This window comes from Dermacentor variabilis, chromosome 9, assembly GCF_050947875.1.
Source record: "Dermacentor variabilis isolate Ectoservices chromosome 9, ASM5094787v1, whole genome shotgun sequence".
NCBI lineage: Eukaryota > Metazoa > Arthropoda > Arachnida > Ixodida > Ixodidae > Dermacentor > Dermacentor variabilis.
Genome location: NC_134576.1, coordinates 133,982,669 through 134,104,564, shown reverse-complemented (window position 1 = coordinate 134,104,564; position 121,896 = coordinate 133,982,669). Strand labels below are relative to the sequence as shown.

The following is a 121,896-nucleotide window of genomic DNA, read 5'->3' as shown; positions in this document are numbered from 1 at the left end:
ACACTTTGAAGATTATTACACAAAGAGTGTGCGAGTATACTTCGTTATTTCATGCTCACATTCTCAGACACGACATACCTCCAGTATTTAATGACCCAGCAGCACCTTTAGAGAACGATCAGCTTGTCCAGGGTATCAGAAAAACCTTGTGCTCCAATTCAGCGTCACGATAACATCACTTTGGCCTTCTCAAGCCTTTTCATTCAGTCACGTCTTTTGTGCATGTCACTTTTTGCCAGTTCTGTCCCAAGGTGCTAAGAAACCTACATAGTGCAGCTGGTAAATTCAACCCCCTGCATACACAATGCGTCTGTTTCAGTTCTTTTTTATGTGCTTTGAGCCTACGAGTCTGTTATTGTGGAGAAAAATCAATATTTAATTATCTCGTAACTACGAGTACTAACTAGCAAATGCACAAAGTAGCATTATACTGCGGTAATTTTATTTAAATGGGCTCAGCACTGATTTGGAATAAAATTGTCCGGCTTTAACGCATTTACTGGCAATACACGTAAATCACTTGCATTGATTGCAGCTCCACGAAAGGCCACGAGCAGCTCCTTGGTGGACAATGACAATTTGTAGCTTATTTAGACTTGCAAACAGAAGACATGCAGAAGATTATAAACAACAATACTCTTTATTAAAAACAACGAAAGATACGACATTAGTGGGCAGCGCTTGCGTTTCTGTCCAGCCAATCACTGCAAATGCAGTGACACGACAATCGAGCCCCTTAACGTCCAAAAAAGATCGCCTAAATGCAAGCACATGACCACAGTCGACACAGGGAAAATATGTCTTCAACTCCAAATGTACGAACTAGAGATACTCGTTAACGGCAAAGCAGTTAGTGTACACTCCAGAACACATCTAAGTGCAACAATCAATGTTGCCTGCACCTAGCAATGCCATCCGCCATAATGTATCAACCACAAAAACAGAAGCAAACAGGATCAACACTTCTGTCTTTACACAGCTTGCAGAAGTCTGTACTGAAGTAAAACACAAGCGCCAATCTTGTCACATTCACAGTACCGAAGTGTAAGAGTAGACTTTTGTAGAGTGCTCATTAAACAGGGCTATGCGATGTGAGAAACAAAAGTGATAATAAATGACTTACTAGAATGCAATTATTCTTGGTGCTTGTGTGAAAGGCAGGCAAACATGTGGGCATGGTTAACCTAAAGCATCTTTCCAGTGCGATGGCCAGTGACAAGATTGTGCCAAAAGGAAACAGATTAATAAATTTTGTGCATTTAGGAGGTCCACAAATAAAACGCTTCTGCCAAGCATCACATGCTATGTACATGAACAAAATGTTGACACAATGTTGTAACAGCTGTCGACACAAGGCTAGTCAAAGTTAACTGGTTTTTGGCCCATCGCAGTTAATAAATTAGAGGCTGGGCTTTTCGATGATCAGGGAAAAAAGTATACGTGAATACTGGCACCATACTTTCGATTTTCTTGTGGTCTTGTAGAACATAAAGTTTTTTTCACCCTCCACACACACACAAAAAAAGAAATCACAATACTTGACCATGCAATAATACATGGTACGTTTCACTGCCAAAAAGCTGTGAGACCTTGAGCCAAAACTGCGCTTTAGCCAAATGAGTGTCTCGATAAACACACAAAAAAGGAAAAACTAATAGTCACAGCAACAAAGTCAATGGCTTCTCTTGAGTTCTATGAGAGAGGCAACTCGTACCTATAAAACACAGTGCAAGCGCAGACGATACGTAACAAATTGAGCATCGAGCGACGTTTGCGCCTAGTCTCTTAAACCAAGTCAACAGAGTTGCGTTGACAATACACACACACAGCACACGCATGCATGCAAACTGCCACATACTCTCATCTTTCTACACAGCTCAACGCTTAATCCACTCTGCAAGGATACAAGAGATGGCAAACGCCATTGATGTTACACACATACATGTTCGTAGAGTATACATTTGTGCGCAATATCTATACACGAAACAGTCTGCGCTCAAGGTCACAAATGTGCAAATGGCATGGCAATTTTGAAAAACATGGCAGCCCATGCAACAAGGACACCACCACGTGACACTTGCAAATGATTTCCGTGAAAATGCACTGTCATGAGAAAAAGTAAGACTCGCCACATTGCTTGAAGTGACTGAATTGAGGGAGCAGCACTGTTCTTCCTTAAGGCATAGTTCATGCCCGAGGAACATCCTCAAGTATACTCCATTTCACTCATTCTGTTATGAAGTGAAGGCTCAGGCTCATGTAAAAGTCAGTAGCAGGTTTTGAGAAGAGAGCAAGGCTCTCCTATTGTGCGCTGATAATCCTTTCAAGAAGCTTTCATTCAGTCGGTGCCAATATTACAGGCGGGCAATGGGAGAGCTTTACTTCTCATCCTTTATTCTTGTTAGCTGACGTGATCTACAGCTTTCACTGTGCCACACAGAGTTGGCGAGATGAAGTACAGAAAATGACACCATTAACAGCTGAAGCAAGAATAGGTGTCATAACCAGAGGGGAGGGTGTGTTACTCTTGCGCATACGGGGACATGCACTGAATATTTGGAATGCCCTCATTTCTTTCCCACCCAGTTCATGCTTTCTAACGCGAATGTAAGGTTTCTTTCCTCGCTATTTAGTTGCTGTGATAAATTTTCATGGAAGACTGCTTTAAAGAGGACAAAAATGCACGGGAGGATCAACGAAGTGGGGTTTTGTTAGAACAGCACATATGGCATGCGTCGAGCGAGTTGCTCAGAAAAGAAATGAGCCTTTGAAGTAATCCTTGTGCTCTTATCATAATGGGGGGGAAATACAGTGTCCAATTCACCAGAAACTTCCTGCACAAACAGACTTCTTTTGTTTGTGTTCACAATGCCAAGAGAAGTGCGATAATCTCTAAGGTAGTCAAGAGTGGCAACAAAGGGAAACAGGCAAATGCCAGAAAATAAGGGGTCACAACGCAATGTGCCAATTCGATCAGGTGCATTTTGTTGGTGACCAGTTCAAGTGCGTAGCACTGCCTTTTGCCAGGTTTGTTTTCCACGTGCGACGAGAATGCGTCTGACGCAAGGAGCTTTGTGAAAGCATACTTTGCATTCAAAAGGACGATCGACAAGTGCAGGTGAGAGCATGAACACAGTGAGATGAACAGGACTGGCATAACATGAAACTATTCCAATCTGCTTTTATTCCAAATCCGCCATTAGACCTCTGTGATAGGTAAAATGGCTTGACTTGAGCCATTTTGACCCATCACGGAGCGCTAATGGCATATTTGGGAAAGAAACAGATTGCAATAGTTCTACGTATGTCGGCCCAGGAGGTCATAATGAATAACACTGTGTACATTTCCACAATCAATCAGTTAAAAGTGATGCACTGTGGTGTTTGTTTTCTGCTATGTCCTCATCCCAAGGGCTGCTCTGTTTTCCATGTATCACACCAACAAGCCAAACAGAGAGCACTGCAGCATGACCTTGGTCGCAGAACTAGCAGTCACTCAACCCAACATATTTTGTGCTCTTTCAATGGTGCTTTTCTTCAGAGAAGAATTTAAGTATGAGACCACACAAATGCTGACATGACTTCAAAACTCTTTGTGCAAGGTCCCGTTTAAAACAAACCAAGGTGCACAGATGCTTACAGACTTGGTCTACGAATGTGAGATGCATGTTACAAGTTTATATTCTTTGCACAACGGGGAAGAAAATTTAAACATTGGTATGCATGACTTATCACATTACGTAGTGACCACGAAACGTCGAAAACCTCCACTACAGTCGTGCAAGAGTTTTTTCGAGAGATTACGTAAATGAGTGAACAAAGATTGACACAATACCACACAAAATCATCTTGACGTGCAATACTCAAAATGTCCAAAACGAGCCTTCACTAACGCTCCACGCTTCTGTGCAATGCAGTCACAAATGCGACGGCACGCCATGTTACGTGATGAACATGCAATGCCACCACTGACAGTGGTTACTGTTCTATTGTTGCAAGTTGCAAAGAAAAATGTAGGGCGCAATGAGGAAGACAGATTGACTAGCATCTCATAAATAATGGGAAAAAAATCGAAAAGACTTCAAATGATGACAACCGAGGAAAGTCCGAGGGCCAGCAATTATTGAACAATTGACCACTCTGGCGGCAAGTCTCGTTCACAAAAGTCAAAATTTCACCGAAAATAGCACTTGCAGAGAACACTAAATCAGGCTTGTTTTTCTTGTGCTAAGTAGCCCCTGCTGTTTATGTCAGCTGGCAATGTCAGTATAAAATGCAAGCACAAGTACAGTTACCGATAACACACACATAAGCAGCATACATACGCATCTGTGCAAGATCAGCACTGTTCATCTTAGCATGCACAAACAGCCGTACTGAGTTTTACAATGTATATAAGTAATAGACAGTAGACCATTGCCAAGTCAAAATGTGCCAAGAGAAACTATGCATAGCTTATGAATAACGATCATAATACACGATTCAGTGCCACATGTCATGCTAGGAATGATGTGCTACTATAATGGTATGAATGAGGCACCACTTTACAATCTCAACAAATGCTTTTAACTCGCCTTACCTGAAGAGCTACAACAATATGCAAAACAGTCACTTCATGATGCTGCAGCCAAAATGAACAGAGATTTCACTTGCACATTAAATTACACCTACACTGAAACATCTGCAGCTCGAAGTAATGAAACTTATGAATTACTCGCCTTTTGCATTTTCTGGCAGCGAAGTTGAAGCATTTGCCCTAATAAAAGTTAGTCATCAGGAGACATTTGAAAACTGAGAAATAATTTGGCCACCTGTGGTTCTTTATTATGAACTAAAATCTCAACAAGTGGCATTGCATTCAGCCTGCATCTGAAAATGTGCTGCAGCAGCGAATGAAACCTGTGACCTTGTTCAGCAGCATGTCATAGCTACTGAGCAGCCAAAATAGGTGTGAAAGAACTTCAAATACATCAAAGACTAATTTGGCAGTATGAAAATGGCTGCCACTTAACCTAAACTGCGCTCACAGGGTTGAGTTGTCAATGGTCTACTGCGTATAGAGCCTTCGTTTCTGCACGCTCACATCAGACAAGCCTCGCAAATCACCGACCTTCCACCGCTATCGCCAACCTTACTCACAACCGCCACCACCACCTTGACATCATTCCAAAAATAGCACCTCTTGCTACATTCCTATACGTGCAGTTCCGAACCCTGGTAGCGAAATGGCTGCCACAAAGGGGCAGCCATGCGTGTTGCTCAGGCAGAAAGAACAATGCCTAGACAGAAAGAGTGGTTTGGCAGTATTTTGCTTTGCAATGCGCTTCGTCTACAGAGAGCCTTGCGGAAGACATTCCGTTTCACTAGCAGTAGCATAGAAGCTTTTTCAGTTTTTGACGCAAAACTATATTTTCTAACAGCGAGAATTCCGTGCCCTCCTTGGATGACTGCTCTTGTTCGATTTTGTAAAGCTTTGATGCATATTTAAAGGCTACAGAACATTTTTGAAAGCAGTCTAATTTCAAAGCATTATACAGGTCATTAGGGAAAGAATACGGATTCCATGCCAGTTGAATAATTTTCACACGAACATTAAGAGGTTGTGAAAAGTGTGAACGACTGAGCAATAACCCTTTATGTTACACGGCAGCAGTGAGAAACTGCAGTTCCTGCAAATTTTTAACCCAGGTGTTACGTGTGCAGTTAATAACATCGTCCTTTTGCGCCATTCGGGGGGTGAGGCACCCTGTAATGCCTTCACTAACCCTGTTGTACCAGTATACAAGAGCCATCTACTGGCTTAAATATAGAATTCAATCCCCTCTATGAATAGTATCTCACTTGTGCCAGATCCAGACTTCCCTTGTGTTCAAATTCACAATACAATCCTATGACACTGGACTTTGCAATGTTCAACTCTACTGAAGTTGGTACTGCATAGTCAAAATTGCACGAAAACAATACCTCGTTCCCATGTTTTCAAACCCCACGTAAGGGAGTATGCGAATTCTTCACCTCCTAGCAGAAAATGAGTTGAGATGCAATGCAGTTCCTTACCCATTGCGATAAAAATTTGTCATGCAATAACTTAGTTCTGTGCAGCAATGCTTACACAATCAATGGCTGAAATCGTAGATAACTATTCTAACCTCCTGTCATTTACGAAGCACTTTTTTTTTTTTTACAATGCAGCGAAGATTGCAAATCTCCGTCCTTGAAAGCAGGTGTGACTACTTTTTGGAGGACAACTCTTGGAAAGAAGTGGAACTGAAAGAAGCATATGTGATGTTTATCTAAGCTACTGTATATTGAAAGCCACAGGTCATCAGTAGATTGCAGGCCAGGCATACTTGTTTGAAAGCCCGCACACATCAGTGAATGAATAGTAATCTAGAAGCCCAGTCTGGTCTAAGTAAATATGGTGCGTCTGATATTTGCAGCCGTATTAGCTCCCCCATTCAAGCTCAGGATTACATCTAAATGATCTAAGGTCTTCAAGCACACCACACGTGACCCAAATACAAAATGCTGTTCAATGTGTCCTACACTTTTTCCCATTGCATGCAATTCTTCAAGACTCCAACAGTCTCTCCATAGTTGTGTTTAGTAGCAAGTGTAGAAATAATATTTTTCAGTTTGCTTCATTCTTATAGTAGAACTGCCTTCGCAGTAGCAAAGTGCTCACCTGACAAATCATACCATGGTTAACAAGTCAGTACACTAGACTCACTATAGTGGGAGAAGTCCACATTTATGCCATGTTTAGGCTACGTATCCACATGACTGTGCGAGAACCTGCAGGGACAGCCTGGCATTAGCTTCATAAATGACAGCGTGCATAATCAAATTATGATCAGGAAAACGTTAGCACATGGCTGAGAGCCTAATTTCATACCCAATGACGATGCACACATCAGGTGAAATGAGAAGCAGGGCTTGAGAAAGGTGAAGTGCTGTTCGCCAACTGCTGGGACTGCACGCAACACCCATGTCCCTAGTTAGCCGAAAAAACAGCGTACAGTATGCCAAAAGCTGTCACAAACCACTGTCTGTGCAAATTGGGTGGCAACTCTGAGAAAAAAACTGTCCGCCTCAAAAAAGTTTGCACGACAATGCATGACATCAATCGAGGGTACTGTTGACTGCAATGTGAATGGGTCGAGCACGGCATTGGTAGAAATGTAGTGGTTATTGGTTTGCCGACCTTTGTGGAAGTTTTAAAGAAGAAAGCATTGGAAAAACATTTTTTCATGCAATATTAGTCGCTGCAGACGAGAGAACTGCATCACTCTCACCCTTTTCTCAAATTTGAGGCCACGGTATATCACTAGTGATGTGCGCTTGCTAGGCTATCTGCCATGCATACATGTGTTAATCCTAGTGAAGCCCGTGACTGTGCAAACCCAAGTTGCAGAAACTGAATCAAGGCAAGATGTTACAAAATTTCACAAATTACCTGCAAACACCAGTCTTTAAGGAACTCTAGGAAGTTTTTCAGGAGTCAAGAACTTGCAGGCAAAGAAGCAACTTCTGTACTGTTTCGTAGCGCAATGAAAAGAAAGCAACAAGCTGAATGACAAACACAGTCAAGGCATACGACGAGGCAATGACAGCCAACTACCTATATGCTCATCGCAGGCTGGTTTCATTGACAACTGGAAAAATAGGTCAACCAGGTCAAGCAGCAGGGACAACGAAAGAATGCACAGGATGTACTAAAGCACAATCTTCCAACTAAGAGGGGGAAGCTAATTAAGAGTTTACACCAATGAACATCTTTCTGCAAAGTTATAAAAAACAGAAAATTAAAGACTAGTAAAAGTGCTAAGAAATGTGTGGACCTTGATGAGGCGAGGACATATATTTCATAAAAGAAATAAAAAAAAATAAAATCCGCTGCTGAGTGATGCACTACATAAAACCGTATGAGATGCAGCAAGAACTCATGAGTTTGGGTTCCTTGCGCTAAAGCAGCAGAGGGAGCTTTGATGACTAAAAACTACACAGGACAATACTAACCATTAAAAACATCAGTTCGTTGTCATTACAAAAAGACTGCTCACAATTTTTACACTGGGCAGAGACAACTTCCACAGGTTGTGGAGGCAACTAAAAAGTTAGAATTAGGAAAAATAAGCCAACTAAGAATTAGGATGATGTCTAAAGGTAAAGGAATTGATCTCTTGATTGTCAAAGTAATAAAAAATTAGTCTTGATTCCCTCTTTCCAAAGTTGGAAGACCTTACTGAGAACAATCCTGTCTCTCTCTCATTGTCCCTAACATCTTGCACAGTTCACCTACCTCTCCTTGGTATGTGACACCGTGTCCAATGCAGTAAGTTGTGACCAGCAAACAAACCATTTAAGTGGTCCAGCTCACTTTTTGTCAATGAACTTCCGTACATTATCATTGTGACAAAAAAAAAAAAAATCACAGGTGCTATATAAAAAAAAAAAGAAAACAATTGTGTGCATAGCACAGCATAGTGTCCACTGTAGCACGGAAGTGACAGCCGATGGCCGACGACAGAAAACAACATGTAACTGGAACACTCAGAGATGACTACCGCAGCACGGTCCAAGTCAGGCCAGCAAGCCCTTGATGTTGCGTGGTGTCGTTTCGTCGTTCAAATGACGTGTTGTGTACCTGAAGAGAATTGCAGGAAAGTCTAGCTTTAGCTACTCTGATAACAAACAGCCCAACAAACAATATGAACCGCATCCAAATGATATCCGTCAAAATTGCCAAAACACCACTTAAAATTTTTGCAAAGAGTGTTTCTTCTACATTGAAATAGTCACTGTATGCATTTGTTCAGTGCCGAATGAAGCTGAATCTATTCTGGAGCCATATTCTTGATCTATTGCCTTGAAAACTAATTACCGAGTCTTGTAATGTCTAGCCCAATAACTCGGAAAGAATTTCATTGGCAAGGTGCGCCTGTAATCAATTTTTCAATCAATCACTGGCAGAGTTTCAGTAGCAAGACATGCCTTGTACAGTCGCCGACCAGTAATTTAGACATAGATAACTTGAACATGCCCGATTATTCGGACAACCTTGCGGCACCATCGCTGGCTACATAGACAATGCATAAGGTCCACTAAAATTTCGGACACCTTGCAGCACCCTGTTTGGTATTTGGGCACCGCATACACGACGCATGCTAGTTTGGCCACCAAGTCAAGCAAAAATAGCAATATTTTTGCTTCGGTACATCACCCGGCCATTGTGCTGGTGCTTCCTCGAAATTGAAACTAGCAAAGACCAGTCAATCCAGTAGTCACCAACATCATTAAGATCACGAGACAGGCCAAGCCAAGCCAATAAAATCCTAAGCACTATAATTCTATGGCCACACTAGCTGTACTGCATTTGCAGTTTGTTGTTCCTTTGTCATCCACCATTCCCTTGCATGAGTGACAAGTCCCCTCCTCGTACAATTTTGATTGCTATTGTGAATTCTTGTTCCTTAGAATAATCAAGCAGTTTCAAGTGGTGCCAAATACACCCTTGGTGTCTACACTGATGAGGGCAGTGATTAAGTGAGAGAAGTGCTGGACGATGACTGTTGCGAAAAAAAGAAAAAAAAAAGACTGCAATAATCGGTTTATCGGAGTGCTGTCAACCTCTGCTACTGACCAGTGGATAGCTGTGTTGCATGCATTAACTGTTCTTTTATCCATTGGTAGCGACAGCAATTGATGGTTGAAACACAGATTAACCAGGTCGCAGGCATGCAAATGTGCATGCAGTAATGCGTTGACAAGCTTTGTTTGCCGCATGTGTACTAAAGTAATATTTTCTGGCAAAGTCAAAATTTGAGACTTTCAATTACACAGTAAAACCTCGTTAAACCGTACTTGCTTAAACAGTAGTTTCGTTTTAAAAGTAGTAAAGTCAAATCCCCGACACAGTGGCCATTGAACATAATGTGTTTTGTATCCACATAAACCGTACCAGCTTATTGCGTATGTATCGGTTAACATGTAGTGTTTCCACTTTTCGTCGTGCAAAAACTGCGGTGGGTCATCTCCATCGGGCGGCCCAGCAGAAAAACAAGCCTCAGATCGGAACAACGGCCTCCAAGCGCCCTGTGCGTTCGCGCGTGAAGCCACATCATTTCGGTGGCAGGCCAAAGAGTGTTGTGGCATCGCGTACGAGGACTCGCGTCATGCTGAAGCTCGGATAAAAAAAAAGGCACCAGATGCTCAGCATAAAAGAAAAATTAGACATAGTTCATGCTATTGAACGTGAGACGAAGAAGTCGTCGCTGCATGCAACAGGAATCTGCTCTTGACTACGGTGTGTGGCATTTGGAATGCGAAGAATTTGCTCGGCAGCACTGCTGTGACTGCGAAGAGATGTCGGCTACGAAGTTCGAATTTTCGCCATAGTTGTATCTGTTGTTGCCGAAGTGTCGGCTAGAAACAGTGATGAGCACTACAGGAAAGCGACAGCATGGGTGATTCAGGCCAGACAGTGGCAGAAGCTGCGCGTTAAGTCAGCCTCATGAATGCAATCGTCACGAGAACAGCACTCCGCAATGAAAAAGGCGCCCCGCGACTTCTGCAGCGCTACTGCGTGCGTGCACGAAGAATACATAACGCCAATGAGGAATCCGCCATGCATGTGTTTGCCGAGAAGAGGGGTGCTGGCTGAAAAGCTGCCTCGCAGCTTCAGTAAGTTTGAGGCCGCTGTCGTCGCTGCTGGGCCGCCGCGGCATCGAATGAAAATAAAGAGTTTTAGAACAGGGGCCCCAATAGTTTGGGGCCCCAAAGAGCTTTGCGGGTGTTAGCATTGGGGCACGCAGGAGTGAAGAGTTTTAGAATAGGGCTTTGCGTTTGCGGATAGCGTCTTGCGCTGACAGCGCCACTACGGCGTCAAAGAAAAGCTATTCGAAATAAATAAAACATACCATATTATGATAAGAATAGCAATTTTGACTTGCATATATTCGTGTTTAACTAGAATTTAGAGGTCATTCTGTAAGCGGCAAACAATTAGTTGCGCTTATTTTTGAGCAAACCAACTTCACATGCCTTCACTAGCCAAGCTTAGCCGTGTTAGGCCTACGAGCCATAATATCCACAATCAAATTCGGAATCAGCGGCATCTAATGAGTCAATCATCATAACACATGCTAGTTGAGAGAAAGAGATAACCGCAGTCACTTCTAGCTTGCGAACTTCACGCATTACCCCGAATCGAACCCAGGTTGGTGCTAGGTTAGAGCCGTCGCTTCGATGGGTGCCGCCATGTTTGCTGATGCAAAGCTTTTGGGACCGCTATTTGGGCTCCTGCTAAATCGGTGAAATAATGTTCCCAATGCCAAACCCAAATGCAGTTTGCCTCTCGCGAATGCACAGTGGCTTCGACGCTACTTCTTTGGGGCTCAGAAACGTTTGGGGCCCTTAGTCTTAGTCGCGCGAAGTGAATAAACACTGCATGTTTTTTTCCTCTTTCATCGCACTCTCTCTGAGCTTCGTTTTTGACAGGTAAGTGGTCGAACTCATGCTATTTCGGTTGAACAGTACTACCATTTAGTACGTACTTTTTCTGAGCTCCGGCCAACTACGGTTTAACAAGGTTTCACTGTACACACTTCTAGGCAGTTCTCATGGAATCTCAATTATCCATCGGTGACTATCTAATATCAATCATTCACTAGAAAAGAATTGCTTTGGCAAGACGGAACTACAACCTAACTTCCAAGCATTCGCTGGCAAAAGAAAAGGTAGCTCCTCAAAAGGCCCCTCACCAGGTCTGGCCATTTTGAGCTGACAAGCGTGTAAAGTACCTATTACACCGATATGTGCGACAAAATGGGGTGAAATTTCAAACCAAACGCCGCACACCCTTCTTGCAGGCGCTACACTTCCATCTGGAGAGTTGACATCAATCATACGAGTGCTCCTACGCAAATACAAGTGCTGTGACACCACTCACAATGACAGCTGACTTCGTGCAAGGTAACATCAGTTATTTGATCTGTTGCTTCAACAGATGATTTAATGGTTATAGAAGTAACAAAACCTACAAACCAAATGTCTGCGAGTCTGTTTTACTCTGCTGTAACAAGAGGGACATACTTCTCTTTCATCTGCTCGCTCATGTCGTGCAGTCTCATGCACAGTAAACAAAACTATCTGCCATCTTCTGCTGGGTTCCAATGCGCGATTGCGCTCTTTGGTTTGTTTGTACCTGCCTCAGTGCTTGTGGTTGTGGCACTGACTTATACCACTAATGCGGTGTTCCAGTGTAGAGCTTGTGAAATAGCGTGCTGTGCGAAAAGAGACAAATGCAACAGCTCGCACGCAAGACCTTTACTACTCAGCACAAACGCAAGAGTTAAAAAAAAAAGGAAGAAAAAAAGAAAGATAAAGAAGGCGGGGCGCCCGTGATGCGTCCGTGACGCATTTCTCTGGTGCCTGTCTGAGAGAATGCAGAGAAGAAATTTCGATTGCAGAGGGGAAAATGGTGACAGCGTCTACCTTGGCAGTGACGCTCGGCTCCTGAAATCATGGGTTCGTGGCAGTTCAAATATCTATCGCTGCTATTAATCAACTAATTTGAAAAGTGCTTGCAGTAGAACACTCCTTAGGTGACACGTAACAATTTCCAGCGTGTAACTGAAATTTGCTGTGCGGCCTGATGAGGTGCTGTTTAACAGGAATTATCATAAATGTCTGAAGCTTGTGCTTGCCAGTAAGACCAGCGTGGTGCCATTTGTCACACGCAGCTTTACCGAGCGGCTTCGGAACAAAGCTCACTCTTCTCTGCCAAACCACTTTTCTCTCCGTACAAGCTACTTCTACAAAGAGCATGGCACTGCAACTATCACGTGACACAACTTACACATGCATAGCGCCACCACGACCTTGACAATTACATGGCACAGGCCTGTCCATGTGACCCTGCAACCCTGCATTGCTGCTAAACGTACCTTGACACAGTAAGAAGACTTGCAGAGTGCCTTTGCGCTAATATCTAGATCCTAGGCCGCACACACCTTGCCTAAAGTCAGTTTCCCGTTGTAATGAGAATTTTAATTCGCTTTAGAGAATTACCACGAGCACTCTGGAACATGAAACTAGCCTATTGCATTCCTGATGAGATACAGCCTAATTTATTAGGATGCTTTTAACGACTCTGGGAATGCTAAAGTTGTCCTTTTAAGGCTGCCTGAAAAACCACTTCTGCACCTCGGTGCGAGAAGTCGCAAGATGCTTCGTATTAAAATTTCTTATCCAAGATCTTCCTGCCCTGTGCACTCATGAAGGCTGTGATATCGGTTACACACACACACACACAAAGAACCTGATAATCATGTAAGGAACCACTCACAGCTATCCACAAAGAAAGCATTTAACAATGATGGTGAACTCAAGCCACCTACTATATTCACACCTCAGGGCATTGAGGAGTTCCTTGGCAATATTTGGCATTGAGGTCTGCTACACTGGCACAAAGTAGTCGAAAACCACTGAGCCACCAAACAGCTGTAGAAAGTGCCACTGACGACGGCCAATCAGCAGCCAATCATGCTCACCTTAGCGCATTCAGGAGTCCCTCGACAACATTTGGAGGCTGCTCCTTGAGGACCCTTATTGACCGTTTGACCTGACGATATAGAGAAACAGTTTTGATTTCACTCTGGAGTTTTTTTCGACACATTTCAAGAAAGGCACAGAAGCTAAAGGCACACAGCATTTTCTATGTTCAGCAGAATAGACCTTTTGTTTATATTCACAAGCGTGCTTTGGTCATCGTTCAAAGGAAGTGAAAGTGCCAGCTGCACATGCAGGGGCTTGTTGCCCGCGCATGGTTTCATCACCAGAGCTGCGTCCATATTTTACATGTCATAACACACGGGAATGCTTGCATTGAGTGTTTGCAAAAACGACTGTCGCTGTTAGTTGGATGAATTGCCTAGCGGAAAAGCTAGCTTTACAATAATGAAAATGGTCTATACCACATGCACATGTAAGACTGTATAAAGGAAATGCTCCTAATTTGCAACTCTGATTTGAGGTTTCAAAGCAGTAGCTGCAAAAAGCTATGTTGACACACGTGAGGTTCGAAACCTTTGCTGAACGAGGAAGGGTGTCAACACCCAGCAAGTATGAGTAAGTGGCCCGACTGAAGAATGACTGATTCATTGATTGACAAGGTCTAACGTCCAGAATCAACAAGAGCAATGAGTTGCTGTAGTGGGGGGGCTCTGGATTAATTTTGACTGCCAGGGTTCCTTTAACCATGTAATGCTATACGTATAATAAATCTTAGGCTGTGTAAGATACCTCGAGGCTACAATTTAAGCATGGAAAAAACTACACTACTATATGCTAGAGCAACTTTCAGTTGGGGCTAGTTCAGCAGACCAAGTACTAGTTAATTACTATACTAAGCAAGTTTTAACTCAAATAACATTACATTGTTTCTTTCGCGCAGATGTAATCTCCATGGGCAGAAATAAATATGAACAAGTCGTTATAAATTTCTTTTATGAGGAACTATTCGGTTATTAGAGGAGTTCCTTCTTTTTTCGTTTTTGTATAGTAAGTCTTAGCTTGTGCATATTGTGAATGTGTACTACACCTTGGAAAGTATGCTTTGCACTACATGAACATTGCTGTATAGTTGCGTTCTGCCAGCTTTGTTTTATAGGGGCTACCTATGTTTTATGTTGTTCATTATGGTATGGCGCTTGTAAAGCTGCTGAAATACAGCTTTTCTCCCACTATTCTTTCCCACTTATGTGGGAAAGAAAAGTGGGATATGTACTTATGTACATTTTGGTATGTACTAATTCGGTGAAAAAAAAAAGAGAAATTGACTAAATCTAAGTACACAAGTGTTTTTGGAATGTTGTCCTCTGAAATGTAGCCATGGTGTCTAAAAATTGAACCCACGACTCCATACTCGGCATCAGAATGCTGCAACCAGCACAGCAGGTATGAATGAAAATAGCAGGTTACTGATCTCTGATCAATAAAGCAGAACCTCGGTTATAAGTTCCTCAATTTTGCATTGTTCTGGGTTTTATGACAGACTAGTGCAGTTCTGGCAAACTCCCTACAGAGACCATGCATTAAAAAACTCAATTATATGATGAAAGATTGATTATATAACGTCAATGTACACCCCGATTATACACGAAGCATGTCCGGCCTCGTACGAGGACCTGCGCAAAGCTGCGCGCCTAACGACGGGTGCATGAGAAGTGCCGCCAGCTTCTAGTAGCTCCCTCGCACTGCCGTCCCTTCCTGCACGCAGAAATCTCCAACTGGTTTCCAACTCCTTCCTAACCTTTTTCGTTCCCTGCCGTTCGCTACCCTCTTGTTCATCACTAGTTTACCTTCCTCCTTTTCATGGCACCCAACCACCACCTGCATTTGCCCCTTCGTTGAAGTCTCACTGCACTTTCTCTCGTTCGGAGTTTTTTATGTTGACTGCCTGCCCACACTCCTTAATGCTTTCGTTTGGGAATAGTTTCACTTTTCTGTGACTCTGCATCAGATGCATCCACATATACGATGATCGAACTTGTGGCATGGTGCTGTTGTGCCATTACCACCAGCCCGGATTCCGAATCTACAAGATGCAGAATTTATCCTGCGAACGCCCTTTGTACAAACCCGGGGCTGCGCCAAAAGGCACAGTGCCCTAAACTCTCCCTTGACAAGTCAAGATGCTGAGCCGTCAGGCAGCGGCATCCTGAGGAGAAGCATCGGCAAGCGACATGTCCAAATGTGCAACAAAGTGCTAGACAGCCCGGTGCCGTATTTCCTTTTGCCTGGAGGTCACCGCGCGCGGCAACTTTGAACCGGGTGGCCAGCGCGGTCACTGGTTGGACCTCTTGGACGACCGTCGAGTGCTGGCTTTGTATTGGGCTGTGAGTAACAATCGTGTCTCAGGGCTTTATAAGTCCTGGCGGCGGCGGCGGCGGGAGAACCGGATCCACCGACCCACCGGGAGCAGAGGGCCGCTCTCGAGTGGAATGAGATGTGTCACGCGTTGGAGTCTCAACGGACGTCACCGAGCGGGAACAGTCGCACTTGCTGTTAGCTCTCTGCCCCCGTGCCTATCCGAACTTGTCCTGTATAATGACCTGTATATAGTGTATAAAATCCCTTTCGTTATTCTCACCGACGCCTGACTCGGAGTCTTCGCTACCAACGCTCTGTCACGAAACGGGTGATGAGCGCTACAGGACCACCTCAAAGTCGTAACAGTGCCAAGCTCGCTATCTTCGCAATGAGCCGCACCCTTCGACACGTCTGTTGCCAAGCCTCGCAAAAGTGAAACTCTCTAAAATTGATTGTTCTAGCATGTATGGAAAGCACATACGACAATTGAACCGATTCGTCACCGGAAGGCACACAGATCCTATCGCATGTGCATTTACGCACGCAGTTTGGAGTTTTGTTTATGTGCGAGCACACAACTTCTTAAGCGTATGTCGCTGGATTTCTAGTTTGGAGCGGGTTGTATCATGCCGACACTGCTGGCTGCCACCTCGGATGAGGACAACATGACAGATGCTGCCGTGCTTGTGCCTACGTTTGCAGATGTACTGCATAGCATGGACAACATTGGGATATTCGATGCAGTAGGCAATCTCCTTGTGAAAGTTGCTGCACTTAAAAGAAAGCTATTGCTGCATGGCTCAAAGAAAGTCTAAGAAATTGACCAATTTTCTTCGTCTGTAAATGAAAAAAGAATGCTTCACCATGCTGGCAGGCAGAGATTGAGGTACATTGCATGCTACATCTCTCCAGTGGAATGTGATTAACGCCTGCAAGACAATTCTTTTCATTTTTTTTTTTTTTGGGCGGTTTTGGTTTCTGTCCTGCAGAGTATTAGCCTGTAGGTTAAACTGGAGGTCTTCGCAACTCATGCGAAATCATGTATTATAGACAATTTTTGTTGCTCAGATTATAGAACGCCCGGATTACATGACATTTTCAACTAGTCTTGAGAAAGTCGTATCCTCGGGGTTCCACTGTACTAGACTGGCACACTCATGAGCATGTACAGACGTGGGATAGTGTGACTAAAGGTGTGACTGGACGGGAGCACGAACCCAAGTGACTGTCGGCAAGCATAGGTGAACGTTGGTAATAATGTAAGCGAGTGATTGGAGGCATTGTGGGCATTTGTGGGCAGCCGGCGAGTGTAAACAAAAGCTAATATGAACTCAAGTGAATGTCTATGAGTGTGACAGACAAAGAGTGTGAGTGAATGAATAGCCAGAAAAGATTGGTATCTACTCATTGTGTTGACTTACATACAGAATAGGAATGAATGTGTAATGAACATTAACACGAAGCCTTAGTTCTTACCTGCCCCATTCAAACCAGCACGCCACATAGCATTTTTTTTTTGTCTTCAGGCAAGTCATTGAAACAATTTAAATGATATTTCCTAAAGAACAAGTCAAACTGCAGAAACTCTGCAATTAAGGCCTTCAAGACTAACAGAAAACAAAACAGTCAGACATGTTTCCAATCAACTCCACAATAGCAATAGGTACATGTCACTAATGTGTAAAGAGCAGCTCGCAGAACTGATACAGTGGGCAAACTTGCGTTGGCAGGTTACCTAATTCTAACAGAATAGGTCAAGTAAATTGACTGAATTCCACAGCGTTGGCGAGAGAAAAAGAAGACAACTCACATCAATATGAGACGTCTTGGTGAAAGCTCCCTGGGGGTGAACATGGTCGTAGAGGATGATAACGCCTACCATCACCCGCAACACAAACAAAATGGTCTCTTCATTCTTGAATCTTGAACAAATTTCTCTGCATGAGAAAATGAATTTGTCAAAGCCCTAGCCCATTCATTGGTTGCGATGTCACTTGTGGTCTAACACTAGTTTACTTCATGTTTGTTGCTCTGCACGCATATACTTGCACCTTTCACAAATTTCAATCACTAACATGGCATTTTATATATAATCTCTGTACAGTCCTTCCACACTGTGATTTGCAAAGTCACAGGGAGACTATACAAAGACATTAAGTGGAAGTTTTACCTCAGGCTTAATTAAATCCACTGTCCCTTTCAAGTACACACAAAATGTATAAATGCTCTCATTCAATTAACTGCTGAACCAACTGATTGGTATTGACTGTTTGCAAGCAAAATTTTTATTTAAAGGGACTGACAACCAATTTTCATTGTGCCCATTTTTTTTTAAATGCAGTGGAGAGCAATCATGAAATGCTACTGCGAAGAACGCCGTGTAATATTTCTTATCAGAATTTTTCTATCTGCAGTGAGGATGTAGTCATTCACTGGAAGCATGCTGAAAATAGTGATTGGCGAGTGCGACAGATTATATGCCGGCATTATTAGGAGGCGGGCGAAAAATGTGGCCGTAGTTGTAAAAAAGTACAATTCTGTCTATCAAGTCAATTTTCCAGCGATTCACGTTTTCCAAATTGTTAAATTATTTCTGCAACAATAGCTACGTGTTCTTGTGGTTTCCTGTCAAAGGGTTTTGGTATTTAACCAGACAAAACGAAAATCCGATCGAAAATGAAATGAAGCTTACACGTGACACGCAGTTCAGCGTGTTGCTGTAGCCATGCGTGTGCTTTTAATTTCCGAAGCATAGAAAAGCATGAGTGTAATAATACACCAACTGCAATTTTAAGCAATAATTATGCTGTACTTAACAGCTGACTTACATACAGTAATCTTATAGACCATCTCAAGTACCAAGATTTCACTGCCGGGCCTTGCCACTTACTGGTTTTCGATACTTTCTTTGCTAATTTAAAATTATAATTCCTACTTAAATCACAAACCGCATGCTGGATTCTATCACTATAAATCATGGTAATTTCATTTCCATCAACATCTCAACACATTCCGGCCAGTTGTCAGTCCCACAAAGGCATCGAATTTCCCTTTACAAGATGGCCAAAACTCATTGGATAAGAATAACAATTTGGGCTGGTTGGTTCAAGTTAATGGTACGATTTTTGCAGTGCGAAGCACTGAAGTGCGTAAAAAAAAAGCAAGAACGAAGGGTTAGCAAAAGGAGTCTAGTGTGTCCTTTTGCTAACCCTCCATTCTTTTTCTTTTCTTTCCGTACTTCAGTGCTTTGTGCTACAATCAGGTCAGAAATCTAAGTTTAAAGAAAACAACCACAAAGCTTACAAATATAACGCTGTACCAAAATATCTCCGTTATGCAAACACCCTTTAGAACATGTGAAGTGAACAAATGGAACATATGGGTTTACCACTTTCGTCAAATTGTTCTAATGTTTACGAGGGTTTTGCGCAAATGTCCTGCTCACATTTTAGTGGCATATTTTACAGCGGTGTTTAATATATCAATTTCGCCTAGTGCAGCTGCACCTCTATAGGCGCTGTTTACAGAACTGCGATACCATTTCATATAGCCGAGTTACAAAGTTGCAAGCACAATGCTTTAGTTTTCTTAAATTTTGCTATATTCAACAATTTTTTTGTACGGAATTCGTGCCCTCAATAAACATTTACCGTATTTATTAAAATATCATGCAAGTTTTTCTCCCCATAGTCTTTAGCCTTGAATCAATCAGTGCTTTTCGAATGCAACTCTTATAACAAGGTTTCACTGTTCTACATCTGCTATCAGCTGTTCAACTCATTGTTTCAACGAGAGCTATATTCAGTCTTCAAGAGTGACGACTCGGAAGAGTTACGTTCTGTTTCCCAGAGATACAGTGCATTTCGAAAGCTGGGCCTCTGGCAACCGATTTCTACGGTCCCTTCCAAGACTTATCAGAAGGCACCCACACTATAAACGTGAAACAGCACAATAAAAAAAAAAATAGAATGGGGTTTTACGTGCCAAAACCACTTTCTGATTATGAAGCACGCCGTAGTGGAGGACTCCGGAAATTTCGACCACCTGGGGTTCTTTAACGTGCACCTAAATCTAAGTACACGGGTGTTTTCGCATTTCGCCCCCATCGAAATGCGGCCGCCGTGACCGGGATTCAATCCCGCGACCTCGTGCTCAGCAGTCCAACATCACTGAGCAACCACGGCGGGTGACACAGCACAATCAAGTGTGCACGAAATGGGTGGGAAGGCATTACGAGGGATCTCTTCAAGCCGCACTGATGCATGCTCACCTGTTGTCGACCATCCTCTGGCACACCTTGGCCATGGTTCCCAGGGTCTCCGTAGTGTTTTCGATGGGCAGGTCTTTGTTCTCCGAGACAAAGCGCGTCGTTGCATCGCTAAGCACCTTCAGCATAGGAGTCGCGTGCGCGTAGAACAGCGACATGTGGTTTGCGAGCTCGTTGGGAACCTCCAGGCCATCCTCTATGTTTTCCTGCATTTTTGTTGGAAATACGTATAAGGAGGTGGCCCAATTAGATTAAGTGCCGGCCAGGAAAGTTGTGCTCACGTGAGCAAAAGTGGAATCTGGCACCCTATTGAGAAAATTGTGTTCCATAACTCCCATATCCCAGAATCCCAGTGAACATGAGATCCAATTTAAGAACCCACACATTTCCATGTCATATGGGATTATTGGACACTGGAGTTATGGGGCATATAGTTTTTTTTTTGATAGGGTAAGCAGAGGACTCCCAATTAAGAGTTCGATTTTACTTAGAAACCCACTTTTACAGGTAGTAGTGCCACATATGAAAGAAGGCTTAGCACAAAACCATGAACGAAAGAAAATAGGTGAAAATTGGACAGAAACCACCAGAGAATAATTGTCTAAGTCAAGCGACGCCTCCCCAGTACACTTGCTGCGATATGCTGATGGTCGGCTCTAGTGGTTATTGCTATGAGGTGTGTGGGCGTTATGTTGTACTGCCTCCAGGACCGGTCCACGTTACAAACCACTTCAAAACACTTTTCAGGACATGTATTGTGCAGTTGTGTAAGGATAAACGCCCCAAGCCACCACCTTTGATTACAGTCTCTAGGATTAACCCACTTATTTTGGCAAGACAGCTGTCTATGCAAAGCGTGGGAGGGGGCAGGGGGGCAGGACCCATAGAAAGCTTTGCTTTGAAGCATAAACTGTCTAGCTGCGGTTGTCCGGACAGTCGTACTCCCATCTGCTAACCTTTCTAGGGTTGTGAATGTTAACTGTACACGTGGGTGGTGAATGCATGTAAGAGAATGTGCACTTTTGGAAAGAAGCTACACCTAGTCATCCCAAAAGTGCTGCTGTTTCAAGTTCTGGCATAACTTACACCCATGCAGCTATGGGCATTGCGGAAATGAGGTTCCTCATTTCTGATCCCTCCACGAGATGCTTGCCCTCATGGTTCAACAAAAGATAAGCAATTACTTCGTTCATAGGTGGGATTGCAATTGGTTGCATGTGCTGGCTGTTTCAAAGACAGAAGGTAAGATGAGGTAATTTTACTATGTTAATTGAAAAGAAAAACAAAAATGTTACAGGTGCCTCGCAGAATGAACTTTATTCGTTCTGCGAGTCGATTTGTTCTGCAAGACATTCATTCTGCGGGACATGCTGGATTGGTTCCCAGGGGAAGTCAATTCGTTCCCAGACCTTGGAAAAATGATGATGCCAGAACGCAAGAAATGTTACAACACATCAGAAAATGAGTTTACCAGGAAAGAAGGATGTTTGTGATTCATACAGAGGTGGTGGAGGATGAAAGAGTTTAAACACACTAGTGCTTGCACCCATCTGTATGTTTAGACACACTTCTCAGTTGAATTTGAGTCAGTCTCCCTCAGCTAGATGAGGTGGAAGACACTGCTTTCGAAGAACTTTTTGCTGTCACTGTTCTGTTCCTTTTTAAAGATCCAGGGCAGAAGAGATGATCCAAGGTCACCTGCCTTCCCCTTCAGCACATTTCTGAAGGCAAGAAGAGAGCCAGGACAAGGGACGGTAAATGAAGGCACGGAAACATGGAGGCCAAGGGGAAAGCACAGGTGCACCTTGTTCAGTGTAATAGGGTCTGTTCTGCAAGCTGAAAATTCCAAGCAAGCCTGGATTGCACTGCAAAATGTTTGATCAGCGAGGTGCTCGCTCAATGAGGCACCACTGCACAAGAAGAAGACCAAATATACAGTGAGTGAAATTTTTTGTTGCTTCGATATCGCTCGAAGAATATTTACTAGGCTTGTCTTAAAACAGGTCATTCGGAATATTTTTAAATCCACAACAAGAAAATTGACTCTAACAGACCACATATTGAAAAAAAAAAAGAAGTGTGTGTGTGTATTGATCCTCAAAGGATTAACAGCAACCAGCTCTACAGACTCATAAGTTTGGCATTTTTGTCTCTCGCGATAAATACCAGTTGCCCTGAAGCAATTTGCTGTCATGCACCCGAATTTTATTACAGCTTGTAGTTATACTACCTGTCTTACAAACTCACCTGGTTTGCCAGTCGTAACCTGCTAACCGTCCTGCGGTAGTAGCTGAAGTCATTTTGGATTGCTGGGTTTGTCATCTGCAACAGAGGCAAACATGAGCACTTCAGATTTTGAAATTCTCACAAGACATATGTTATGGGCTCTAACACTTGCAGTGCGAAATTTATTTTTCAAACGACCATAAGAATCTCCCCTAATTATGTTATATGCATTGACAACAGCCTTGGTTATTGCGATATCAGCAGCACACTTGTTCTTTTCTGTTTTCTGTTAATACACATATTTTAATGTTTTTCTAAGCTGCACATAGGCATGGCCACAGAAAGAAATATGAGGCTTGACATTTCTTTGAACTTGCTTTTGTTGTCCTGCATACCATGTGTGGTATTGCGAGGAAAGGTAATTGTAGAAGTGCAGGTGGGAAAGTGTTTGTTGGTTTGCACGCACGTGGGAAAGGCCGCCAGAGACCCCAACTCTTCCTCGCAACTGTCAGAATTAAGTTCAAGCTCTAAACATGGCTCACTAGAGCACTCTGGGTTTATTTTTTTACTTGATGTGAAGAAACATCCAAACACATGTATCGAGTGCCGAGAGAAGGGCAGCCATCGTCGCCACGGCTACTAAACCCTGTGCTGTCATATTTTAAAACCCAGGGAGCCAGGCTTCCATTGTCTTAATGGTAATTCTGCTCACACAAAAAAGATGTTTTCTCGGAAGGTTGCGCCATCCAGCAGCACAGCATGACAAAACAGAATGATAAAGCAAAAAATGACAAAATGACAAAACTGGCAGCCATCTGAGCGGAGACGAAAGAAAATCTCCGAATGAGCGAGGCTCATCCATGGAGCTGAAAGGTAAACATCCCAAAGCAACTCAGGCTATTCAGGAAGCCATAGTGGGTGGGGAGAGCTCTGGGTTAATTGCAAATGTCCAGGGTAGTTCAACATGCACCCAAGGCCCAGTACCAACTGTGTTATTCAACCGCCATATGTGAATGCAACTGCCACAATCAGTAAGTGGACCAGTGACCTCACAATCAGCAGCTGAATGCCAAGACCACTAAGTAACTACTACAGATAAAATTTCCATGATGATCAAACATGAGTAATGCTCGGTCGTCATTACGATCAGTGCATAACAGGAGACAAATCATACAAGTTGAGGATACACTTCCAAGGCTGCATTCAGTAGGCAGGCCTTGTCATCCCGAGTTCTTGTTTTGTTTCTTTGCTTCTTTGTTTCTTGTGGTTCCTGCCGATTTGTTTATGCATGATGTGAGCACATGAGGCATGTATATGAATACGAGTTAGATTGTCAATAAAAATAGTTGGAACTCTTCACGACAAAACTCCTCGTGTTTTGTCTCAATTATGTGCTGGTTGCAATAATGCAGTACCTACCCACCCAAAGCCACACCTTACTGGTTGATGCTTATGGCATGATGTAACTTCGCCTACCACAGATGCAAGTAGCCACATGCACTCCACAGTATTTCATTTGGTCCATAAGGATGCTTTGCATGACAATTTTGCACAATGCAAATGCTTTGTATTAAATGTGGTCAGAACTTGTAACCAATGAATGCAGTGTGATGCATGGGACTTCGAGTCAACAATAGGAGCCATATTTTTCTCATGACCAAATGGAGCCACATTTCTCATGTGGAAGTTTCTGGCCAGCACTTCTGCTTCTGGACAAATGTCATTCTGTAACCTGTGCAAACACAGACACCAGGAAGACCACAGAAGTGTTACAAGACTGAGCAGCAGCTTTGTTTTCATGTGGGCCTGGGTACTTTTGACAACAGCACACATGCATTCGTAAGAATGCAAATTGAATTTGGTGACGCAGTTCTGCAGATGCTTGCAAAGTGAAAGGAATATTCAAGAATTGAAAAAACTGTCATGCAATTCAAGTTTGTTTTCTGCAATTGCAGTGTTTATAAATGAGAGCTTTGTGCTATAGCGAAAACTGCAGAACGGATATAATGCCTATATAATGCAGTATAAACCATAATTATAGGTTAGCCCTTGACCTCGACTTGGCCAGATAACAACTTGCAGTGTATTGAAGGCTGCTATATAAGATGAGAGGCGACTTGATTAAAAAAAAAATCTCGACCTATACTCCCGTTCAGTATTTGCTTGCAGCAGAGCTAAGACTCTGCGACCTGCAAGCGTAGATTCCTGCGCAGCTAGATATAGTGCCATAGTTCGGAACCCACTGTATGACTTGGAAGCTTCTCTGCAGGTCACCAGGTGTGGTATGTTGCGCAATATTACTTAGTTCCTTAAAATATTTATTGAGGCTCTCTGATACTGAAAACAGATTTTCCACTTGTTGAAGTAATGCGGAAAAAGATTACAAAACGCTGCCGGATAGACGTTATTTTCATTTAAGTACAATCAATTGCTTTGACAGTCGTTAAATTCAGACGTGTAGTTAGCGCAGCTGTAACACCAGGGGGGACTCCCTCCTAGGTAGTGTTTTGTCCTACGCAGAAATGGCGTCTGCAGACTTGTGTGCTATCATTCCAAGCTACATTTTTAAGCAAAAGAAATGAATAAGGAGGGCGGTAAATGTGCATGAATTCTAACTAAGGAAATGGCTCCACTTAAAGATGTCAGCAAGTGTACCGCATACAAGCAGATGTTATAAGAGGGATCAAGAGATGGCACCACCATCCCAGGTTACATGCCGGCCGAGCACTCCTGAACCCACTGCTTTTGCTGCCTCCACAACTTTCCTCCTCTATCTTGAAATGTCTTGAGGATGCAGCCCTTTGTGGTGTTGAAACGAATATGAAACATATCTTCTACCGCTGCTATCACAACAGCTGATATTGCTGCGCAGTCGCAGTCTTTGCAGAGACTGCTGCCGCTTAAGCCGCAGTGCTCGCTGCTAGCCGATGAAAAGGCGTGGAAGGGCACCTTTAAGATGTGTTTGCCCTCCTGATTAAGTCGAAGAAGCCTGTAGCTTCCCCAATGCTCCACAGAAATAAAAAATTAAATTATGGGGTTTAACGTGCCAAAACCACCTTCTGATTATGAGGCACGCTGTAGTGGAGGACTCCGGAAATTAGGACCACCTGGGGTTCTTTAGCGTGCACCTAAGTCTAAGTACACGGGTGTTTTCGCATTTCACGCTCCACAGAACTACTGAAACAGTCTATATTCCAGTGTATATAGCAAATATTTTCTTTTTCTCCTGCAAGAGTTCCCTTCCCCAATTGTGCAAGCAATGGGATAAGGCCAACTCCAGACTTGAGGCAATACTCCAAAGCAGGTTTTCCCGCACGCTTAAGATAACATGTGATGCAGCATAGTGCAATGGCAGCCGAGAAGAGATGTTGGCAAGGGGTGCCAATTTGTCCATTAAGCTTCAGGAAAGCATTAACAAACAATTTACATGAATCCATCCCGCTAGTATTGACATCATTTCTGTTTCTCTAAGCTCTCGGCTGTGATTATTGTAATGCTGTGTAATGTTGCACTGTCAGCCCCAAAAGTCTATGGGAATTGAGATTTGTGAAAAAATTGAATTTTTCATAAGCCTGTGCACATATTCTCAAATTGAAAGTTTCAATCTGTTGTAGCTTTTGCAACCTATTCAGTGATCCATTTAATTAGAAGCACAAAGCCTCAACAGAATAAAAATTCACACTAGTCACGAAACCCGTGTCCAGTAAACCTTTGTGGCTGGGTGTACCTTACTTTTCAGACATCAAGAGGTACAGCCGAGTCTCACGTTCAAGCAAATCTGGCATGTGAAGGAGGAGTAAAGTGACAGGACACCCGGCAGAGAAGCTTGGACGAAAAGCTGAGAGGTTTAAAACATGTTTACCTTGAGGTCGTCAAATTTGAGTACGAAGTCCAATATCTCCGCGAACTGCTTCACAAGGGCCTGTTGCGTTTCCAGGTGTTCGCGAGGGGTCCGCGGACCCGAACATAGCTCCCACAGGATGCGCGGCACAACCTCCTCTGAAGACAAGAGTGAAGAAGAGGGCAAGACTGCTTGTCAGACCTAGAAACTTGCATGTAAAAATGACAAAAGTCCTGCGTAGTACAAAATGCACAGCCAAAATAGGCCTAGCACTAGCGTGAAATGACCAATATAGGAGCAATATGACTATTCTTGGGTTGACTTTGGCCTTGGTTTTTGTAGTGTTGCGAGATTTTTTAAAATAAAATCTCTCTACTTTCAAACAAGAAGCTGAGAAGTCTCTTAACCATCAATGACATATTTGCTTGAAAGAAGTGATATGCCGATTTATTTTTCCTATATTAAATTGCTCCACAGTAATTCAGTACTACAACTGGATGCATTTGAAGAATTAGGTTTGGTCTTTCTATGCATGTCTATTTTTACTCTTCCAAGCACAAAAATACTGCATATTCACTTTTTACTTCCATTTCCCATTCAACGAGTTTAGGTGTTCTGGTGCTTACTGTATGAATATTTTATCACTGTGGCCTGCTAAGTTTTGCAACTACTGTGGGTGCTTATATTTTGAGCTTCCTATACTTGGTTAACTCCTGTATTACATTTCATGTTGCACTATCTTATGTGCATGCATATGATATATATGTGTGTTGCAGGTTGTAACTACATTGTGTGCATATCTGTAAAGGTGGTTGAGACTGTCAGGCACAATTTAGTGTTTAGACTGAAGCTCCTCTCAATGTTCTCTGAGGAACTAATGCTCGTATAATGCAAATGTTCCATTAGCTTGATGGTATTCCTTTATCATCATCCACCATTCGTGAAAGGTAGATCCTGGTTACAATGTAAGCGTCAAACCTCTCAGACCACCGAAAATCCTAGGAAACGCAATAGAATCGTTGCATACTGCATTACCCCGACGTAAGTAAACTTCAACTGTTCAGTCACAGTACCTATCCTCTGTTTGGTACACTGTCTTGTTGAAGGCTAAATATGAACTACTCAATAGACCAGTCAGTTTTGTAATAGTATACTAGAAATTTAACCCTTTCTAGTCCAAATTTTTTAAATGAAGTGAAAATTTTGCATTCTGCATCTGAATGACGAAAGTCGGAGAAAAATAAAGAACAAATTCCCACTGCAGTTTTTGGCAATGAATCGAAGGTTTTTCTCATGAACTGTCAAAAACTCAAAGGGCTGTAAGCAGCATGCGAGTCTTCAGGCTTTTTAATTCACAATCATAATGGTGTGCAATATTTATTTGAAGACCATTTTTGTGCCACCGAAGGCAAGCATGTGCATTATGCAGCAGGCTCCATAAATAGGGCACAGAGGCGCAAGCTCTGATGCGATGCGTGGTCACTTGTGGAATTTCAGAGATCTTTGGCATGACCTCGACGAATTATGTCATCAGCATTGTTGCCGTTCACCTTTCTGAAAATTTTGTTTTTGTCTGAAGTTGTTTTTCTTGGTATCAGATATTTTCCATAAAACATTACATGCCTACAGGAATCCTTGACACAGAAAGTGTTAATGATAACAGCCTTGAGCAATAGCAACGCAAACTAGGCCATTAATTGCAAGTACTCACCTAGACTTTGCGAGAAGATGTAGAACTGCTTCAGCTTGGAGACGAGGGGCAGCACGGCCTCCCAGGCTTTCATCTGACGGGCTTCACTTCTTGGGTTGGCTATAGCCTGCGCAACGAATGTTGGTAACCAATGCAATGTGTCACACTAGCAAAAGTCAGACTTGAGCAGCTTGATCGGCTCAAAACTTGTTTGCAAAGAGAGCAGGGGCGAGATCGTACAAGGATCTCGCTTTCAGAACATTTCCTTGAGCTCTCGAGCCTGCACCACACTTTTGTCAGCGGTAGTCTACTTGGCAAGGTGGGAGCCTCCTACATCCCCTAATCAGTGATGTAGGAGGCTTGCAAAGGCTGATTGCCCCTCGGCGATGGAACAAAGGACTGTTGGTTAGGACTTTGAGAGCTACCCCAATCAAATAAAGTAATATATTAGCCAGACGTTTCACAGCTTGTTTGGGTCCTTTGTCAGAAGTTACTCTTCGGAGGTGGTGGTGTGCAACTTTTAAAACGTCCCTCACAAAAATGGGGTGGGGGGTGGGGGGGTGGAAGTCTAGCATTACTGTCTTTTTAGAGGGTCTCAGCTTTTAATAAAATATATACCACTTGTAACTCAAGTTCATATCCTGTCCTGATGACTTCATTATAACAAGCATTGACTGTATGCAGTGTGTAGTGGTTGGAGGCAGTGGTCAGTGCTCACCTCCCTGATCTCGCTGCCCGCGCCTTTGTACGTTTGCAGTTCCAAGAGTATGTCCCGCGAGTGTTGCAGCACATCATGCACTACGTAGTACGTCTCCTCTTCGGATTCTGAAGGCTCAGCATCTGGAATGACGAAAGGAAGCCACCGGTACAGTTGGTTGCAACCCAGTTGACACATAATTTGGACGCAGCTAGAGAAGCAAATGTGGAGACTTTTTCACACTTTATTTGCAAGCCAAACATTGATGGTATGTTTTCCAGCACTCTGTGGTCCTTCCCACGTCCCCAGCAGATCCACCACATCCTTTACTTGTCCATTTAAGCAATTTCACCTCCGAGGCTAAATATCTGAACATGAAAAATACTGTGTTTAATTTGTTATAATGCACATTTTCTTTCAGGAAAAGATTATTTAAAAAATGATGTGTGTTAGAAATGAGCACAAAGCAGAAAATGCAATAATGGCAAGCTGTTGTCAGCCTTCAAGGTTGCTGTAATCCAAACCAATCCACTCATTACCAGCAGCTTTAGTAGCAGCTACACTGTATCTGCTATAAGCTTGTTTGGCTGCCATAGTCTGCAAGACATTGAAGAAATGCAGTAATTTAAGTGCTATAGACAGCACCGAACATGAGATGCTATGGGCTGATAGTGATAAGGAGTCTTTCGAGAGCGATGACTGATCCCCGGTCAAATGTTGATCAGGTCCAATAAATGTGTTACCAATTGGGAACAATGGTAATTGCTCTCTTACAATGAAAATCCCATAAGTGAACAGTGAAGGCCATTACACTTTTCTCCCTTCCAGTCATGAAAATCAGGTGTGCATAACAAAAGGTGCATTAGAATTGAATAAATACGGTACCTTGTAGTATGCATCAAACTGCCCTGGACTGCACTAAAAGAGGAAGCCTGCCAGCTGAACGACATACCTGATGAACAATAAAATCTTGTCTGTCCTCTTCAGATATAATTCAGTGGCAATTTAGCGGCAAGTGTGAGAGAAACATGTCAGCATTATGTTGCACCTGTTTGAGGTCCCCGATCCACGACTTAAACTGTGTTCACCACATTTCAAAGTGTTGTCCAGGAACTTGACACACATCCTGCCTCTTCGAGGAGCTAAGTGCAACTTATGGTGGTCCGGAGCAGACCACCATCAGTAGTACCACATATATGTACACATATGCATGCACGCACGTGCACACACACACATACATGTATACACACTCTTCAAAGCTCTCACATCCCCTCTCTTCCTCTACCATGTGACTGGCCTTCCTACACTTCACACACATTCTTTTTTCACTTTGATACACCTAACACTAACGCATTAAAGCTTTCAAATAAACAGCTGCTCTGTGTTCTCATTTGTTTTACGCTCTTTGCGATCCTCAAGGCAACACTAACAGCAATATTGGCTAGCATTCCTGATGAGTGGCTAACAGCAGTCGAGCTAGAGCGATAGGTCATGGTCCTCAAAGCTGATACGCATTTCTTCTGCATCAAGAGGCGATTTAGTCGTGGAGAGAATCTCAACTCTATAGACATCACATCTCTCGATAGTATGTCATTTTCTCACCAAGGCTCAGTGCCCAGCAAAAGTGATGCTTAAGAGGTTCTTGTGAGCGTCAGTTTAACTCAACTTTATGTTTGGTGTTCATCTCGTTTTAAAACTGAAGAGAGTGACAAGGTGCACAAAATGCATATCCTGAACAATTTCAACACAAAATTTAATATAAGCACTTGCAAGGCCACCAACATTGCACCAAAACAAACTCTTGCCAAAAGAACAGGCCTTCAGCTTGCAACTGCCACAAGATTAAACCCTTGTTTAGAGCATCAAGGGTGCCGATGTGAGATTTTGATATGGCCTGCAATTCAAAGAAATTGTTAGCAAGGGCTACTGAATGTAGTGCCTACAATATAGTGCTTCAGTATTGACATGCCATTCTGTCTAGCGACAAACTATGCTCTTTCTGTGGCAAAACTTTTCGGTCGTTCTAATGGCAAGATGTTCTGCGGTGTGTGCAAGCTTATTTGCAGATTAAACTATATCACGCTGGATTTCTTCGCTGGTGGATGCTGTGTTGCACAACTTACTTTCGAAGTCAACAAAGACGTCATACTTCGGGGCATCATCCCTCGACAGCAAGCGCAGGAGGTTGCCCATTTCACATCTGTAAAAAAAGTGCAGATAAATGTGAGAGGGGTAAAGCTAGTCTACATTTACGAAAATATTTTTGTTATGATACCATACAAGGAACAAGGCGTCTGTAACGCTGTAACGATGACAAAGCAGACTTCGTTCCACTGCTGCTGCTACAAGCTTAAGGTGAGGTTACAGCTGAAATTTCCGAACATTCACAGAACTGCATTTTGGAAGTTTTTTTTATCTGAAAAGATTTAATTCCCCCATCCGTAACTATGGAAATCAAGGGTTTTGTAATCCCAGAAAAGAGAAATAAATTTAGCTTCAGTTACTACTTTAGAGGAAGCTTTCACTCGGGGCGAGCTCCGATTTCCCTATTCAAATACACGTAAAATGTAAAATGCTTTTTTTAAGCCAACAGGAAGACTGATTTGAAATTTTTTTTCCATTTGAGAGAAAGTAAAATTCTAGTGACTCTTGGAAGCAGATTTACAATTTATGGCTTGGGAATATTAATTCCTGAAAATTTATGCTTCAAAAAATTTGAAGCATGAAGTTTGCAAGTCTATAACTGCACCGAAAGCAGATATCACAGTTCTGTAAACTGCATCTGTTATAGAGCATCTAAAGTGTACAAATGGGATATGAATTTACAGCTTACATGTGTTTGTTACACAGTTTACATGGGTTTTGCAAAAGTGCAGCTCGCAAATTAGTGTTATATCTCAGGGCGGTGTATGACATCAATATTGTCAGATTTAGATGTGCTATAAAATGTAGAGTATAGAATTTTGATATTTTTCACATTTTTCACTGCTGACACCTCCAGAATTTTCTGGGGCGGGGGGAGGCTAAGCCCGGCAATGCCCAAGCGTACTTGCTCCCTCCTCTCCCCCCCAACGCTCCAAACGTATCATTACTAGAGCTTTTTCACCCACATCATTTCAGGTTTCTTTTGGCTTACCTCGACCTTTTCTCTTAACATGTTATTGTGGTTAATAGCTTACTACATCATTGTTGGCGCTGACATGCATGGCGTTTAATTCAGACTTTTGCTTTATTTCTGCAAATCCTGACAATAGGAGGACGAGCATTAGAAGCACCAGCAGCGACTGCCTCCATCTGTATTTCCTCACTTCAAAAATTACCATTGTAAACAATGCACCTACACAACATATTTAAATGTATACAAATGACAAATTTCATTATATTTTTGAAAGAGAAGGAGGTAGCCAATTAATTATTTCTAAAGGTATGGATAGCCTATGCCTAGAGAATGAACATGTTGCTGTATGTTCACCTCACTTCAAATTGCTTTGCGTGTTTTTTTGACCATGAAAAACCTACAGACTTCGGTAGCTTCTTTGGCAGAGACTCATCAACGGCATGTGAAATGCACATGAATGATGTATGTCTCAGATTTGCTTCTTTTTCCAGTAAACAATGCTAATGACTCATGAAAAAAAAAAGCCATTTATATTAATTTATAACATTTACTAGGGATGGAAACATTGTCACTTGCATGCAGAGGTCATAAATGTATACAGCGTGTCCCAATGCACTATCATTCACCAAGATTTAAAGAAGAGCAATGCATTACTCGAACAAACTAATGCATATTGTTTCCAGTACAGTGGAGTAGCTGCCAGTAATTTTTTCGTTACTGAGGTTTAATTATGTCATTATAACAAATTATCTAACTTGAGATGTACTATCCTAATTATCAAAGTGTCAATGAGGCATTTGCAGGCACAGCCAAGGGATATCTAATTACGGTATATTGAGTGGCGTACTAATTGCCTGCCAGTTTTTTCCGAATGATAAACAAACCCTCCAAATATGAAAGGTACGACATGACTCCACTCCCACAGGCATCCTGTATAATTCACACAGTAACCGAAATGAGGCCAAGCGAGATTCACTTGAAGTCAGAATCAACAGCAGTCATGCGCAGCAGCGCTTATACTCGGACCAACAGAAAAAGAAACAAAAGAAGACAGTGAGAGGGGCTGCAGTTTAGCTGGAAGGACGAAGCCATATTAGTGATAGCCAAGTATACAATTACACGAAGGAAGATTACACCACCGAGAGATGCCAGATTCTTGGTGGTGCAAGAGGACTCGGGGTGTGAAATAGCAGTCCTATACGAGGTCTTGTAAATTCTCAGATCCTACGACAAGTGACCTATATATATATATATATATATATATATATATATATATATATATATATATATATATATATATAGAAACGAGAAGGAAGGGGTTAACTGAGGGGCTCGATTTTTATTAGCCATATCATGAGAAGCCAACAAACACTGACACCAAGGACAACATAGGGGAAATTGGTGTCAGTGTTTGTTGGCTTCTCATGATATGACTACACACACACACACACACACACACACACACACACACACACACACACACACACACACACACACACACACACACACACACACACACACACACACACACACACACACACACAAAGTTCCGAAAGTTGGTTGCCCCCCCCCCCCCTTCAAAAAAACTTTCCACCTACGACTGCTGATTTGCAGCATTGTGAACATCGTAGTTGTTTATTTTGCTTTTAAATTTTCAAAATTTCTTATGAAGAAAGATGGCCTAAACAAAGCGTCTGCTTCCTACGGCCCCTATATTTTAACTTCCTTCTTCATGCAGCAAACCTCATCAAAATCTGTGCAGTAGTTGCTGAGAAAAACAAGTTCTCTGTTCCCATGCATTTAGGCAGGAGCTCCCAAAGCTAAAGGTTCTTAAGTTTTTGCAAACACTTCCCTTTCCTGCACTCCAAATAGTGAATCAGCAGAATCCAGCTACTTTTGTGGCTCTGAAATGAATATTTGGACGGCAGTGCAAAGAACAGATGCAGGAGCAGAAGCAGGGACTACGAAACATGGTGCTGAAGTCTCAACTAATCTACACACACACACAAACCAGGTTAAAATCCTGCATGCATAAGGATATGACAGAAAAATAAAAACAAAGATGACAAGGTATCAAGAATTCAAAGGTTTGTGTTCAAGATATCGAACTCAGTCAAACAGTGAAAGAGAATGACTGCTGTGAAATAATTCCATAAGCATTCTGAATAATGGAAAACCGAAATTGGAGGAAAATGCAACTTGCTGCCGGTGCCGACTGAATGTGGCCTCTGCTAATTGAGCTATAGCAATGGCTGTGCGCTTAGTTTCTTGAGCGTTTATGCACACATTTATAACTTAGCCCTCATGGTGCTAGCCAACACCACTCGTGACCATGGCAGAAAATGCTCATTGGATTTCTAGCACTCCCTGCAAATGTTAGGAGGGCAAGTTCACTTCCCCGGAACATCGCAAATGGACAGAGAAAGTGCCATTACGCACAAGCAATGAAGTGATGTTGAAGGTGCCACTAACAATCTGCAAGCTAGAGGTTTCAACAAAAAATGTGAAACCTGCTGAAAGCACTGTCAAAACAAAGGATGCTGATGATATGGGCAGTAACAAAGTTCTACAGCCAGCATTAAAGCCATAAGCAACTTGCCATCACATCCCGGGTCAAATGTGCACGATTATGAAAAAGGTATGCAAAATGAACCTGTAGACTGACAACACATGCAAGTTGCCTGTAAAGCCTGCATGCACAAATCTCTCTGCCTCCACCAACCAATGCTTCATTCCAATCTGAACAAAACTCTCAGTTTAGCAAAGCAATTCTCACTGCCTCATGGCTTTTGTAAATCACGAACGAGCTTGTGGAAAGAGGTTACCAAGGTAATCACACCATTCCTGTCTTAGCAGACCATAACTTTCGAGTAAGAACTTTGGAGTCAAATCAACAGAATTCACTTCAGGAACTGCACTAGAACATATGTAGTGGTCAAAAGGAATAATTTGCCCATATAAAGAACCAACAGTGGCCAACGTTGTCACTGTATCCAGAATATCACTGTATGCTGTTATCCAGAATAAATTAATTTCGCAAGGAAACAAAGGTATCAAAATTAAACTGCAGTCACAGAACACTACTAGCACAATACATCTCGTGTCAGTTGTATGCTATTTAGATATATAGTCACTGCTTTTTATGCATTTCCCCCATTTCAACCTAACAATTACCCACTCCTTTAGTTCCTGGGTACTTAAAAAGCAGGATAGCAGATGATATAAAGCCTAACATCTTATATAAACTCAGAGCAGAAGTGATCACTGCTAGCACACCTTTACGATGACTTGCAAGTAGCAAAAAATGAGAGGTATTCATTGAAATTCTGCAGTTAGTATGCAAGCTACAGAAGATTCTACACCTGATAAAAGGATTAAAATTACCACTACTTATAAGCAGGTGTAACAATTAAAACAAGTGCACAAAAATATGGCAAGTAGTTCTCCCAGTGCATGTAATCAACTGATGAAACAAAGCCAAAGTTGAAAGCTTCCGAGGGAGCCACAAGTTGTACACAACATACCTAAAACAGCAGTGACAAGTGAGAGTTGTCATATGTATCCAGAGGGAAGTGCGGTTACCATACACATCACAACTAACAGACTGCAGGCAGCCAATGCTGAACCATACACAAGCTACTCTCAGCTAGGCCAGAAGAAATCGTACGAAGGATCAGCAGCGGAGCAACATTCATTCCTCTTGCAGAGACTCAAATGATTGAGAGCGTAGAGATGCCATGACCCCAAAACATGAGCAGCTAGCGTGACAGCCCCCAGGAAAGGAAAAAAGATACAAGGAAGACACTGTCGTACAGCCACTCCCCTCCTATGTCTCCCTCTGCTGTTCTGCTCTGGCTCCTCGGGGGTCACGCATCATTTGACAAGGGAACAGGTCGGGGGTCTCGAAGGGGGACATCTCCCTTGCAAATGAAGCCTTGGCATTCAGCCAGAGTCAAGGCTTCCAGCCTTCCGGCCCACGTTCGCGATAAAGATGTACGCTGTCATCGTTGATGCGTACGCGTGTTGCTATAAATACGTGTCAGGCAAGATGAACTTGCACTCTGTAATGACGAGCGGCTAGCTATCGACCGAAGCGAAGTGTGCCTGTGTCGCAGTGAAAGTGAATGCCTGCAGAAGCGTTAAAAAAAGGAATTCCCTACAAGCCTCAGCCTAGAACTTCAGTCACTGCACTGTCACTACAAATAGTAAATCGAGGCAATGAAAAAGCATTTGTATGAGAGCTTGTTGAATGGCTTCACGATAGGCAAACAGCAAAATCTCAACATGACAATGCACTGCATTATCGTTTCATGTCTTTCTGTGATGTTCCACCATAATGAGCTCTGCTTGTACCATGATAAACGGATGCAAGAACCTTCTTTCTTTAGCAGTCTGTGAAAGTTATAAATGATTGCTACCACTTCGCAGCACCTGTTGCTATCATGCATGTCGGACAGCTACAAGTGACCACAAGTTCCTTAAAGCTCTGGAGGTTGCATAGGTGACTCACATCAGTAGACGCATCAGGCATCATACCTGCACAAAAACATTCCGCCTCCTCTGCCAGAGCAAAATTGCCAGTGCAGATTCGAATCTTCAGTCAGACGTAGGCATCACAGAATGTCCCCCAACTGGCACGAAATTTCTTTCCAACTTTGGCCGACTGGATAAAACGGTCTTGCTGAAGAACAAACGCACAAGTGCACAGCAGGTTTTTGGCTTAGTGGCAGCACACACACACAAACTATCTATGAAAGCAACCACGAGGCAATGACAGGTGTTTCAGCAGCATCAGAGGGGCTGCTCGAAGCCAACCCTGCACAGGCACTGGAATTGCATTCCCCGACACCATCCAATTCGTATTCCACCACAAGGTGGTAAAAACGCTCGCACGCGCCAGCACGACAGATGGAAACGAAGTCGGCGAGGACTCTGGGCGGGTTCTGAAAGAGCAGTGGCGCGCTTTCTTCCAAGATCGCTCGCACAAAAGAGGTAGTGCGGGAAGGGGGTGGGGGGGCTCACGCAAAAATTAACGCAGGCATAAAAGGGCATACCCCCTTCCTGCTATTTGCGCTCCCCCGGAAGCCAGTGGCAAAGCGCCAGTTTTTTTTTTTTTTCGCTCGTGCGCCGCCGCCCGCCGATGTCGTTCACCTCACCTCTCGAAACAAGAAATCACAGAAACGGCAGGCAACTCCACAGCACGGCTTTTTTGCCGCCGGCTACACACAAACACAAGCAGCAGGCTGTGCTCGCGTATGGTGCAATTCCTACAAGGTCGAGCGCGATTTAGGGCTGGATAAAGAATGGGCGTCGGTGGTATCGCTAGCCACGCGCCATGCCGAGATGGAAGCCTTCGTGGCATTAGCGAGGCAATTTGGAGCGAGTCCTTAAAAGACGACAAAAAAAAAAAAAAAATCAGAAAACCGCATAAAGCACGATGCTAACACTTGATCAGTCGCGTTGCACAAAAAATCCGTCGATTTCGGTAGATTCGCTCGCGACACGGATCGAGTGAAGTTACGAGCAGAAACTGAGCAAATTATCTGACTCACTCACTCTTCGCGTCTTGGCTAAGCGGACTGCAATGAATTACAGCGTGACTGCTCGGCGGTCCAGAGCCACAATTCCTGGCTTCCAGTGATATGGGCGACGTGGGAGAGTGATTAGGTCATTCCGAAACTGATATGTCGCACAAATTTCTCGGGCATTGCGTAACGCCCGGCGCTATCCAGCAGCTTGCGGGCACTCCGAAAAGTTGGCAACGGAAAGGAAACGCCTACGTGCCCAACGTTTAGTAAACTTTTAACGCTCCCCCTTCAACGTGCACTTAAGAGGAGCTCTGTAGCTTGCAAAAGACGAAAACAAACCTCGCTCGCTCCGTTTACGAAGAAAAATCTAAATACGCTTACGTCGCACTGGCGAAGGAAACCCTTGAAGTAGAAGTAGGGGCGATCGAGGTGACGCTCGGCGCGCGCGCACGTGTAGTACGAGCGACTGGCTGCTGCAGGTCGTAACACTACGCACTCGGCCGTGAGGTGCTGGGTGCAAAGCAACGGGACCCACGCAGCGTAGTACACAAGCACACCAAGCGCGAGACAAGACTAAAAGAAGCGCACGAACGAGCTACTCCCGCAGGCGTCGCTCTTCATATAGCTCGCTTGAATGCAAGCAGACGACGCTGAAAGCACGGCGGCGTTGTTACAGTAACGCGGCTCCGGAGCCAGAATAGCGACTCACCGCATGCCAGACCGAGTGTGACGACCACGCAGGGCCGGTGGAGCGGCGCTTGGAGTGAGAGAGAAGTAGAACTTGATGACAAAAACAAACCGCGCACAATAGGAAGATGAGAGACGCGTGAACTGGCGGAGAAAAAAAAAAAAAAAGAAGGGGTGCCTCTGCCGACTAGGCGCTCGCGGTGACCGCGTTTTCTGTCCTTTCAGGAGAGTTACGCTTTTTTGCACCAACGTTGCGTCGACGGCCGTCCCCGGATGAAAGAAATCTAAAGCAGGTCTGGCGACATAAAAGTAATAGACACGGCGGAGAGACAAAAGAGCGCTCCCTCGTCCGCGGGACAAAGACAAGGCAGAGAGCTGCGAGTGTGTGTACTACGTAATGAGTGAGAAGAGCTTGCGCGGCAACTCAGCACCGTAGTACACCCCGCGCTTCCATACCTCGACCGGAAACACCTGCTGCTTGCGAGGAGAGCGAGCACGATGGGAGAAGACGAGGAGGGAAGAAAAATAAAAGCATTGCACGAAAAAAGAACTAGACACGGCTTAAGAAATGCGGCTTCGGCACACGAGGTCTGCGGCAGCGCCTGCCGTCGGCCGCCTCCCTACTGGCCGCGCCAAACAAGCGTCGAACGCTGTCCGACCGACTGACTAGTTTTTCCCGCATAGAGGTTTCTTTATCGAAGTGCGCCGGACAGACGAAAAAAAAAAAAAAAAAAAAGAAAGGGGGCCGGTGGAGGGCTACGTGAGAGGAATAGAGTTCGGAAAAGGTTGTTTTGGAATGTCGCCACAACGGGGCCGGAATAAAACGCGCTCGTGACCCTGAGGCGCAGGTAAAGCCGCGAGGTGCGAGAGGACTGGCCCAGTGATTTGGTGGGGAGAATGAAGCGAGAAACGAGCGTGAAAGGTGCCGCAGATGTGTTTCCCTCCAACCACCGCCGAACCGCGGCAATGCCGCCCCTTCTTCGCCATCTGGTTCGCCGAAAAACAAAAAAACGCCGTGGCGAGCTCGCGCGCGCTCGTCAGATAAACGAAACGAGCTGCTTTTCGTCGAACCAGCCGGGAAGGAAGCGAGGAGTGGTGTTGACCTTTTTTTTTTTTTTTTGCTTATTTATGAGACAACGGCTTTCCAACCTCCTAAAAGTCGGCGAGGTGCATATGCAGGGCAGGGATGCGTGTTTTTCTTGGACGGCCAAAAAGATGCAACACAGTCGAGAGTCTAAGGATAGCTCCCATTCAATGGACGAGTGCGTTTGTTTAGTTTTCGACATATAGGTCGGGGTTGCTCTCTCTTTTCTTTTTAAACCACGTACATTCTCAAGGGCCCTACATGGCTAGCAGAGCGTACCGGACATTCCCTACGGCACTATGTGCCATCCGGTAGCACGAGGAAGTCTACAAAGAGCGTTACAAGAAACAGGAAAACACAAATAAAAGTCCCTGTCGAATCGGAAAGCACGCTCGCGCGGTCGGCAACATCATCTCAGATGTGGACGAGTTTTGAGCGCGTTGCTTTCTCACTTGTGGCCCACGAAATATGGGAAGCGTAAACGGTTTTACTCACAATTCGTAGATGGCTCTCCCTACAACTTGTGAAGGCTTCGGAAATCGTTGCGCGACTAGAAGGAAACATTATCAGCGACGGCGCGCGATGCTCCGCCGACAACCACCGCCCGCTGCCATTTGGGAGGAAGTGGGGCACCGCCACCGACGCTAGTTTCCGGTTTAGGACCAGGAGATTCTCGACGCAGTTGCGCATGAAACTAACATTCGTTAGAAAGCTCAAATAAAATACGTCAGAATGTAAAACAAATTAGTTTGAAGCCACAAATATTATTATTAGTATTATTCTGTTGATATTACACGTTGAAAAACATTTCACTATTGTAATCGAGCAGACGACTTGCAGTAGATATTGGGTTTCGCTGTGCGCCTCGGAACCATCCACTTCAAGCATCAGAAAATTATGTAAAATTCATTGTTATCACAAAGTAACACTGTTGAACATCACAACAAGCTATTGAAGAGGTGAGTTCTTGTTTGAAAAGTAACACTGCTTTGCCCAGTGACTTAAAACGTTGTTCTTTCTTGAGCGCAGTGAACCTTCAGGTCCGCTTACTCTCTGTTTGCACAATTCTTCAGGAAAACACGACGTGGACATATTGTTACTGTGAGTACAACTACAATATTTTTACAGTTCGTTTCATGTAAAAGTCAGTTATGACCTTTATCGTGTTTAAGTTGTAGAAGCACGTAGCCGATATTTAGCAGATGGTCACTTGTGGCTGCTCAGGGAATAAACGAGTTATCGTTGTGAGTTCATTATTTGCGTTAGACCGTGGCGCGACGTCATTGATCACAGCAGCGCAAACAACGTTTGTCTCGCAGGCACACCACGATAGCTGGCATGCAGCGAGAACTGCAATTCGAAACCGAAACTGAACGGACCCCCGCGCAGCAAGGCGCCACTTTTGAACTGGGAGACGATGGGACCCACCTCGCCTCTCAAGAGAAAGAACGTCAAGGCCAACGGCGCGTCGGCGCTCAAAATGCCTCGCCGCCCGTCTGCGGCCGTTCAATTGAAGAAGCCAATTGCACTTCGTTGCCCTTTCGCTTGGATGCGACGTCGTTCTTCGCACCACGCCAGCTCGCGACAATGCGGCCAGCTCCGGTCTTAACCGACGCTTCTGCGAACTTCCCGTCGGCAATGGTGCTAGCGGTTGGTGGCGGGAACGAGCAAGCGGCCGGCCGTTCTTCGAAAGCCACCTCTGCCGCGTTTCTAGAACTTTCAGGGACGGGTGAATCAGCTTCTCGGTATCAGGCAGAAGACGTCTTCGTGCTACCTGATAAGGATCCTAGCAGCTGGGTCACCGTTATTCACCAATGCGTTAAAGATGCAAGTAAACACAGCTTTACGGACGATTCAGCTTCGCGGTATCGCGATGAAGAGGTTATTCCTAACCTGCCCGTTGAGGATCCTACAGCATCAGTCACCGCCCGCGACGACTTTCAATCAATCTCGAGCGCTGCGGCAAGGGACCCAAAGGTACAAATGAAGAACACTCTCGGTCGGCTTGAACGCCATTTTGAGCTGTTAGAAGGAATCCCAGTCAGGTTGCAACAATCGTTGGACTCCGGAAGAGAGAGGAACACGATCGCAGGAAAGTGGGCAGTAGCGCATAGTTCCGGAACAAGGGCTATTTCTGCTGACACACAAGTCTCCGAATACCCGTGTGAAGGAGCACTTTCGCGGGCTTACAACAAAGGTTTCCTGAAACCAGAGTGGAAGAACGCAAGGGTCGTACGACTTTTCGATCTGAAGGGCACCCTCGCTATGATCAAAATAGCCCGCAGCAATGTCGCGGAGGAACTGCTCGTCCTCAGCGGCGTTACAGCGAGTCGGAATGGAGACAGCATCTTCGACTCGACGCGCAAAGCACGCGACGGCTTCACACTCGCAGGACTTCCACCGCAGCCAATGGAACCTCCCCAATGGGTAGACGTCAGCAGGGATGTGGCTCGCGGTATGGTTGTTTCCATGGGTGACAAAGGGGTCACTACTGGACCTACGAACGCCTTGTTCGAGAAAAAACTGATTCCTCTTTTCCCAGAAGGGGAATACCGGGACGACTTCGGTCAACTGCTCGACCTCGTCCAGGCTTCATCATGCAATGGTGAAAGAGGAAACCAAGAGCTTCCCGATTTACTGCCATTTGAATTTCCGAGAATGGGATACCACACAGCTGCGGATTTGGCATTTACAGTTCCCGGTGGCATCCGCGGTCGCCACCAGCCACCTGTGCTCGCAGCACCATTGCACCGTATGAGGACACTAGTAGCCGTCTCTAGGTGCCTGCTGCAAATCTTCGACTACCCAAAGAGCTCGCCACCGAATGTTTTGAACAATGAGGCTACGGTGGCGACCTCCCGTCTGACAGGTGAACTTACTCCACTGCGCGTCGAAAGGAATTGCTTTGGCCTCAACCCGGAAACCACGGTCCCCGATGGTGACAAATTCATGGAATCCGACGACGAGGCTGACGGAAGGTCCTCTTGCGAAGGAGTTTGCGAGGTTCCGACCTCTGCCCCGACTGTCCCGACGAAGCGTATAGAGATTTCGAAGAATGCGACAAACTTTGCGACGGACAACACTGTGATTCCTTCCGGTGAAGCTGCGTTCAGGAGTAATCCTATAGATGGCGCAAAGTCCTCACTTATTTCTCCAGTCGCTCTGCCAAGGGTTGACTCTGGCAATGAACACTTCAACATGAACTTCACCGATACCGAAGGTGCTCGTTGCGACACTTCGAGCTCACCCGCTGTTGCGTTGTCACGGATGAACAACACGAATGCGCTTGCAAGCGCAGGTCCATGCTCGGAGTGCTACGATCTAAAGGCCGGAAACCACGTATCCTCTGCAGGCGCACAGATGATGACCGAACCCAGCTCTCGAGTGGAAGAAGGAGAAGAAACGCTCCCCCTCTCCCAATCAGGAGGAGCGAGCGACTCGTCAGGCTCTGTCTTCAGAACCCAGAACAGTGACGAAAGTGACTCGGTGCCTCGCACGCAGTGCCGCCTCAGCGATGAGGATGACCAAGAGCGCAGCTTCTACGAGGACGGGGACGCGGCGCCCGACGTGCTCCACTCGATGACGCACGACAAGACAGGCTTGCCGGAACCGGCCGGAGGTTTCGAGCACAAAGACGAACAACGAGGCCGCTACTACCGCCTAGCTCCTCCCACGAGCGCGGAAATCGAAGAACTGCGGAACCAGATTCGATTGTTAGTGCAAAACCACGCACTGCGCGCGAGCACGCCTCCAGTACGCGCTGACCGCCGAACGGGCTCTGCGTCGAGCTGCAGTCCTACGACAGACGAAGAGAGCTACGAAGAGGACAGCGAAGACGACGATAGTTCGCGCACTCTGCACACAACCAGCGAGTCGGAGCTGTCCGAGTACGAGGACGACCTGTTGTCCTGCTATTCCGGTTACTCCGATGGCTCGTCGTCTTCGGGCGTTTCGTGTGCTTCGGGTCCGCTTGACGGACTGACCGAGTACAGTCGTCGCGAAATGGCACACGCTGACGACGCGGAGTCAAAGGACGGACTGTTCACTCCCATTGACTCAGCCGCGTCGTCACTGTGCAGAAAGAGGAAAAGGAATTTTCCGCCAGGAGGGTGTTCGGAATCGCCAACGGAAGATCCCCTTGCGGAAATCAAGAAGCCTCGCGTTTTCCAGCTGGAAAGCGCGGGACGTCCCAGCCTGCGCACAGAAGGGGAGTGGGACGACTTTCGTATAGCAAGAAACGTTACAGTGGAAGCTGAAGACGCCAGTAGTGCAATAGCGTCCGTGGACAACGGTACTTTCCACAGAGCGGTACTGTCACTGCACAGCTATTGCAAATATAGCCCGAACAGACCAAGTAGCTTCCGTCCCGAAGAAGGTCCGGACGAGCGATCCGCTAACTGCTCGAGTGATGATGATGATGATGCGATGGAAAAACCGCCAGTGGAGCCTGCAGCGAACGTCGGCTGCATTGAGCCGCGGACCCATGAAGGGTCAACCAGCACTGGCGCTCCTAGCGAGGCAGTGGCAAAACTAGTGGATTATCCTCAACTGACTCCACCGGAGGAAGAGGGTAGTGGCGCTAACACTACACCTGGGCAATACCTACGCGAGGACACCCAAGGGCGTCCTCTTGCGGACGAACGGGGGAACAGCGGAACGCCCCGTAACCGCAGTGAGGCTGGGGCAGGGGCCTACAAGAAGGTCATGGAAGTGTATTTCGACGAAAACTCCAGGCACTTCCTCGTCGTCCCGGCGTCTCAGGAATGTCTCATTTTAGAGAACAGCGAGAACATCCCGCCTGAAGAAGATTCGAAAACCAAGTCGGCTTCACCGGGAAGGATCAGTTGTGAACCGCAGGTCGAACTGTGCAAGATCCAAGCTTTGAACGAGGAAGAGGCGTCTTGCAAAAGCATCGCTTCCGGCGTCGCGCGCACGCCCGATGAAAAACGGAAGAATCCGACGGAGGCCGAGTGTGAAGGTAACAAAGCACTGATGTCTTGGTTTGGATTAACGTGTTCTGGCTTTTGTATGTGCAATGCGCTCCTTGTCTTGTGGAACTTCATCCTACGGTATTCTCGTGAGAACTAACTAACTAACTAACTAACTAACTAACTAACTAACTAACTAACTAACTAACTAACTAACTAACTAACTAACTAACTAACTAACTAACTAACTAACTAACTAACTAACTAACTAACTAACTAACTAACTAACCTACTAACTAATGAACGAAAGAACGAACTAGTTAGCTCACTATGAAAGACAGGATCTTTATTGAAAACTGGAGATGTTAGCTTGGTGACACGGCTAGCATGCTTGCCCAGATGAAAGCAATGAGAACTAACCTGCTTGAAATAGTTAGCAAGCTAAACAGGCCGACCGCTTGAGTGGCCCAGCCACTTAGGTAAACTAATCAAGTCACTACCAAACCCGAATATCTAAGTCGTTTATCAACATACTTATTGTCCAGCCGACGAGCAGCAAAGACTATGAACAGGTCGAAAAGCATAGTAGTACGCTCTTCCAAGCGATGGTGATGAAGTGCACTGACAAAAACAGTAGAAAACGTACTGGATACCCGCGATAAAGGAAGCCAACATGTTTATCTATTGCAACGGCCATCGACAAACAGCTCTATTGACACAACAAAAATACTAATAGTTTATGGATCTTCGAATAGAAACGATCGAGTTATGTAAATTAGAGTGACACGGTGCTTCTTTATTTTTTATCTCTGTTTATCATTAAAGGTCCAAGGAGGAAGATCCGCAGAATTGGACTCCCCAAGGGCTACAAGGGTCGAGCTTTGCATCCCAACTGGAAATCAAATGTCGACCAGTGATGCGAAGTTGTCATCTGCAGTTCTTTTACAATATCAATTTCTTTGTTCACTTTGTTCCATTCGCAAGTAGTTCCTTTTGCAATGTATTCCGTTAAATAAACACTGTTTTCTGTGTTCCCGAATGAGGTGCACGTCGGATTCTGGTTGTATTTTCCTGACACGAACGTGCGGCATTTTTAAAGCTCGAATTGTTGAGCTCTTCGTATACGCGCAAACGCGACTAACAAGACTAAGTGTGCTTCTTTGCAGAGCAGCGCAGCTTTGCGGCGAAGACAGCTTGACAAAGCCACAAATAGGCAATCTTGCGCCTTCCTATAGCGAGATCTCTAAAGTGGCATGCTTACGTTTCATAAAAAAGACAGATACGGCACGAATATACTATGCAAGATAATTACCAGGCACTTAGCTTTAATATGAAAAAAAAATATTGTCGTTGAAAATGCTCTGTCTCAGTACCCGAACGCTTACGGTGAAGCTTATAAAACAGGAGAGTCGATGATGAGGTGAGACCGAATCACGAAATAATAAATAACCATATATTTATTATAACTGTTCGGCATTGACACTCACATAAATACATCCCAGACGGTCACGCTGGCCATTTAGAAAGAGATAATCGATGCTACAAAAGAATCAATGTGTGTAACAGAAAATATGCCGACGGCAACATTTTGCAAAACTTGACGACGAATGTCGTAGTTTGGCTGTTACAGCTCAACTTCGTTTGGCACATACACTGGGTGAGCAAGCAGTACAATATGTACGCACAGATAATGGCGTCTGTAGGAAACACAAGCACCTGAGACAATGGGAAGTAGGTGTTTGCTTGTGGCGTCGCCACCGGATAAAGAAGTTAGCTTTTGGAAACAGCGTACGCTAGAGGCATCCATGCACCAAGTTAGTTTTACAGTGTTCAACGAATAGTGTCGACTGGAGCGCCAAAGGCGACAAAGCCATTTCATAATGCAGAGCCACTGCGACCGTTAAATCGGAGTTCCTTATATATTAAACTCCCTATTTACAACGTGATAATTACGTTTCTCAGTATCACGAAACGGAAAGAATTATTAGCAGACAACAACAGTGCGAGCTAACTATTACTTATACGCCAGAACGCACATGAAATGATGTCGTCGAAATGACTGTGTTACGTCAAAGCATTTAACGCTGACGTAATACAGCATGAAAACAATTTTTTTCTTCCTTGAACAAAAAAACGGGCACCTTTTCCCGACGTTTTCGAAATTGAAATGTTTTAGGCATGGACATTTAGAACACTGTAATTGCTAGATCCTGTGCACAAATCTTTTACCGGCATAATTTAATATGGCCTAGGAAATCCCAAATGTCTAAGGAAATCGCCACAAGAGCCTTCTACAAGGCACACTGTGAGGTGGGAAGTTGACAACCATGAGTGATAATAAAATAAATACTGGATAAACTATTTAGTTAAACATCTATACAGACAATTCATGCTGACGTTTCATGCACCCGACTGGTCAGACTATGAACAAGCACCGAAAAAGGATCCCATTTTTTTCAAGATCCACGAATAATCCTGCTTGCAATTTATAGCAGGCGTGTATCTCACGTTAGTGTGCGCGTTTGACTAAAAAAGAAAATTAAATCGCTTTAAAATGATACTGCATTCTTTGGAGACTGCCTTTATGTTTATTTGGCGGAGAAATGTTGATTACTAGCATAGTTAATGAGCGCCACTGTTTTTCTTTCTTTTTTTCTTTCTTTCTCTCTTTGAACTTCGCGCTCGAATTACAGCGCCGGCATGTTAGTGTGTCATGGCATGGATTCCAAAGTAAGCGTTCTTTTTTTTTCGTTCCCGTTGGGAGAAAATTCTCAAATTTCCAAGGAGAGCTTCTTATTCTTTTAAAATGCAATGCAATTTGTTTTTGTTTTGTTTTGTTTATCGACAAAGTGGCAATTAGTTCTTAGTGGTCTCTATCCAAATGCATGCCGTCATGGAAAGAAAGTGCGGGAACTTCAACATGGTCTCCACACCTTTCTTTCGCTTCTGTGCATTTTCTGGTTTACCAAGTGTCTTGCTTGCGGCAAGGCTGCCATAGTTTGTATCCCAAATGTCTACGCTGCGAATGTACTCAACTTGAAATCGGGGCTGCCTCCAATTTCCGTATCCAAATGCATGAGAAGTGTAAAATTTCTCTCACTGGGCAAAAGTCGAACCAATATCCGAACGAAATTTGCGACGTTTAAGCGAGAAGGCTAAATTCTTCGGACCCTGAAGCAAAATATTTATATAAAACCTCGTGATAAAAAAAAATATAGATAAATTACCGTAAATTGGTAAGCTTCAGAAGTTGAAACACAAAGTCTAGAAATCCGTTGCTGGGAATAAACAAAACGGATAACGCAGTTGTGAAAACTGTACCTGTTAGACAATCTGAAGCGGGACGGTATTTGGTATACGATTGCACAGATTACGTAAAACTAATGCAATGCTTACGAGTACTTTGAAGAATACTGCTCCCAAATTAGAGGTAGAATGCACGGCGGTGTATAATACACCAATTTTGTGAGCCTAAAGTGCCTCAATAGGTGCTGCTCACAAAATTGTGACATGGTTTTTTTTTTCTTTTTAAATTTCCAAGTCACGGAGTTGTAAGCCTGATGATTCAGTTTACCAAACTTTTGTCATTTTCTACGCCTTCCGTAAATAAATATTAGGGCCTGAAAATGGAAATACGCTGAATTCAGTTGATAGACTATATATATATATATATATATATATATATATATATATATATATATATGGTATGCAACAGATGTAATCAAGTTTGGTGCAGCGGATGCCGAACAAGAACGATTACTTCGTTCACATGCATTTAGATAAAAGACCCTGACGTGAAGACTCCTTCTTTTAAAACTATGGATACTGTTTGCCTCGTTTTACAATCGAATCATGACTGTGAGGAGGACAACGCGGAGAGACTTTAGGAGGAACACAGGGGTCGTTGACTCGTTATGGCCATGAAGCGGCCCGAGTACGAAGGGTGCAACGGTCCCGAGGAACTGTTCAGGTAGTCGAGGAAGGACTCGAATCCGTCGTCCGCGGGGGCGGACGAATATCGATGGCCTCCGTGACACGCGGTCGGTTCCTGATAAGGCTGCTTGGCGGGTCGGTTCGACGATGCCAGAGGTGCATCACCGTCGAACATTCGACAGGAGACGGCGTGTCGGACTTTGGGCTCGGCGTCCTGCTGCCCCTCGGGACTGGGAAGCCGCTGGTGGAATGAGAACGGCCACGTCTGGAAGTGGTTCAGAAGGACGTGGTCACTGATAAACGTAAACAAAAAGAAATGCAGCAAAACGAAGGTGTTAATACGGACTAGCCAGGTGAGGTATCCACTTCATTTATTTTCCTTAAGGTCGAGGCTCTTCCACTGTTCTCCAATTAGCCATGCGCTGCGTCAGTCCGTCGCATGAACGCAAATTTCCTAATCTCATACCACGCCCACCTAGTCCTCTGTCGTTCTCGACTATAAGTGTTCCTTCCCTTGACAACCGTCGAGTAACTTTAATGGATCACCGGTTGTCTACATTATGCCCTAGATGATCTATCCAACTTTATTTCTGCATCTTAATCCTAACTAGAATATCGGATATCACCGTTTGCCCTCTAATCCATACCGATCTTTTTCTGTCTATTAACGTCACGCCTACAATCTTTCGTTACATTGCTCGTTGCGTGGTTCTTAGGGGGATTGATGTTAATCGTATTTTGTTAACTTTGAACTTGCAGCCACGTAGGCTAGTGCTTGTAGAGCGCACTGAACGCATAATCTTAGTTTCAATGATATTGGTTCGCTCCCGGTCATGACGAATGCCTGCCGTATGTGCTCTAATATTATTTGTCTGAAAAGTTCGTTCTCGTGTTTCGGGTATTCTGTGACTTATTGCCTAGGTATAGTTACGTACTCCAGCAGGCTTTCAACCACTTTGTCTTAGCTTTCTTGCTCCTTCTCTCAATTCTGTTTTATATGTATCTTCTCCATGGTAGCAGTGCAGTTTCGTTGTTCGCTGAAAGGTGAGATAGTTGAAACGTCCGTGGCCTTATCATTAAATTGTTTTCCTTCCCTTGAAATGCAGCACATTACTTCTTCTTCTTTTCTTCTTCTTCATCTTCTTCTTCTTCTACTACTACTACTGCCATTAAGTACTAATTACTGCTTCCACAACAACAACAACAACAACAACAACAACAACAACAACAACAACAACAACAACAACAACAACAACAACAACAACAACTACTACTACTACTACTACTACTACTACTACTACTACTACTACTACTGCTACTGCTACTGCTACTGCTACTACTACTACTACTACTACTACTACTACTACTACTACTACTACTTAGAATATAAAATTGAGAAGAGCACCGAGCTGGGAGAGTTCACATTGGTTCATTTCGAAAAAGACGCGTATAACGAGGGGGAAGGTGAATAAAGAAGACAGGACACACTGAAGATGTAAGACATGACGACATGACGCGTGCGTCTCGTTTGTTTTGTCATGGATACGTTACTGGGAATAATTTCAGGAAGAAAGTACCTCGGACATTACATTTCTCTATGCTCCACAGCAAAAGATGCACGCTGTACTCTAGATGACACGTGCTTCGCGCTCTGCCATCATTCTTCACACAGCCGTCTTCTTTCTGCGCACTTTTCTTCCCGGTACGAATTGTGAGTACAATGGTCATATTATCGCGGCCTCTGATACCCCACTTTTTTAGGGTAGTAGCGCAGATCAGAAAAAGCAAAAAGGAAGGTGGAAGGGGTAATGAAAGGGAACGGAGAACACAGTTGCGCTCACTCTGTTCTCCGTTCCCTTTCATTACCCTTTCCACCTTCCTTCTTGCTCTTTCTGAGCTGCGCTACAAGCCTAAAAAAATTCACGGCGTACCAACTCGCCCAAGCAGCCACGCTTTTGACTGATCGCCCTCTGTACGCATCCAGGCGAACCCACCAGCGTCAGCGGGTGCAGGCACCGCGGCGACCCGCAGGCGGCCTCTTCGGCGGCGGCCGAACCGGGCGACGACGCCTCGTCGTCGTCCAGCAGCACCCGGCGCAGGTGCGCGATGTAGCCGGCCGCCAGCCTCAGCGTGTCCAGCTTGGAGAGCTTGGTGTCCTCGGGCACCCAGGGCAGCGACGTCTTGAGCCGCGAGAACGCGCGGCTCAGAACGCGCATCCGGGCCCTCTCGCGGGCGTTGGCCGCGTTGCGCTGCAAGGGCCGCGGCTTGAGCCTCGAGGGGGCGTCGTCGCCGTCGGCGGCGTTCGACACCGCGGCGCGACGCCGCGCCACGGCGGGAGCCTCGTGGGGATGACGGCGTCTCCGCGCCATGGCTCGGACGGGGTGGGGGCGCTGCGGTTTCGCCCGCCGCAGACGGGATTGGCGGGAGACCCTGCGCACGAGACAGGTCGGGGCGTCAGCGACGTTCATTGAACAACAACAACAACAACAACAACAACAACAACAACGACGACGACGACGACGACGACGACGACGACGACGACGACGACGACGACTACGACGACGACGACGACGACATGTATTGCGTACTGGGTGTCCGGAATGGCAACCGTGATTTCGTGAAAATTTTCATCATATCTAAATTAAACTGGAAAGAAAAAAGGAAGACAATTTCTTTTATTGAAGAAAAATGTGAAGGTAGGCCTCTTTAGGGTCGCCTATACAAGAGTCCCAAAAGAGTCAGGAAAAAGAAAAGAAAAAGAAGGAAGAAAAAAAAGGAAGAAAGAGAAAGTTACGCTTGTCATCGTTGTTGGTGTCGTTGTTGCTGAAGATAACAGACACGAAATCTCACTGCAACGCAAGTCGCAAACGTGTGAATAGTGTTACCGCAGGCGTGAGCCCCGCAAGAGCTGTCTAGCTATTTGGTAGTGGCCGCCCATCACCGTGGGCCAATGCCGCACAACTCTCAGCAAATGTCTTCCCCCGTTTGTCTTCAGTTATTGAACAACAAACAAATCTCACCAAGTATAAGTGACAACCAATGTTGTGCATAATGAGTGGAATGCGTAACACTGAACTGGCGTTCGAACAAATAACTGGCACTCAGGGGAAATGTTTTTCGTTCTAGTTTTAGCTTCGTCCCGTTAAAAAAGTTCCGTTCCGGTTCTGCTTCAGCACGAAAAAAAAAAAAAGATTCATAACGGTTCTTTATCCTATGGTGTACTCGCCGAAATGCGAGACCGCTGTTCCGATAAAACAAACATAAACGGACGATAAAACTTCGGTAACAAAGCATTAAACCCGAAGAAAACAAAACGATAAGCTCTTCAGCGCGCAAACCCTGGGTTAATCTAGGTTTCGCTACGATGCCGACCTGCTAGTGTACCGGACGGCAGGCTCAGACTAGTGGAGTGCTCGACCTGCTATCGCTCGCACTATCCCTGCCTGATGTACGCACAACTGCGGAGCCCTGAAATAGGCGCTAATGCTGATGTTGTCTGACGTCGGTTGTTTCGGACTGCCGACTTTCCCCTTGAACCGAAAACCGATCAAAAATATTTCAGTTTCACTCTGACACAAAAATAATAAATAACGTTTCGGTTACGTTTTCGTTCTGGCCAAAAATGATTTTTTTTTTCGTTTTTCTTTTCCTTCCGTTCAGACACATTGCTCATGGGGCAGTCCATGTTACCGTTGTCCACCAAGAAGTCACACGACCACGGTCCAAGCAATTTGCTCAAAGATAGAGAACGTTCGCAATAGAGATAGAGAACGTGCTGTTAATCATATCGTGAGCGTTATATACATTACAAAGATACGCTCTGTTGAAGCCCCTGAGTTGTCGCTTTAACAGCTAAGGAGTGTCCATGGTTGCGGGTGATCAATCCGATCGTGTATTGCCGCTTTGTTAAGAATGTTCCAGTGTACTCATTCCTGTTATCGTGAAGCAACAACCATCAGTACATCAGCTAGCTAACCGCCAATCTTAACTAGCCAGTTAGCCCCCAAGGCATAATTCACCTTAGAAGGGATTCTGAAGCTGATAGCCATTCCGAGATGCCATCGAGTTCCCAAATTGTGTGACAAAATGCATTGACGTTTCAGTTCAAGTTGTTCCGGCTGCTTATGGAGGGCTCTTTTTTTTGCCTTCAAAAGTGGAGCAGGAGTTCTGCAGGAACGAGCCCCGAGTGATTTAGAGCATGGAGCCTGCTCACCCACACCCGGGAGGCGCCAACGTCGAGCGGTGAGACGCGCAGAGTTTACATGCTTTTCTGAAATTCGGCGATTAGCGCCGTGAGCGCTCTTGAGCAGCACTGCTGGACACAGAATTAAAGGTGAGAATGTCACTTTTATACAACCAAATGTGTAGATTAATATAAAGGCCCTCTTCACCGACAATAAATAGATGGGGCAAATAAATAGCACTTTGGACACTACGTCATTTATCGCTTTACAGCGCCGTCTTTAAAGGGGTTACCTTGTGCTACTTGGGCGTCGGATTTTATAAATATATGTGGCTCTGTTGCGGGGGCTTTCATAAATGTACTTATAAGTTGTAAGCACCAGTCTGATGGCAGAAAGAAGTGATGGTAGCGTCTAGTTTTGAAAATGCTATTGAAAGCCATATTCTTTGTTTGTCCTGTTATTCATCTCTGCACATACGCAACTTTATTGTTTGTTAGTTACTTTGATACTTTGTTTGGTACTTTGTTAGTTTGTCTTCCGCTTTCGCGAATTTTAGTGCTTAAACAATGTTGCATTTACTGATGTATTCTTTTGATGTTGCTGAATATGTTTCCATTGTGGCCACCTGTATTTTAACCCCCATACGATAATGCCGTGCAGGCGATGTAGGCATACCGAATAAATAAATAAATGTTATAAATATATGGGGCTCTGCTTGTGCAAATTAGGCCCTATTTACATATTTGTTATTATACACAATTCGCCCCGCTTCGCCTTGACACCGTACGGAACATTTTAACAGCGAAGGTATTAGCTTCCAGTTGTTCGTGATTTTTCGTCGGCTCGTGCTCGGATGGATGGATGTTATGAGCGTCCCCTTTGGTGCGGGGCGGTGGGTTGCGCAACCAACCGCTTGCTATTATACCCGCTAATGTCCTGCCCAGGTTAAAAAAGAAAGAAAAAAAACCCAGGATGAATTCCCATAACCAAATTTCCTTACACCTTATTGCGAACTTAGTTGTTGTACGTCTCCGTTTTTTGTCGTTTCCCTACATTTCTTCCACCAATTTTCCAATCGCCTCTTACTAGTCTCTATTGCGGACATGTTTACTTTCTCCTTGCTCTCGCTGAACCCAAGGGCTTCAAGGAGGCCAGTGGTGTCTTAATCGACCGCTGGGCAGATATCTTCACATTCTAATAAAACATGCTCCATCGTTTCCCTAGCTTTACAGCAGCAAGCACATGCTTCTTCGTCCTTCTTATATCTCACTTTATAGGTGCGTGTTCTAAGGCATCCTGATCTCGCTTCGAAAAGCATTGAGCTTCCCTTTGATTTATCATAAATTGTTTCTTTCCAGCTTTTGTTTTTCCTCTTAGAGTTACTGACGGTAGGTTTCTTTTCCTTTGAGTTTCCGCGTAACAACATTGTTTTCTCGTATATTTGAGTTACAATCTTAGTTATCACGTCTGCAGATTGTGTGTCAGTCGTACTTTACGAATTTTCTGACGAATCCGGTCCAGCGAAGCTGTTGAAAACCATCACTACAACTGCTGAGGGGGATATGCAATGCTTTATTGCTTTATATCGAGTAATGATAGTAATGGTTATTTAGAGTAATGGTTGTTATAGGAGTAATGGTAGCTTTGGCAGCACGCCGCGACTGGTCGTATTGCCGTTTCTTTTCCTCATGCCACTCCTCGTATTCACGCTGCTCCTCAGGAGTAATAACTGTGCGGCTGCCTAACTGTGCGTTGCAACAACAATGAAATCAGTTGCTAGACTTCTTCTTTTATATATGAAAGGTTAATGACGTCACTCCCCACTTCTCAAGCTGCCGTCGCCGCGGAAACTTACGCTACATCAATCTTTAGCGGGAAACGTATGCAGGTGGCGCTACGTGCTTCGCATTGTTATCAGGAGCGCCTTATCATCGATAATGTGGTTTGCATGCTTGTTTTGTGCATGTTTTTTACTGAAACGAATGTTGTGCTGTATGTTGTATGTGTTGTAGCCAAGCAAGTAAGTACTTCTCGTTTCAAAAGTTGATGTTTTTTTTTTAAATCGCTGAAGGTTTTTTTCCCCGCGAGGACATGCAGCGAGCGAAATGTTCCGACCAACTAGAGGCTAACAGCTTCGCTGTAAGAAGTGAACTGAAGTTCTTCATGGGGCGTGCGCGTTTCATTTCTGTCGGCGCGGTCGGCGAGCCGCTGCCATGGGATTCGTTGTGTTGCTTTTCGTTTATATCGTTGCGTGCGGAAAGAAAAGCAAGGAGGCAAATGCATGTATGGCTCCGAAAACCGTGGACAACGCTCCTTGGGATCCTGTTTTTTCTCTAACTTTGCTCGCTTTTTATGCTATAGCGTTCATGTCTTCACCAGCGTCTGATTTGTGCGCGGATTTATTTTTCGCGAAATAACCAATAAAACCGTCGTTAACAAGTCCTAGCTGCATCTTAACACGATATCTAACTTGTGTAGCTCATGGTTAATGAAAGTAAATATTTACAAATGTTAAGCGCTACATGTGTGCCGTGTTTTTCGCCAGCAAGCTTTTTACCACTTAAACAACGTTCCTTTAGAAACAGTTCACTGTTACAAGTCATTAGGTGTCCATATAACCACAAACCTGTCATGGTGAATGCACACCGAAAACGTTATTACCAACATTAACCTTATGCTAGGCTACTTGCGCCGTAACTTCTCTAGCTAACTATATAACCTAAATACACCTATTCTAGAAAAGTCTAATACTTCCTAAATTAGAATATGCTACTTATGTATGAGATCCCGGCCAGGATAACCTGAGAACGGGCTTAGAACTTGTCTATAGTAACTCAGTCCTACTTGTCTTTCGTAATTATAATATAACTGCGAGAATTTCTTCCATAAGATCTAATCTTAGCCTTCCTTTGCTGTCTTTTGGACGTAGGATTGGACGTCTAGCACTCTTTCATAGGCTTTATCATCATCCTGCACTGCAAACGCAATTCCTTGAAAGACCCCATTATCTATCACAGGTCATAAAGCTGGGGATTTTCATTTTTCCGAGTCTTTTTCCCCTCTCATATCCGTAGATTGGAACCACTTTTCCACTGATACTGTAAATATTACTGATAACCGCCGTTTCTGTGAAACTTCAGCTAACATTGGGGCACAACCAGGAATCTCTTCTTTTTTTGTGACACAGCAGATAACATTGTGTAGAAAGAACCTTTTCGTAATCTAGCATTGTGTTTTGTTCATATTAATCACTGCGTTTTGCTTATTTGCGATGCACCATATTTTCTTTCGTACCACTGCCCTCTATATTGCCTCTGACCCTGAGGGTATGATGAATGAGTGACTGAATGAAATACAGCTCTCAACTTGCAATACCCTTGAGTTCATTAGGAATGCGTATGTTAGGAACCTTGCAGTAAAAAAGTCACCGTTGCAGTAAAAAGAGTCACCGTTCCACGTGCTGCCTATAGAGAAGATTAAAGCGAAAAACCAAGTCATTTGCGGATCAAATGCGCAGTTACTCGATTGATACTGAAAGACAATGTTTTAATACGATAGGGCTTATGCACGGAGCATGTCTTCGTTGTGCGCTAAACATTACTTCAATCAAGGTACGCCTGGTGGCGTCACGGTTAAATACATGGAGATGCCGGTAAAAAATAGATAATAAAAAAAAACGAGATACGCCACGCAAAAGAGTGTTTCAATGCAGCTACCGCCTGCCACGTACGTTACTCTCATGCTAGCCATCGTAGAAATTCCTGTATTGCGTCGTAGACAACACGGATACGGCGTCGACTTAACACTACGTCCGTGGTAGCCCACCTGCTCTTTGCGCTTGCAGTATCTTGTGCTCGTATGACTCGCGTGGCAGCCCTGTCATCGGGTGACGTCAAGCAGTAGGTGGCAGGGAGATTCAAGCAACTCATCTGTGGTCGCTGCGATCCACCTTTAGCATGTTTGTTGATGTTCTCATGTTGAATGCACCCGCTTCGCATTTAATAAACCCTGACGGATTTGCGCAGCTTTCTTGCGAGAATGAATTAGCACCTGACACAGCTTGAGAAGACTGAAGGTCACGTGGCAAATGCTCGACGAGACCTCGCAACATTCGTTTTTGACAACAGCCCTTCGAGGAAGGCAGCAAGAACACGTTCCACGCCGATTTGCGTGAGGCTCTGGTGGCTTGAAAATATTTTATGGGTAAACATAAAATACCCGAGCTGCAACAATCCCTACGAAGATATTACGACCATAGCGTGCCCCCCCGTCTCAGTCTACACTGCGAAAAAAAAAAAAAAAACCTGCCTCCGGCCTATGTATGGAGAAACGTTAGGGATAATCAGATAATACTTGGCGACCCCTGCATTTGTGTTTTTCGTGGATGAAACGTCAAACGTGAAGGAGGACATTGTCGCTCAGCTTTTTGCCCAAAAGAAGCTTGCAGCAGTCGAGCAGACAAGGCCTTTCCTAGTGGGCTCGAAGCCTTCGGAGCGAACAAATTGGGAGTCTGTACCCGGGAGGCTTTGTTCCCTACAGAAGTCGAAGAGGCTAAGCTTGTACTGCTCTACGCAGACTCCGCTTCCTACACGCACAAGGCCTGCCGAAGACCAGACGGTGCATGTCAATTGCTCAGCCGCACGCGGTCCACCGCGTTTGCGAGGAACTGAGGAAGCACTTCGAGGGCGTTAACGTACTGAAAGCACTTCGTGCGTGAACGTGTTCCTGAAGGCATCCTCTCGCGCGCGCTCGTTCGAGGAGGAGGTGTCGGACGTACTCTTTCGGCAGAGCACATCGTGACGCGTAGGGAGAACGTAACTAGAAGCTATTCAGTATTAGTACACTGCTACTTTACTGACGTGAATGCAGCGGCCAACGGGTAACGAGAGGGCTTCAGTTGGGAAGCCTCAAGCCGCCCTTCTACGAGGCTGTGTCCTCCAAGGTGGCCTGGCATACTACTGCACCAACTTCGCGTTCCTCGCAAACACTGTAGCGAAAGTAGATCTAAACTTGGGGCGAAACTCTGACTAGGAACATCGCGCGAATTCTGGATGCACAACAACGAACCGTCGCCGTTCCTTAAGGACCAGTAGCCGAAAACGTACGTGCGAAGTGACAACCGGTTTTGGAGAACAGCGAGAGATTTTCTGTCGTAAAAAATGAATATATATATATATATATATATATATATATATATATATATATATATATATATATATATATATATATGTATATATATATATATATATATATATATATATATATATATATATATATATATATATATATATATATATATATATATATATATATATATATATACATATATATATATATATACATATATATATATATATATATATATATATATATATATATATATATATATATATATTCTGCTATCGTTCCCACGGTCTTCACAGTGATTAGTATAATATGTTTCGCGGGCTTTCCATACAGATTTCTGCAGATTTGCAAGTCGCATCCTCGTTTATAGAAGTGTACTCAAATCCAAGTCTATTTTCAACAGAATGTTTGAGCATCCGACATGTCTGTGTTAGGCGATCGCCCCAGCGTTGATGACCCAATGGCGAAACTTACCTGTTAAGCTGCATTCCTTTACGCCTCAGCGTGCAGACGAGCGACATGCCCTAAAATACGCGTCTTTATTAAAAAAATCTCTTCGCCTACAAAGCACATCGTGAAAAAAAGAAGAAAAAGGCATATCTCCAAGTGCGTGAAAGTATATTCGGAAGAGATGGTGCGTCTTGCCTTTACAATTCGGATAATCATTTTTCTTTTTATGCGAGAAAATTGTCAGAGTTGTACCAGAGAATCCTCATGTATACGAACATGTTAATTTCCCAATAAACCATCGTCTCTCTTGCGCTTGTTGTCTGTGTCTGCTTTTGCTGTGTCGTAATTTATTTTCATCTGGTAGACATGAAATATCGTTTCTTTCAATCAGCATTTCCAAAGATTTGAAGCATTATTTTTTACGTCTGTTCCACTAATCCGACCTCCCGAGCTAGCGACAGTAGCCATTGAACATTAACGTAAGCGGTGCGCTTGTTGAGTCAGGCCTATTGGCTGTCGCTAGTCAAGGAATATTATAAGACAATTAAATGGCTGCGTTGAGCTGTTGGCACCTCTGGATCATGACAGATCGTCAGCTGTTTCCTTTCCTGTCGTATTTTTCTGTCGTAGATTTTTGTTAAAATTCATGGTGCCTATATTTATGAAGTTCGACGTCTAAAACGCTGCTTTGCCTGTCTATTTTCGGGGCCTAAAAACGCACTGTGTTGATGCCTAACAATCCGGCCTCAACTAATAGCACAACCCACCACACGGCGATGGGAGGCAGCCCTGCCTAGCCTACGACTCGACGGTCGAGCTCGTCGACCGAGTGAGAAGTGCAGATAAGACCGCTGGACTGCTGGACTGAGGGAGCGACTCACTGCAGGGTGGAGGAGCTAAGTTTGTTATCTAATAATAATAATAAAGTAAGAATTTTTACGCTCTCTTTCTCCACAATCACCTGCAGCCCTTGCATTATAATGACTGAGTATTGAGATAGGCGCTGTCTATAATTTGCAGCAAAATGAGCTATCGTTCCATCTTGCATGTTTTTAATAAAAACGCCCTTCCTACTCAATGCAGTTCTAATTTAACTTGAACATCAATTAATAGTGCCGCACAATTTGGGAACGCATGTATCTCGAAGCAGTTCCATCTGAGTGGATATGCCTTGCAATTCCTCCAGCTGAATTACATACATTGTGAGAGTTTTTGTTAATTACTCCATTATGCTTGCCGTTTTCCTGCGCAAGCAATGTCAACCTCTAGAATTGTCAATGTCAACCAATAGAATTGTGCTATATCTGCCTAGACTAGTTGTGTAAGATTATAAACCTATATATGGCATGGTTATCTCATATGATTGTGCAGGACAACTGCACGTAGCTATTACAAAACACAATATGTTTTTCCATAGCATAGCTTTGCCAGGTTTCAGAAGAGGCCATAGAACATGATGCTGTTCTTATCCGTCAAGGCCACCGCGATCTCCATCGACCGTTCGATGACTTGCAGACTCAAATGCTCACAAAAAGAGAGCGAATACGAAGGCCATACAGAACGCTGTGCCACTCTACCTTTCCTCCTGTATCTAAATAAAAGCATCTGTAAGCTTAGGAACAAAAAAAAGAAGAAAGGATGTCACAAAGAAATTTCACAAAGAGAAAGACTGTCAGCCTCTTACCTTTGGTTCAATTAACTCTCCTTTCGGGCGCTTTTCATCGGCTCGTCGGCTTCGTTTCGCAATAACACACAGTGAATGGACGTTGGAAAAGCACAGTCAGAGGATCTTGGCGCCTAAGAAATCACACCCCAGTCCCACTTAGTCCGGGCCTATGGTCTGCACCCATGATTAACGTAGGCGGCTAAGCGGAAAGGACAGAAAAGAAACAGCGAGCCGCGTGCTTTCAGCGAAGATGTCTTATCGAGCGACCAATTGAGCGGCCGACTTGAAGAGCCGCGGTACGGACCGTCTTTCAAAGAACCTTCTGTTTCACGCAGGCTCCGAGGCTCGCCCGAAGCGCCTCTGTAGTGCTGTCAGACATTTTCACTTTCATTTATTTTTCTTGCGCAGTATGCTCTTTTTGTAATCCACTTTCTTCGCTACCGTGGCTCTGCATCCACTATCTCCTCCCCTTCACACTCGGTGTGGTCGCGTCGAAGGCAACGACGAGCAGACGAAAAGTTAGCAGCGAACAGACGATAATAATAAAAAAAAATGAGAGGAACCGAAAACGAAATAACATGGCGCGGAGTAACTCTACCAGCAGGGGAGGGGTTGCGTCTTTAGTTGGCGTGTGTGTGTTTGTGTGTTCGTGTGTGCGTGTGATTCTGAGCACTGTGGGGAGAGAAGGAAATACGAGAAGGGAGGTCTTGGGAACGCGCCCACGGCAGCGGAGAACCTTCAGCAGCCGTTTCGAAAAGCGGGGCCGGATTCGAACCCCAAGTCGCGGGGGCGTGTCAGCGGGGAAGACCCTCCTCTTTATCAAAACCCCCACCCAGTCTCCGCCTCGCCTCTTCTTCGGTCCCGTGCTTACTGAAGACTTCGGAAGAGCGTTTTCGATGGCTCCCCAGACATTCCTGGCATTTCACTCGTGACATTGCAGCGCTTAGTGATCATGACGGCGATTACCGGCGAGGTCGCTTCCGTTTGCTGCGTGCTGATTTGCGTTTGTCGCAGTCAATATACAGCACTTCCTTTTACAACGCTCAGCTTGCAGCAGTTCGTCGTTCTGTGCTACTGAGCATGCTTCAGCAGCTTCGTCTTCTAGAATCTTTGCACCTAGACTTATTATTCCCATAAGGTCGAGCTTCAAGTCAATAAGAGATCCACAAAGCTGTTCTAGAAGTCTTTTCAACTACGGGATTCGGCTCTATCGTCTGTAGTGTTCCTCCTAGGTCTGTGTTTGATGTGGAATCCCTTCCTTGACTATCTTTTCCAAAACTGATGAATAAAATTAGAAGCTGGAAAAATCGAAACATATGCACTTTATTGATCATGACTTCGTCTGGCCACCATGTACCAAAGTTAAGGGCATGTCGGGGATTAAAGATGAGAGAGGGCGAAACGGAATAAAATAAAGGTATCCAGAAAAAATAAGGCCACATAACACGATTCCACGCGCGAACAGTCAATCTGTCACAAAGTCCTTATGTTGTGAGGAAGCGGAGCAGCACATTTGAAGCCTTCTGTGTTTAGGACGGTCTGCACCACGCAGAGTCACAAGATAATTTCTTGCTGCCAAGGGCGATAGTCCACACGTACAAAACACAGCAAGCGAGGAAGCACAACATAGTGTGGGAGAAAATAATACACGCACAAAAAAAATCACACTGCGAGAAGATACAAGATACACGGAATAAATGCGCATAGTTACACTGCCTCTTTATAGAGAGTCCGTTATAACAGCCTACGCCCTGTCGCGCGAACGTAATGAACGACGCGGGTTGACGTAACGTACGACGTCGCGACATTTGATACTCCTGCGGTGCGAGGTACAGCCGACACGTGGTAAGTTTGTGGATGCGCCGCAGAGGGAAGGCGAAGGCACGGACAGTTTCAAAGTTTAGCCGTCGGAGAAGGAAAAACAAAACTTGCGCTATCGTATATTTCTTTCCCACAGTCAGCCGGGAAGCAGTGAGCTATACTGCCATGCGCTCGACAGCTGAACCACAGCACAGTGTGCAGGCATACGCGAGTTACGAGAGGGATTAGAAACATCATGCCGAGAGTCGCGGATTAAGTTTTGTCCTCTCACGGTTTTCCTCTGTACCCGCAAACGCTCAAGTATACGGAGGACCGGAAACACCGGAAACTCGCGTGTCAGTGTCCTCTCCTCCTTGCATTACCTGATACATCCCCTAGTTTTTTCTTCTCTACTGCCTCGTAGGACACCGCCGATAAGAACAAATTATGGCGTACAAAGAACTGAATTTCAGTTGATATATTTTCTCATCAACATCAACATCTGCATCAACAAACACACTGACAACCTTACTTAAGCGAGTACTCCTTTCAAGTAATTGGGTACTTTGGGTACTTTTTTTTAAAGTCGCAGAACATTCAATACACTCGGGTTTGGTCAGTATACCTTGTACAGTATATACCAACTGGACGACCACCACTGTCGTTCAATGGTGCTTTCAATGAGTATAATGCTTTCATTTGAATGTCCGCCTGTCGAATTAGTCACTACATGCTTAGAAGTATTCAAGCTATTAGACTGGGAAGAATCGGCAATGAGGATCAACGGCGAATATCTCAGCAACCTTCGGTTTGCAGATGTCCTTTTTTGTTCAGCAACACCGGAGATGAAATGCAACAAATTATTGAGGACCATAACCGAGAAAGTGCAAAGTGGGGTCGAAGATTAATAAGCAGAAGACAAAGGTAATGTTCAATAGCCTGTCAAGGAAACAAGAATTCATCATCGCCAGTCAGCATCTAGAATCTGTGTGCATAGAATAAAATAACGATGGGTTGTAATGCATACGGCAGGCATTACCAAATCCTGACTGGGAACTTACCACTGTAGTTGAAAAAAAAAAGTGTAAAATAATTGCATTCTACCGGTGCTAACATATGGGGCAGTAACTTGGAGGTTAACGAAAGAAGCTTGAGGACAATTAAGGACCGCGCAAAGAGCGATGGAACGAAAAACGTCAGGCGTAACGCTAAGAGACAGGAAGAGAGCCGTGCGGGATGATAGAGGAAATTGGGATAGCCGATATTCGAGTTGAAACTAATAGCAAAAAATGGAGCTGGGCAGGTATATAATGCGTAGGATAGATAACCGGTGGACTATTAGGGTTACATAATTGGTGCCAAAGGAAAGGAAGCGCAGTCGAGAACGGCAAAAAATGAGGTAAGGTGGCGAAGTTAGGAAATTTGCAGGCGCAACTTCGAATCAGCTAGCACGAGAGATGGCTAATTGGAGACCGTTGGGAGAGGCCCCGTGGACATCAAAATATGTTAATGCTGACGACGACGATGAGGATGCATTCCGCAGCGCAACCAATAAAAACGGAAAAGAAACTACGTGTGCGCACACGCATACGTAAACGCACACAAATACGCACGCAGTAATGCACAAACGCACAACGCTTGTATATACCCACAGCAGGCACACACGAACGCATACGTACCTACGAAAGAAACACAGACACAAAGAAAAACGTGAGACTGAGGGATATGGCATGGAATAACCGTCGACACGGGAGCGTGTCGAGTTAAGCCACCACCGCCTCGCTCAAGCGTGTCGTTATGGAAACCAGCCCACGCGAAGTGGACAGGTTTGGATTCACTTTCCAAGCCGGTCTCGAGATAAGGAACCCACAGCGACAGGATGACGTTTCGAGCCGATGGTTTCCTCTCTCTCTCCCACGCGTTCTAACTCATGAAAAGCTACGAGGGGGAGTCAGTGACGAGGACGATACGCGTTTTGCTTTGCGCGTCACCGCAGATCATTGACGATGACATTGCGTTCGTCCCGACTGGGTATTAAGTTTCAGCATGGCTTCTGGGATACGAAGCACAGAGCACGGCCCTACGCTGCATGTAACTGAAGGTCTCGGAGGCAATGCTTACCCGGCGACTTGTGGCAGGCGTGTAGATATATTGAGCCTGGATGTTAGGGGACCAGCCGCTTGGCGCAATGCGCCAGTTTCAACATTAACGACCCGGTTTCGAAGATGAAGTGAACTGAAATGAAAATAAAGTAAATAACTGCAGAAAGCCTCATAATGCTTGAAACTACGCTAGAGAGCTACAATAAGTTGTTTTGGAATGTTAAAACATTATTTTAAATTTGTATCTTCGATCATTTGGCAAAGAAAATTTGATTACTACTGAAGCAAATGAAGGATGAATCTCCCATTCTTGAATTTCGCACAGGAACCTCATCGCTTGTGCATAACGGTGACGCCAAAGATTTCAACGTCATTGGGCCCGCAATTCTGAAGCAAGGAAAGTTCTCAAACGTTCTCAGGTGGTGGCTCTGGTTGCTTAATAGAACGCAACGTAGTCATTCATTTACTGATAAACAGTTAACTATAGACCTCAGTAAACGATGCCAAATCGATGACGTCATGGATGACGCGTTGGTGCCACCAGTCTCTTTGCTTTTGCCGTACCTTTCTCGTTTACTAAGACTAATCTCACGGTAAGTTATTTATTTATTTATTTATTTACTTATTCTTTTGGACTATACATAGAATTGCCTGCACATCAGGAGAAAAGGAGGTTAATGAACTCCTGGCAGAGTTCTGCGCCCGATTGACGGATGGGTGGCACCACTTCCGGCTGTACGCAAAGCAGAATAATTAAGCGTGCACCATGCACACACAACAAAATGCATCCGCACAACAAAACATAAATAAATAGTAAAGTTATAGGAAATGAATTCAGATCATTACCGGTGCTTTCATTCGAAGTAACGGTGAAGGCTATCACAGTATACAGGAAATTAGACAAGAAAGTAAAAACAACAAGAAACGGCGCCACTGTATATATACAATAATATAGAGCAAAACCTTTCAACTTTTATAATATCAATCACTTGACACGCGAGTGAGGTCAGACAATAATTATGCAAAAAAGGTGAGGCGTGCAGACAGGACACAAGAGTAGAGAAGTGGACAACACGAACGCCGACTATCAACTGAAGGGAGCACTGAGGCGAAAAAAGAAAGAAGACACAAAACTTATCTGCGCAAGAGTTGCGCAGATGAGTATTGTGTCTTCTTTCTTTTTTCACCTCAGTGCTCCCTTCGGTTAATAGTCGGCGTTCGTGTTGTACATTTCTCTACTCTTGTGTCCTGTCTGCTCGCCTCACCTCATTTTTTGCATAATGAATCCTTACCAACTAGCTCAGCTTTCTGTCGTTCTAAGCCAGATAATAATGTTTGATATCTGCATGGCATTCAGCTAGTCGGGCCCATCACGCCAGAAATTTCAATTTAATCCAAGGCTAAATGTCTGTTTAGTTTATTGTAACTTTTTTTTAGTACTCTGTTCTTCTGCCCACCTTCTTCGCATTTCTTTCTCTTCGTCCCATTCCATGCAGAGTAGAACGTAGGCGAATTTACGCCGGCTAAGCACTCTACATTTAAACGAAGAATTTGTTTTCTCTTTTTTGGCACCGCAGCTTATGAATACATCTTAACTTGATGTCCCCACTTAGCGTTCCTTTAAGACGACAGAATGCATAAGCAAAACAGTCTTAGGCATACACATTCTTGATTCTAACTGCATTATTAATCGTAACAATTGCCAGGACGGTCTTTTTCTTATTGCGGAAGCGTAATATTCTAAAAAAAAAAAAGAAACAGGGTATCCATCTTTGGAGGGCCTTTGACGAAACAGGGGCAGAAGAAGAGGCGTAAGTTTGGAAAAAAAAAACGGAATCACTGCGTTTTGGAACCAAACACTGGTCATAAAATAAACCGCATGAGAAGGATAGGAAAAGATAAAAGATAAAGGAGAAACGAATGGCGAAGAGAAAGCATCGAAACGGAAGCGAGGGGCGGCTTTGCTTTGCGCGTCAGCGGGACTCATCGACGCTGACACACAAGCGCGCCAGTCCGAGTATCGGGTTTCCCCCGCGACGCATCGTCGCCCAGACGTCGGCTGGGCGGAACGGCCGGGGGTTCAGACCCCTGCACGACGCAGTCCGAGGCGACCGCGCGCCTCCCCTGTTGTTCCTCGAAGCACTTCTTCGCTGCTAGACTTTTGCGGTCGTACAAGGACGGTCTGTCTCGTGCGCAAGATCGCACGGATGGCCCCCACGTGGACCTTCCTTGAGTTAAGCTACACAATTAAGAAAGATCAGGGGACCTACCCTACATTTTGAATAGTGTATCCACATATCGATACCACCAAGTAAGTGGAACATATTGGCAAAAAAATGTTCATCTTACTACGCGGAATATATTGTGGTATAAAAGTCACAAACAGGCATAAGGTGCCTCAGAAAGGCTGGCCTAAACATATCGATAAGTGGGCTTATCTTTGTTAAACGCGATCTTGTCATCCTCGGCAGGTTACTTTTAAGGGGTTAGTAGGGTGACGTCACGTGCGGTCTTCCTTTACAGCGAGCCACCACCGACAACGACCGGTAGTGACGTCACCCTACTAACCCGGTAAACTTACCTGTCGAAGATGACAAGGCCGCCTATGGCAAAGATAGGCCGACCTATCAAAGCGTACAGACCAGCTTTTCCCAGGCACCTTATCCATGGTTCTGGCTTTGTTACGACAGTGTTCTACTCCGTCTGCTGGCCCCCTTCTTGATACGTGGAATATATGTAGAACGAACGTTTTCGAGCGTCGGTCGGCGCGGGTGCGACACGTTGGTGCGACGCAGCACGCAAGTAAACTTCTGCTGTGCAGGAGAAACATCGCCCTCGCAGCTACCAGGCGTCTCACAACGCTGGCGTGATCGAGTGCCAACAGGTGCCGTTGGGGACGTCACGGTGGAGGAAAGGAACTAGGAAGCTTTCCAGCAAGTACGCGACCGGTATGGCGATCAACATGGCAATAAAGAATGTCAAGCGGAAAGTCACAGAGACTGAGATAATCTCATAGGTGGTGGCAATGGAAAAGAAACCTGCCATGAACAATTATTTAAGAAGAAAACCGAAATCAGGAGAGAAACAATTTATGATAACTCAGAGGGAAGCTCATTGCTTTTCGAAGCGAGATCAGGATGTCTTAAAACACGCACTTATAAAGCAAGATATAAGAAGGAAGAAGAATCATGTACTTGCTGAGGTAAAGCTAGGGAAACGATGGAACACGTTTTATTGGAATGTGAAGATATCTGCCCAATGGTCGATTTACTCATCTCTGGCCTCCTTGCAGCGCTTGGGTTCACCGAGAGCAGGGCGAAAGTAAACACGTCCGCAGTAGAATAGTAAGCGGCGATGGGAATATTGGGGGAAGAAAAGCAGGGAAACTACAAACAACTGAGGCGTGCAAAAACAAAGTTCACAGTAGGGGGTTCAGAAAGTTTGGCTATGGAAATTCATCGTGCCTTCTTTTTCTTTCTTTTTCTTCTTTAACCTAGGTAGGACATTACGTAATATAATGACGAGAGCCTGTGGCGCAACCCACCGCCCCGTTCCAAAGGGGACGCTCATGGCATCCATCCATCCATCCTCGTTGGCGCGCGAGATGAGCCCGACGGGAATTAAACTGTCGGGGTTAGTCGGCGCCTATAGTGAAACATTAGATAACGTTAGCTCGACGTTTACTGCGCCCGTTCCGTTCGGAACAGCGCATGCGCGCAGCTGCTCAGCAGCAACGCTGGCGTAGAGTGTGCATAGCGCTCGTGCGCAGCAACGGGAGGCAGAACACTGGCCTGGCTCCACCATGCCATACCATTTGAGCGGGGCGTTGATGGTGTTATTCACTTCACTTCATCGTTGTCGCAGCCGAACTCCGTGGAGCCGGCGAGCTTAGTAAAAGGTGTCTTGTACACGATCACAATACGAACCTAATATGGCGGTTTCCTACGCAGAGTTTCCGACAAAAGTCACTGGAGGGAACTCTGGCGCTAGAGTCTATGGAGGCTGCTGCAAGCACGGTGATTCCGTCAGTGTGGGAATGACGGTTAGCACATAGCGCATGTATTCTTTACCTAAACTTCGTCCTTCTGGCTTCAAACAACTCCGTGGCTTTGCAAATTGTTCATTTTTCAGCGAAATATTGCGGTGTAAATGCAGCGATATGCAGTGATTATAAATTTTCTAGGTGCCTAATTACCTTGTTGCCTCTAGAAAAATAAGAGCGCCTCGAAAGTTATGCCGACAAAGGCTGATAAAGCGCAGTAAATAAAACCGCCGGAACGTCTGAAGCTCCTGTAGGCACGAAGTTCAGATGAATCGATGTACTAACCATCACGTTAGCTTAACGATTGTAGCGCCACTTCTAATTTTAGTAGAAAACCCTGTAACTGTAACAGGCGCACATTAGCAAAGCCACAACGAAAAATTAACACGATCGCGAATGGTCCCGTTTGCTTGCACATGAAAAAAATATTGATTGATGAAAAGCAAACGCAGAAGTTCCACATATGCGGGTATCCGTTCACCAAAAATTCGCCGATGACGACAATTCATGTAGAGCGTGTGGGGGCGTTCATCCGCAGATATAGATGATGACGTAGTTGCCCTGCCTATAGACTTGGGTTTTTGAGGATAATAGAGGAAAGGTGAATGAATCTGACGACGGAGAAAGATAGTGGGCAGCTGGAGTATTTGTGGTATAAAGGCAGAGAGCAGGCAGAACAAGAAGTACAGTACTCATGGGCGATGAAATTCTTTTAAGATTTGGTGGCCGAGAATGAACGCAGCAGAAAGGTACGAATAAAGATTATCATGACACAGGCCCTATATCCTGCTTCAAAGAAAATTCTCATGAAAGCCATCCATCCAATATCGTACAATTTGCTTGAAGTTGACGTTTGCTTTCTTTATATATATATTTTCCTGTGCTATTTTATGATAAAACCTCCAAACTTGCTCTCCACGTTCGTTGCCTATAGCCGTTTGTACGTTTACAGACAGTAATCACCGTTAGTTTTAATGTAGGGCTCCCCGTAACGTATGTTTTTTTTTTCCTTTCCCGTTGCGTGCGCCATTATATGATGAAACGTCCAAACTGACTTTCTGCGTCCATTAACTGCTTATTCGTTCAATCGCGGGCCGGTTTTTCCGCTTACAAGAATTTCCGTGACGTCAGCCAAATACGGAGAAAAGGAAAATCGATTGCTTCACACGATAACACCTGAATTACGACGTTCGCGGGAGATGTCGCTCAATCGTCGTTTCTCGCTTAGACTTCCATTACAATCTGGCAGAAGAGTTTTGCGTTCCCAGCGTTCCCGAACGTACGCACGCAACTCTACAAATAGCGTTCGCTGCATAGAGCTTGGTGCTGTTGCGGCACGCGAGCGCACACCCAAAGTACACATGTATCGCAATGGACGTTGGGCGGGAAGAAGCTTCACTGTCTCTGCCTAGTTCCGTGCAGTGTTCTGAAAGCTATACGAGGTTTCTCTTTTTTTAGCTGCACCCAATTTTTAAGGATTACCTGTGGCAAATAGCACAATTCTAAACCTTGATGCGAATTACTCGATGAGGCGGCCATCACTTCTACGAGAAATCAGAATGCTTAATTGAATAATTAACATAATCACGCTAATTAACCTTTTGTTTATTTACTTTACGGCACATATTTCAATATACGAATTTGCAGCTAGTGTGCATGCAAGGCATATCGACTTGGAACGACTACACCATGCAGTTTCGGGATATTAATTTTCAACCTATTAACTTTCAAGTTCAATTTCCAACTTCAGTTAACTTCCTTTTTCTTCAAAAAAGGAAGTGGAACAACAGTTCATATTTACCGCAAGTTTGACGGCGCCCATCTCGAAGCCAGTGTCATCCTTCCAACTGAATGCTTCCAATTCGATATGCCTTGCATACTCACTAGCTACAATTCGTAGAGTGAAACATGTGCCGTAACGTAATTAATTTACAATGAAGTTGTATAATTAGGTTAATTATTCAAAATGCATTAGGATTTCTCGTAGAACTAATGACCGCCTCGTCGAGTAATTTAGATCAAGGGTTAAAAGAGTGCCATCTGCCACAGGCAACTAAAGAATGAAGGACGCTTAAGGCTTCGCCTTTAAGAGTGGAACGCCAATAACATTCAAAGATCCCTGACTGCTTATCACGTTTCCCGGCAAGTGCAGCTTATGTAGCCATAATGCTTATGCTTGTGTAACCATAAAACGAACGTGAGCTTTCTGGTAGAAACGCGGCCTCTTGCGTGGGTCGAAACCGGAGGTAGTGCCCAGCCGCGCCAAGAAAACTGCATCATTTTCAGGTTTGTGTTATTGTTTGGCACTTTTAATATTTAAGTCTGAGAAGATTTAACATAAAAGGCATGCGCTGTCGGTGTTTTGTTTCGTGACATTCGACTGTAGGCTGTCATTCTCAACCTTCCGAGGAATGACTTTGTCAAGAATGTAAGAGATGGTATGATCAACTTTAACGACAGAATGGTGTGGCAATGTAACCAGCATATAACGCACGCCATATAGTAACGCGTGGCATATACATATGCCTAAATATATAGGGCAGTTTGCGCTAACGGACAACGCCGCCGACGTCGACACCGACACCGAATTTTCTGAGACGCGGGGCCCTTAACGCTGTCGCTTTAGAAAGTTGGTGCAGCTAATAAAGCAAAAAAAAAAAAAGAAAGAAAACAAACACACACACTCTATAGAGTTCAGCCAATCAGTGTTTCCGTTCTGTAATGCTTGAGTGTGCTTCACTGTAATGCTTCCTGAAGTTCACAAGCAAGTTTCGGTGTCACTCATATTTGATGGGAGTTGTGCGCCCTTCGCCCGATATGATGAAGCGACACCAACCAACCAAACCGCGAATACGGGGCTGATTCCTGTGATTGTATTTGTATGCTTTTGACTCGTGCTATAGTGTAAGTAGTGTTTGCTATTTTCATCTAGCTTTTTCTTTTTCCTTTCTTCTCAGAACAGAGTTTAGGGAATTGGGAATAGCCCATACTGAAGAGGCTTATATATATCTTCTCATTTTCGTTCACTTGATATAAAAAAAGAAATGCATGGCGGAAGAAAATTTTCATTGTGATTTAAGAGCTCAAGAGGCTCTAGTATGGAATCGAGACGTGAAAATTAACGCTTCGGTAATATCAGCATCACATGTCGCATTGGGCACTGTTCCTTTTTTTTGTAAGGTAGAATAAATGACTTTATACAGCAAACTGAACAGCAGTGACGCCTTCACCTAAAAATTAAGCACGTGACCCTGTACAAGAACATTTCGAGATCGAAAAGGGTCTTAACTATCGTTATTGGGTAATAAAGCACGAAGAGGGGCCTTTCACTGCCCCCCCCCCCTTTTTTTTTTTGACGGCTGAATTCACGACTTCGTTCAGTGATAGGCTGACATTCAATGTAAACTACAGCATGTTGGCCCGTTTCAATTAGATAAAAATGTTCACAGTGTAATGAATCTTCGTTGACACACGAACACACATAGATATGCGAATAAACAACTACCAATGCAAAGCTAAACGGACGGACTGCTGTGGTAATGGGGAAGACGAAGACATTTCCCGCAACTTTTCCTCCTCCTCCTGCTCCTCCTCGCCCAGCAAGAAGCTAGCAGACAAAATACTAATAACACAACGTTGAACAACGTCTGCTCCCGTTGCTTATGCTATCGTCTGTTGCTGCCCGTGCCTACGTCTTTTCTCGCAACGGTGCCATCTGTTTGTCGCGAGTCCACTACGCATTCGTGCGTCTGCAACAGAAAACCGTCAAAAGGCACTGCCGCTCGTCATGAATATCGCTCAGCGTGTTTAATGTCGGTGATGACTCGGTTTAGTGGGAGCGACAGACGTCCCTTCTGCCCTGGGCCGTCCCTTCTGCTCTGGGCCGGAAGGCCGATCGACTGGCCTCGACTCGGCTCGTACGTTGGCCGGAGTAGGGCCGGATGCGCGTGACAATCATTCATTTGTTGAAGAACGCCTACGCGCCCGTGGCGCCTCTAAGCGTCGCCGTCTGGAAACTAATCGCCTGGTAGGCGTGCAAATGACGCTGCGAAAGCGCGGTATAGCCTCCTGCGAATGTTATGGTATAGGGTGGTATACTAGCGCGAATCTATAGTTCCCGTAACCACGTGCACCATTAGCCAATGGTAATGTGCTTAAGTTCCTGACACGCTCCGTGCTGGTAGTTACGTGCAATGTAGTGAGAAACGAACCTTTGTTTCATCGAGTCGCCAGAGCGGACGTGGATACAACGAACGTTTGCGTTTCGTCTGTTTCAAGCGTTATTTTAGCTTTAGTTTTTCTTTTCAGTTATAGCTGTACGAATATCTTCACAGTCATTCCTCGCAAGCTATCGTGAGCCAGTAATTAAGCTGCCGGGAACTTGTGACGTCGTAACGCACGCACCACTGACGCAATATTGGAAGGAGACACCGCAGTGCAAGCTTAAACCCTGATTCGAGCACGCCTTGAGTAACTTACGGGAAGTTGTTCTGCGCTTCCGTGTAGTCGTGAACAGGTTATGGGGGATGGGGTATCAGGGAAATCGACGTTTAGGACATCGGTGATGTCCTTCGCATATACGTATGTGTCCCCAGGGCGGCAGTTTATTGCTACACATACAGTTGTGCCTCCCTAGCTGTCTTCCTTTGGTATTTTTTGCTGTATACCTTTGTGCTTTTGACGTCACTGGCATACACGGTCACCATGACGGCCGTTCCTATTTATCGCGCAGTAGCCAATATTGCTGATACATCTTGACCCCCAAAGCTGGGAAAAGAAAGCATCTTGGATTTATACTTTCTATACTACGTGGTCGAGAACGTCTATATACTTTCTTCGGGAAGTCAATTTGTCGAACGTGTGCAGTTTATCGTTTTGGTGAAAAGCTTCGGAGAGTTTCGAAGCCGTGAGCCTATTGGATTCACTATATATGACGTACAGACCACGGTTGAGTGTGAGACGCCGCAGCAAGCCGAACTGCCTTTTCAGTGAGGAGGGCCCACCATACATCACTAGTCGGTGTCCTGCTGCTAAGGAGCGAGGCACTGCCGCACTGTATACTCTTTTAGGTTCGGCTTGGAACACAAGATGACCGCGCCCCCTTGCCGTGGAAGGCAACGTACTCTTTGTCAAATCGAGCTTCGGAGTAGAGCGAATGCGATGTCGGATTCGCATCGGCTCACGCATTACGATTCTGGGATCGTATCCAGAGCACGTTCTTTTCTTTCTTTTTTGAAGGTGGACCAACATTTAACTGCGGGGACCTGATAGGCAAAGCGAACGTATATAGTATTATAAGAAAGAAGTTACAAGCGTATTCTGTGAAGAACGCCCCATTTCGATAAACACAGGCAAAGCGAAAGCAGTCTTATGCGGAGCAAAAAATGCGCCGCACGCAGTCAGCCAGACTCTTACACTGGGAAGCAATGGAATCGATATAGCCGGTGAAGTTGAAACACTTGCGATCACTTTTAACGAATTTATGTTGTGGGATGCGCACATCAAAATTATGACAGGCAAGCTATCCTGGACTTTAAACTATTTTGAAAGTATGTCTACAAGATTTCAAAACACGTCGCTTCAGAAAACTAAGCCGGTAATATACTTTGCTCTGTTTGTATTGTGCACAATATACTGCCACTTGGTGTGGGGAACTACCACGTTATCAAATATGTACAAACTTATAACATTGCAAAAGGGTGCGTTAAGGGCTATTGCCAGTGCAGTTTATTTTTTTTAGCTCTCTCCGTAACGTTTTACTCAATGCTGCGGGTCAACAAAGTAACTGCTCTTTAGTGCATGCTTATACTATGCCTGTATAAGACGCGAATTCAGCCCAGAATTACCTTTTTTTATCGGAAACTGCGTATTTACAGAGGAAGCCAAATCACTACACAACAAGACACCATGAATTATGGTATGTTCAGCGGCCGCGCACAAATTACGGAATGCAATCATTGAAGAATGCTCTTCCGTCAACTCTAAATGAACGTAGCTTAAATATGCATACCTTTATTATAAAAAATTATTTCTGATTTCTTTCTGCAGATACAATAGTTGTTAGACTGATGTGTAGTTTTAGATTTCAGTGTTTTATTACTGTATTAGCCTGAAAGTACTCTTTGCCATATACTTATCGAGTTGATCATCTGTCTGCACGCAACTGCCTGATTTACTTTCGGGATATGGGAGCTTTGTCAAACCTCGATACAGCGGCTCTTTTTCCTCATCTCCTCTCCAATGTTATGTAGCACATGTCTGGAATAAATAAAATACTAAAAAAAAATAATTGGCTGTTTGAAATAACTTGCGGTTGAATCGCAAATGCATACCGCGGCTGAGACATGGGTTTAAAACTCAGTGGTGGTGGCTGGGGACCACATTTTTTATTCTTTCTCCGCCCGAAAACGATGGTGAAGACGAGGCTACCTGATGACGATAATATGGCGATGGTGACGTCGAGGTGACGTCATCAGCGTAACGGAATGGACGGATGGACGGACGGACGCATAAGTTAAACCCGGATTCGGGCACTTAACTGCCGTCGCAGTATTACCTTTCCTAAAAAGGACAAAAAAGTCACGAAGTAGTGTGACAGAGTACATTTGCATTACCCTCAATTGCCATTCGCTTAATAACAGCAGACGACACGTAACATGTCGTCTTACCAGCGGCCACAGGAAAGGCCACGCGACGAAGGCTGCAGAAGGAGCACGTGTGTTCATCGCGCGCGTAATATTCGTCACGAAAGTGAGTTATAGCGCAGTGACACGTTCTCGGAAAAGAGAGGCGGCTCGACGAGCACTACGTCGCTGTCGGTCGTGCTCGCCGCCCCCGCTTCCTTCTTCCGCGAACGTGCACATCTCTGCGCGAATTCGCCATCGTGACGAACACCTCGCCTGCTGTGCAGACTAGTTCAGCGACCACGGGGCGCATTTTATTGTTTTAGCGATGAGCATCGAGGACTTGAGCAAAGACAATCCAACTCGCAGAGTAACGAGACTGCACGAACTCAGTCGCGTTCACTACGAGCTGAAACACTGCGCCCGTGGTCTATATAAGGCTCCCAGACGCCACGGCGGAGCCGACGTACGAAAATGCGGTTTGATAATTTCCGGTAACTGGAAAAGCTATAGTTTGAGACATACAGTTGTCTCAGGGGCTGCAGCAAAAGGCAATATTCTTGCCTGACAAAGGCTGCAGCACCCAAAGCATGTTGACACTCTGAAGCAAACAACAGCACTACAAGTGTTACAATTTTCGAAATATGATAACATACAAAAAACGATTAACAATTCGAATTCGAAGTGTTCGTACGTCGGGGCTGCGCCGCGCATGTCTTGGAGCCCCTTCGGCCTTGGGCATCCTGTTGCTGCCGATATTGAACGCCACTGTACAAGCGCATGTACACACTCCTGATTGCGTGAATTGTATATTGATTTTGTGCAAGTTCCTGCGAAGCGGCGCTATTGTACGAATTTTCACCAGCTGTAGCCCATAACATCACGCTATACTTGACTAACTTTCCTAACTGTATAGACCTGTTCCCGAGCAGCAAGTGCAGCGACGGCATAGTCCCTTGAAGAATTTACTCTCCTGGGCCCGTTGTAAGGAGGGGAACTGTCATTAATCAGGGTCAGTAGAGCTCGAACACACAGGACGATGAGCGTGTACGACAAATTTCCTGCCGTTTATTAATCTTAATTAATTCAATTTAGCCTGCGAAGTTAACATAGGGGATATGAAAACCGCAAAGCTTCGGATTCGTTTTGTCTTCTTGCTGTTCTTGATTGATTGATTGATTATTTGATTGACTGATTCATTCATTCGTTAGGTTTAATGTCCCAAAGCGACACACATTGGGGCCATGGAAGACGCCGCAGTTTGGATGGCTCCTGATCAAATTCTACTACCTGGCGGTTCTTTAACATGCATCCAAGGCACGGTGCACAAGGGCTTTTTTCCTTCCTTTCCTATGAAGATGTGGCTGCGGCAACCGGGATTCAAACCTGCAACCTCGCGCTCAGCAGCAGAAACGTCATAGTCGCTAAGCCTACAGCAACGGATGTATGGTGTTCATTAATGGGCGTCAAATAAATCAGTACTCACTAGAGTCATTCGCTGCAATCTACCCCCGTAGAAGTGCTACACTAATTTCACTATACATCGTTTGCCAATCACCGCAGTTCAATCAACGAAACACTGCTCACTGGCGTTAACAAGTCATATTCAATCTGCACTATTTAATCACACCAACTATATACCGTATTTTAAATTAGTGTGCGATTCCGTTTGCTGCACAGCGAGAATTCGTATAATATCTAGTAACAGTTTTGTTATTGCATTTAGCCTCTGTATAACATCTATTGTGTTAAGCTTCATGCTTTAACAATGTCAGTGTATACAACCCCTCCTCCCCTCCCCCCTCCCCCCCTCCCCTCCCCGCGCTCTTCACATAATGATACAATTTGGAACCCGTGAGCAATATGCAAATGAATAAATAACAAATGTTATCTTAGGAAACACGAAAAAGAAAGTAAGGATCCCAACCCCGACACGTAATTTATAGAAGCGTTATTTTTGAAACCACAGCCGGCTATAAGAAGAAGAAAAAAAGCAAGAAACAATTAAAAAAGAAACTAAAGGTATCCAAGGCAGGAAACGCGACAGCCATTGTTTCATTCCTCCATCCGTCGTTGCCGTTTTTAGTAGGCCCTGACCTTTCAATCAGCGCGGTGCGAGCGTCTCCGTGTCGACAGCAGCTCAGGTGTCGCTTCATCGATCAGCGACATGCGTGCCGGCCTCTTTTCGGCGACGACACCGACACGGACCGTCGCTACTGCGTCTTCTCCCTATCTGCAGCAGCCGCCCCGCAATGCCGCTCACGCATCGCTCGCCCATTGTCATTGCCTCTTCCCAGTAAGCGATCACGCGCGAGGAGCCTGTTATACGCACGCACATGCATAAGCGCGCACGTGATCTCCGCGCGCGCTCACAAACAAACGGGCAGTGTCCCGGCGAAGGGACAAACTGACCGGCGGTCAGTCGCCCTATACGGCGAACGCGGCGATACAACGACCTTCGCTTCCGCACAGTGGCTGCGGAGAAGGTTACGCTTGAAGCCATCGTCGGGTCTGGCACTCTGTACTCATTGTTTGCAGGAAAGAAAACGGTGCACCGTGTGGGGAACGAGGCGCTCGTGTATGGTGGAAGGGCGAATACGTGAAGATCCTCCGGAGAAATAGATAGATAGATAGATAGATAGATAGATAGATAGATAGATAGATAGATAGATAGATAGATAGATAGATAGACAGATAGACAGATAGATAGATAGATAGATAGATAGATAGATAGATAGATAGATAGATAGATAGATAGATAGATAGATAGATAGATAGATAGATAGATAGGTGAACTTTCTTGTACTAACGGCTCTTTGACCGAGTCGTCGACGCTGGTAAAACATAATGCGCTGCTTCAAGCAATACATTCTGCAGAGTTCCTCCATGGTGGGCTCGGTGTATAGACAGCGTGTTTTTGTGATTGTTGGAAGCCGGGGACGCGAGAGAAAATGATCATTTTATTGATGACCAAAAGCTTCATAGCAGAGGCGGACATCAGAATTCATGCTATATAATCGCCAATGATGTTACTAACTAACGATATTTCGGGAATTAGCACTTTCATTGTTGACATTATATGCCTTGTATAATTGCAGAAGACAGTCAATTCGGAAAGCGGAACAGTTTTACTGTCAACTCAGTGCCTTCGAGACATAATAAATACTCAAAATTTGCAGCGAAAAGCATTGATGTTCAATTTAATGTGACCGCACTGTGCAACGTACACCACGGTAAACAGTTCACTAGAAGTCAAAGATACGCGGACCGTGGCCATACCCGTCACTGGCACGAAGAGCGATTCGTACTAGTGCAATACTTGAAGTGCACCTGCTTAAGAGACCGTTTATAGTGTCCCTGTGCATCCTCCCATACGCACTCAGTGCTCACTCTCTCCCTCTTTTTATTCCCCTTTTCCCCACCCACAGTGTAGGATAGGAAACCGGGTGCTCGCCTGGTTGACCTCCCTGCCTTTCCGGTCCTTGCTCTCTCTCTCACTAGAAGACAAGCGTGCAGAGTGAGACTAAACTGTAAACTAATTTGCACCGTTAAGGCTGCATAGGAGTGTCTGTAAATTACACCCTTGGATGCGAGGGTGTGAGCTGTAGACCTATTTACACCCTTAGGAACTTTTAAGGGTGCAAAGTAGTTTACAGTGCAAGAGTTCACGATTACTCGAGGGGTCGTTTCTAGAGAATCTACATTCGGCGTCAACAGTTGGTGGAACAGTTGTTTAGGAAAACGTTGAATTTCCTAGAAGGTTGCGATTGTAGCCAGTAAAGCCGCACATCACCGTATGTCGTATACGACGTATAGAAAAAACTTGATTTGGACGAGGTAGTTCATCTTGAGTAAAGCTTGAAGCAGCGCGATGAAGACAAACACAGTAATCGAAAACACCGAAAAGATCACAGCTAAAGCATGCCTTTCAACTTTCTTGGTTATCGTGGAATTTTTTTTTTGACATGTTAAAAGAAAGCTAGTTGATCTTTCAATAAACTTTCCAGTTGGCAGTACAGCGCTCGTCCTGTTGTGTTAGTTCTCGATTACTGTCCTCGTCTTCTTCGCGCTGCTTCAAGTTTTACTCACCATATGTTGTTGGCATATTCCAGTGCATGCTGGAAATCTGAACACCAGGTTGTGTTCTGGGGCTGCGGCAACATTCGGCCTTTTCTCGGGTACCACAGTACGTAAGCTTTTGGTGCCGAATGTTGCATCATGATCTTACAAACACAGATAAAATCGAATCTGTGAAGATGCCTAACCGTTGCTCCTACAAAGCCAACCACAATGAGCGCATTGGACGAGTAATCTCGCGTTGTAACACATTTTTAATCTTTCCGCCCTTTTTGCCTTCATCTGTGGAGACATGGAATAAAATTGCGAACACTGAGTGTTTCGGCCAACAACCCTTGGCCGAAACCTAGGCGGGATCCAGGCCCACCCCACCAAATTGCAGGGCACTCAATACAGTTATTTGAATGAATGAATGAATGAATGAATGAATGAATGAATGAATGAATGAATGAATGAATGAATGAATGAATGTGTTGAGAAGGAGGAGGAGGAGTAGATCTTAATGAAGAGAAAGTAGGAGAGGTCGTCCTGGAGTGCGCGTCTCTAGCCTGGTACTCCTCACTGGGGAAAGGGGAAGTGCTAAATACAGGGAAATGTAGGTGGCAGTGTGTTGACAAGTTTCAGTTCTAAGATAGGGTCTTACTTCAATTAACAATCTTGTACCATACATAATGTTCATTATTTCACGTTTGCTGTTTCTTATTCACTCTTGCTGACTTTGTCGGCTGTCACTTTTCTTCGCTAATATAATCACGTGTCAGCTCTGCCCTTGCGACCCACTACTGCTAAGAGTCTGCAGAAGTCTGACAGTACGCTGATATACAAGTATACGCCGGCTTCCGTCCGCTTGGCTGACAGTGTTTGCAGTGCTGCACAGCACTAAACAGCCGTTCAATGCACTGCCGTGCGAGTCGTGCCGAGGTCGTGGAACCGATACTTCCGGCTCTGTCTCTGCGGTAGCCGCAGCAGCAGCAGCAGCAAAAAAGCGCGCGTGTACCCAGAAGTGGTCAGGGTCGCGACCAGGCGCACGTGGTGTGAAGTTCAGCGACGGTCAGCCGACGCCGTCCGTTCACTGCGTCCCGCGCTCAGTTTGCTTTTGTTTTTGCGACCGCTAGACCGTGGACGGGTCGAGGCACTTCTCGCGGCCGCCTTCGTAAGACAACAAAGAAAACAAACGCTTAGACTCGGGCATGGTGGACGCAGCCATCGGAGTTAATTGCGAACCACCATTGTAATTAATAGTCACGACCTCCTTGTCGTGGTCGGCATCACGGTTATTAATTAGTCAATCAATCAATCACTCAAACAATCAATCAATCCTTCACGTATGATAAATAAAGGTTTGCGCCATTTTGTCAAACAGCCGCTCCTTTCAGGAGACGATTGCCAGCCTGCTGTTATTTCTGTCTGTGTGGTGTTTACTATAAGTTCACGTAAATAATAATAATAATAATAATAATAATAATAATAATAATAATAATAATAATAATAATAATAATAATAATAATAATAATAATAATAATAATAATAATAATAATAATAATAATAATAATAATGATAGGACCGCGCAACCACTGCTAGCAAAACGGACGACCGAGACAGTTGGAGCGAGTGCCAGAATGTGACGACGTCCAGCTCCCGCGTGACCACACTCTGCGTCACGAAACTTACACCTCCTGAGAAACGTAACCATAGCTGGTTCGTAGAATGACTATCATACTAAATTAAATGGGACGGTCTGAGGCGTGCCGGTATGTTTTTCTATAAGGTTTTCAGGTATATGACCTTCACGTAACGCAAAAAAAAAGAAAGTAAGGAGTCGGAAATGTCATTCCAGTAAACCACATCACGTCCTGTCCTTGGCTTCATTTAAAATGTCCCTATCCTCGTCCGAGCTTCGGTCGCAAATGCTAGTACGGCGAAATCGAAGGAACTCGAGGAATGTGCCGATATTCGAGCTCTTCGTTTCCATATAAGGAGGTTTCACGTGCGTGTAGTCCGATATCACCGCCTCATATCGCTTATTGCCAGTTATACTCGCACGGTATCGTTCCCTTGCAAACGAGAACACCGGGTTTGCACGCCGCTATCGATTTCAGCCAAGATATGGCATGACACCGTGCCGACTATATGTTTTGTTTTAATGTGCACAGATGCCCGCGAGACGGCCTCATACCGGACCTTTTCATACTGTGAAGTTGAGGAACTGTCGCCCTCATGTGCACATGATTTACGGGTTTCCTTTAAGGGAGTTACCACACGATACTTTCAACTTGTCTTCTTTTTATTGTTCTCGCAGTAAATGAACAATACAAATAACATGAGGCATAAAAAAACAAGAGAATTGCAATTGACAGAGCGCTCTGAATAATTTATCATAACGCTTGTTTCTGTATACGAAACCGTTTCTATTACGATAAGCTGGAGTCACGTGATCGTCATGACGCCATGATACATTGGATAGCTTTGCTCCAGTGACCGTTGCGAATGTTGCCTTGTTGCCTTGAATGTTGCCGACCGCTGCCTTGAAGAAATGCGCAACATTCATGTTCTTTCTTTATTTTTTTAATGAGCAACGTCATCATGCGTAACCTTATTGTTACACGACGTTGGCTAATTTCGCTATGTGTCGTGGCGTCACAATAATGCCGATGATGCCAGGTCGGGAACTTCGAGACCGACTGACATTTCGTTCATTTATTTACCCCGCCCGGTGGAAAGCATTACCTAGAAGGGGAGAGATACAAATCGAAATTCAGAAGAATAAAAGGTAAAGAAGGAAAGTGCAAATATGACAGCAAACATAACAAGCCATATCTCGGAAGTAACTAAAAGAAAGAATAGTCAGCAGAATTCAAAGTGAAAAGGCATGAAAAAATATGACAGAAAACAAAACACGCCAGATTTTGAAACTAAAGAAGGAAGAGGTTAAGGTACAACAAATTAAGGTAGTTACGAGACGTTCCTGTCTAAAACAAGGTTAGTAACTCCGATAGAAGATAACCTTTCCATCAACGAGAACTTTAGTATCGAAAAAAACATCCTACGTTTCCCAACCTTCAAGCATGCTCTGCCATTCAATGAACTGCGAGAATCATGTCGCATAGAGCTTGTACAACTTCGATAATATGTGTAGGCATGCTCATTTAAGAGTTGATAGCGCACAGTACGTCACAGCTAACGCAAATAGCCCGTCACGTACTTCTGCTTTCGGCGACTTTTTCATCTCCGCGCACTACAGCAGTTAATGCCACTTCCGCCGCCATAACTGCCCCGCTATATGCAGTGTAATACCAGAGTTTTCTTAGAATGGCCGCGGCCGCCTCTTTTGAAGTGGTAACGGAATCAGGCCGGGCATCCAACAGCAGCAGCAGCCTATATACCTCTTCGTGAGTCGTCACACCTCGTAAACACAACGGTTCTGTCCTTCTCCCTTTCCACTTCCCCTCTGCAGACGAACTCGTCCCGACAGAGGGGCAGCAGAAGACAGTGTCGGCGGCCCCCTTTTTCTCGTCAAAGCTCGCGCTCCAAAAAATACGTCTGCGCCGTCTGCTCGCCTTCGCCCTCCGTCGTATTCTTTAATAGTCGCTTTTTGAGGCCCGCCGTAAGAACACGGGGGGGGGGGGGGAAACCCGAAAGAAATACAAGCGAAAATGCGAAGGAGCAAGACGGCCATGACGTGGGCCTGCTCGTCATTGAAGTAGTACACCAGCGCCTCGCGCGCTCGGTGATGCGTCGCGCGGGCGGGACGACTTGGAGGCGTGAAATAGGCGGCGATTCGCTTCCGTACGGCGTTTTCAGGCTTGAGTAATTACGTGCATAACGGCCGGAGATGGAGGCTTGATTTATTCGAAGAAGCGACGTAGTTTGAGCGCCGAGTAATTTTCCCCGCTAGCGTGTTCCAGGCCTCTTTCCGTGCGTGCGTGTGACGCGCATGCGCGAGCGCGCTTGTGTGTGTTTGTTTCTGTGCGTTATATTTGACACTGATATTGTACGACGTTTACTGCCATCCATACAGCTTTACCGTTTCCAAATCAGAAGTATAAAATGGGTTAAGCAGAGTAATTAAAAACAGAAAAAGAAGACAGAAAGAAGAGAACATAGTGCAAGTTAGCAGTTAGACGCGGTATCGCCTAAGGCTGTATTTCAAGCACACTGAGCAGCCCAGCCAAGGAAGTATGTGTGTTTGCATGGGATGACCATTGCTCCTGCCATTTTATGTCAAATTTTATGTTAACTGGACGGTACATACAAGTCGAATTCCCACATCCCGCACATCTGTCTGCATTTACAAATAAGCGCATGTAGTGCACCTTCAGAAACGTGCACATTGCACTTTCTTCGCAGCAGGCAAGGTCTAAACGTACACGATTGAACTAAGTTTAATACTGCTAAATTCCATTTTAATTTGTTCAATCACCACCTTGATTATGTCCCCCCCATCCTAGTCTTATATCGAAATAAACCTGACTACAGATCTCTCACGAAGAAATACATAAGTTCTGTGCTGATCTAACTTTGCACAAACTGATTTACGCCTCGACAGATGCACCTGCAGCGATGGAGTCTGACGTCTCAAACCAACGTGTCGGCTACGCAGACAGCGTACAGTGGATGGCACCGAACTAAATTTCAGCGCGGCCAGAGAGCGGTGCACGAGTGTTTCCGCAGTGCTCCTTTTTTTTTTCAGAATGCAGTCGGCGAAACCGGGAGTCGAACCCTCGACCTCGATAGCCGTTGCAGTAGATCAGACCACAAGAGCACAAGCGCAATCCGTGCTCTCTGTTCAGCCTGCCCCATTGCTGCACGGAATACGTGGCTCGATGTAACACGGGCATGCGGCGGCGCCCACAAAGCTGTAGAACTCCGCGAGTGCGGCCGTTCGCGGCCACCGAAGTTGGGAAGAAGTTGCGTGCAGCGCACGCAAGAAGCACACGCTAGCTATTATTGGAATTTCCTGTCGCAAGCGAATGCGATTCGGCCGAGCTGAAGAGCGGGGGCCCGGCAAACGTCGGTAAACCTTTATAGTGCGACGCGACCAGGGCGGCCAAGCCTGAAATAACACCCGCCGAACGTTTGGCCCGAGGCGAGCGACGTTGAAATAACACGCTCGTTGGGTGTTCGCTGGCGCGAGCAATTTCTTTTTCCTTCGCCTGTGCGCGTTCCACACATTAGGCAGCACGGCTTGCAGCAAAAAGAGTGAGCTATGTATACTAGCGACGAAACTATCGTGCGACATCAAGAGCAGACAGGCTGGTTTAAGACGACGCACCGCAAGGACGTCGTCCGTCTAGTTCAGGATTCTCCGTTTTCGGCGTTAAGCGGATGCGATGGCGAAGTCGCTTCGGTTAGAAGAGCTGATTGTTGGGCTAGTTGGTCGTCCCTAATTGAAGTAGTAACTTAGCGCGATAAAAACACGGATACAAGAAAGTTGGGCAAGGACAAGCGCCTGTCCATGTCCACATTTCTTGTTTCCGTGTTTTTATCGCGCTAAGTTACTACTTCAATCGCTTCGGTTAGCAACGCAGCGTAGGTAAACGTGCGCAAGTTTGAGTCTGTGCGCTTAGAGGAGGGTATGCTTTGGGAAACGGCTTTGCCGAGGACTTAGACCACTTAATTTGTATTTGCAGACGCTTTGCATGCAACCTCAAGGACTGTGGCTCGAGAACCACTGTAAGCATGCGACACGACACGTGACTTGAGCTCCTGGAAGTTCTCCGGCTGTGGCGCGAAAACGGCCTTGCTCTGAACTTCAGCTGAACTTGCCTCCAGCGCCGCGTGCCACCAAATCTCGGAGGCGCTGTCCCTTCCCTTTCCTTCTCCTCCCTTGGCGTCCAAGTTCCACACTTCCGCGCTGTTACTTTCGAGTTTCCTTTTTCTTTTTTTCCTATTCACTATCCGACATCGTCAGGTCAGGCCACGTCTAAACGGTCGTAAATAACTGTTCCGCGCATATATACACGGCTCGTTTTGCAACCGTCCCTCTTCTTCAGACATCGGGCCCGGTGTGCGTGCGTGCGTGTGTTTGTGTGCAGACAGCCGTCGGACCGCTCGCCGATTTTTCTCCGGCTGCTCTCAGAGCGGCTTCTGCACACGCTTGCTTGCTTGCTTGCCTTTCCCATCTAATACAGCTCTCGCAGCTGCACCGGTTTAAACGGCACGTGGCACCCGGACGTTGGACCAATCACGGCCTTCCTTCATCACCCGACAACACGTCCCCCCCCCCCTCTCCTCCCCCTGTTTCTGTCTTCAGTACGAAGGACAAGCGAAACGACACCGCGAACGACAGCTTCCGACTCGTAAACAAGGCAGCGGGAACGGCACGCGACTGGAAGAAACAGCGATTCCTCCCCCCTCCCCCACCGTCCAAATAAACCCTGGGCCGAGTGGCGTCGCTGCCGCCTATCACCCAGTGGCATGCGTGCGATCGCCGAGCGTTAGGAGGACGGTGATCCCGATTCCCCCCCCCCCCCCCCCCCCCCGTAAGTTCGACACCCTCGTCGCGTGTGTCGGGAAGGCTTTTCGCGCTTTGACGTCATTCCGCAAGAAGAAAAAACGTGAATGCGTGAATGTACCTTCTGTGGGGGGCGGATGAAGAAAAAGACAGGTTTTGACAGCTTATATAGGACTGCTCATACGATAGGCTTGATGTTAAGAGATATGAGGTCGGTCGTGTGGATCGGAGAGACAAACGGGGGGTAGCCGATATTCTATATAGTTGACGTTTAAGAGGAAGAAATATGGAGCTGGGCAAGCCATGTAATGCGTATAGGGCAGATAACGGGTGTACCATTATAATTACAGAATGGTTTCCAAGGGAAGGGAAGCGCAGTCGAGGACGGCAGAGAACTAGGTGGCGTGATGAAATCAGAAAAACCTTCGCAAGTATATAATGTGGGGTCAGCTGGCACGAGACCGGAGCAACTGGCGGTCGATGGGACAGGCCTTCGTGCTACAGTGCACATAAAACAAGTTGATGACGTTGATAAAAGTTTTTATCTTAGAGATTGCGTTTATTTTCTAGAGATGTCCACATACGAAGTCATATTTGCTATATGACATCATATATATTACTCCTTTACACCACCTAGACGTTCTACAGACCAAATATATTCAAGTGCGCCACTCGCGCGCATAGTCAATGTAATATATCGAGGCAGCTGCATAACTTAGCGTTAACTGTATAGAAGGCGCAAGGAAATTGACTATGCGTATAGACTGCGTATAAAGTTCAAAGTTCAAAGTTTCAAAGTTCAAAGTTTATTTGTCAATACAGCATACAAATGCATAAATTCTGACCTGCCTAAGCATGTTGTGCTTGTTGGCTGGTCAGGCAGCAGGCGGAGAATCTTCTAAAAAAAAAAAAATAACTTCATATACATGCATTTCATGTTATACACATGAAATCTGACAGCACAGGATAACATACAAAACAAGCAAAACTATACACAAGGCAATAAATTTACGGGCCAATTTCTTAAACCAGTCATCATCTTTCTCTTGCTGCTTGCTGCGTAGATAAGTGTATACAGCACTTTCAGGGACAGGACACAAAATGGCGCTATGTAAATGGCGGGAGCGCACAGCGTGCTTCCGGGGAGTTTCTCGCAAGCACAAGCACACACGTGATGCACGCCCGATCTCCCCACACGCATCGCGAACGCCATAAAAATGGACCTTTGTTTCATGAATTGGGCAACCAAATTGTGCAAGCGGGTGCGGAAATTTCGTTAAGAGTGGACACTTTGTTTACAGCGACCGGTGTCTAGGACAGAGGTAAAAAAAAAAAAAAAAGGGAGACATTAGTTGCCGGCGATAAGGCGCTTCCTCTTTCCTGTACTCTATTTTGAGAAGTTGACGATGAGTGTTATCGATTGGCGGTCGGAATAGAAGGTTGGCCGACCATGGTTCCGTAGGGACGTTCTTAAGAGGAAGCTCTAGCTCGGGCTCAACTCCGACGCGGCCTACTCATATACATGTAAAACGCAAAAACGCTTTTCTGAGATGACGCATTGACCGATTTTAGCGAAATTTGTTTCACTCGAGAGAGAAAGTTTAACTCTAGTGACTGTTGGGAGCGGAATTTAGATTAAGGGCCTGAATTTTGTTACAAGAATTTTCAAAAATTCGAAAGCTTAATAAAGTATAGAAGCACGAAGCTTACAAATTAATAGCTGTGCATCAAGAACAGATATTGCGGTTCTGTAAACGGTATTCATTAGATCATTAAAAGCGCACAAATTCGATATGTCAGTGAATTTGTTACGTTGCGTACATGGGTTCTGTAAAAGCTGTATTGACGTATTACTGAATTTTTTTAGATTAATCTGTAACACATCAATTTTATCCGCTTTAGATTTACTATTAGATTCAATTCACATAATTGGGATATCATTTTCGATTGCTGAGTTACAGAGTTGTAAACTTGATAGTTTCGTATTATGGAAATTTTCGATTTTTGCCCATCCCTAATAAAAGATTGACGACCTAAATAAAACAATTCGAAACCAGCGGTCACTAGATTTTAAGATTTTCTTTTAGATGCAACAAACCTTGTCAAATTTGGTGCAGTGGTTGCCGGGTAAAAACGAATTCTCCTTCTAGATGTACAGTGTTTAGATAGGAGCACCCGAGCTAAAACTTCCTCTTAAGTGGGGAACGTGACGTCATGAGTGCTTCATTTGTAAGCTGAAGCGACTCTCAACAAAGGATCCCAGGACAGGAATTGCGTCCGGTAGATGTTGCTTAAGGTGTTGTTATTTAGTGGCAGAATAATATAATCCTTTAGAGCAGCGTCCATTAGCTTCGAGCAATCAATTTCGTTCCATCAGTGTTGCCTTTATGTTTGCTGCGCTGTTTGGGCCAAACCTTTCTGTTAGCTGCATGAAAAGAAAAAAAAAAGTAAGAGAATACAGCTTGCCCGGTTAAGTACGACCAAGGTGTTGAAATCTACGGAAGGCTCGACGCGTAATAGGAACAAAGTTTTTGTTGTTGGTAATAGTAGCAGTAGTAGTAGTAGCACGAGGAGGAGGAGGAAGATTTGTTAGCAGTAGTAATAGCCACTGCTGCTACTTCTACTGTACCGCTACTAATACTTCTACTACGACTGTTACTTCTACTACTACTACTACTACTACTACTACTACTACTACTACTACTACTACTACTACTACTACTACTACTACTACTACTACTACTACTACTATTTTCCCTTTACATTACTACAACTTCAGCATTCCAAACTGATTCAGTATAGCTGTGAATTTGTCTTAGTGAAATTCAACGTGTCCCTTCAAAGGGACGCTCGTCACAAAAGAGCTGTAAGCACAAACGACTGCGGACGTAGCATCCGACTCTGATACAAAAGCGCTCGCACGTTTAACAACCGTTTGCTCATACGTCTGTCGGCAAAGCTCACAAAGGCATGATCCTCTTTAACGAGCGCCGATATACAGGTCTGACACGTGTACCAATGAGGCTACAAAACCACGACCAAGGGCACCGCCTGTCGAAAACACCGCACCACGGTGCTCGTAAACAAGCCAGTCAGCGATGGCGGAACAAGCCAGTCCGCGGAACGACTTTGCAAGCCCTCTTCGCCACCGCAGAATTCGGGAGGGAGAGGGATTAGCGAGAGAGGAAGCACTAAATCTTTTCAGTCAATCCATTTGCTCCCCACGATCGCGGTCTCCACACCATCCGCCCCATCGCTCGCGTCTTTCCGTCTTTTCCCGCCTTTTGCTTCATACATTTTGTTTTGTCTTCTGCTGGAGCTCGTTTTTCACTCTACACGTCTGTTTCACTACTCCGCGACGTGTCTTGACAAGGCGATAGACCTAAAGCCACGTGACCTTGCTCCGTGTGGCTCATCTATCGGAGAGGAGACGTACAGCAGAAGTGGCAGAAGCGACCGAGGTCACGCGCAGATGAAACTAGCAGTGACAGGCGTTTGAATTACAGTCGCGCCTGGCGGGTTGCTTCCGGGTTAGAGCAAAGCTAAATTGCTGTGCTATAGGTCTCCTTCATCCGGGTACTTCTGTTTATGCCTGGATCTAAAGAGGTATGACGTTATAGAAGGCGATTTTGATTTGTGTGTACAAGTGTGGAACGAAAGACATTTATTAAAGTCAGCAGGCTTAATAAGTTAACGGTAGTGGAGCGCAAACAAGTACACAAACGGAGACCGAGACAAGAAAAACACTTACCAGAGCTCTTTTCTTCGAAGCATGGAAGATATACAGGTGTTCTTTCTGGCAAACAACGAACAAGAAAGGAAACATAGCCTGACATGAATGAAGTGCCATCAAGGTAAGAAACTTTGCAGTTCAGTGGCGACATTGACTGACAGTTTGCGCACAGTGCCGCGGCTCTTCTTAATAAAAAGAAAAGAAGAAACGAAAGAAAGGGGCTTCTAACTAGCCCGGAGGTAAAATTTTAGGTTGTTACCTCAATTTTCTGAACACTTAAGCAAAGTCTGCCCGACTCTTGGCCAATCCCCGCGAGTGGGTAAGCGCCAAACTCATCAAGGACATCATCATCATCATCATCTTAGCCCGGCTGTCCACACTGCCGCCGATTTATTAAAGGTCGCCCGTGGAAGATAGCGCAATTCTCTGTCATGTAAGCCGAATTACTTAAGCAGGCGAACATTACTTGCTACAAATAATCGCAGTGGGATGTAGGCTAATTAACGATGTATATATGGTTCTTGTAATTCTACCGATTGGGGCACATATGCCGATTTCGAATTCAAAGCCGCGTAGTAATGTAAGTAAGGATGTCCCTTCGGAATTAGCTGTATCCTTCTTTGTTCGTAAGCAATAACGTAAAACCGAGTACATGCTACTAAACTATCAGACAACCCAGGACACCTGTTGGGGAACTTTAAAGCGGCATCGACATCTGTGTTTCGTTTTTCTGACTTACCAAACCTTCTGTCAGAGCAGGAGTGAATCATCATCATCATCATCATCATCATCATCATCATCATCATCGAAGGCACCTTGAGGCGATATCCATGTTACCCCTCTATTGCGCTAGCTGATTCTGTTGAGCGATTACATTGATTAATTGGGGGGGTTCGGCGTACAAAAAAAAACCAAAAAAAACCAGCACAGATGGTTTGTGAGGTATGCTGCACCGGTGGGGCCCCGGATTAACGTTCACTGCGTGAAGTTCTTTTAGCGCGCAACCGTGAAGTGTGGTGCGTGAGCGCTCTTGCATTCTGCACTGCTGGAAGGTGGCAGCCGCAGGCAGAATCGAACTCGCGACCTCGTACTCGTCAGCAAAACGTCATAGCCACTCAACCACCGCGAGCGACAAAGGGCGACCGCTTTGCTATTGTAGAAAATTTATTTTTACAAGCTTAAGTTAACATTCCTATTTAGAGTCGGTAAAAGCCTAAGAATTCACCACAAGCTCCTGCCGCAAAAAATGCAGTTCACTTGCCCTTCAGCTCTGAAAGAGAGCCAAACCAACTGGAATTCGCTCACAGCTTTACGACTTTTCTCTGCTAATGCAAATGCTAAGCTATTTGGAAAATAAAAGCTGGTTGGTTTAAGCTGCAATATTACCTTTGGCTTGGAATTGATATAAGGATCAGCCAAAAAATTTGCTTAGACGTTCAGGTTTCAAGCTAGAACCACTGACACGCAGACATTCTGCACCGAGAAAAATAACTGCTCTAAACGCGCAATACCGCTTGACGTCACGGAAACAAAGAATCCCAATTGGTTGGCACATCTGTACGCAACTTCTGTTTGAGTTGGACAGAGTACATATAACGTTTTATCAGGGCATTATAATCTTAAGTTGTCACCTGCTACAGTGTCACTTTAGCGCTTATTCCTTGGGTGCGATCGGAGATGGTTGTTCGGCGCGTTCGTTCGGTTACCGGCGCGCGCGATTGGCCTACTCCGCGCCGACGTCGCCAGCCGCGGGGCGCCGCCCCGTTTTTGGTGACGTCAAAATGACGACACGCTCCTGTCAATCATCCGCCCACCGAGCATTTCGTCCGAACGCGACGGGAGTTGAGAAGTTTGGAGCGATCATACGGCTTCGCATGGCGCGTCTGGTGGAATGGATTGGATCCAAAAGGCGGCCTTTTCGGCTGCGGAATGGCAAGTTTCAGTCCAATTCATAGTTTAATTCTAGAAAATGGCGCTTCCGTTGGAAACATAATAGTGAGAAACTCTATGGTTGGAAACTTAGGTTGTTGCGCTGGCTTTTCTAGAGGAAGGAGGACAGCGGGTGGCGGTGCGAAACGCGTTTGAAGAGATGGCAGAAAGTGAATTCCGGCGTCGTTTTTGTTTCTCGAAACAAATAATTCGTTGGTTGTACAGAGAAATCGACAAGATCATCGGTGCCAGCGAGCCACTGGGATGTTGTCGCTGCCTCTTGAAAAGTGCGCCACTCTTCCCGTCGTTTTTTTTTTCTTTTTCCTTCTCGCTGTGCGCGACACCACCTAGGGACGACGCAAAGAACCTAATAGTTATAAATTGCAGTAGTCACACGTACTACTATTTGAAAACGTGTTTGGGCTTGAGAAGAAAAAAATAAATTTCTTTAGATAAAGATTTAATTCACTTGGAAGACGAGAAACATTTGGTTTTGTAGTACACTGTTTGCAAGCAGACGACAAACGACGCAAGTAAACTTCCGGGGAGGTCACCGCTTTCTGATTGGCTGCTCTCTCCGCCCCGCTGTCACAAATTTTGCATACTGCAACTCTGTGACGTTGCAGCAACTGAACAGAACGCGTATCGAACAAAATATCTCCGATCGCGCCCCAGCATAACGATCAGACCAGGAAGATGAGGACAGCTGTAGCGCGCCACACGATTGGACCACCCACGGGGTCACGACAGAACACGTGACCACCCATCCGGTCAACGCCACCTCCCCACCCCCTCCCCACAGTAACCGCTACCCTCGCGTGCGAATTGACTTGGAAATAGGCCTGGTATACGCTCCTTTGGATTGCCGCTCGGACTGTGCGGCGGGCGGCGAACGGCTAATGCAAGAAGCCAACAGAAGCCACCGGGCGCAGCCGGCCGGGCCGGGGACTCCGGTGTCGTCATCGGTACACGTGCCACCGTTGTCGTCTGCTAGAAGCATCGGCCCGTCGGAGAGCCGTTTCGTACGAATTGTCCGTTAACTGTTGTCTGAGGGCTATAAAGTTGCGCGCTCCCTCTGCTGGCCGACGTAAACAGTGGCGTAACTGCGAACGCGCGCGCTCACTGCTTTTAGAATTCGCCGCCCCGTCAGCTGGACAGGACACCTGCAACTGGAGGGCCCTGCTCTCGCCGGCCTCCACAAAGGCCCCGCCCCGTCCGTGAGCTCCGCATAGGCATTATCTGCAGTAACTGACGTCGTACATAGACAGTGCGATGATGACGCACTGGATGAGTCATCGATCGATTGATGGACTCACTCACTCACTCACTCACTCACTCACTCACTCACTCACTCACTCACTCACTCACTCACTCACTCGACCGATCGATCGATCGAAACCTTATTACGTGTTTAAGACACGTTCATAAAGAGATATTTGGACCGGTAACTTAAATTGATTGGTTTATTTGGATGAGAGTGGAACACGGTGGCAAATACTCTGTTCCAAACCGTAAACTGTTCGGAAGCGTAGACGTTTGGGCCTGTCTGTTAAGCTGGGGTTGAAAGTTTGGGGACCGCACGTCAGAAAACGCCAAATTAAACTGCAATGGCTCGAAACACACGGGACTGATATATCAGAACAGGACGTACGAGCGCTAACTTGTAACTGAATGTTTAACGAAAGCGCTCCACTGCGATAGGCGGTGGCGCATGCGCAAAGCCAGCCACAAGTCCACCAAACGCTGTCGAGGCACGTGGTAAAATACGACACCCAGTGCTTAAACTGATGCAAAGCAAGAGGCGACAAAGAAGAGGCAAGGAAACATCACACACTAAGGCAATTTGAAAAACACAATTAATATAAAGTCTTTCAATGAATTGTTTGGCTATTAAAGCGCGATAAAATGAAGGTTTCTGTGCCAGTCTACTTTTGAAGCATGAGGCCGCTGGTTAGATTATACCTGCCCCCGGCGGCTGTTTTCTCATATGTGAGCAGAACGAATTTAAGACCCTGGTGGGTCAGTATAAAGCGGGAACCCTGCGCTTTGTTGACACACGCATATATTGTTTATGTTTTTCGGCGATCGTATTTCACCGGCTAACCACTGTTAGGATGTTATCGCGAGGCACAAGATATGTGTTCAGGTATCGAAACTCTCTTGAATGTTGTCGCCGATATTAGGGCACCGATACTCGAGAGTTATAGCTCAGCGAGCCCGCGGGGCCAGCGGGTAAGCGGAGACGTCACTGTGCGTGTTGTACCGCGCATGCGCACTGTCGTCTACGCTGGCCCGCTGAGCTATAACTCGCTGATATAGCACGCGCGAGTCCCAGCGATTACGCTGGAACTGTACGAGTCATCTATAAATAGCCGACACGTTTGACCTGTATATCAAATTTTGACGATCGACGATCATTGCGCATTGAGTGCCTCTTGTCTTTTTTCTGGGCACAAGTTCGCACGATAAAGCGTTAAATTTGTTGCTCATAGTTTTGCTACTATCCGGTTCTTCACCGTCAGTACAACGTGATAATACGACGTCTCCACAGCCTTTGTATTGATTGGGGACTTATTAAAATCAATCAATCAATCAATCAATCAATCAATCAATCAATCAATCAATCAATCAATCAATCAATCAATTTTATGTGGGTGTGGGCCTTCTACTCTCTTGTATCGTTGAAAAAATTTGGAAGCACATGTTGTCTCCACGCGAATTGAAATTTTTTCAGAAAAAAGAAGGGCTGTGTGTGTTACAAGTCCGACGTCTAGAAACAGAACACTCTAGCGCTTCTGACGAGTCGAATGACGTACTCAGAAATCTGGCTATCGATTTCGTGGATTTGCAACGCGAGCGTCGCGAGTTAGTTATGCGGGCAAGCTTTCCCTCAACAAATCTATTTCCGGTGCCGTTGTGACATTTCGCTGTTCCCGATTTGCCAGTGCGACACACGTACGTACATGAATTGAGCGTCGAAGTAGACAGGCATAGCCACCTAGCAACCGAGGCTATATTATGCTGGTTAGATGTAGTTGTCCGGTGATCGAAGTTGCGTAACGTTCACGGGCAAGCTCTGAAGACCTGAAAAAAAAAGAAGAAAAAGAAAAAAATGACGAAGGAAAAGAAGTAGAAAAGATAGTCACGCTCGACGAATCTGGCAAGTGGCGTCAGGAGTTTTCAGCGTGAAGGTTATCCCGCGGAAGCTTGGTCTCTCATGTCTATATACGCGTATATTTCAGGATCAGCGAGTTACGATCGAACAATAAATTTCCGTTTCATCTTACCATGCTTCGCGATCAGTTTTCGGCGTGCAAAAGACTGTCGAAACTGTCGAAAAAAGCAAGGAGAGCAAGTACCAATTGTCGACAGGTACGTCATGAATACCTATGTCATGAATTTGTAGTTTGGAGATTGTCGAGTCAAGATCATGTTGTTTTCGTTTAATACTGTTTTTCTGTCACATCCGGTTGCAAATTACCAATGGCAAATGTGTACTATTCCTGTGTTCAAATTTTCGTATTTATTATATTAGTTTATTAACGACGTGTGAAATTGTTATAACATGCCGCTTTTCCGTTCAATTTCTTCATATTTCTGTATGCTGGTGCTTAAGCTTGTCGTTGTACATATCAGAATCATCACCCAGCGCCTGGAGTAGCATGTCAGGCGAACAGCCAAGCTAACATCTCCAGCATACCACTAAAGCTTGTTTCTCTCTGTCGTGTAATTGTGTGAATTTGTGTTCTAGGAGTTTTTATAATGGCTGGCTTTCTAATTTGTTCTTATATTTATTGTTTTTACTGTCGTTGTTATAATTAAGTTTACTTTTCTTTAGGTGTATACAATGCACAGGAGGTCACAATTAAGTTTCCGACTGCAGGACCTCTTCCTGTGTATTGCATTTTGTAATACCTCCATATATCGTAATACACTTTGATTATGATTATGATCCTCTCAGCCATGGCGTACGCATATGTTTGCAGGAATTGTTTCCACCAGTTCTCTCCATTCGTGACAAACAAACAAACAAACAAACAAACAAACAAACAAACAAACAAACAAACAAACAAACAAAATGAACCTCTGCCATCGCGCTGCGTGTAACTTGAACCCTCTCAGAACTCAGTTCAGCACGCTGAGCACTGTCACACACAACCCCTTTATTAAAGCCCAACCTCGTTTAAGTGTATGTTCGACGGGCTGCGTTCCGGTAACTATGGTGAAAAAAATCGTTTTTCTATTCTCGGAAATGCTTGCAGCTACTGACTTGCTCATTCGCTTTGAGCCAGTCAACGAGTTCCTTTCACAATAAAACGTGACGTGAATGAGTGTGCAGTAAATCGATATCATAGGTACTGACTAGAACACGTACAAAGCATCAGCTTAGTCCCTCGACTTGACTTCAGGTGAGTTTTCAACGCAGTGGAATAAAGTTATGTAACTTTGGCACATTTATCGGCAACTCATCATGAGTGACTGAAAGGAATATGTGCATGCAGATCCGTTAGGCCTATGGGTAGACAATGTTTGTGTTGTCGCGCGTGTGTGCTTTCGATGTACTTGTGTGCGATTATATATGTGTATAATTACCTGCATTCTAGTACAAGCGTTCCTACCGTTGTGATGGAGGTTCTTTTTCATTCCTACCGATGAAGGCTTCTCGTTTATGCCTTTTCATGCGTGCACTAATGTCCAGCTACATTACGATAATCAGGCGAGTAGCTGCTCTTCTGTAAGTGGTGCCGACCTCAACATTTCCTCTCTTTCTTTAATTATGCATAAAGCAAGCTCCTTCCCCTCCACGAACAGTCCTGAATTTTTTTATTTGTCCTTACCTCGCATGTCCCGTTACCTTTCTCGGCTATGCAGTTATGATACGCGCAGGGTAACCGCGTGGGCTGTAACGATATTCAAATTCAAGTTTAATTACCATGCAATATGCTGTAAGGTTCGCTGGGCTAAAAGCCGAGAAACCGGCTTGACGGGGCCAAGGTGACCGTTACATGGCAGCGGCTAAACAACGTGCACAGGTAGAGACTAAGATACGCCGTGACAAAGGCAAAAATGAAAAACATGCAGCATACAATGCATAATATAACATATCCATCAACCACACAAATACACTTGAAATGCGGCGCACATGAAAGTGCATATGCAAATTACAACACATAGTAGAACATATTTATCACTCACACAAATACACTAAAAATGCTGCAAATTTTTTAAAATGGTTTTAATGACTGATTTGCAAGCAATATAGTAGATATTTATAGATACTGAATCTTTTACTAGCAAACAATAGAAAAAAGAAAGAACGTAACTGTTTTTACTACAACTGGTTGTGTTTTCATATGTGTTTAATGTTGTTGGGACGTTGCATGCCAAAGTTTGATGCTTATAAGTTGTACGAAATCGGAGGTACAGACCATATATTGGTGTTTCTTGTAGGTACTGTAATAACACGACGCTCTAGACATGATAAGGCTGTAATAAAGTCCAAGAGTTCTCTGTTTGAAAAGTAGAGTGTGTTCAACAATCGATATGAGTAAATGTTGTCAACCCGTACTATACTGAACCTTTCAAACAATTTGCAAGTGGTTCCCAGACGTTCAATGTTTCCAATGTAACGAATTATCCTTTTTTGTAGAACAAAAATTTTATTTATGTTTGTTTTTGTTGTGGTGACCCATATCAAGGTACAACAATTTAAATGCGAGTTAAACAACGCGTGATATACTTGAAGTTTGGCCCTGTGTGGCAGCAGGATACGGCAGCGAGACACGCCTCCTGTTACAGACGAGATTTTCCTACATAGCTAGTTAAAGTGAGCATCCCAACTTAAGTTCGATGAAAAGTAAACCCCAAGTATTTTGTGCGTATCAACAATTTCGCTGTGAATCAAGAATTAACGGCTGGTGAGTAGGCACTATTTTATTTTTAGCACGAAATATAACAGTTTTAGTTTTATTTGGATAGACCTTAAGTCTATTCGTTTTTGACCACGAGGTAACCTCCGAAAGCACGTCGTTAGCTCTGGATATTAAATGATGCAGGTTAATGTCAGAGATAAATATCGTTGAAACATCTGCACATATTGCGTACTTAACTGTTGTGCACATGCTCATGATATCGTTGATATAAACATTGCACACCAGGGGACTCAGAATACTCCCTTGCGGTATATACACCGCAAGGGATAGGTAAGGACGACGAACTACATTTATTGATGTGTACACTCTGGAATCTATTTTGACGATAAGATTCTAGTAAAGATAAGCAATTACCACGAATGCTATTTGATTCTAGTTTGTGCAAAAGAATACTCTCATCGAGGGAATCAAAGGCATTGCTGAAATCTAAAAAAATACTGAATGTGAATTCGTTCTTTTTTTTTTCAATGCGATGTCCATGCTTTCAATGTTAGCGGTGCAGCTTCAGTAGACCTGCCCCTTCGAAAGCCAAGCTGTGCATCTGTTAGAACATTAAATTTATTGAAGAACCGCGTAATTCGAACAAAGATAATTTTTTCTAGGGGCTTAGAGAAGACAGGAAGGGCAGAAATAGGTCTGTAATTACTTTCTATGTTACGATCTCTTCCCTTAAAAATGACTGATACTCTAGCTCTTTTCATAGCTTCTGGAAAAACTCCAGATTCGACAATTAGGTTAAATATATATGCAAGAACTTCTGTGATGAAGTGTATAACGTGTTATATTGGAGAGATCTGCAAATTATCGGCATCGAGTGATTCAATATGATTTAAGCGCATAAAAGTGTGATGCACTTCATTTTTATCTGTTCGATCAAGAAAGATGCTCTGCTTCATATTACCGCGTCCTGCAACCAATTCCACATGTTCATTACATGGAGTTACTGCGTTTAAGAAGTGGTTGCTGAAGTTATTTGCGAGTGATGTGCCAGTTAAATCGCGACCGTCAAGTGTTAAGGATTCAGGCACAGCATTTTATTTTTGCGCCCAAGTATATTATTGATGAGCTTCCAAGCAGCGTTACATCGTTGTCAATTAACATTTCCAAAAAGACGACGATAATAGGCTTCTTTAGCACGTCTAAGTTTTGCATTTATTCGATTTCGAAGTTTCTTCAATTCTTTCAACACTTCCATAGAGCGTGTGTGCAAGAATGAATAGTAACATATATTTTTACTTTTTATCATTTTCAGATGCTCACAGGTGACCCAAGGTATTTTAGTCTTTTTTACAGGTTTGAAAGTTTTGAAAAGAAAATGTTTCCCGTAGATACGAATAAAAATTTTAATGAAGTCATCATAAGCGTCATTTACAGTTTTCTTCTCGTTTACAGAGGACTATCTTTGATTCATTATGTAGTTTTTGAATAATTCAATTCTCTGAGTTGTAATTTGTTGAATAATGAGCTGCTCCTCTCGTAAATTTCTATTTAGTAGTTCAATGGTAATTTAGAAAGACAGCACAGTGGTCACTAATATCAGATATCTTTGTACCTGCGCTGTAGACAATGGTGTCAATATTTGTCACGATAAGATCTAAAGCAGATGCTGTGGATCATGTAATTAAAATACCATCCGTTCGAGTTAATGGTATTCGGCGTGCTCTCTGAAGCTGGAGACAAGATAATATAAATGATTGCAAAAAATGACATTCATTTTAGCACAAGCAAATGAGGGTGAAGGCGGAAGCCTGCGCACTCAGGAGACATCCTTTAAATTACTTGACATTCTTATTCGAATGCGTTGTGACTTCTTATTACTTGTTTTGTCCTACCGAAGGTGGTGGGTTCGAGTGCCTTCATTAAAGCTACCTTGGTTATCTGTGCCTCGATCAACTTCGCCCTAACTAACGCCAAAGGTTGTGGGTTTGACTCCCACCAAAGGTCAAGGGTTTGAGGGCCTTAATTACCTCTATATTAATTAACTATGCCTTTTATTTGGGCATGATTGGCGGCATCGATGTGGCATCGATGTGGAAGAAGACAACGACGAACGCGCCAGCAGAGGCACGAGCGCTCCGATTTTCTGTACCTCACAACGCGACTTCCAAATATAGAGATATAAGGCTTTCGTCTGAAAACTGAGAAATAGAGAAATGAAAATTGCTTTTGGCGGTTTACCAATCGGTGTCATAATTGCGTAGCACCAAGCGTTTTAATCTATACCTACGTACCTAATTAACGGCACGGTCCTTGCAAACAACCGCTTCTGCATGCGTATCTTCCTATAGCAACCCCCTGGCCGTTATTTTCCAGCGTGACAAGCACGACTTAGCAAACCGAGTTTGCAGACTCATTTCACGGATAGGTATTCCGCTACCGTACAGAGTAAAATGAAGCGGGCATCGAGCGAACCCCGACTTCATTTGAGAAGGGAGACGCGGAATCAAAAGTTAAAGACACTGAATCAATAAGCAAGCGGTGCAGTTGCCAAGGTGCTCAAGACGTGGAAGTACGGGCCAAGGTTTGTGGGCTCGCGACATTACAAGCAGCCGCCATGTTCGACCAAACTTCTTGTGTGATGTTTCGTGCGTGTTCCACTCGGAGATTATACTTACTTCCGGGAAAACCGCGCTGGGCCCTTTATGTACGCCGCTATACGCCAGATGTATAACCTATATGGCGCCTGTAATTTGCGTGCTCGGCTGTTGTTAGCGCGTCGGAGAACATGGATTTTTTTCCTTGTGTACGAACGAACAAGGCGCAGAAATGGCGATACGAAACGATGTGGAAGTAAAAGAAGTAAAAACAAAAAGATACAAATGAAATTGGAATAAATAAAAAAAGAACAAAATGGAACCGAGGACGCGAAGTGACCTTGGTGCGGTGGAAGGACATCGAATGAAAAGAAACGCGGAGAAAGTAAAATTACGACTTTCTGTCACCGCTGTGAGATTTCTTTCGGCACTTTGCTTTTGTTCCATTATATTTGTTGCGATGACTACCTATGACGTCACACCGAGGAAATGGATTATTGTAGGCCACTGTCATTGACCCAACGTAACAATTGCAATAGCTGCGTATGCACGGAATCAGCCAAATGTGTGAGAAGAATAGATTAGATAGATTGACAACAGCTAGAAAGGTAGATAGATAGATTTATAGATAGATAAAAGGTTGATTAATTTTTACATGACGCCCGTATTCTAAACGATTCAGTCAGGGCAGCGAATCTGCGAATGTTCGTGTCATGTACACCACGTGCGCCCAATGGTTCGAGTAGGTAATTATAAAAATAAATGAAATGAGAATTGTGCTTGTCAAAATCTGAAGCATTGATCGATATTGGTGAGGCTGCTGAAACGAACTACACAGCCAATACTGTATTCGCCTTTTCTGAAAGCATATTCGAATTGTCATTTTAGAACGCTCTGGCGGCGCTCTCGTGCATGTTCGAGTAAGATTTCAGTGAAGCTACGTTAGGGGAACAAGGAACTTTGAAAGTGTTGCTACAACTGCTTGAACACCGTGAGTCTGTTCCTATTCTCGCCAGTATTGAAGACAGCCTACTTCAACTGCTATGAAGACAGCTTCGAGCCCAAGTATGTGGAATGCAATTGGAACGTGTTATTATGACTTCACGCCCCCTCAGGCCAAGAAAAATATTAACAGTATATTTTAACATTTCGCGCGTGCCGACCCAAGGAAAACACAAATATAAGGTAACCTTTACTGCAATACAATAAAAATAAAAATAATAACAATAAAAAAGGAAAAAAAGTAGAGAACAAAGCCGGACTACATTTTCTATTGCACTGGGGAACTTAACGCCGATCGTCGAGGCAGGCTGCCCAGCGTCCGCCTTGCTCGAACAGCACGGTAGCCTGTATCGTTTTCTGTTTCAATACTGTCTTCGCGAAGCTATCTTCTTTGCCGGTATTGTAAGAACTGGAACACTACTTAAGATGGCCGCTGTGCGTTTCCATGTCCATTTAGCTGTCTACGGCGAGTATTGGAACATACTACAGACGCTACCAGACAAGAAACACTCTCGACCCCTATCGCTATCTGCCGGCGCGGCCCGCGCTTCTGCAAGTTTGATAACAAATCAATTGAGGACGTAATTAGCACGAACAGTCACTGGCCGCAAGCCTGCAGTAAGAAGAGGCCGAGAGTTATTGTCGTCGCTTTCTCCGCCAGTTCCGGCAGGCCCGAGCAAATGATGGCGGCCACCTTCAAGCGCTTCGAATACTGGCGTCGCGTCGAAACTTGACACTTAACCGCTTTGTCAGGTAACCTTTGAAGCTTCGTGGATGTGCTCAGAAACGATCAGTGATCTCAGTCCCGTTTTGTGGCGCGTTATACCCGTGTTATCACCGCTAAATTCGCGATGACTTTTGCGTTTGCTGTAGCACCGTGACTCATCGTCTGGTACATCGGCCGAGACAGACGGCGCGCGGCAGACCAACGTTACTATGGAAACTGCGTTGCGTTCCAGACGGTGGCGGCGGCAGCGACGTGCGATCTGCGCCGGCGATAGTCCTTCCGTAGAAAGTTATTTCTACCGAAGAAGCATCGCGTTAATAGATACAGTTTTCGCCTTGGGAATAACTCGTCGGAATGCAGGCGCCAGATATCGCCGTCGACACCCTTCCGTCCGTACCCTGCAAGTGGCCCACGAATCCTGGGCTATAACTCTTCCTCGCTCCGAATGACACGAGGTAAGATATGCCTTAGGTGCAGACTTCATTATGGCTACAAGCGCACCTTCTTAAGCGACGCTTTGGCTGGTTTTATCCCAGTGGTAAACGAGCGCGAAGACGTTAGCTGGGTATGCTACAGAAAAAAGAAAAAGTCACGCCCGGTATGTGTTTGGCGTGGTAGTTATTTCACGCGCACTTTCTATAAAGAAGGTTCAGCTTTCGGCGCTAAGCCCACAACGCACATCTCATGCACGCTGGGTTGGATACCTCAGAATTCTGATTTCATTTCGTAAATTTTCATGCAACATCCACTGTGCGTTTTCTTTTGATAGGCTGTAGCGAAGTTTCAGTCGCGGATAGTTCACAAGATCAATCCCTAATTAACTGCTACGCCAAGTGAGCTCATATTGAAATAAATTCGAGCAACAAAGCCGAATAAGTTCACATATTTCTTGATGTGGACTACCGTTTGTGCTTTGCGGGGTTACGAAAGTTCATAAGAAAGGGGAGGATGGGCCAACTGGCTATAGGACACAAACCACGCTTACAGGAAACAGCTATTTATATTTAAGACACATGTCTTCATGCCTTCAAGTAATTCAAGCTTACTATATTGGGATATATAGGCTCAATGTGGAGAGCAAGCAAGCGCTTTGAGTAGCCGCACCAGGGGCAATCACTCGGTCGTATTACATTTGGGGAGTGCATAAGTTTGAGGGAATGCGGTATTGTATATTGAAGTTAAGAGTGTATTCCTATCGAAACAGCCATTGCGTTGTACAGACAGGCTCTCGCGGCCGGCGGCTATACCGTATTCCTCCGAATACGCGGCATATCCGTGTGTCCGTAAGCACACAACCTAACTTTTGACTAAGGCAAACTGGTTATTATCGATTTCTCACTGGAAGTGGCGTGAAGAAAAACTGAAAGCAATCACAACAGGACCAGCTCTGCCTGTCGACAAAGTTTTGCTGGAACAGAATTTGTCTGTCTTTGTGTTTTAGTATGATAAATACATGTACACCAACTATAGGCCAGCTATCCAGCTTCCAGAATTTGGCAATTAATGGTGAAGCTTTATTAGTTGGTCGTTTGGACGAATATTTAAACGACCACTAATTGAACGCTTTTAAGCGCATATCTTATCTACCAACACCTCCCTCTGTATATGTATGTGAATTTAATCTCTCTCTCTCCTTCTGTGTAATATATGATTTCTCTCTGACTGAGTTTTCTTATTGGACCAAAGTACGTATGCGATATACGTGCCATATAGGTCCGCGATTACCATTTCGCACGATCCCATCTAACTACAACTCCTCACCTTTCCTGGCCGACCCATCCCGGCAGCATTGCATACATCAACGTTCCAGGTTCAAAACTGAACGCGTCTAGAAATGCTATAACGCTTTTCAAAAAATCAAAAAATAAAACAAAGAAAAGAAGAAAAAGAAAAGAAGAACCAAAATACCGCATGGAGGGTGGTGCACGCACATCCCAAACCCGATGAACGACCAGGAAGACGCGGCATGGCAACTCCCCTCCTCCTCCCCTCCTCCTCCCCCTCCTTTATCATCTTCTTCCTCCTCTCCTCTTCCCTCTCCCACTCCCGGTTCTAGGCCTAAGCGCGCTAATAAAACACGGCGGCGCGAGCTTTCGGAGGCGGCCAAGAAGGCGACACAGGTGTCTCGTGTTGCAGTCGCCAGGAGGAGAAGAAGGGGGGGGGGAAGGGGGGGGGGGGCCCATCACTTCCGCGGCGGCGGCGGCGGCGGCGGGACGTTTACGTACGGGAGCTACTACATAGCTCGTGCACGAGCTTTTCGAGGGGGGGTGTACCGCCCTTCCTACCACCCCACTCCCCTCTCCCTCGCCTTTCCAAAAACGCACCCGACACGTCGTGTTCCTTCCTACTCTCCGTTAGGAAGCGTCTCGGCTGGCACTGCTCCGATCTGGGCCCGGCGGAGGCATGCGTCGCTTTTTTTTTCGCCGCCTCACTCGACGAGCCAGCAACAACAACCGGAGTATAGAGGGGTCACGTGGTTGCGCGCCAGCCAATGACTCGAAGCAAAATGAAAAAAAAGAAAACACAGTCAATCAATTAACCGCTCATAAAACCAGGCAGCCAACCAATTAAAAAAAAATTCTGGGGTTCTACGTGCAATTACGATATGATTATATCCCGAGAAGCCAACAAAGACGCCAAGGACAACATGGGGGAAATTACTTGCGCTTAATAATTTAAATAAATAAATAAATGATAAATTCATGACAATGAAAAAGAAGAAAGAAATTATGGGGCTTTATGTGCCTAAAGCACTTTCTGATTGTGAGGCACGCCGTAGTGGAGGATTCCGGAAACTTCGACCACCTAGGGTTCTTTAACGTGCACCTAAATCTAAGTACACGGGTGTTTTCGCATTTCGACCGGATCGAAATGCGGCCGCCGTGGCCGGCATTCGATCCCGCGACCTCGCGCTCAGCAGCCCAACACCATAGTCACTGAACAACCACGGCGGGCAATGGCAGTGAAGGTGGATGAAAAAACAACTTGCCGCAGGTGGGAAACGATCCCACAACCTTCGCATTACGCATGCGATGCTCTAACCAATTGAGCGACATGTATACCACGGCGCCGGGTTGTTCCCCACCTGCGGCAAGTTGTTTCTTCATCCACTTTCATTGCCATTAATTTATCATTTTTTGAATTGAATTAGTAAGTGCAAGTAATATCCATAAATACTTCGCTTAGCGCAAAACAACGGACACAAGAAAAGGCGACAGGACAAGGCGCCTTGTCCTGTCGCCTTTTCTTGTGTCCGTTGTTTTGCGCTAAGCGAAGTATTTATGGATCCGCACCAACTAGCCCGCCAACACATTGTGCAAGTAATATCCCCTATATTGTCCTTGGCTTCTCGTGATATGATTAATAAAAAATCGTGCCCCTCGGTCAACCCCCTTTCTTCTCGTTCATTATACGATATGATTATCGCCGTAGCGGGAGACTCTAGATTAATTTCGATCCAGTGCTCGGCACACGAGAGTTTCTTTTCTTCTTCGTTATCTTATTGCATTTTGCATTTTGCTGCCGTCGACATGCGGCAGCCGCGGCCGGGATCTGATACCACGCCCCCCTCGAGCTTAGCAGCGCAACGTCAAAGCGATTACGCCAGCACGGTGGGTCAGCCAACCAATTAATTACCCGACTCTATGTAAACTCTTACACTGAGCAGCTTCATGCGGCTGCCCGCGTACAACAAGTGTCGCTCGCACAACATACTGACCGCAAATAGACGGTGACAGCGGAAGAGAACGCAAAAACGACATCGCCCGCGTCGTTTTTGTGTTCTCTTCCGCTGTCACCGTCTTTATTTGCAGTCAATATGATGTGCAGTAAACACCAACCAGGCCAAACTGAAGTTCTTCTGAAGTATCACTCGGTCGGGCTACATTGAGCAAGTATACGTACACTTAAAACGAGCGCACGCCATATCAGTACGGAACCAAAAAAAAAGAAAAAAAAAAGAAACGAGGCAGAAATACACTACGCAGGAAAGACAACCCTGGACATCTTAAAGACAACAAGAAGGTTTCTGCGTTTTTCTCATTACAGCAGGTAGCTCATGCAAACGCTAAAGGACAGTGGTGAAAAAGCAATTCTGAGACGCAACCCATTTATGAATGGCAGCATAATTTATTCGGATTTATTCGGGGTTATCATTTTTAAGTTTTACGGAAGTTTTAAAAATCGCCTGTGGCAGGCGGCATAATTCTAGTCAATCGAGCTGAACTATTCGAGGAGGCGGGCATTGCTAGCACGAGAAATCGAAACACATATCCGATTAATTGACAGAAATGCGCTATTAGCTTCTCAGTTGTTTTTTTTTTTTTTTTTGCGGCACATATTGTAATTTCTGGGTTGTCCCCAGTGAGCTTGCAGGACGTTGCCACTTGAACGGAATCTCCAGGATGGCGGCAGTTTCGAGATATCATTTCCCAAAGTGTGGGACGAAATACATGGGCGTTCCAGTTACGTTTGTGCTTCAACGCCTAAAAGAGTGTTTTGTTAAAGAAAGCAAGTGGAACAACAGCGCATTTTTGTGGCGAGTCTGATGGCGCGTATCTTCAAGCTGGCGTCTTTCTGGAATTTCTTTCCAAGTGGATACGCCTCGCAAGCTCACCGGCTACAGTTAGTAAATTGTTAGTATGTGTCATAAATTTATTAGTCAACGAGTTAGTGATTTTAAATTAGTTGGAGATGTGTTTCGATTTCTCATGCAGGTAATGTCCGCCTCCCTGAATAATCCAGGTCGACTCGAATTATGCTATTCCGTAGAATCTAAAAATGATCTCCCCATGTATGTGCACTAACCAATCGTATCCAGCTGCAACGAAAGTGAATAGAAAAAAAAATAATATTGTTAGAAAATGCTGCCTGTGCTCAGCCAGTGACGAACGGCAATGGGAGCACTTATATTGTGTAACGATTATTTTAATTTCTCGTTTTTTAGCTTGCCAAATTATATTTAGCCTTTACATTAGATCGCGAAGCTTCTCGTCTGGCGCCTTTGATGTGTCATACGTGCCTCCGAGATGCGCAACCGCGAAAGATTTCATTGGGATAGCTTGTCCTCTTGTGTGAAGCCACTTGTGTGGCACTGTCAATACCGTGTAAACAACGAGAGAAAAAAAAGAAAGAAAGGCAAAAAGAAAGAAACATGCCAAGATCTGCACCGAAACCTTGGAGGTAAACGTAATCATTCACCTTGTGTGCGTTAGATGGCACCACAATACCACATCTGAGCAAGACCTAGACAACTTTCTGGGGCGATGAAAGAAAAGCTACGGGGGTGGAGCTTCTGCACAAGTGTCGCTGCGCAAAGTAGTCCGGCAGCGTTTGACGGTACTTTCGGTTTCTGTAGAAGAGATTCTGAACCATCGCAGCTTCCGTTTCCAACGGTTTCGCATTTGGCCAAACGTAGAAGAGATTAAAAAAAAAGGCAATTTTTACCCGACGGTGTATCTTGTTTTATTTGACTGTTGCATATAAATGGTTAATGTATTTCTCTTCTCAAGCTATTACTTTATCTCTACTGTGCTATCACTTTACCTCGCCCTCCCCCCTCTCTCCAGCGTAAGGTAGCAAACCGGATCTTCCCATCTGGTTAACCTCCCTGCCTTCTTCTCTCTCTCTCTCTCTCTCTTCGCAAGCTTAACCTAACGCGGATGACAAGGTGGGACTATTTTTAGTCGCGCTCTTACAGGCGGGCGCTTTGCCTCCGTAGCTTCTAATAGACAAGCGACCATTCATGAGCAAAAATATGTCAATTTCTAATTACATCTTTTCAGTTTACGGCAAGTGCGCTTCCTGTGTTCTTCAATCGCCTTTTCCTATTCGCGCTTTGATCCCTAGCAATGGATGAACAAGAGCACGTACTATTCGCGTACACGAGTGAAACGTGCAAATAAGAGCTAGGGACCTATTCCCGGACGGTCAGTTTCGTAGCCAGTCACTTTCTCAACTTTCAAGACCAGGCAATCAGAAGGCACTTCCAGTGCGCGCTTCATGATTGGCTGGTTGAGCAAAACTGCTCGACTCACCCAAAGCGCCGTGCACTACGATACGCGAAAGTGATAGTAATCGCTCAAAGTGATCGTGCGAGAATACGTCACCTAAACTTACATTTACCCTTACAGTAGTGCAATTGTGCAAACTTACAGTAGCAGTTTTATGCGACAACCTCCTCCCCCCCCCCCCCTTTTCTTAAGTCTTTTTTTTTTTTTTCATCAGATCGCACGGCGCTGCGCCCTGGTTATCACTAACATCGGCCTCTCGAAAGGGCGGATGATAAGAAGGGAATAGAAGCGGAGGAAAAGATAAGAGCATGCAAAATAGGGCCACTGCGCAATTCGCGCTTCCTTTCGCCGATACCGCCGACCGTCCCCGTTGCTATTGTTGGTTTTTGAAGATTCTGATCTCATTCGATTGGCGTGGAGACCGCCACTCTTAATTTAGCCGCCTTGGCGAGGAAGACTGACGCACGTTCGCATTACTTTCCGCGTCGTACCTCTTTTTTTCTCCCCTAGAAGACACGTACAAGTGCTCAGAAGAAAAAAGAAAAGAAACCAGGTCGCGGCTTGAGACAGAATGCAACAGCGCTTGTATGCTTAGGTGCAGGCTGAAAACGTCTAGGTGGTGAAAATTTATCCGGCGTTCCTCGAAGTAATTTCTCTTGGGTTGGACTGGGACGTTAAGCCTAATAATATATATATTTTTTGAAAACAAAAACATTATATGCCCCATCAGGCCGAAATCCATAGTAGTTGGCGTCAACGAAAGATGGTATGCGAAAAGTGGCTGACGGGGGAAAAGAGTGAAAGCACGTAAAAGAAAGCTCGGATTGACGTCAAATATGTCAGGGAGATTCGTGTAAACAGAGTAGATTAACGGCTTTGAAACGAAAATTTGGTACGTATCGGTCTGGGTATGAATCCAGCCCGGGCCTCCAGGGTGCGAGATGAGTACGCATTCCTATCGTCCCGGCGGCTCCACGGTTCTGGCTGTCCAAAGGTGTGCACATATAGTCCGTGCGTCATTGCACGCGTTACGTCACGACCATCTGGCTAACTAACGGAATTGCGGGGTTTTACGCGCCAAAAACCACGATCTGATTATGAGGTGCGCCGTAGTGGAAGACTCCAGAAAACTCAGGCCATCATCGAAATGCCGCAGGCCGTGGATTCATCCGGCTGACTGAAGGCGTGGCCTAGTGTGTGCCTCATGGGGCACGTGATGGCGCAGCCAATGGGGAGGAGGTGGCGCCACGTCAGGAGTGTATAAACTCAGCGCGTTCATGACGTTCCGACGTCTACAGACGGTGTAATATGGTTTTGCATTCCCACACGTAAGCGGTCTTAAGTGTCTCTGCCAGATTCTTTATTCTGAGCATTGTTATAGTTAACATCGTGTTGTTTATTCACTTTAAAAACAATAAATAAATAAATAAATTTATTTGTTTAGTGTGCCCAGGAACAACACTGACGTCTGGATGCAAGTGCAGAGAAAATAAAAAGAAAGGTAAAAAAAAATGCAAGAACGACTGCAAATAAGAGTTATGGATAAAAAAAGGCGTAGTAATATTCAGTTTCTCAAGTTGTTCCCATCCATATGCATCCCATTACTTGAATGCGTTCAGGGATGGGGAATGGCACAAGCTATTCAAATAGCTTATTAATGGAGCGTGTGTGGAAAAAGTTCACGTATGTACTATATGAACATCGTTTTCTGACCTCCTACGCCACCCACTTTTTAAGCCAAAATAATTAGCCTACACTTCCTGCACTGAGCTGTATAGGCCTATACCGACGTCGTCTTCTTTCTTTTTGTACAGAACTATTCATGGGATTATTACATACACGGATCTACCAGCTTATGTTTCACACGGATTCCGCAGAGCCCTACCGGAGATCCCTTTCACGTTGCTGCCTCTTTCAGCAGACACTCGCTTCTCCACAGGATTCAAACTCTAGACAACTGTCATTTTCTCCATCTCGATATATCTTTCAGAAATGTGTTGTCTTCTTTCTGTTCCGAGCTTCGCAATTTCTAGTAAGCCTTTTTTTTTTTCATAGCGGCACTCCTCTCCCGTCTTCTCACAGTTTCCCTCTCCTTCCGCGTATGTGTGTAATGTATTAAGTACGTGATATTATATTATTGGTTGATTGTTGCTCCCTATTTGCCTTTCTACCATGACCCTTGTTTTAATTCTATTTTTACCTTGTATTGGGATCGTATAGTTGTTTTACGTTTTTCTCCTTTATTATTTTGCTTCTCTGTGCACCAGTGTTAGAATTTTCTTCTTCTTCTTCTTCTTCTTCTTCTTCTTCTTCTTCTTATTATTATTATTATTATTATTATTATTATTTCGAATGACAAAACAGCCTCCTTGTAGACTGAAGTGCTGGGAAATTGCTGGATTCTTCGCAGAATGTACAAACCAACCCCCATTCAGGTGCTAATATGCGGTCATTTTTTCACCCCATAACTTGTCAGGACTTCCGGGAGTTCGCCGCCGTTGAACAGCGAGTATAGCTCGAGTGGGCATCGCCGGGAAACACCACGTCCGCAACGCTCCCGAGGTTACTCCGATTCGTCACCACGGGGGTATTATACACGCGCGATCGCGACGGGAGACAATGCGCGAGAACTCCTTCGTTTCCAAGAAATAAAAGGAAGAGAAGAAAAATAAAAAAAAGAAGAGATTGTTTCTATCATCTGATCCGCGCCTCGTCTACCGGCAAGAAGATGTCGAGTTTTCCACATCTGCGCGCATACTTCGGCAAGGCCTTCCCGCCGCATCTGGGGCTTGAACCCACGTGACCCGCAGCGCCTTTCGGAACCCGGTGTTATTGTTAAGCCTCCCAGAGCCGGGCTCCGCGTGTCGAGAGAGAGAGAAAGAGAGAGAGAGGTCACTGGGCCAGGAAGCGAGGCACAACACCGCGGCTGTCAGCCCGAAACATTGCGCCGTCGTTGACGTGGTGTATAGCCGACCTTACGTCACCCCTGTCAACGCCGCCTGACGGTTGGCGTACCTCACTTCTGTTCTGGCGACGCGTGTGTGCGTCGCACGAAATAAAAGGAGAGACAGAGAAGAAATACAAGTGAAAAGAAGCAATCACCGCCTCCTCCTCGAACGCCGACTCCCCAGCACTCGGGCCCTTCGAATCGGATTTATGACCGCGGAGCTGGCTGGAGTGAAAAATCCCATCATAAGTTCAGGGTCAACACGTTTCTTAAATGTAAATAAGTAAATATGAAAAAAAAATTGTCATTGCTATTCGATTTTGCTTTTGAATGTTTCGGAAAACTTTAGTTCGCGAAAGCAAACAAGCCCTTGTCCCGAGACACCTTGTAAGCCGCATCTGTCTGATTACAGCTTTCACAGCATGAACTGACAAGCTCTTTACTCGCGGACTTGGAAAAAAAGACAAGCTTAATAAGAACAGATACTTGAAACGCTGCTAACGCTGGTGTCCTTGTGTCCTATCCAACTGCTTTGGGAAACACATTTGTCATTTATAGCCACCAACTAGCGCGACTATTACTATTTGTCGCTGGACAGGAACAAAAAATTAGGCAATAGGCTAGCATTTTCTTGGAATTTTTTTCTGTTCTTTTTTTTTCGTACACCCAGATTAGAACTTTGCGACGGAAAAAAATTAAGCATTTAGATTCCCTCGTTCTCCGGAGAGCCTTCGCATGATGTCTTGTTTAACACCGAATATCTTATTGCCAAGTGTATTGCGAGCAAACACATCGAAATCCTTTAGTGTAGCTCGAACCGTATCCTCTGATATTTTTAGCGCGCACGCCACCTAATCTCGGAGGCTGTGCTTTAATTATAAGAGTACTTCAACGAAAGCGAAACCCAAATTGTTGCTTATGCAGCTTCATGCTACTGTAGGGTTGATGCCATATTTTTTTCATTTCATTACACTTCCTTAACCTAAATCATCATCATCAGCCTGGTTACGCCCACTGCAGGGCAAAGGCCTCTCCCATACTTCTCCAACAACCCCGGTCATGTACTAATTGTGGCCATGCCGTCCCTGCAAACTTCTTAATCTCATCCGCCCACCTAACTTTCTGCCGCCCCCTGCTACGCTTCCCTTCCCTTGGGATCCAGTCCGTAACCCTTAATGACCATCGGTTATCTTCCCTCCTCATTACATGTCCTGCCCATGCCCATTTCTTTTTCTTGATTTCAACTAAGATGTCATTAACTCGCGTTTGTTCCCTCACCCAATCTGCTCTTTTCTTGTCCCTTAACGTTACACCTATCATTCTTCTTTCCATAGCTCGTTGTGTCGTCCTCAATTTGAGTAGAACCCTTTTCGTAAGCCTCCAGGTTTCTGCCCCGTAGGTGAGTACTGGTAAGACACAGCTATTATATACTTTTCTCTTGAGGAATAACGGCAACCTGCTGTTCATGATTTGGGAATGCCTGCCAAACGCACTTCAGCCCATTCTTATTCTTCTGATTATTTCCGTCTCATGATCCGGATCCGCCGTCACTACCTGCCCTAAGTAGATGTATTCCCTTACGACTTCCAGTGCCTCGCTGCCTATTGTAAATTGCTGTTCTCTCCCGAGACTGTTAAGCATTACTTTAGTTTTCTGCATATTAATTTTTAGACCCACTCTTCTGCTTTGCCTCTCCAGGTCAGTGAGCATGCATTGCAATTGGTCCCCTGAGTTACTAAGCAAGGCAATATCATCAGCGAATCGCAAGTTACTAAGGTATTCTCCATTAACTTTTATCCCCAATTCTTCCCAATCCAGGTCTCTGAATACCTCCTGTAAACACGCTGTGAATAGCATTGGAGATATCGTATCTCCCTGCCTGACGCCTTTCTTTATTGAGATTTTGTTGCTTGCTTTATGGAGGACTACGGTGGCTGTGGAGCCGCTATAGATATCTTCCAGTATTTTTACATATGGCTCATCTACACCCTGATTCCGTAATGCCTCCATGACTGCTGAGGTTTCGACTGAATCAAACGCTTTCTCGTAATCAATGAAAGCAATATATAAGGGTTGGTTATATTCTGCACATTTCTCTATCACTTGATTGATAGTGTGAATATGGTCTATTGTTGAGTAGCCTTTACGGAATCCTGCCTGGTCCTTTGGTTGACAGAAGTCTAAGGTGTTCCTGATTCTATTAGCAATTACCTTAGTAAATACTTTGTAGGCAACGGACAGTAAGCTGATCGGTCTATAATTTTTCAAGTCTTTGGCGTCCCCTTTCTTATGGATTAGGATTATGTTAGCGTTCTTCCAAGATTCCTGTACGCTCGAGGTCATGAGGCATTGCGTATACAGGGTGGCCAGTTTCTCTAGAACAATCTGTCCACCATCCTTCAACAAATCTGCTGTTACCTGATCCTCCCCAGCTGCCTTCCCCCTTTGCATATCTCCTAAGGCTTTCTTTACTTCTTCCGGCGTTACCTTCGGGATTTCGAATTCCTCTAGACTATTTTCTCTTCCATTGTCGGCGTGGGTGCCACTGGTACTGTATAAATTTCTATAGAACTCCTCAGCCACTTGAACTATCTCATCCATATTAGTAATGATATTGCCGGCTTTGTCTCTTAACGCATACATCTGATTCTTGCCAATTCCTAGTTTCTTCTTCACTGTTTTTAGGCTTCCTCCGCTCCTGAGAGCATGTTTAATTCTATCCATATTATACTTCCTTATGTCAGCTGTCTTACGCTTGTTGATTAACTTCGAAAGTTCTGCCAGTTCTATTCTAGCTGTAGGGTTAGAGGCTTTCATACATTGGCGTTTCTTGATCAGATCTTTCGTCTCCTGCGATAGTTTGCTGGTATCCTGCCTAACGGAGTTACCACCGACTTCCATTGCACACTCCTTAATGATGCCCACAAGATTGTCGTTCATTGCTTCAACACTAAGGTCCTCTTCCTGAGTTAAAGCTGAATACCTGTTCTGTAGCTTGATCTGGAATTCCTCTATTTTCCCTCTTACCGCTAACTCATTGATCGGCTTCTTATGTACCAGTTTCTTCCGTTCCCTCCTCAGGTCTAGGCTAATTCGAGTTCTTACCATCCTGTGGTCACTGCAGCGCACCTTGCCGAGCACGTCCACATCTTGTATGATGCCAGGGTTAGCGCAGAGTATGAAGTCTATTTCATTTCTAGTCTCGCCGTTCGGGCTCCTCCACCTCCACTTTCGGCTATCCCGCTTGCGGAAGAAGGTATTCATTATCCTCATATTATTCTGTTCCGCAAACTCTACTAATAACTCTCCCCTGCTATTCCTAGTGCCTATGCCATATTCCCCCACTGCCTTGTCTCCAGCCTGCTTCTTGCCTACCTTGGCATTAAAGTCGCCCATTAGTATAGTGTATTTAGTTTTCACTCTCCCCACCGCCGATTCCACGTCTTCATAGAAGCTTTCGACTTCCTGGTCATCATGACTGGATGTAGGGGCGTAGACCTGTACAATCTTCATTTTGTACCTCTTATTAAGTTTCACAACAAGACCTGCCACCCTCTCGTTAATGCTATAGAATTCCTGTATGTTACCAGCTATATTCTTATTAATCAGGAATCCGACTCCTAGTTCTCTTCTATCCGCTAAGCCCCGGTAGCACAGGACGTGCCAGCTATTTAGCACTGTATATGCTTCTTTCGGCCTCCTAACTTCACTGAGCCCTATTATATCCCATTTACTGCCCTCTAATTCCTCCAATAGCACTGCTAGACTCGCCTCACTAGATAACGTTCTAGCGTTAAACGTTGCCAGGTTCATATTCCAATGGCGGCCTGTCCGGAGCCAGTGATTCTTAGCACCCTCCGCTGCGTCGCAGGTCTGACCGCCGCCGTGGTCAGTTGCTTCGCAGCTGCTGGGGACTGAGGGACGGAGTTTGATTGTTGTGTTCATAGGAGGTTGTGGCCAAGTACTGCACCAGGGTGGCCAATCCTGCTCTGGTGAGGGAGTGCGTTACCGGTTCTGGTCACCGGGATCAGGCCACACTCCAGGCCTGTTTGTGCAATTTTATCAACACGCGGATTTTTTTTTTAATCCTTAACCTAAAGGACTCCTATAAAACTGATTTTCCATGATGCGCCGTGCGCTGCACGGCTAACCAGTCGACTGTGCTAGCGACGCCAGCGGACAATTCCTGCACTAATTAGTCAAGACGTGTGTCATGAGCTGACAGACGGAATGTGTAGACTTTGTCGTCTGCCATACATTGCGTTGCCATTAGAGATATGAAGTTGTCATCGAGAAGATCACGTCTGCGAGCAGCAGCTACACCTTAGAGATGATAATATTTACCTGTAAAGCACTATCTTTTCAAAAGCCGAATGAGTAGCCATTGCCGCATTCGTTCGTCAACCCTTATTTTATAACGTCAATACAAAGCATATATTTTTTCCTGAATATAACTCCAGAACCACATATAGCAAGTGCAATACCCCTTCTCGCTGGAGGCCCAGAAAGAGCCGAGTACAAACATTGAGCCCACTTGAAAAAAAAAAAAAAAAGAAATCGGCAGAGACATTAAGACGACTTGCGCGTGGGAATGCGAAAGGAATATGGCCGCTTCGGTGAAATGTTTTCTTTTTTTTCCGCGCGTTCCTTGTCCGCGCATGCTTGCGCCTGCGTTTTAACTGCGCCTCGGTAAGGCCAGATCAAAATGCGCTAACCGTCTCAACGCGCTCGCTTGGCCGCGAAGAGTTCACAACTCGAAGGGTTGCTCAGCGCCATGGAATTGTACAGCAATGCTTTATATTTTATACACTCATTTGATACGCTCATGACGTGGCGCCACCTCCTTTCCATTGGCTGCGCTGTCACGTGAGCAATGACGCACGCACTTTAGGCACACACCTGTAGCCTTCGAGAACCGTGGATACGCTCGTGGTGTCGGGAACGTCTCGCACCCCGGTGACACGGGCTCGATTCCAATCGAGACTTAAATATAGCACAATTTTTTTTCAAAGCCATTAATTTACTTCGTTTACAGGAACTTTCCTGAGAAATTTGACGTTAACACGACCATTTTGTGACGTGTTTTTACGGTTCGCGCCGTCGGTCATTTTGGTGCCATCTTTCGGTCACGCCGACTACGCCGACGGATTTTCGCGTAATGGGGAATATAATGTTTTCGCATTAAAAAAAGAAAGAAGAAGAAAAAGAAAGCCACACAATAAAACGCAGTATGCTTTTCCGAGACTTGGCACTCAAATGCCACTCGTCCACAAATCTTAGAAGTTGCCGCCTGATTCCTGCGAATGACCCAATGACGTCGCAATGTCGGTTACCGGGCTCCATCGATTACGCGCGTCTCCACAGACGCCTTGCCACCGTCGCCTGTCTTGGTCCGTGCCACAGGAGGTGCGAAGTAAATGTACACACGAAAAGAACGCGATATCCCGGACAGGTAAAAACAGACACAAAGAAACAAGAACAAATACCCTTGCCCGATCGATAGCGCATTAAAGAATAGACGACTTCCAGAGCGGCTTTTCATTGATGCCGCATTCTGGTATCGACCTCGCAGTCGTTATGATCAATGTTGCCATGACTATAGCAAGTGCAGCCATTATTCACAATGTCCAGGTACACAGGAAGAAAAAGGGAAAGAAATGTCGGGGAATGCGTTCCACTTGCCCAAGCATCCATACCTTCCCCCTCGATTCCCGCGGACTGTCGCTCTAGTTGTACAGCAGCTGTGGTAATCAATGCGGCCAAGAACGCTTTCCCCCTCTTTTACGTGTGACATTTGCTGTCTTTTCTTTTGTTTGTTTTTTGACACAGCGTGTCCAAGTGAAATATAACCGTCGCTGCGAGAAACCAGTAACCACCGCCTTATCGCACATCGTCTACATTAGATGTCACGCCAAGGACGGTGTTGTCGAGTCACGCGGTTAAAGCTAACAGCGTTCGCTTCGACCCCGAGACGGTACTCGCGGACAACTTTTCTTAACGACGAAGCGAAGGCTACGGAAATTAAGCGCACCTCTTTCACCGCTAGTCCCACAGGTAGTCCCACAGTTTTGCTCACGTTTTCTTACGTGGGATACTCTTGTTTTCTTGTTTTGTTTCTTACAGCGCCTAATTTGAAACGATACGTAACATTCGCCAGTCATCCATTGGTACTTTATTGTATTTTTCAGTTTGCTTTTTCGAGTTTTCGTACTACCGAGACAGCCGCACACTTTGCACATTCATCAAATGCAAAATGGCGCCCGTGTATTTTGGTGAGTGTTCATCAACCAACTCCCCTGAAGCGTTACGTTTTAGGCGAATTGGTTGTACGTAGTTATTAAGATACTTTTGCACGCACTAAGGCATTACGTCGAACGAAGAAAAGACACACAACATGCGCAAACTTCAACTGGCTTCTATTGTGACAGCGACATATATATGCGCTTCCACAATCAGGAAAATTCTTTGGCATGATCAGAGATTTATGAGTGCCCCGTCTGTAGCATTCAGTGATAAGGAAGTGAGGTTTCTGGATGGTGAAACGGTATGACAGTGACAAGTGTCCGTTTCTCCGGCACATGTGGCTATGCAGTTTTCGCACGTTTTCTTTGTTTTTTTCTTGCCTTCCCGTTTTTTTCCTGATTGTGGAAGCACATATATATGTCACTGTCACAATAAAAGCCAGTTGAAGCTTGAAGTCTCTTATGAACAACTCCACTGAGAGGCTGTTGACCAGCTTTAGCAACAAAAGACTGTTGAAATACACAAAAATTTTTCCAGCGTCTGTGCGGAAACCAAGCTAATCCATCTGGAAATCGCAACCATCGGCATGCACAAACGAGTGAGCGAGCTGACTGCTGCGCAGCCTCTATACAACGCCAGCGTCAGTTGCGCTTCGAATTCGTAACCGACGCCATATATGGCTGCTTCGAAACTCCGACGCAGGCTGCGATGCTCGCTATTCAGAACTTGGTACATATATCGAATGTGAATAAACATTGATTCACGCCGAGTTAATTGTATCTGCCTTCACTGAAGAAGTTGCGCAAGGTTCGCGAAACCCGTGCCGAGCGCGCCCGGCATGCATTGCGTACGACTACAGTCATGTGCAGAAGCTCCGCCCCCGTTGCGTTCGCTTGATAGCCAAGAAAAGTTGTCCGCGAGTATAAGTAAACCAACAGCACCCGGACAACAGCTGACCGGCACGGCTTTGATCGTGACGTCACGCGACAAGGCAGGGAGCCAATGGGCTGCTAGAAAAAAAAAAAAGTTGCGCAAGGCGTTTTTTAAAAAAAGAAAAAAAAAGACACCCTCGTGTACTTAGATTTCGAAGCAACCTCGGTTTCTCGCGGGATCGAATCCCGGCCACGGCGGCCGCATTTCGATGGGGGCGAAATGCGAAAACACCCGTGTGCTTAGATTTAGGTGCACGTTAAAGAACCCCAGGTGGTCGAAATTTCCGGAGTCCTCCACTACGGCGTGCCTCATAATCAGGAAGTGGTTTTGGCACGTAAAACCCCGAATATTATTATTAACCTCGGTTGATCGAAATAATCACGGCGCCCTCCCCTACGTCTTGTATCGCAAAACACTGCAGTTTCTGTGCTGGAATCCTGGGCACTTGGGGGAAACGGTTCAATAGTATTCAAGCCAGTACATATATCCTTCTTCTTCGTGTGGGAATTGAGCCCACACGAAGTCAATGTAAAGATCTATACGATGGCCAATGTAAAGAATTTTTATTGCTAGATTCCATGCCAAATTTAGGCTGCTGGGAGTGTCTGAATACTAGAGAGACGTTTCCCCTATCACTTGGTGCTCAGCCGTCTGCGTCTTAGTCATCGCGCGCGTACCGCCAAAGCTAACCATGGTATTCGCTGAACCGCGTTGGACAGCTTTAGAATTTGCGTTGGGCGCCTTATGTTTAAGTTACACCGTCTTCGCGCAAGCTGTTTGTTGGAGCGTCATTGCGCTCGCCTCTCGCAGATGTGAAGGGACGCGAACGTAAAGGAAAACGTTAGTTGACAGCGCCTCATCTTGGCGTATTGAAACCTATCCAAGCCAAGCCACAGCGCACGTCGTAAAGGTTCTCTAGGCCGACGCGCCTTGCGAGGCCAACGGACGTCAGAATCGCCGAACGACATCCAAAATCGGGCGGGCTAGCCGCTTGTAACTTGTGACCCGGGTGAGTTGAGAGGAAGTGAAAACTTGTTTCACATTATCTTTTGGTAAACCATAGCGAGAGCGAGGGCGCTGCCACGTTTGACAACGTTGTTTGTTAGTGCACGTAAAAAAAAAGTAGGCGCGATCAAGAACACGACACGAATTGTACATTTGCAAATTATTTGTTAATGCGCATAATTTCGAGGGGGGCTGCAGGTATATAGGCGCGAAGCAAGCAGTACCCAGCACGTCTTCATCTTATCACATTACTTATGCGCTCACGTGTTTCGCAATCCTTAATAACCGCTCCCCTGGCCTGGGTTCCTAGCCAGGCTAGACTACCGCCCGCTTTCTCGGATCGACACGCATGAAGACATGCAATATGCGGTATGCGAACAGCGCTTGCCAAAGATTCGTGCAGTTCTGGTTTATACTTAAAATGTTGTATTGCCTAACCTGGTCACGCACGTTGATTCCGACAGTGGGATGCGGATCGATATAGAAAGAAAAGGCAAGGAGACCACCTTGACTTTGTATAGTTTGTTATCCCGCACGTGGAGAGGGGACGGGAATGTGGAAGACTGCGAGAGAGAACGCAGTTGCGGGATTTCACAGGGGTGCAAAGAAAAGACTTTTTTTGTTCTGTCCTTTGTATATTTGTGAGTGCTTCACGATAATGCGCGCAGTAAATCATTTGCAAGTATATACACGCTTTACCGCGCGTTCATCGTCCCCTAAACTCTCTGGTCCTTTAACTTTTTTGATGTGTCTGGTACTCTGTGTTATCAGCGACCGCTACGGGATGTGAGGTTTTTTCTGATATAGACTTTTTCGTCTTTGTTGTTGCTCTGCACTTTTTATCGATAGCAGTCGCACTTCCCGCATCCCCTCGTGAGCCTTTTGCTCACCGGAAAAGACTTGCGCTGCAGCGATGCGTGAAAAGTAATATCGCCTTTATCTCAAATTCTCGCAGACGAAGCGCGGCAAAACAAAAGCTGTACAGACGCCCCCTGTAATTGTTTAGCCGGGGAAGACAAAACGCAAGCATATCCGCTTCCTTTCATCAGTAAACAGACCACCACCGATACGTGTAATGACCCCCTGCGAACGACGACGAGGACACGGGCAACGTTCGCAATCTACAGATCAGCGAGGCATACGGCACTCGCTTTCCTGGACGAAGGGGCAACGGTCAACGTTTTCCAAGCGCACAGCGGGGGCGGCGGGGGGAGCGGCGGGGGAAAGGGGGAGGTCACGGCGCCATGTACCGGGAAAAACCGGGAATCGATGCGAGCGCCCCCTCGTGTCGCCGCGAGTAGTTGGCCGGCGCAAAATCGATGACGACAGCGGTCACGTGAGCGGACGGCACCGCTGTACCGTTCGCGCCAAGCAAATCGAAAGTCAGTACATTAGCGTGCCCTCCTCGCTCTCGCAGTCGCCGTGACAGGAGGCACGCAAGGATTGGCGAGCCGAGACTCCAGTGGCTCCTAGACGAGTCCTGGCTCGATGCGATAACTTCTCGTAGCACGTTTGAGCGACTGTCACCTGTTTGACTCCTAGTTATCCGCGCGGTTTTGAGCGTTGGTCAAGTCGACAGCGTCTGTTCGAGGGCTGTGTTATGTAGGTGTCGTCGCCGAGTTCTCGAAGACAAGGGTGATCTCTTCGCAACAAGTCGGCGACGGAAAACTTCTCTCCTGGCACTCGGGGTAGTTTCGGCACTCGAATATTTCCGAAGCTGTACACATCTAATGCTGCGTCACTAACGCTGTCCGAGAACCATGGCGTGAAAGTTCCTCGTTTGTCCAGATACTCGTGCGCAGAGGCCACGGAAACCAAAATATTCGGGCACACAGGCGATCCGGTTTCCGCGGCTGCGTCCGTGCAGACGACGAGAGCAGACGAAACGGAAAATAGATCAAGCTGAATCTTCTGCGAGAATAAGTGACTGTCGTACATCTGTGGGACTTTACGGGAACAAGGAAACGAAATTGACCAACTCTGTCCCCAGTTTTGCTTCGTCACCTTCGTGTTCGATCAGCTAAGGGAACCGCTGAAAGCTTGTCACACCTAACTTTTCCTTCGAGAAGACGCTGTAGGCTCATTCGGCGCGAAGATCTGCACGATCGCTTCCGGAAACACAGACTGAGGGACATCTCAAACTGGGTGCGTACCATCGATGCAGTCGTTGGCGGCTGTAAAACCGTGTTAAGCGTAAGGACTCAGTGTGCTGTGCGTATCATGGGCTGCGCCAACGCCAAGGCTGCTGGAGTCCCAACGTCGGGGAAGACTGACTACCCGCTCGAAGTCACCGACGGAAGCGATCGCACCAATTTAATCAACAACCCGGTGCCCAAGGTGGTCATCAATGGTGGAGACTTCCTGGACAACGAACACCACGCCAACGGTACCGCCGACGCCGAGGACAAAGCGAACGGCAACACAGGTGAGAGTGGCGGTGCCCATTGTGAGAGGATGGCTTAACTCTAGGCCAATTCCTTTGTTCCCAATTCACATAGATGCGAATGAACGTAGAAACGTGCTCCTTAAACAACCGCTGAACTAATTTCAATGGAACACGCTTCATTCGGGAGAGAAGGATAGCGTATACCGACTGCTGGAAGCAGAAACACCAGTTTAGGTCCAGATTGTTTTAAAACGATAATTGCCAAAGTCTCGTAAATTTTCAGAAATTTAGTCACAAAGTTTACGACTCTGTAGCGTCGTGCCAAAACATAAAACAAGTCTGCAAGCTTATTTGTCACATCGTCTAAAGCAGACAGAAGGGATGTCTTGGTTTAGATATAACGTGAAATCGTTACACTTTTTACGAGCTAAAAGACGCTAAATTAACGAAGAAACAACCGCACGGAAAATTGGAAAAGTCATTGCATTGTTTGCGGGGGTTTTACAAAAGTCCTGTTCACAAGTTGTTGCTAGAATTCAGAGCGATGTATAATATGGTCAATTGCGCACGCTTGCACCAATAGATGTAGTTGAAGTTTAGATGATGTGATATCGTTCGCTTGATTACTGAGTTACATAGCTATAATTTTGACGTTTTACATTATCTTTCCAGTTTGGGCAATTATTAAGAAAAATGGTGGTCTAAATTGGAAATCTGGTCCTAACAGCCAGTGGACTAAAATGTTCTTTTTTAATTACAATAATGCTTGTGAATTTCTTTTTCAATGGACAGCAAACAAAGCATCGCTTCTTGTTGCCATGTATGCTATACACTGTAACGCTTGTATATTGGCTAATACAAGGCGAGAAACTGAGTGCGCGGTTTGTAAACCACTGCAATGAAGAATATATATATATATATATATATATATATATATATATATATATATATATATATATATATATATATATATATATATATATATAAAAGGAAATGTAGAACTCTGCTAACTCATCGCATTGCTTTAGGTGCTCACATATATTTATTTGACAAGTATTAAGAAAGTGTGCAATATCTCATTAAAAGATTACGCCTGGCAAGTTTGTAGCTTAATAGTAACACGAAAACAAATATCGCAATTACGTAAATCGTACCTACAACGGCGCGTACGGGGGGGGGAGGGGGGAGGGGGATAGCGGATGGATGTGCCTTCGTATTTACTGGTAGGAGATCAATGCGACAACGACTTTCATTAACGTCCAACCAAACTTGGCTACAAATTTTAACGATATGGCTCACATAAACATCCTGATCCTTATGTTTGATGTACTTCCCTGACAACGACTTCATCTCTTCCGGCCCGACGTCTCCATACGGAGATACAAATTACTTTTCGATTTTGCAACTGCTGACAAAAATATAAAGAGTATTGAACAGAATGCTGAATACAGACGTAACCCTCTGCTAGTCGAGGACTATATCATCGGTCGCTTTACTACGAAAGTGCGGAGAGTAATGCAGAACGACCGTCAGTCTAAGAGGTGCACCGCCAGATTCGACGAGAGGTTCGACGCGTTGCTCTGTACCACGCGGGCTCTTAGTGGTTTATCTTTCTTCGCACTCAGATCATTGATAAGCAGCCCATCTTTTTACTTGTAACAGATAGTTGGATTGTTTCAATAGTGCAATACATCGTCTATAAATGGTCGACATTCGTAATAAGTCAACTTTTCAATTAGGGCGACCTTCCTCATTTGACTTGAATATTCGAGCTACAGAACAAACAATTTGTTTTTTTTTTTTCCTGCGACGTTCGTGCCGGGTTTCCAGGAAATAAGAGCAAGAGCTTGGTGGCGTTACCCACCACTCCGTTTCAAAGAGCAGGTTCACAGCATCCATCCACTTGTCCATCTGCGTCAGCGGCAACGCCGGCCTTGCGGGAGAAAGAAAAATTGGGCTCCAATTCACGCTGTGAAGGTGGCTCTTCTTTTACGTCCTTTGTGTTTTTAGGGCTTTAAGTTTTTATTATAATGTATTACCAAGCAGCCCACCTATACGTCTTTTGGGTGGACAGCGAAGCTGTAAACGACGCCGAAAGCGATTATCCATTTGCGTG

At 45.1% G+C, this 121,896-nt stretch overlaps 4 protein-coding genes across 6 annotated transcripts in view; 2 read left to right on the top strand and 2 right to left on the bottom strand.

The window, feature by feature from the left end:
- Positions 1-616: 616 nt before the first annotated feature.
- Positions 617-39,631, bottom strand: LOC142557590 (CYFIP-related Rac1 interactor B). 3 transcript variants are annotated; one of them, XM_075669549.1, is made up of 10 exons: positions 39,507-39,631; positions 30,718-30,794; positions 28,616-28,737; positions 27,919-28,024; positions 26,229-26,365; positions 22,388-22,462; positions 20,144-20,346; positions 17,684-17,810; positions 13,554-13,624; positions 617-8,647 (listed from the first exon to the last, which is right to left on the bottom strand). In XM_075669549.1, exons 2-10 carry the CDS (start codon positions 30,785-30,787, stop codon positions 8,584-8,586), a joined length of 975 nt encoding a protein of 324 aa, XP_075525664.1. In that variant the 5' UTR covers positions 30,788-30,794; positions 39,507-39,631; the 3' UTR covers positions 617-8,583. The 3 variants fall into 3 exon arrangements, with proteins under 3 accessions (XP_075525664.1, XP_075525663.1, XP_075525665.1); XM_075669548.1 differs by lacking the exon at positions 39,507-39,631 and adding an exon at positions 37,950-38,085; XM_075669550.1 differs by lacking the exon at positions 39,507-39,631 and adding an exon at positions 37,622-37,777.
- Positions 39,632-39,873: 242 nt separating this feature from the next.
- On the top strand, positions 39,874-44,987 carry LOC142557589 (uncharacterized). The gene is made up of 4 exons (XM_075669546.1): positions 39,874-39,970; positions 40,041-40,112; positions 40,331-43,989; positions 44,765-44,987. Exons 3-4 carry the CDS (start codon positions 40,350-40,352, stop codon positions 44,854-44,856), a joined length of 3,732 nt encoding a protein of 1,243 aa, XP_075525661.1. The 5' UTR covers positions 39,874-39,970; positions 40,041-40,112; positions 40,331-40,349; the 3' UTR covers positions 44,857-44,987.
- A 2,619-nt stretch (positions 44,988-47,606) lies between these two features.
- Positions 47,607-59,756, bottom strand: LOC142557588 (uncharacterized). Its single transcript, XM_075669545.1, has 3 exons — positions 59,318-59,756; positions 49,867-50,302; positions 47,607-48,137 (listed from the first exon to the last, which is right to left on the bottom strand). The coding sequence occupies exons 2-3, from the start codon at positions 50,239-50,241 to the stop codon at positions 47,823-47,825; spliced, it is 690 nt and encodes a 229-aa protein (XP_075525660.1). The 5' UTR covers positions 50,242-50,302; positions 59,318-59,756; the 3' UTR covers positions 47,607-47,822.
- Positions 59,757-118,803: 59,047 nt separating this feature from the next.
- The window catches only part of LOC142557587 (uncharacterized), a 39,777-nt gene continuing 36,684 nt past the window's right edge, over positions 118,804-121,896 (top strand). The window contains exon 1 of the mRNA XM_075669544.1: positions 118,804-119,819. Within this exon, the coding sequence (XP_075525659.1) occupies positions 119,615-119,819 (205 nt within the window). The 5' untranslated portion in view covers positions 118,804-119,614. The remainder of the gene's footprint in view (positions 119,820-121,896) is intronic.

What these genes read in the sequence shown, in the direction of transcription:
- LOC142557590 (XM_075669548.1), bottom strand. An exon ending in CGTCTTTGTTGACTTCGAAA is followed by an intron (nt 28,738 to 30,717) that starts GTAAGTTGTGCA and finishes TCGTCATTCCAG; the next exon opens with ATGCTGAGCCTTCAGAATCC. An exon ending in GGTTACGACTGGCAAACCAG is followed by an intron (nt 20,347 to 22,387) that starts GTGAGTTTGTAA and finishes ACAAAAATGCAG; the next exon opens with GAAAACATAGAGGATGGCCT.
- LOC142557589 (XM_075669546.1), top strand. Translation starts at nt 40,350, where the DNA reads ATGCAGCGAGAACTGCAATTCGAAACCGAAACTGAACGGACCCCCGCG. An exon ending in GACGGAGGCCGAGTGTGAAG is followed by an intron (nt 43,990 to 44,764) that starts GTAACAAAGCAC and finishes TTATCATTAAAG; the next exon opens with GTCCAAGGAGGAAGATCCGC.
- LOC142557588 (XM_075669545.1), bottom strand. Translation starts at nt 50,241, where the DNA reads ATGGCGCGGAGACGCCGTCATCCCCACGAGGCTCCCGCCGTGGCGCGG. An exon ending in GCCTGCACCCGCTGACGCTG is followed by an intron (nt 48,138 to 49,866) that starts GTGGGTTCGCCT and finishes AACCACTTCCAG; the next exon opens with ACGTGGCCGTTCTCATTCCA.